The sequence below is a fragment of the Xenopus tropicalis genome, chromosome 8 (genome assembly GCF_000004195.4).
Source record: "Xenopus tropicalis strain Nigerian chromosome 8, UCB_Xtro_10.0, whole genome shotgun sequence".
In the NCBI taxonomy this organism is placed as follows: Eukaryota; Metazoa; Chordata; class Amphibia; order Anura; family Pipidae; genus Xenopus; species Xenopus tropicalis.
The window spans coordinates 88,503,428-88,625,323 of NC_030684.2; the positions used below are offsets into that span (position 1 = coordinate 88,503,428).

The 121,896-nt window shown below is 37.1% G+C and overlaps 1 protein-coding gene and 1 long non-coding RNA gene across 4 annotated transcripts; one reads left to right on the forward strand and one right to left on the reverse strand.

The window, feature by feature from the left end:
* Window positions 1-70,300: 70,300 nt before the first annotated feature.
* dicer1 (dicer 1, ribonuclease III) lies at window positions 70,301-117,395 on the reverse strand. 3 transcript variants are annotated; one of them, XM_031890234.1, is made up of 28 exons: window positions 117,197-117,395; window positions 106,932-107,017; window positions 105,643-105,832; window positions 104,675-104,837; window positions 103,481-103,611; window positions 101,973-102,107; window positions 99,373-99,533; window positions 98,836-99,004; window positions 97,668-98,143; window positions 96,566-96,698; window positions 96,202-96,444; window positions 95,970-96,124; window positions 95,424-95,556; window positions 95,032-95,107; window positions 94,263-94,402; window positions 91,819-91,998; window positions 87,971-88,184; window positions 86,634-86,787; window positions 86,255-86,437; window positions 85,525-85,630; window positions 85,261-85,436; window positions 84,025-84,754; window positions 82,473-82,625; window positions 80,932-81,805; window positions 80,166-80,434; window positions 78,927-79,089; window positions 78,665-78,740; window positions 70,301-76,661 (listed from the first exon to the last, which is right to left on the reverse strand). In XM_031890234.1, the coding sequence occupies exons 3-28, from the start codon at window positions 105,754-105,756 to the stop codon at window positions 76,496-76,498; spliced, it is 5,673 nt and encodes a 1,890-aa protein (XP_031746094.1). In that variant the 5' UTR covers window positions 105,757-105,832; window positions 106,932-107,017; window positions 117,197-117,395; the 3' UTR covers window positions 70,301-76,495.
* A 135-nt stretch (window positions 117,396-117,530) lies between these two features.
* LOC101734286 lies at window positions 117,531-119,837 on the forward strand. The gene is made up of 2 exons (XR_208934.4): window positions 117,531-117,651; window positions 119,631-119,837. It is a non-coding gene; the product is annotated as an uncharacterized LOC101734286 (long non-coding RNA).
* The last annotated feature ends 2,059 nt before the right edge of the window (window positions 119,838-121,896 follow it).

A 121,896-nucleotide genomic window follows, 5' to 3' on the forward strand; every position in this document is an offset into this window, starting at 1 on the left:
AAATCCTCACATGTGCTAAAAACAAGAGCTTGCTAAGAATTTGGCTGGCCGGTACACCTCCTAATGATATATCCCTTCTCTGTGGTAGGTAAAAATAACTTCAGATCGTGGCTAATGGACAGTTTTTTCCTCGTCTGTGTTTTGGCCAGAACTTGGTTTATATCAGCCTGCCCACATCACACATTTTTATTGGCCCTGATCCTCTTTCAGTATAGACGTGACACTCATTTCCTTATGCCAGGGTGAGGGGCCTTTTCTTAAGAGTGCAGAGGCATTGTGCCCATGCTTGGCACAGTATAGCATTATGCCATAGGATGAGTTCACTCCTGTATAAATCAGAGCGTTTACATGATTAACCATTGTACTGCCTGAACTATATATAAACTATATAGCCCCTTGATACAAAAGACAGCCTGCAGGGGCCCATATGTACCACATTATATTTTGTCCAATGTCAGCAGCTATGTAGAATATATCTTTATATATTCCCCCTTCACAAATAAAAAATAATTTGTGTGTCAAAGCATAAAATCTTTGAATATTATGATTTTTAACATTTTAGCTCATTTAGGAATGTCATTCACTGTAGGCATATTTTTGGCTTGAATAACAGAACATGTACCTAATATAGTATCATTCTATATTTAAATATATTTGATGATTGGACTGTTTTTAGATGAAAAAAATATTATTCTATTCCTTCTTCAAATTTGTGAACAAAAATTAACCACTGTGTTGTTAAGAAAAGCATACAAAATATTACAAGTCTGTTATCCTAGGATTAATCTACACAGAGCAGAACAGCCAAAGGTTTAGCATTATCTCCAATTGTTTGCTGCTTAGATACCTATATCTCCAATAGATTTCAGTGTTGGTGTTACCCAAAGGGTTTTGGGGTCACCAGGTGGAGTTTAGTAATATCCATTCAGGGTTGCATTAAAGGAAAACTATACCCCCAGAATGAATACTTACCCAACAGATAGTTTATATCATGTTAAGTGACCTATTAAAGAATCTCTCCAAACTAAGATATACCAGAAAAGAAGTATGGGAGTAAAAGACAGAGCTCTGACCATTAATTAGCTTATGTGACCTAGCATATATGTGTGCCTTGATTAGTTTGCATGCACCGTGAAAATTGTAGTTTTCTATTTATGATTACCCAATTGCACATGCAACAAAAAAATATTATTATTATTAAAATGATTTATTTAGATTAAGCAGGTTTTTACATATGAAAAGTTTTATGCCATATACATTTACAGAGACCTACAGGGGTATAGTTTTTCTTTAAGAAAAGGACATTTCAGCAGAAGACTAAATATAAAAGTGTGCTCTGCTGTAGTCATGAAAATTGGACAGTTGTAAAACTTTCTCCTTACTCATAAGAGCAAGAGGTGTTTTAGCGTAAGTGCCATTGAAGCCAGTGGATGCAAAATGTCTCTGAACACATGCTGAATCATGACCTCCATGCAGGATGGTAGAATCCTCCTGAGATGTGTAGCAGCTATTCAGATCTGCAGACTCCTACAGCCATATGAGCTGGGGGATTGCAAACCCTGGCTTAATATGCAGTAGGTGTGAGTGCTACTTGTGCCCTAAAATCTCATCCAATAACATTTATTTGCCCTCAAGCATATAGTAAGTGGAAAGTGCCATGGCAGGCACATTCATCACCTGTATTTCTGCCAACTCAAATATTCTATTCAGTGCCATATAAAATACCTGGCTTCCAGACAGGATTAAGAAGGGAATATGAGACTATGCAGCATGCTGTGAGCTGTGATCAATACATTTCTCAATTATTTAATTCTTAATTGTACACTAACTCATATTCTCAGCTGTGATCTGCAGAAATGACCTGACCACAGCTCAAAGCTATAGACCTGATCCCTCCTAAATATCTCTGGAGACTTCTCCCATGCAGCACTGCTTTCACTGTACTTTACACAATGGAACAATCCAATTAAATGAACAGAAAATACTGGCAAGTTCAATATGAATACATAACAAGTTTCAAGGGAATGTCTAATAAGGTTCACATGGGGTTGTGTAATAAAAGACACTATGTTTTCCTCAGTGCAGTAACCCATAGCGGGTATCATTCCTGGCCACCTGTTTAAAAGCAAATATCTCATTGGTTCCTATGGGTTACTGCACCTGGTCAAACTTGGGGCCTTTTTTACACAACACAGTGTATAATATAAAAGATTTGTAAAGGATACATATTTTACACAAAGTACAAACAAAAAAACAGGTGCTTTCTACTTGATCCCTGTGCCCAGTATAATGTAGATATACTTTATTCTATTTTTGAAGGTATAAACAGAAGACAAACCAGATTGTCAAAGGATTGGTTAAAAAACAACAATGAGAAACATGTTTGCTAGAAATCTTGTTGAAATTAAGTTTAACAATTTTTAGTTTAAAAACTCAAATTACTGGTAATTTTTCAATGTACTACTAAATCTTAGGAACAGCTGCTGTTCTGGGGCTGCTGCCTCAAGGCAATAGAGCTGCAATTTTGGATGACAATGACTGGAAACAAATCAGGAGAATTAGTGGCAATGGAACTTTTTCATACCTAGCCCCTCTATACCAAGGTATCTGTTACTCCTGTACATAGATTGTAAGAAAACATTTTGAGAACATGCAGATGTGCCACTCAGAGATGGTAAACAGTGCGATCCATGGTGGTATGGTGATGTGTTCCCTGGTGGTATGGTATGGCATATATCTTAAAAGGAGCAAAGGCTGGAGTTGAATCAACATGTTCACTTTGGTAACAGCCTAGCCCGAAGCTTATAGAATAATTCTGAAAGATGCAATAATAGTAAAGTACTGCTGCTTGAGATCAATATATGGAATAATGTGCTCATGGAGCAATGCATTGTCAGTGCCAGGAAGCAGCACTATAAAACATTAAACATTTCCTAAATTGTGCAAAAACGTTAGTATAAATAGCTAGAATAAGAACATTATAAGTAAATTTACTCTTAATTTGTTTGGAAGGTTAATGTCCTCTTCAAAGATATGTGTTACTCACCTCACGCGAGACATGCGTGTAAAAGTGTCATTTATCACCATCCAGAACATTCATCACAGGCACAAACTACAGTTATGATTTAGCTTGAAAAATGATATATGAGGAATTTTTACATAAAACAAATATGTAATGTAACAAATGGAAGATTAGAAGGAAAATGGGCCCTTAATTCACATTTGGAAACCTAAACTCTATCACAGTTTTAGAAATAAAAGCTCTTACATTGCAGTTAGGTATCATTTTAAACTGTGATGTTGGATGTGTGCCCTCTGCTTCAGATTTTTTGTTTAAACACTAAGCAAATATAGACTTTTTTACTAAAACAAAACTGCATTTTTTATTTTTTTTTTAAACTCTGTAGATCTGTAGAACTCTGCGCTGTTCATCCATTCCAAGATGCACTAGGGTCTGCGTAGTTCCTTTCCTACTAATGTAGTATTTGTAGTAACACTAAGCTACTAAATGACTTTAACATCTACTAGAATTAGACAAAGAACTATGGCATTAGCACATTTACAACACCTTGGAGATAAGTAACCGAAACACTATAGTCATAACGCTTGTATAGACAGGGCATCCCAGGGACGACTTTGCAGCCAATGGTGTATACACTACAAACTTTTATAAAGTATTTTGGCAGACATGATCTTAATTTCCACCATCTAAGTTCACTAATGCCCTAAAGGGGAACATTTTCTAGGACTTAAATATCTTTAAAACAGAGCCGCACCACTTGACAATTATTTTGGCCATGCACACTTTAAATACAAAATTGTTACTATACTTATGACTTATTTTCACAAAAAGGTCACAGACAAGCATTTCATTTTTGGTGAGAACACATTGTTCATTATTAAATATTTATTGTGTTTAACCTAGGCAGAAGTGACTCAAGCATTTTTTTTATTTCAAAAGCTAATGGCAAAGATTCCACAGTATTAGTAATAGTAAGAAAGGGAATAGTATAACATGAAAGGTGCCATCCTTTTTAAGTTATTTTCAAAAAAAATCCACAGGAAAGTGTGTGGAGCCAATTTATTATGTTATTTTCCATAAGTGCATTTTGGGTTTTTTTTTTGTGAAATTAGTCTCCATTTCTACTGTTTGTCCTTACTGTTTATTTCTTTTGCATTACTATCAATCAAAATGTCAAGTCTTTACAGATTCAAGGAATCCAGATCAGAATTCAAACCATTTCTTTTACATGCACGTTCAACATACATCAACAAGACACTAAAGCAAACCCATTAGAGCCATCTATTAGAGACACATTCTTTGTTAAAGAGAAGAAATGCACTGTAAATCAAGATAATATGGACTAGTACATTTATACCACAAAGACATTTGACTATTTAGATTGTTAGATATCAGTATGTCATTAAATAAAAATAGTATTTTCCCACATTGACAATGGGCCAGGTTCCATTTGTTGAGAAAAATGTATGAAAATGCTATTAAGGTATATGGAGAAGTCTACAAAATAATTGAGGGCAAGAGGTTTCCTCAATGGAAACTTAATGGACTCTGGTTCATTAATATAAAGGGGAACTAAAGAGACATACTAACTATACACATCACTATAAAATGTTATGGGCTATGAAGGGTGATTAGAAAGGTGTGTTTTATGCAGATCAGCTGATTATCCTGTGTGTGTCTGTGGCCCCTTTCAAGGAGTTGTTTACATTTAAATTAACCTTTAAATTATTTGTAAATGTTGAATTTAGCTTTTTGTTCAGCAGCTATGCAGTTTTAAATTTCAGCAAATCTGGTTGATAGGGGGCAAATAACCCTAGCAACCAGGCAGTGGTTTGAATAGGAGAGGGCCTGAATAGAAAGTAAGAGAAAATAACAATAACAATACAGTTGTAGCCTCGTAGAGCAATAGATTATGGGCTGCTGCTGTCAGTCACACTGCATTTGAAAGCTGTACACCAGTGATCCCCAACCAGTGGCTCGGGGCAACATGTTACTCACCAACCCCTTGGATGTTGCTCTCAGTGCCCCCAAACCAGGGAGTTATTTTTGAATTCCTGACTTGGGGGCAAGTTTTGGTTGAATAAAAACAAGATTTACTACCAAATAAAGCCCCTGTAAGCTGATAGTGTGCATAGAGGCTGCCTAATAGCCAATCTTAGCCATTTTTTGGCACCTCCATGAACTTTTATGATGCTTGTGTTTCTCTCTAAGTCTTTTTACATTTGACTGTGGCTCACCAGTATGAAATGTTGGGGACCCCTGCTGTAAAGAGTCAGAAGGAGTAAGCAAATAATTCAAAAACTATAAAAAAAATAAAACATTAAATTGGAAAGTTAAAATTCAACTTGAAGGTAAACTACCCCTTTAAGCATCAGTTTGGGCAATCTCCTTTGGTCAGGTCACCATATGAATCATAGATGTATGCACCCTCTGCTCTTCCTCTAAGAGGCCCAAACATCTGATCCAAAAGTCAGTATATCTAATAGGTGTATCAGCTACTTGTGTGGTATTTTGTGTCCCTGTGTGGTCAAACATTCCACAGGACACTCATTTGGATATTCTGTCTTGTGTGGCCACATTGACCTGCAAAAAAAGTCAGAAAGATTGCATTGGACCCAAGGTAATGATAAATTATATCAAAATAAAACACAGGAAATATTACAAAATAAAGGAATGGTTTTTTGCAAAGTGTGAAACCAAACCCACAATTGTAAACCCCACCAGTCCCTAGGCATTCTATGTATTGTAAGCATGCACAGCTGGTGTTAGTAAATTGTGCTTTTACGTTTCATTTCTACATGGCTAAAAGGACTTTATGCTTACTTCCACACCAGGTTTCTCAGAGTATTTTTATTATTTTCTTCCAGGCTTATCACACTTGTTTATTTATGAAGCAAACTAAGAGAGCTAAGAAAGGCACCAAGTGAAATGTCAAGGGAGTTGTAGTTGTGCATCATTGAATGGGTCAAAGACTTCCCAACCCTGGCTTGTATCCATACATTTATCAGACTTGTAGTTCAGCAACGTCTGTAAGGCCCAAGGTTGTCCAACCCTGGCTTGCAACAATATTTTGTCCGAACTTGTAGTTTAGCAACATCTGTAGGGCCAAAGGCTGCCCAAACCTGGCTTGCATCTGTACTTTGGCCAGACTTTCAGTCACTAAAAACTCCTTTCCAATGAAATAATGGTAGGGAGTAGCATATAACTACAAGTGAGTCACCTTATAATCAAATTAATGCTGCTCCTTTTTTAAGTTGCTTAGGAGATCTGGTTTCTACGTAGAAGCATCAGCAGTGCACAGTAAATCCAACCACAACTCAGTCACATTTTTTATTAAGTTTAAGTTCAGTGAAAGTGCAGAATAAACTGGGGTCCTGTGTCTCTGAGTTCCATCTGATTTGCGGTTACTATAAAAAGGCCCACATGCCGCTCTTTCAGATGTGTTTTGGGTTGAAAATAGGATTAATGTGCTAAAGTGTGATTAGAATGGTTAAACACGATTAATTGGAACAGACTTGTATTGCCAGGGGAGCTGCGCTGTTACTGGCCCGTCTCCAGTTTACCAAGTGAACAAAGCAGGGCTAACTGTCCAACTCTTTCCATGTCTCTGCCTGTGTGCCTTATTCTTTGCATTTTCTCATAGCCAGCTTGTCTCAGAGCAGATTAAATGCAGCTGAGAATGTTGGTCTTGGTCTGCAGCAAAGGTTCCTGAGGGAATATACAGGAACCGAAGGCCCAGACATGGCTTCTCTGGTGCTGGTTGAAAACTGCCATGCACCAAAGGCAAGAGTCCAGGTGAATCAACTGGGAAGCTGAAGTAATTTGGGTTTTCATGAAATGATCTATTAAAATGCTGAACTCTAATCAAGGTGCTACCCTACTGACAGCTGGGATTTAGTAAAATGTGTGGGGTTGGAGAGGGTTGTGCCAGAGAATGCCCTACTGAGTTATATGCCCAAAGCCTTGGATATAAAGAGGATGAGTACACTGACATTTGCAGGCACCCATGAAATTGTTCCAATCAATCCAGCAAATCCCACTTTTCTTTGCATTTATGGTTCTATTAAGTATGATTTTGTGGTTTCAGAAGCATAACTGTGATTGGCAAACACTATATCAAATGGTGCTTTAAGGATACTAAAAGAGTTGTATAACTTTATGCATATGAGATAAATCAGAGCGTTCTGAGAATAGTGAACTAAAATATTTTAGACCAATTGAACTATTATGTGTCAAACATTTGTGCAACTATGGAAAGGTTATGTAATTTAAAAAGTCACAAACAATGGGGCGGAAGCTCTGCAGTTAAGGTTTTAAAGCACTGTTGTATTTCAATATGTATGTATGTATGTATGTATGTATCAAGTAAACATTTAGGAAAGTATCCATCATGAAGTAGTCCACATTTTTATTTACCCATGCCCATTTTATATATGAGTTGGACCTGCCATGCTGCCTGCTTGAGTACAATTACTGGAAATGCTCTATTGATAGCATCAGCAACAATACAATACTTTACTTACCAAGTATCAGGGTTGGAGAATGATCACTTAGCTTTTTATTCAGAAGCTCTCAGTTTGACATTTCAGCAGTTATCTAGTTGCTAGGGGTCAATTTACCCTAGCAATCATACAGTGGATTGAATAAATGATAAGTTTAAAATAAAAAAATAAAATTGTAGCTTCACTGCTACTGAAGTTGCCCATGTTGTACCCATGTGATACAAATCCATCCTGATGACATCCTGATGACAAACATATCATTTTCTAACAGATTTGTTGTATGGTATATCATACCACACAAACTTCCCAGACAATCTCAGATCCAAATCAGGATACTCACTGTTTGCAAGAATAGTTAAACACAGTAGCCAACTTTACCCTTGTTGCCCTTTCAAATTTGCCACCCCAGGAGCGGGAGTCAGATGGAGCTCACAAGGACACCCTTCTGGGTTATTAACACCACATGCCACTACACATGGTCATGGTAACTGATCAAACAGAACCCCAGAGATATATTTAGTTTTCCCTCTATGCAACTGGTATCTCAGCAGAAGGACCAAGAAGACACCATAAAAGCAAATACTTCTCCCCTCTCCAACATGAGATCATTGTGTTGGGCTTATGTAAAAAAAAGGTTGATAAACACTATCTGAATGGTGTGGGATGGTATACCCATTCTTTCTCCAGTCCTTCCAGTTGGTTTGAAATTGAAGTAGAAAATGAAGAGGACAGGACCTTGAACAGATAAGTGACACAAAACAACATTATGATGCACAATAATTGATGGAAAACTTGCAAAGTGTTTCACCCAATCATTGGTAAAAATTATCTGGGAGATGTCAACTAAGATTTATAAATGTTTATTTAGGCACCATCCAATCCATGCAGTGAGGGAAGGAGTAAATATGCATATGGCTGCTTTGCAACTTATCAGCAAGTTGTATCATGGCTGGCCTCCACTTTTTTCTTGCTAGGTTGGTGTAATTGCTAGTATTAATAAACATCAGACCTTCCTTGGCTCAATTTCAGAAATCAGCCTTAGGTCCTTGTGTTGAGTGCACTGCTACCAGTTCATTTTATTAAAAAAAAGCACTGAGAAAAATCTGCAAATATTCATAAAGTTATTTTGAAACATTCATTCAAGTACCACAACGTGGAATTGCTTGTTGCAAGGAAATATTTCATTTTATTTCAAGTCCGTTTGCTGTATAGTTTGGGGGGTTTGATTGGTTAAGACAATGCTATGCTTTTTTTTATAACAATGCGATCAACATATGGTTTTTGTAGCATGCTTGGATGGATTCTGGAGAACATTTCCATGCAGTAAAATTGATTTTCCAGAACATTTTATTAGAAGTATAACTTTATAAAATTAATTCTTCATTTTCCTAATGGTTCTTCTTCTGCAAATATTACTAAATAACAAAATGGTTCAGGTAAAATAGAGAGAGCTTCCTGAATATTTCTTTTTCTTATAAGCAAGATGCTCTACTACATAATTTTGCTACAGTCTGTAAATATCCTGGGCAACTCTATGCTAAAGGTATGGGATCCCAAAAAGTTGAGGCTAGAATTTCAAAACAAACTGTTTTTGGTGAGCACAGTGCCCATTGGCCTTTCAGGGCCTATTACTGGGGAGCATGAAGTGCTTGCACCAAACACCCGTTCCACAGTATAACACATACAAGGAAATTTGAGGTTGATCCTAAATGAGCAGGGCACAATTACATTTTGATGAAAGTAGTTGATGAAAGAATAGCTATTTGGAATACAATAAAAATTGTATTGTGTCAAATATCATTCACATTATCAAAACACTGTGGCACCATAGTGACTGGAAAAACCCTAAAGGGTTAGTATTTCTCTCCAAGAATGTTCTATGAGACACAGAGGGAGCAAGTGCTGGTGCGGGAGTTAATGAGTCACCATCTAGTTAATGGTGGGGACTAGCTGGCAATTTGCTGGCAGTCAAATACCAGCAGTTGTCAACCCTTAATTCCAATTAATTCCTCTTCGCCAGTGCCAATGGGGTGTTCTTGAGGAAAATATACCATACTCAGTTGAACTGCATTGCATAATCCATGATAACCCAGTGGAACTGCATTGCATAATATACATTTTTCTCTGCTATGGTTTTGTAGATTTCTTGGCAATAGTACTACAGAACAACTGAAAAAGGGTTCCACCTGGTCACCCCTCTATACCTTCAAAGACCTGCACTTCCTTTCCATCAAGACTCTTGGTGCTTGTTTGCACCCCATTCTTTATTCCATGTATTCAGGTACACCTTTACATGGTCAGTTCAATTGCTATTGCCAATCAGCCTTAGTGAAGCCCCATACAATTTTCATCTTCAGTCCAAACGTATTCCACATGCTGCTATGAATCCTACAGTTTTACCGGTTTATGAGAATTATTTTCTTGCTTACAGGCATGAACCAGGCAGTCCAACTTGGATGGGAACATATCAAATTTACATTTCCTGTGACTGGTCTTTCACATTAACTGGATCTGTAGCTACATTCATATCTTTTGGCAGTGTCACATTAAATATCTGGACTTTAAGCTGGGAAAATAGATTGCTTCTACCATTTTTTCATTTAAAAAAATCAGTAGTCATCCAAAACACTTTTTTATCGATTTTTTTATACCTCAGGAACACAAGAAAACCATTTTCTGCATGAATAGTGCAACATCAAGGTTGATTACAAAGATATATGAACAGATAAAGCCAATGTCCTGGCTGTTCCACAATTATACAACAGTTTGAGTATTCCAGTAAGGGAAAATTTTAAGCTTGGTGTGATGCTTTATGACTTGGATTTGACAAACAACATCTATAGCAGGGCATGAGTCACCAGGCTGGGGTTTTCTATTATTTAAACAGCTACAGCCCTGCGAGGTGTTAATAGAACCGAATAGTATGGTAATAGCCATAAAAAAAGATCTAAACAAAACAAATTAAAATAGCGTTCTGTTAAAATTATTGCTGTAATAATAATAGTTTTGAAAATGTAATGCCTTAGATTACCAAAAATTGCACTGCGTTATAACCTCAGCACATGAATTCATTTAGTAATGGACAATTTCTAAGGTTTCATTGACCTCACATGTGGCTCCTCACTACCCGCAAGAGCCACATATTATATTTCATGACTGCATAATACAATGCCTTATAATGCAGGAAAGTGCAATGTGCAATGTATGTGCATCACAATGGATTGCCCAAGCAGTTACTAACTGAAGCATCATTGTGCTATGAGTTTTAAACTGAATGTGGATTAATTTAGTTTATGTACATACTGTGTGGGCTTCCTAGTCGGTCCCCAGGAATGGGGGCAACTGCTGATCATGGAAGATCAAGTGTGTCCACCTCAACCACCTGCTGGGCATCACAGATTAAAACCATTGTGCAAAATGGTACATATAAAAATATTGGGGGGTCCTACATGCAAAAAAAAATGCACAATCTTATTGTTCTTATTATTCACAGCTAAGTGCTTTTAGAAGCTTACATTTAACAATGAACGTTTGATAGGAAATGTGCCTCATTGAGTTTAGAGAATATATAATTCAGCAACACTAACAAAGAATATATAAAAAATGTGAAATAAAAGACTGTACAGAAAGTAGCTTCAAAGCCAGCTTCACACTAGTGCTGATGAGAAATTCCAGACTTGTCAGCGTTTAACGACTTTGGCAAAACAAATATGAAAGAAAAGCTACAGCCAAACAATTCCAGCCATGGATATTTTAAGATTAACAAGTTATTAACTATGGATAAACCTCAGTCGGGAGTGTGCATGACCTTCTTTTAAAGAATGTCTCATGATTAATTATCTCTCATTTTTGTGGTACTATGTTAATATCAAAATTGCTGATGATGATGATTCTAAATCAGAGATCCCATGCCTTTAACATGGCTAATGTATCCTACATTCTTTTTTTTTTTTTTTAATCTATGATGGCTTTTTTAATGTGTATCTGTCTGTTATTATTTCAGTATTATTTCTAAAAAAAACTTCCTAAATTCCTAATTTCTAAATCACTTACAGTATAGGTATAGTTAGCAAACACTGTAAGCACACCGGAGCCTTAAGCCTACTGTGAAATGCCAGCCATACATAAAACACACATGCCCAGCAGAAATATTATGTTTTCTGCCAGGAACACTTCTTCCCAGAGCTTCATAGAGCCAGGTATGAGCAGTTTTCCAAATTACAGAGTTATTCAATGACACTCACATGCCCAGTTACTCTTAGGGGCTGATTTACTAATGTGTACAAATTGCTAAATTGCACCAATGCAGTTAACCATAGCAACTTTTTTTTTCTTGACTTGTAGTTAACTGATCAAAATTAATTGCTGATTGGTTGCCACTGGTAACTGCACTAGTGAAAGTAGCCATTTAGGCTAATTCCACATGTAGCATATTGCTCATATTTTCAGGCAACCTGAAAACACTTGCGCTCCTACCTGTGCCTGCACCCGAATGAATAGAATACGTTCGGGTGCAGGCACATGTAGCCGATATCTGCATAAAAACACAAGATTTTGCATTTTCTCACATTTTTATGCGGATATCGGCTAAATGTGCCTGCACTCGGGCTTATTCAATTCATTCTGGTGCAGGCACAGGTAGAGGGAGTTTTAAGCTTGCCGAGAATATGCGCCATACGCTTTGTGTGGCATTAGCCTTATGTGAATCAACCACAAAGACTCAAACATGCTCTGTCTCATAAATAAAGCGTAAGGTTTATGGCACACTGGGCAAAGTCCAACTGCCCAATACGGGGCAGGGTAGAGAATAGAGATTGGCAGTATACACTTCTTTGTCCACTTTCAGTGTTAAACTCCCAGAATTCCTTTTCATGTATAAGCTTTAAATCTAAAATAGCTTTTATAAAGACATGGAATAGGAGACATATTGTATGTTGATGCTACTTAAACCATTTCTGCTTAAATCAGATTGAGCCATTTTGTGTCCAAATTCCTAATTTGTTTTTCTTTGCATTTGTATGAAAGAGATATGTGAATAACTATTATCATTCTGCAGGCTTCCTCAGGGGGGCATTTACTAATCATCTGATTTTTTTTCCGATTTGGATTTTTAGCACTAAAATTTGCATAAAAAAGGCACAACTTTTCTGAGATTTACTATGCGTCAAAACAGCTGAAAATCTGAATCTTACAATTCACCAGCTAAAACTTGCTGAGATCAAGTAGAAGTCAATGGCAGATGTCCCTCCCTTCCCTGGAGGATGCTTCTTTTGCTTCGTAACTGTAGAAGTTTCGGAATTTAGACTTTTTTTGTGCGACAATTTGAAAAAGTCGCACTTTTCATGTGACAAGTAAAAAGATTCGGAATTTCACTACTTTTTTACAACTTTTACCACACAGACTTTTCCAGTTTAGACTTTTTAGTGAACATAAAACATTAATGGAAATGAGTTTATTCAAATTTTAATTTAAAAAAAAAAAAAAGAGAGAGAGAGAAATATTATAGGTTTATTAAATCTGCCTCTATCTTTCTAGCCAAATCAGACCTTATCTACTGGCAGACACTTTGCTGTCAGATTATTATGATTATTATTATTAATATGTATTTCTAAAGCAGCAACATATACCACAGTGATGTCTAATAGAAGGACGTGTACATTGAACATGCATATTACATACAAATATTAAATGATACAGCATGGGCTTAATAAAGCTTACAGTCTAGTAAATTTGATCATCTCTTTACGAGCAAAGCAAATGCAGACATGGCCTAAAGGGCAAATTGTATGTACAGAGTCTGTACAGAGTGATACAATGCCTAGCATCTGTATCTCTTACTAAGCCTAATTTAGTATACAAAATTGTGATTTGTTTCTCTTTAACAATAAATATATATAAAATATAAACTTGGCGTCTATTGTTTTTACTGCACAATAAGTCATATTCTAGGGTCCGAAACAAAGTTCAGAGTTTTACATGCAACCTCATAAAAAATCTTGCAAACTTGATCCAGGTGATATCTTCTTCCTGAATGTTTCATTTGTTTGATTTATTAAGAATCAAGGTGAAAAGTTCTAAATGTTTCTAAATATGATATCTAGTGCTGGCAAGACTGAATAATGAAGTGAATCTTCAAACAAAACCGAGCATTTATCCTCAAGAAGCCATTCCAAGGTTCCAATCCCCGGCTGACTATGTATCTCTGTCTGCTCCCTTCTTCTGATTCACATTGTTTTTTCTGGCCCCGCCACAGATCCTCCCTGCTCTCTACATTTCCTATTTCCAAACCTATGTCACAAATTCTATCTAGCTGAGGAAAGTATCCTATACCATTTCTGATTCTGTCATCCATATCAACAGCCAAACATGATTTTGAAATGACAAATTCTACATTTAACCAATTCATTTTTACTAACCAATCACTGCTTGTTTCTTAATTGTACTCCCACTCATGTTGATCAATTTCCGCATGTGGTATTATAGGAAGGCCCTGCTAAAATGCAGGTGGAGAAAGATCTGAATTTGTTGCTCATATCAGGCCCCTTCAAGCTGTAAGACACAGAAGTAGTTGTGACCTTGGCAGACACTCCCCTGCCAGAAGGTAGCATGATGCTCTCACATGGCATGGAGTTAAAAAGAGTTAATTGTATAAAATGGGCCTTGATGAGTGATAAAGTTAAAACACACAGCTTCTTGCTTTATTAAGAAAACATTTTTCTTCATTTTCTGTGCTTCTGGATAGAGCGCTAGTGAGCATTCTGTAACATTAACAGGCACTTAAGTTCAGTATATCTTTCCACATCTTGACTTAACTTCAGTTAATTGATTCTGCCACATATGCTGGGGAAATTATTTTTTTCTTCTGATGAAGTTATGGGTCAGTAATGTGTTATTAGAAGGCAGTATATTACTTAAAAATGAAAAGCTGATAAATAAACATTTTTGTTGAATGGTAGTTAGACAGAGTTGTAAACAACCAGGAGACATCCTGAAACTATGAAAGGTGCTTTGCATACTATTCATAACAAGACACCAGCAATGCAAGCTATGGACTGCAAGCTGTTCAACCGATGTCAAAGAGAATTTACTACTAATTACTACTAATGGACAGCAATGATTATTATAGCATGTTCCTGGGGGAAAAGTGAGAGTTACTGTCTCCACCGGCTCATTGGGATCCAACTATTCTGGAATATGTTCTCACATCCTTAAAGCACCCCCAATAAAGTGTCGCTAGATGCATGCTCCAAGGGCAATAGTACCTGTACTGATGTTTATGAATATGTAATTGATATATAGGCAGTTACAAGCAAGGAACAATCTTGATATGTTAGTAAAGGAGCTCAAAATATAATTTCTACCCCCTTTGTTTGTTTTGCCGAGGGAATTCAACACCATGACCTGACAAACGACTGCATTAAAAGAGACAAATAAATTAATTTTTTATCTCTTGCAGTTCAGCTTGCACTTGCATTTACTAAGAACAAAATGAAAGGTGAAATAACAGACGGCAAACTCTGCACAGCTAACTAAACATGTGTTTTCAATTATTCTCCATCAAAGTGCTATGCACAATGTGGAAGAAGTCCTTAACCTCAGGGAATTAACTTGATTCATAAACTATAGTAATACATTTATGGATAGACATTCCACAGTGTTACTGGATCTTCCTTACTCTAGTTTTGCAAGATGGAGCTATCCTCAATAAGTGAGGCATCTGATGTTGTTCAGGGAACAGCAGTGTAAGATCATTTTTATGATTTTAGAAGCTTATATATATAATAAATTGCAATTGAATGATTTTCATCAGTAACTTTCTTGTAAGAAGGCTTTGGTGCTGAACAACTGAATTTTTATGAAGCATAGCAATTCAATTTTAGTCAACTGACAATTCCTGATATTTTTCCCTCACTGCATTGTGTGTATTAGAGGGGAGATAAACACAAGCTAATGCACAGTGCTACGGTTGCTATTATATAGCTCATGCATCTCTGAGATGCATTCTAATATCTTCATATTTTGCAATAGGTGGTACATTATTTCTTGTGAATACACAAGTTCTAATGACATAAGGTATATAATTTATAACATTCAGAACTCATGGGTAAACAGTAGTTAAAAATCTGGTATCACTAAGAAACATGTTTTAAAAAGTCGTGCCATCCCCAGTGGTCTGCAACTGATTGGTGCAATTTCCATCATGTGGGAGGAGAATGATCTAAAGCAGGGCTGTCCTACTGGAGGCCCACAGGACAGATGTGGCCCACAACATGCTGTATGATATATAATTGGCCCACTACATGTAATCAGTTGGAAAGCACTGATCCAAAACATGCTTGTAAGCTAGGCAAAACCTACTGGGGAGGAAACAGGAAGTATTGTATTTGATGGACTGTTTGGCACAGTCTCTGGACCACAACTCTATTGAGCTCTTGTGGGAAAAGCTTCACTTTATGGTTAGATTAAAATGTCCTACAAGCCAGTTAAACCTTTATAAAGAGCCACAGAAAGTAGGGGATGAACTTTCCCTGTAAAACTGTCAGTTAGAATGCTGGAGGTCTGCAAGGCTGGACACTCTCAACATCTTTCTGGATGATTCCAAACTCTTGAACACTAGTGTATTTTGCAGGCTATTTGTGGCTTCTGTGTAGTATATACACTGTATCTATAACAACCCCCATATCTGCCTAAAAAAAGAGTCAAAATTAAAACCTAACCTGAAAGCTATATTTATGTGACTCTGCATCAGAAATTACTGAAATAACTGAATTGCTGTAATATAGAGAGAGTAAGGCAGAGTTTCTGCTCAGGGCCAAGTGGTTATAGTATTGAATGGGCATGTAAATCTTTTATCATATCATTCCCAAAAGATTAAGTTTACAGTAGTATTTAATTCAATATGATCATAAATGTCTGTTTAAAAAGCCTTTAACTGTTTTTTTCAAATGACTTTGATTATATAGCACTGTACAATATATAAAGCAAAGTATAGAAACAATGTCAGGAAACCACAACTATTTAATAAGTAAAGGGCCCTTTAAATAAAATCAGTTAATACTGTGTTGCTAATGTCAGTTTAAATAACTAATAACAATCAGTGCAGCATGAATGGATTTCAGCAGCTAGTTTGTCATACAGCATTTGGATATTAGAGGGGAAACGCAACAAACATTATAGGGCTGTGCACTTGTTATTGTAAATGAGCGCTAGTTCCTTGCAAGTCCTTTTTTAACGAGAAAGTATATTTTTTGGAAGTTTTCAATACCCTTAAGGCATGCTGCTGCACATTACAGATATACTCTTTATACAGAAAAAGCCCTGACTCCAAGCAATCTGTATTAAAGTACTCTTTAAATATTGGGGTGCTGATCTAGCAGCAGTGTTAAATCCCTTAGTTCTTGATATTCTGGAGATCTTGGAAACAAGTTTAACATAGCAGATCTGGCTGATATGGTTTAATAATCCAGTCCTGATATTCTAAAAATCATATTCCATGTTTCACCAAATGCTCATTTGACATAAGGTTGTTAAAACAGCAGGACTGGATCATCATATTGGTGATGAGATGGAGTTAGCTGACAAATATGACCTCTGTACATTACAGTAACAATAAGATAGAGTGTCTCTGTTTCCAACAGCATTATTCCAGACTAGACACCATACAAATGCGAGTTAAGGGCAGCCAAGCTATTGTGATTCCAACAGAAGGATGTTAAGTACTGGTCCAGACAGAGCCAAAGGAACACCACTAGCCAATTTCCGTCACAAGTCTGAATGGGCCACATAGAAAAACCCCCTGCTAGGTTAAATCTTTGCACAGATCACCCTGCACAAATCCAGAGATTATTTAAGATAATCAAGTGCAGCTTTCTAATATTTATCTGTTTACCTCCCATTACTGCTTAATAGGGTCAGTAAACACAAGCTCCCTTTGTCAGCAAGAGCCCAATTGTCTCAATGAGTCAAAATCATTATCCAAATGAGAAGGAAATTGTGTGCAGCAGCATCTTTATTTATCCCAGCAGGGAGCTAATGGGGCGACATAAATACCAAATTATGTGATGGAGGATTGTGCTAATCAAATGCAGGATTAGATTAAAAATGTTTTTTTTTTGGTGATCTTATTGGCTATTCTGGATGCAATTTTTAGATCCTAATTATCACTGTTAACTCCTTTGCTGCCAATGGCTGTGCGATGCATTTGGCAGAAACAAGGAACACGCAAAGGAGAAACAGCTGTGAATAATTAGAGTATTTAAGTGTTGCTTAAGAGGAATAATTTCTGTAGGCACCATAATAAATCTTAGGCTGTCCAAGACCATATATTTAACCTGATTTTTTAAAATCTCCCTCCCTCTGGATTACTGCATTAGTCATAAAAGAAACAATATCCTTTTTGTTTTTTGAATTGAGCCTGTTTAATAACAAAGAGAGAGAGAGAGTGAAAGGAAAGCAAAATTATGGCGACAAAATAAAAGACTCTAAACTCTCTAATTTTCCTTGTTATGATATTTAGATACAAACACAACTGCCAACAGGATGGGAACGGATATCTAAGTGCCTTAACACTGACAGTAGGCATTTAACATCTGGTTTCCCTAAAATATATGGTGTAAAATCATAGTGCCGATTAGGGATGTTTAGTTTGTTTGGAAAGGGCAGTCAAAGGTTAAGCTGGGCTCCTTAGTCTCTGCTTTTGACTTTTACTTTTGCAGCATCTGCAGGGTCTAGCTATAAAGCTATATTTTCAGTCTTCGGCTAATGATGAATGACATATTTGCTCATTCAAAGTTTTAGCACTTATAGCAAGGATCTTAAAGTGTACCGGTTAGGGCGCTACAGGAGGCCTGATTCTCTGTTCTTTGGCAGCGCAATGACTTATAGAATAGTTATGCTTCTAATATCAATATACTGTGGAGACATAACTATGATGTATACCAGAAGTATGCGTATATATATATATATATATATATATAGAAACAAGTTGCTGGAAAGCTGCACACCATAAAATACAGATGATACCTGGGTGCCCGTGCAGATAAACGTGGATACACAAGGTTAGAATGACAGCACTCGCAGGCAGTCCATACTGAATAAAGCCTCAAATCTTCTTATGTAAACCTTTTGTGATTCTTCATGAAAAACTGCCTGCGAGTGCTGTCATTCTAACCTTGTGTATATATATATATATATATATATATATATATATATATATATATATAGTGAGAGAGAGATAGAGAGAGAAACTCTTGCAAAAGTATTCAGAACCTTAAACCAGAACCTTTACTGAATAAGAAATTCTGCACTAAAAATTTTCTCTGTGATGGTTGTACTTGAGGTTGCTGCGGTTATTTTAGGTTAGTCAGATAGTACCATAGACTCTAAACGGAATACGATTAGGGTTTCTTCTGAGCCCCTGTTGGACATTGGACAATTTCTCTTTGCTACCTATGAGAATGGAAAGGTTTGACAACTGGGGCAGCAGACCCTTTAATTGTTGGGGGGAGGGGCTAAGGGGATCAGCTGGGCTCTGACTATAAAATAATTGTTATTGAAATCCCCTTAACTATTTATATTTATACAGAATATTTAAGTTGTTACATTTGAAATAAGGCATGTTTAAAAAATTAATCCTACAGGGCAGCAAGATGAATACCTGCAGCTCTCAGTCAGTCATTTTATCATCAACCTGTGACAGAGATAAAACCTGGCTTCTATCTATTTGTCCCTCCAATAGCCAAAAGAAAGCTTAAACTTTTTATATTTTAAGTTAACGTTCACTTGTCCAAGGCTACATTAATCTTAAGATCTATAGTTATTTTAGTGTAGGTATGTTTTTATATATGTGGGTGTGTTAACAGGTCTGTACAGATCTAAGACCTTAAATGTTGTTGTATACCACACCTGACCCAAGTTGTTAACAGTGGGAGAGGCTATTGTTATTATTTAATTTATAATAATGCCTGGGGGTCATTTTTGGGAGGGATGGGGGATGAGTTAGTCATATGGGCTCCACTTTTGCACTGGAAAGTTAATGTTTTTTATTTTGTAGAGGGCACAGGCTGCTCTGAGGGGAAAGCTATGGCTGCCTTGTAGCAGTGGGGTCCTAGATGATTTTAGCCTATGTTGATTAATCTACATCAGGTTTACAGACGTTTGTGTAAACAGAAGAATATTATCCAGCAAGAATTGTACCAATTGTTCTATTTTGCAGAATACTTTCTATCCTAGGAACACAGTTCCACAGAAGTGCACGCCACACAGACAATATTTTAGTTGCCCTAAATAGAGGGAAGAGTATGGTAGTTCCCACTGTTCCTTACTGAATGTTAATCCATAAATATATCCCACCTTTGAAATATTTAAAAAAAAAAATGTAAATAAATTTAGCATAATAAAACAAGCAGTTTTGGATTATGTTGAAAATTAGACCTGTTGATTTATAGTAAATACAGTTTAGGTGTTGTTTTATGCATAAACAAAATAATGCATTCATTTTTCTGGTATTAGAAAGCTGTTAAGTCTTGGTAAAGTTGTACAGAACACAGCTATTTATCATTGTAATTATGTACTCTGGTATTGGTTTTCAAAGTCCTGTAAGTACTAGTGCTGCAGATATATGCCATTTTATGGTAATAGAATGTCGCAGTGACTTTTTATGGCTTTATTATATACCATTAAGGGGTACATTATTAATTACATATTAGTCCAATATTCACTGTCATCCAGAGACTTATTTTGGTAAGCAGAGGTCATAGCCTAAATCAAATTAGAGATATCGCATTAAGCAAAGACCATTGGGCAGGATAGAAATCTAAATGGGGGCAGGACAGATGAACTTACAATTGGTCCCTCTGAATCAGTCCTTGATAACAGAATGTGCAGCACTTTCTGAAGCATGCAGCTATTCCTGTAGAACAACTAGGTAAATACCCACTTTTTGCAATTGTGAAATATTAGAGCAACTTTTGCCTCAGACATATTGCACACCCATTGCATTTTAGCATAATCTTTTCTCTGGCAGCTGTCTTGAAAAAAAAATAGTTTATGTTCCATTTGGTTAGGTTTGACAGGGAACACAAAGGCAAAGCCCAGGCTTGAATGCCTAATTGACACCACAACACTGAAGGAAAATGACAGTGTCAGGAAAACTCATAGACTCCACTATAATTTGTATTTCAGAACATCAAAGGTAAGAACATACATTAAGAAAAGCAAAATCTGAGTAAGGTCAGCTTATCTAAACCTGTTAGAGTTTGAGTTATATGTGCAATCCTATCAGATCTAATCATACCACAACCATGTCATTTTTTGCAGGTGTATACTGTGTGTATATATATATATATATATATATATGTATGTGCTGGAAATAAGAGATGAGTGAATACGTGTTAATATTAAGCAAATATGCATGTGTTCTTTCTATCTTCTAAAGATTTTGTTATCAAGTACAACTGAAAGATATATTCGTGCTGATTTTATAGTTTATACACGGTAAACAGCCAGAGACTGTTCTTGAGGGATTTTTTCACTATCCATGAAACTTACTCAACTTCTGCTTTCTCATTAGGGATGGTGGACACTTTACCAAAGGCAGCAGGCTGAAAGAAATGTTGAATTTCTACTTTTTTGTTAAGAATTGTAATCTTATTGGACAAAGAAAAGTTAGGCTCATTTGCTTGAAGGGGATTACTCATGAAAGAGGAGTATGAGACTGCAAATGAGCCACGGGGGGGGGGGGGGGGGGGGGGGAGGGAGAGAGAGATTTAGGTAGATCATTCTAAGACAGGGGTGCCCAACCTTTCTTACAAGCATCATAAAAGTTCATGGAGGTGCCAAATAAGGGTTAAGATTGGCTATTGGGCAGCCTCTATGCACACTATCAGCTTACAGGGGGCTTTATTTAGTAGTAAATCTTGTTTTTATTCAACCAAAACTTGCCACCAAGTCAGGAATTTTAAAAATAACTACCTGGTTTGGGGGCACTGAGAGCAACATCCAAGGGGTTGGTGAGCAACATGTTGCCCCCGAGCCACTGGTTGGGGATCACTTGTCTAAGGTAAGTAGAGATGGTCTTACACATTTAGAGATGTCTGACCCTTCTGCAATATGGTGCAAGGAAACATTCTATCAGTCAGAAACCTTCCCAAATCATTGAAAATTTTACTGCAACTTTTCATAATACTCTTTTCACTTGTAAATGAGCCCTCATTTCTAATCTTTGCACTTACAAATATGAATGTTAAATGTCATCTTTATAGGCTAACAGGAGATGTATATTGCATGATGGGGCATCTTTATATCCCACTAATATTTCAAGACTCATTGCAACTATGACCTGGAGACTCTTCAGATGGCACAAAAGCCTGAAGGCCTAGATGTTTTGCTGCCTCAAGCCCCCTGCCCAACCACATCAAGCCATGTCCCTTGCCCTCACTGCACTTTTTGCACAATGCAACATTCGGTCTATGCATAACATTTTATAGATAGAGGATTCACTGACATTTTTTAAATGGTCCATTTTAAGGGCAAGGGCACATATTGGCCTGTATTTATTACCACTGGAGACAAATACCACCAGTGATGTTGCTCATAGCAACATATCAGATATTTGCTTATGTGTTTAAATTTGCTATGGGCAACATCCCCAGTGATGTTTGTCTCCAATGTTAATAAATATGCCTCAACTGTGTATCAAACCCTTTTCTCCACCCCTGGTTTTTAATTAGGGAGAGAGAAGCAGATCATATGTAATCAGCAGCTTTATATAGCTGCACTAACAGCTTCAGCCTAAGTTCAGCTACACAGAGATCAGCCCAAAAAATGGGAAAGCAAGCATATTTGGGCTGAAAGGGCACGGTTATGGCCTGACTGCAGCTTCAGGATTGGACTGAAAATACCTGCTTTCACTTTGTCTGGACAGATCTCTGTTCCATGTAGCTGCACTCAGGCCATAACTGTGCCCTTCAGTTCAGCTACAGGAAGCTGTTGATAACACTGAATTTGCTTCTCTCTGCCTGATTAAAAACCAGAAGCGGAGAGAATCGCTTTATACACAATATATGGCCTTGCCCTACAGTACTATATTATGCTACAATGCTTACCATACTTTGACTCGTTCACAAGCACATACAGTATATAACATAGCTTACACCACACTGCAAAATTATATATTTATCTGTCACTAACAAAAACACTGGCTTATGCCAAGCTTTACACTGGCAGCCAGTAGGTGCATTGCCAAACTCATAAATTCATCTTTTACAGTGGCAGCCAGTATGTAACTATGGCCCAGTGTTATACCAAGATTTACACTACCAGCTAGTACAAAATAATGCCACAATTACATACCCTTTTTAACACTGGAAGCATATATGTAATAAAGCCAGTTATGCACCAAATTTACACATATGGCTTAACTTTGGTAGCCACAGTTAGCTTTTCCCTTGCGGCTAGCCCAGTATTATCTTATAATACCACAGGCAGTTATCACTAACCCATGCATAAGTTTACCCCTGTAGCCACAGCAATAATACAGAATAATGTAAAGTAGCCCAGATTTAGGTTTAACCTTGCAGTCAGCACAATAATAGGACTGACTTTAAGAAAAGGATCAACATATGTTAATTGTTATATGGCATAATGGCTTAACCTTCTTTTATCATGCCTGATGCCACCGACAGCACAGAGTGGAGGAAATTTCACAATATATAGTATTCAGTATCCCTATTTGCACTAGGATAAAGTTTGTGAATATGAGTATGTATCGTTGGTGTAAAACAGTTTGCAGTTATGTTTAAAACATATTCAACATAACCTTTCCTAGTTGATTTATAAATAGTTGGTGCCTTCAAATAATTTTCGATCAAAGCAGCAACTTTATACCATTGAATGCTTTGTAGAACCTATATATAATATAGTAATATCTAAGGTAGCCATTTTATAAGCAATATGGTCATTTAAATGAATAAAAATAAGATCCAGACATTCTGGATTGAAGGCAACTGGCTTTGACTGAGTTACAGTTTAACAAAATCAACAAAATAAAACTTTAAATTGATAGCATGAGGAATTTGTGGAGGTTGTGTTAACTAGCGGGATAACAGAGCTTTATCTGGTGTTTATAATACCAATTAGCATCGACTTTCTTGATGGTTCACACATCACGCTGCACTGACATTTTTGCATAAATGACCCATTTGCCAAATAGGCTCAGTCTGCACACAGAATGAAAAAGGAACACATTTATGAGGCCCCAGTGTGTGTAATCTTTTATTGTTGTGTTTAAAAAGCAGATAAATCATAAAATCTCTGTTTTGGAATGCTTTCACTAGTTCTCATGTTTTCATGAAAGCTGCTCTATGATGTTCACAGCTGCTTCAAATCACCCATGTATTTTTATATCAAATCTTTTGATATTTTTGATGTAGAAATTACACATTGGTTACTCTAATCCTGTCTGATTTTTGTGGTGTATCACAGAATTGGATCTATGTTTCAAAGACATTATTCTCTGTTTTTAAGTTGCCTTTTTTTTCCCTCCGTGTTGAAATATAAACAATTCAGACCTTGACATTCTACAATTAATTTAGGGTCAGAAGCAGCTCTTCCAACAACCTCATTTTGGAAATTAGAAACAGTTTTTGCATTAAACGAGCATATTTACATGCAAAACCCTACACGTAAATGTAATTAGATGTGGCAAAATGATAGCACAGACAATGGGTTAGAGGGCTTCCAAGTTCAGCTATGAAAAGGCGTTTACAATAGCAATGAACACACACTCACTAACCTTTTATTTATCTAAAGGAACAGGAGGAGGTTATTGAAAGTTCTACATTAGAAAAGTTCTACAGATGGAAACATCATATGACCAATATTTTTGTTGGTAGGAACACCTATTATAAATGGCGAATCAAGTGATTACCGGCAACAGCTTCAAACAACAAATCCCAGAGGCTTATTTATCAAAATTCGCATTTGTGTAATTTTCGTATTTTTTTCTACTTTATTAACCTCGAATTTTAAAAAAAGAGAATATTACCTTATTTATCAAAAAATCCAAATAACGAAATGTGATCAAATAAATCATGTCATTTTAAATGGGTTGCAAAACTACGACAGCACCTATTGATTTCGACATGATATTCATGATCTTGATCTTAAAATTCAACTTTTTTTTATGCTTAATAATAAATTAAATAATCAAACATTTGTGGTTTTTAACCATTATTCAAATGTATGTTTTTTAATGCAAAAAAACAAAAATACAAACGTAGATAAATCAGCCCCCTGCTGTTTGTGATTTTTTTCCCCACCACAATATTTCTAGTGAATTCAGTATTATCTGTGTGTTTTACTAGAGAGTAAGCAGATTTTCTTTTTGTCTTGCTTTAAATACATGAATGTAATCCATTTTGTACTAGGCGAGGCCCCTAAAAACCTCTAGCCTATGAGAGCCTCAGAACATTTAAAAGCTCTGAACTGGCAACTGTAATAGGAACAGTAACAAAATGTATGTGAAACCTGCCTCTAAACAAAACAAAGTTCACGTATCCAACTTGTTTTCAATTGTGTTTGGAATAGGAACGCAGACATTTTAATCCTGAGAGCTAGGTTTCCAGCACTGTACCATACTGTCAATGTGTGCTTGAAAGGAGCTGTAATTTGAAGTGTTTGTATTCACACATAAACTGAGTGCCGCAGACTGCAGAGTTGGTACCGTGCTGTTCTATATGCATCAGCCATGCAATTCACATGCTTGACAGGTCCAATGCTAAGATGTTCTGAATTAGATTTGAATTACAACCACTAAATGCCCTTGTCAAAACTCATTATTTATGACACTGCCCATGTATATTTAGATGACTGTTCCTATGGAAGGTATATAGTTTAAATGAAGACATCCACCACAGTTTTATACAAAATTGTCAAAATATAATCGAGTTAAAAAAGAGAAAAAAACCACGACAGAATAAATGGCACTGAGATTTGCTTTTTCCCTTTGAAATTTTTCCAGAGGACAATTTAGTGATCTGTAAAAATATAGAAAGAGAGAAAAACAGAGATACCAAGTTACGACAAAGAAGGATGAGAGAACCAAAAGGAAATCCTAATTTAGCATTGAAATACTTAGTAGTTATTAGTGTGTATGTATATATAAATATATCTTTTTTGTTTTTCATTTTTTTTCTAACAGCATAGATAACTTATGAGGCTAAACAAATTATTTGCTCTTTTCTAATATTTGTAAATATCCTATATATTTTTATTTCCCTCACTAAATGTCCTTAAAAAAATCATAAAGTATAGAAGAAACCAAATTGTTTTATATCATAAGTTGCAGATCCTCTACAAAAAGAATTTTGCAAGAAGCATTTTGATTAAATACATGGAACAAATAGAGAAACCAAAGTTATGTAAGGCTGACATACAACATTGTGTAAATTGCTGCTAATTAAAGGATTTGAGTGAGAATTTGCCGTCACTGCCAGGACATCATCCTGTTGTAGTTGTTGAAGCTCTGCAGAACTGCTCATTGACACTGTGCCCCAAAAAGTCAATTATGATATAAGGCAGCAGCTAATCATTTGGTATCTGGCAATTATCCTGGGCATGCCACCAGGAGCCACTGCAATGTTTATCTGCAAGGTATTATTGGGTTATAGGGTTATGTTATCAACACTGGATATAGTATTGTCTTTCCTAATAGTTAACAATACACAAAGCACAACTTTTAACATCAACCTCATCCCATGGAAGCAGTCTATCTGCCTATAACCAAAACAATGCAACCTAAATGAATGCTAGCAATCTAATAGTTACAGTCAGGCCCGGATTTGTGGAGAGGCCACAAAGGCCCGGGCCTAGGGCGGCAGAAGTTTAGGGGCGGCATGCCGCCCTGCCGCAAGAACATTTTTTAATTTTGCTCCCATACGGAGCAGCCGGGACCTCTCCCCACTGCTCCGTATGGGAGTTAAAAAGAGCGTTCGCGCATGCGCTGGCGCTTTGCGCATGCGCAATGGGGAGCTGGCGCTTTGCGCATGCGCACTGGGGTGCGCGTTCGCGCATGCGCATGGGGGACTCCCACAGGGGCGGCCTCAGGGCGCACCGAAGAGAAATCCGGCCCTGGTTACAGTGCTTCTGAGGGCATTTTTTTTTTTGCAAATCTTCCCACATTGGCCTATGGGAATAAAAAGCAGATTATTAGCACAAATAAATACACAGTGAAAGCAGGGGGGAGGGCATCAGGTTCAAGAATATTTTGGAAGCAAACATATTTAATATGTAAATGTACATTAGACTATAAAAAAAAATATTTCCTTTGTCTCTGTAACAGTACCTTGTATTTGATCCCAACTAAGATATAATTAATCCTTATTGGAGGCAAAACAGTTCTATTGGGTTTAATTAATGTTTTATTGCTTTTTTAGTAGACTTAAGGTATGGAAATGCAAATTACGGAAAGACCCCTTATTGGTCCAGAGCATTCTGGACCTACAGTATACCTGTACCTATTGTAGCATTAATTAATAAATAATACACTTTAGAGCAATGGCACATTGGGCAATTCAGACCATTTTGCCACCAGAGCGATTTGCAAAGTCGGTAATGAGAAAATACCCAGAAGCCAGAACCACTATCACTGGCTACCCTATTTTAACCTATAACCTATAAGTCCATCTATGAGTGCAGGTGACTACCATAGAAATAAATGGGGGCGATTTATCCTTTTTGTTTGCCTTTAACCAGGAGAGGGCCTAAAATGAAAGAGAAGCAAAAAATGAGCATAATAATTTGAATGCTCACAGTTTTCCATTTTTTCCATTTCTAAGGGTCCATGATCCTGACAACCAGACACCATCTCAATCATTAGCAAGAATCGTACAGAATAGGAACTCAAACACTTCAAAAACCTTACAAAATATATAATGAAACAAACTTAATAGTGCTTAGAAAAGGTCCATCTGTAACATACTAAAAGTACATTTAAAGATCACATTTCCTTTTTACTGAGGTAGATAATATATGCATTGATGGATTTTGTTAAACTAGGCAGATTTCACATATGTATCTGCTGATGTTTCTATATCGGATATCCTGTAGAGTCAAACATTAAGTATTTGTTTTGTTCCTACAACAAGTCAGTAGCTTGGACTGAGAACCCTAGTTAAAATAGAAACTGGATTTATGGACTTGGCTAAAATGATGTCTGCCTTGCCTGTAACCTAAAACAATGAGAAATGCTCTATGACTGATAAGTGCAAGTTTCTGATGGGAGAACACATTTATTTGCTGAGTAAAACTTCACGGTAAGTTGATGTTATAGGTCTTATGCAGGAATTGTGCTATTAGCCTTAGCATTCCTCATAGGACTATAACATTACTTATGCTTATTCCTTCCATTCAGTGCTCATGCCGAGCTGCAGACTAAATCTTTATTGGAGAACAAATGATCTAAAGGTTTTGGCTGATTTTGGTGTCTGGGGATTTGTGAATGGATAGATATCTGACACTGTATTTCAGCATGCAATGTACTTAATATCAGTCACAGATATGAATGTCACTTGCTCCAACTGCAAGCTGTGCTTAGGGAGAGGCCTAATAAGGAACAAATATAAACTGTCCCATTGTTTTTGTTTTTATAGCGTATGTTTTGGCAGGAAATATATGAAACATGTTTAAAATACCTTTAAAAGTTGTCCCTGGCCAACATTTTATTTTTGTATACAAAGTCAGAGAGAACTATCACTAAATCATAATCATCCTAACACTCAATATTTTATTAGTAAGCACAAAACATCTAAAACTAATTATACCACTTCATAAAACATGTTCACAAGCAAAATTATGCAGGTGGATTTGCCTTCATATTTGCTTTCATCCAAGAAAAGAGGCAAATACACTTAAAGGAGTTGTTCCCCATTAAATTAACTTTTAGTATAATGTAGAAAATGTTATTCTGAGACTATTTGCAGCTGATCTTCATTATCTTATTATTATCATTATTTATCTTTTTGTTCAGCAGCTTTCCAGTTTGGAATTTCAGCAGCTGTCTGGTTGCTAGGGTCCAGTTTAACCTAGCAAACAGTCATTGATATGAAAGAGAGACAAGAAAATTAATAGAGAAGGACTTAAAAAGAAAGATAATAAGTGACAATAACATTTTAGCCTCACAGAGCATTAGTTTTTTTAGCTGCTGGGGTCAGTGTCCCCCATTTGAAAGCTGGGAAGATCAATTAAAAATTACTAAGAATAGGCCATTCTATAACATACTTAAAGTTAACCTGAAGGTGAACCACCCCTTTAGCTGGGGGGTAAGAATCGCATAACAATAAAATATCCAAAATACTGTGATACTGGAGGCTTTGACAATGGGACACATTTTAAGGAAACGTCTGTTTTCCTTGTGGTGATTACCCCCATACTAATGTATTAGTGGCTCAGTAGTCTTCAGCCTGCAGCACCCCAGCTACAGCTGCAATGCAACTTTATTGGAGTCTCACAACTCTAACTACCAGGGGATTGTACAATACATAAGCGCTCATTTATGACATGGAAATCAGGGTACCAGGCAGAGAAAATGGACAAATTTGCCATATCGGAGCACAGAGATCTGTCATAGGTTTCTAAAGGGACATTTAGTAGGGAGCGGGGAGGGTATACCCCCCGCGATCCCATGGGGTTACTGCTAGCCTAGTGCTAGCTTGTATGGAGGAAAATTTGTTGAAAAGCTTATACAAAGATGCAATTATGACCTTCACCACTTTCCCTGTATTGGGTTTATAGGGAAGCGTGCAACATCCAGAAACTGATCAATGTGAAAGAATAACTGCCTTTTCCCTCTCAAAAGCAAATTTAGTCTTAACAACAAATTCAACCATTTTTCTATTTTTTGTGTTTCTGTATCCTTTTCATGACCTAAGGGGTGCCCTGACCTGATCTTTGACCTTTCAAGAGGGTCTTGAACTGAAAAAGTCAGAAAACCAATGCATTAAACACCTCTTCCACAAGGTTTATTGGCTTTAAGCAGATTTTGCTAGGGGGCTATTAACATATAAAAGGAGCTCTCTGGAAAAATATATATTGTTTTGTATGTATTTATTCATATGCACGGCAAGTGTACACAGTGTTATAAGGAATAAACACAAACTGGGGCACAGTTATTATAAATTAGACAGTGAGAATAAAAACATAAGTGCTATTAGATTCAATACACGTTTGGAATGACATCTCTCTCTTACAGTCTATAAAAGAAGTCTGTCACGTTTCCTCTATTTTGTATTTATTTATAATATTTTTTGCAATGAAATCAGCTATTCTCAAATTGTTTAAAACAGCACATTCTGTTTTCTATGTCTATAATAGGAAATTATTTTTATTCCCTACTTCAATGACTGCAACTGACAGCAACATGTGAAATAGCCTCTGTATTCCTTTAAAGTAAATCATTAGAGCCCTTAGTTAAATGAGCAAGCTGGGAGCTATAGTTCATATCAGGTAGTTGCATAGAGATATCATTGAAATAACTTCTTTATGTTTATGACTTAATTATTAACAATACAGGACATGGGGAGGCAGATTTATTACAATTTGTATTTGTGTCATTGTAGAGGTTTTTTTAAACTTCAACTAAACTCACATATTTTAAAAAGCACAATTTTTTTTTTTCTTAAAAAAATTAAGCCGCAAAAAATGCCTAAAAAAAGCAAATACCTCGATCATAAACTTTACATCACATTAATTGCTCATTTAGCAAAAACATTTTAAAAAATCAAATACCTCAAAGTGAAAGGACCAAAACAAAAAATGCCTAGGCTCCTATTGACTTCAATATTCTACTTTGACCTTGCAAGCTTTCAGATGGCACATTTGTACATTCACATGACAAGCGCAGTCGTCAACTCTTGTGGCCCTCCATAAATAACCCTTCACCTTTACGCTTTCCCCCCCTTTTGTCCTAACATAGAAACTCACATGACAACCTTTTTTTCTTTGTGGATAGAAAAGGCCGCAGCCTGTTTATTTACAACAATATCAAATTTGTTCACAATAACATATTGTCATTAAATAACATATTTTAACATAACATAAATCTCCTTGTAACATACTAACAATAAGCCGCTGAAGGCTGCTTTGTGGGAGCTGTACCTGCCCCCACCCAAATCATTTCCCTGAGGTTATAGACCCCCTTTTCTAGCCACCCCGGCCCCATTTCCACCGGCCTATGGCTCTAAGCCCTAGCCTCAGGCCTAACCTTCCGCCACACTCTCCTATTACTACATATACCCCAGCTGCGACTATGCTCTCTTCCTCCCCCACTTACCTTTCTCCTCTTTTTTCTCATTCAATAGGGAGGGAGGGTGGGAACCTGTTAACGCAAAATGGTGGCTTTTCTTTTGCTCCTCCCTGCTTGTACCCTTCTGTTTCACTTTGACCAATCCCAGCCCCAAACTACATTTCCCATAATCCCTAACAACCAACTACTTCCGGGCCCTTTCCTAGCTTTGTCATGGCCCCGTACCCCAACTCCTGCCTCGTTCTATCCCGGGGCCCCTTTTTACATGGTTTTGATGTAAAAAAAAATTGGATTATTAAAGCAAAAAAATCATGGAAAAAATACGCCCTAAGGCTCCAGCATCTGCCAGTCTGATTTATGACAGTTCTGCTGCCTCCAGCTAGAAGTAACAGTTAGTAAAGTCCATGGGTGCATAAGAAAATATCTGACGTGTACAAATAAGTGGTACAATTAGAGAGTGGCATTTGGTCAGTGGTACATTTTGTAATCAATGATGCAGCACTGATTTAAATGTAATCTATTCCCCAAGGCATCTCCTAGCCCCCAAAACTCTATGTAGCAAAGTACTCTAAACATAGCTGTTTGTATCACATGTCAGTAGGGACTCTGGACAATGTCCTGAGAGGGCAGGGATCGCCAGGGCATAACTCTCTACACCACAATCTGATTGTTTTCCTTCAGGCATGTTACCGAGCATATTTTTCTTAGTACTAATGCACAATATCTCGCTTGTTTTTCTGATGGGAAATATTTTACAAATCTTTTACCATGAAGGATGTGTAGGTCAACTGGAAACATGACTCAAGTGAACATGCACAGCTCCAAGGTTAAACATACAAAATGAACACACTGCATTTGAAAATAGAAGCCTGCGCTTCAGTCTACAAGATTTACAACATATGAGAGAATATGCCTTATTTCCCCCCACGGTTATTACAGCAAACCTTACCACGAATGCAACAATTTAAACCATACCACGGTTATAACTGTTCAGGAAATGGTTCTGAAGTTTGTGATCTCTCTACAGCTTTTTAGGATGTGCAGCTACCACTTTGCTAAACCCGCTGAATGTCCTAGATAGAAAATAATATTATTTAATTAATAAAATAACATTACTATTATGTATCTAATTATGCACAAAAAGATGGTAAAGTCTAAATCATACTAAGGGGCACATTTACTAATCCACGAACGTCTGAAAGCGGGCGAATGCGTTTTTTTGTAATGATTGGTATTTTTGCGATTTTTTTCATCGCCGTCACAATTTTTTCGTATTTTGCGCGACCTTTTTCGTCGCTGTTACGACTTTATTGTATATTTTCCGCAACTTTTTCGTCACCGTCGCAAAAAAATTGGATTGGTTTTTCCGCCGCCTACAATTGCTCAATACGAAAAAATCACGACGGCGACAAAAAAAATCACGCAAAATATGATAAAGTCGTGATGGCGACGATAAAGTCGTGCAAAATTCGAAAAAATCGCAACATTGACGAAAAAATTGCAACATTTTCGTTTCCAATCCGATTTTTTTCCCATTCGGGATTCGGATTCAAGGATTAGTAAATGTGCCCCTAAGAGTCAGTTAAGGGGGTCCTTAAGGACCTTTGACAAATGGCGTAATATGTAGGCGATTTCTCTTCTGCTCTTTTTTAAATTTCTTTTGTGCCTTCCATTGTATTTAATGAAATTCATAAGAAAGCTGCAGAGCTGGCAAGCGTCTAAAAGTATAGACTAGTGTGATTACCATAGGAAATACTGAAACACCACAGGGGTCAGTTTAGATATTTAAGCACCCAAAGAAATGAGTGGATCCCCAAACAATTATCCACTGTGCATTAAGCCATATTAAATTTAGTATCAATATTTCAACTAAAAATGAAAGAAACATTTTTCAGAATCACTGATCATGGCTAAAATAGAACTGATATATACCCTCATGGGCAAAAATCCTGCTGCTGAAGTCCTAGCGGATAAAGGAAAAACATGTCTGTTGAAGTTAATCAGTCAGGAGCCACACGTAGGACGACTGTCTTAGCAGCACACACTTCATTCAATTCAAATGCAAATCAAATCTCTTTTGTCAGCTGCTGCTGTTTAAGCTGAGATATTTTTGACATCATAATTACATGGCTGAAGCAATGCTTTACATTAGTGTACGAAACACTCATTAAATTAAAATTCCTCCATGAAATCATGAAAATAAACAGTCCGTCTGCGTTGGCATCAACATATTCACAGGCCGCTCCTGTGTTTTCTCAGTTTGACTGCAGCACAAGGTCCTATTTAACCATGAAGTGTTAAAGGTTCACAGTCTTTTGAAGGGAGCCTTTCTGCTTATTTTTAAAATTATTGCCTTAATTGTTTTTACAACTTGTAAGATTTTAAAGCTATTAAGCCTCAAAGTTGTGGGAAAAATTAAAACAGTAATTATTACAACTTTCACAGGGGTAGGATAGAGGTGGCAAGGCCCGGATGTGAAGTTCAATTAACCCCTTCAGGAAACAAACAGTTCCATTCATGTATACGTGTGGGTGGTGCTGCATGCCGTAATGTATTCACCCATTTATTAAATGCTAGAGGTAGATGTGTATCCATCTGTCTGGAAGCTATGAGATCTGCACTCATCATGCAGAAGAAATTATTTCTCGATGTTCTTAAAAATGAACAGGTTGTACGGGAAAAAAATAGTAATTTTCTTAAAATTAGAAAATGTTCTTTAGAATGGTCTTTTAGACTCCCCTGATTTCCTGCTATTAAAAGGAATATATGTATTTATTTCTACATATTTGGGAAAACCAATGTATCAGATAAGCTGGAATCATCTTCCACACTCATAGAGAAGCCATTCTGGGCCTCTGTGCTTTACTGACTGCGTTTACTTTACATAGAGTAAGCTCTAGCTGCCCATTCCCTTCCTTGGAGGATTCATCTTTTGCTTCAAAACTTTAAAATTGTTACACTTTTTTGTGCAAACATTTGAAAAAGTAGAGGTTTCAAAACAAAAATTTTGCGACTTTTTCAGTTCAGACTTTTTAGTACTGTGTTTGAGTTTATTAGAATTAAAAAAAAAAAAAGAGAGAGAAATGTTAGAGTTTTAGTAAATCTGCCCCTTAGGGTTCTCTCTGCCAGGGTAAAAATAAATATCATTAATAGATTTTAATTAAGCAATACCCCCCCAACTGGTCAAAGCAGAATGGAAATGCTATAGTCCTTGTTATTTTCACCCCATTGGTCAAATTTGAGCCTATTTCGGCTATAAAGATGCAATAGGTTATAGAGGAGCAGCACGAGGGTAACCAGCACTATCTGGGCATTTATAACCCAGAAAAATTATATGAATTTTAAGTAAAGCCTTCTTATTGTGACTCCTTTTCATGGCATGATTGTAATGAACAATACACCTAGGGGCAGATTTATCAAAATGTGAGTTAAGAGCTTAATACATAAAAACTCACCCCGTTCTATTCATTCCCATGGGATTTTTCTTCATGACAGATAAGCATTCAGCAAAGTCACAGTAATCTATAGTGCCATGCGACTGCTGCAGATCATTTAATAGATAAGCAACATTGCCCAAATAAAAATCTTGGCACATTCAGTTCCACTAATCCCCACCAACTGTGGACAATACATGTATACCCTCCCTGTGTTACCCCTACTCTCAGATGGAGAGTACCTTTTTTCTATCAGGAAAAGAAGCATACTACAAACTGCTGATAATGGCATGTGGATTCTCATTGGATTTCTTCTATTCATTCTGCAGAAAAAGTGCAACCAACTGGCCAAGGACTGTCACCTTCCTGTTTGTGCAATACTGGAATACAAAGCAGATTTTATTTCATAAATGATGATATATCTTTGCCTCTTTTACTACCTTAAAGGAACAGTAATACCAAAAAATAAAAGAGCTTTAAAGTAATAAAAATATAATGTACTGTTGCCCTGCACTGGTAAAACTGGTGTGTTTGCTACAGTAACACTACTATAATATATATAATAAGCTGCTGTGTAGCCATGGGGGCAGCCATTCAAGCTGGAAAAAAGGAGAAAAGGCACAGGTTACATAGCAGATAACGGATAAGTTCTGTAGAATACAATAGTGTTTATCTGTTATCTGCTATGTGCCTGTGCCTTTTCTCCTTTGAATGGCTACCCCCATGGCTACACAGCAGCTTATTTATATAAATTATAGTAGACTTTCTGAAGTAAACACACAACTTTTACCAGTGCAGGGCAGCAGCACATTATATTTTAGTTACTTTTATACACTTTCATTTTTTGGTGTTACTTTTCCTTGAAGAATTGTTCTTTTAATTACCCTGCTTCAGTCATTTTCACTTTAACACTTCTGTTCATTGTGTATATACAATCCTAAAGACAGCAAAAATAAAAAAAAAGCCAGAAAATGAGAGTGAATTTAGCAGCCCATAGGGCAGTTATCCCACTTACCAGCTGATTTATACATGCCATACTATTGGAACGTCACTGATGACCACACACACCTCTGTGGGAGGCACTTCAGAAGTTCGGATAAAGTGAATATAGGTCACACAGTGGGCTGTTGAAACTGCTTCTCAAAAGGAGGGGCTCAAAAATTAAAAGTTTGCCAATGATTATTTAAATTCCTGCAAAATAAAAAGCATTTTCCATAACAGAGCTACGTTGAGCCTTTCCTTTTTGTTGCAATAAAGTCCTCCAAGTAATAAACTGTACTGTCCCTTTAAAGCTATATATAGTCAGTTGATGCTATCAGTGTAAGTTTATTATGATTTGGAAGAAACTGAACTCACAAGAAAATATACATAAATTATTCTTGTATAAGAGTTATTCACAGAAGTTTTCTTTGCATAATGCTTTGCACGTTTATTTGCTGATCAACACCGTAATAAATTTTGGGCATTTGGCATGAAACGGGCAGTCGGCTATATTAGCATCAAGTCTGTCAACACTACGTAGTAAATTATCAGTGAAAATCTGTTCTGGTTCTGATATCTTGCCCAGCTGCATTTGATCTTTCAAAATGCTCCTCATCATTCATGTTGTTATACATTTGCACAGGCAAGAACATTTAAAGCAGAACCGTATTTGTATTAACCCAAAATAGCAAGTGTTCCCATGCAGCGCATCGCCGGGGCACTCTGCAACGGCAACAAACTCCTAACCCCTAAGTGATTTAGCCCTACATATAAAACCCCATTGCGAAAGTTTTATGACACTGATGAAGCAGTTACAGCTTCCATCAATCCTGCAGTCGGTCAGCTAAGAAACCATAGCTGACATCAGGTTCAGGTGTGTGTTGATATAAATGACCATTATGTTGAGAGATGGCTTTGTCTAATTCACTTAAAATGTGAACAGCTAATGGTGAATAGGAATTTAATGGTAACAGTGAATGCACATACACTTTAGGGCCTGTTTATAAAGGTGTAACACATATAAAAGTGAATATTTTCAGTTTTACACCCAGAGAAAAGGCTGAGAAATCCCTGTGGTTGCGGCTCATACCGGAGATTATTTTAAAAGCACAGATTGGCATACACTGATCCATGGTATGTGCCATTACTTTTTGTCTGGAGATTTTTCTCTAGGAAATTGTTACACCAGCATCAGTTTATTGACACAAGCTTTTCTTTAGAGCACTTTATCAATTTAAAACATTTAAAGCATATTTTCTTTCCTTATTCATTAAAAATTAAAAGGCAGCATTAGGCAGCCATTCACTGTACTGTATGCCGAACTGGGGCATTAGCTGTATTAGCTGTGCTTGCCAATTCATGCCTAGTGCATAACCATACTAACTCATAATTAAACCCCGTAATTAAAGGCCTTTATGGACTTGAAAACCCCAGAGTTAATGAGGCCTAATGTAACTTGCTGCTGGGCAAAAACAGCCCATATATGCCCAAATGTGGTCGGCCAGTTTGGCCGATTTCAACCATACTGCCCAACCAGCTAGGTATGTATGCTAAGTCGGTGTCAGTTTTGGTAAACCATCCTGTGATCCTGTTGGATCTCAGATAATCTGATGAGCAGAAAATCATCTGCAAATGCACCATGTCAGATGAAGTGTAGAGAATCTGCCGTCCCCCTCTACTTCCTGCAGTTCAGACTGTCAGTCTGAAGTAATGGGATAGAGACTGACTTGGTAACAGAGAATTGGCAATAGCATTTCCAAATCTGGAGGAGAGATCCTCCAGACTCTAATTCCCAAAACTACTGAAACTTCTGAACTTTATAATGGATATTGTAATGTTACCGTATATACTCGAGTATAAGCCGAATATAAGCCGAGGTACCTAATTTTACCTAAAAAAAACTGGGAAAACTTATTGACTCGAGTATAAGCCTAGGGTGGGAACTGCAGCAGCTACTGCTAAGTTTCAATAATCAAAATAAATACCAATAAAATTACATTAAATGAGGCATCAGTGGGGTATATGTTTTTCAATATTTATTTATTGAAAAACCGTAAACTAGCTCTGTAAGTAAAGAAGAGGGTCAACAAAAACAATATGGTATCAACAATGATACCTTAAGAGTACTACCCCCTTAGCTCAATCAGCAACCCAGCTAAAACACAAAGAGTTAAAGTCTTTCAAAACTATATATAGTTTATATAGAATATAAAGTGCAATGTCTAGTGCAGAATGGGACAGGCGAGGATGGTAGATGAAGATGAATTTGAGAGCGGGCCAGGGTACTGGAGAGTCTTGTTGTGGGTGGCCTAATTTTCACACAAAGGACAGAGGGTGCTAGTCTGGAGGGACTCATGGCACCCGACTCGAGTATAAACCGAGGGTGACTTTTTCAGCCCATTTTGGGTGCTGAAAAACTAGGCTTATACTCAAGTATATACAGTATTTATAATTGTTCTTTCTTTCAAAATACAAAATGGATTTTTTTCCTTTATTTGTGTTGAGTTTCTCTAAAGTTGTAACAACCATTCAGATAATGAGTTATATGCAAAGAGGAACTCAGTATGGCCACTGGAATTTGACTTGGGCAAATAACTTAATACCAATTGCCTTCAGCACCAAAGCAGCCTTGTAACCTACATGACATGGTCACCATTTATGTTATACATATGTGTTTATTTTTACTGTGAGGTTACTGTAATGAGCATTTTTAAAAGGATTCCTGACATAATTCTGCAGCTCAGTAAAGCTGCTATCTTTGCAACTGGGTGGGCAACATCACAAGAAGGCAATAACAGCTGAAAACACTAAGGCTAATGGCACATGGGCCTTTTTCTCTTCTGGCATAGACACAATAGTGGAAGTTAATCCACTGCCTTCTGCACTCTATCTGTACTGACAGGCATTGGGCCAGTCTGTGACACACACAGACCGGATTTTATTGTGGAAATGTTGGTATGTTGAATTCACTCTGATTCACTTCAATCTGATCCCATGGCTGTCAGTGCACGTAGATAGAGAGGATTGGCAGTTATGCCCTAGCAAAGAAAACAGGTGTCTCCCATTAGCCTATGGATTTATAGGACTCATACAGGTAGGGTTGGGTTTATACTAAGGTTTGCACACCCCAGCTATTCATCCTGGCAGAAGTTCTCCATGGATAATAACTAAGGGGTGCACTTGTGTGCCCATTACTGCACTTGCACTTCTGCCCAGGAAAAAAGTAAATGACACTCATGTTTTATATTCCAAAAGTATAACTGATTAGCATAATATCCCTTTATCATGTATATGTCCTTCTTTTCTGGGTCCTAGTAGCTACATGGCTACTAGACAATAAAGCCATATATATTAAGAGAGACAGTGAGAAACAAAATACAGATACAAGTATGGGATCTATTGCCAGAAAGGGTTGGGACCTGGGGCTTCCTTCGTCACCATATTTTAAGTCTACTAAAAAAAGAAACATTAAATAAACCCAATAAGATTTTTTTTGCCCCCAATATGGATTCAGGTAGCCTAGTTACAATAAAGTACAAACTACTGTTTTATTATTACAGAGAAAAGCAAATAAAATAGAATTGCATTATTTGCTTCAAATTGGCTCTTTGGGAAATGGCCTTCCTGTAGTTTGGGGCTTACTGGATATCAGGTTCCTGGATAAGGGATCCCATATCTGTATTAAATTGTGACCAGCTTGGAATCCACAAGCAAAACAAGGTAAGCAGAGACTTTATTTTTCTGAAGGTGAATAGGCGATGTGGCATCTTCCAGCTGAAGATGATGTAACTGGATTGGGCAAGATTTCTGCACATGTGTATATTTGTATCTTTTTAACATTTCTACCCCAAATGGGATCCACAATTATGGTTTACCATTCCTCCAGTAAAGAGAGGCCAAGAGATGAAACACAATGTTAAAAGCAAAAGAATTCCTCAGTTCAGCTGGAAGGAAGACGGCTTGCTCTTATATCATTAAAACCAACATGTTATTTTCTAAATTTCAACAGTAACAAATATAGACATATAGGATAGCTGCTAAAGTGCTCTTTGTGTATCAGCATCCGTCCACATTAGAGAATGTCTCTGTTTTATTAACCAGGATTATGCATCACACTTCCAGGAAGGCCATTAATGTTCACTGTTATCCCAGGATAATATTTTAATGTTCTTATGGCACTCTATTTGTTTTCTCTACAAAGTCCGTGCACATGTTATTATCATCAGTATTGCTGTTATTATGGTCACATCTTTCCCAACCACCCTATAAAAGTTGACCATTTTGTGGTGCAACAGTTTGCTTCTACATTTACAAAATGCAGTTGTTGGCCCAATTAACTCATTATCCAGATCTTCCTCAAACCCACAATGCTGAAAATAAAAACAATCCAGATTTATGAAGAACATCTCACAGCTCATATCCTCAGAATGTTATTCTTCCAAATTTGGTTTTATGGCAGGGACATTATGTGTTGCTAAATGACATTCTGAAATTGATGTAAATTAGTGTTACGCCCCCTCTTGTGGTACTGAAGTAGTACAGCCAGATAGACAGAAACTGTATTTATATATTTTATATAAATAAGAAAAATTCAGTAAATGTGTGAGGACAACTGTTGTGTTATTACACCACTTGTGATGTCATTGGCCAACAACTTTGCCTTTGTGCCTATATGTACATCCACATTCAGAATTATAAGAGGGACTGTGGGAAATGTTGATTTCGATAACAAAAAAAGAAATTCAAGTAATAGTAATAATTCTATAATAGTTAATACTCTATGTTACATATGTTCAAATGTTGTTCAAATGAAATTTGGCTTGCATTGCGCTAATTTTAGTTCTGCACAGCATAGTGTTCAGATTTTATCTGTTTAAAGGCAACCAGTCTAAAATACAAAACTTTTTCTCAAAAGATATAATATATAAAATATATGCATATCATTTTAAGGGATTAATTTTAGATGAGATTAAAATTTGGCTGTACCAATGTACTGTACCCTTTGATAAATTACAAGTCTTTGATATGGATTTGTAGTTTTGGCATAGATAAAACTTAGGAGAAGAACAAGCCATTTGCGGGCCAAACCCATACTGCAAAATATAAAGGTAAACAAAGGTCTGGGCCTGATGTTATTGATCCCAGAGTACTAAACATGCAAAATGTGCCAAACCTCTTAAATGCGAACTGCTTATTTTTTTACAATTAATTAGTAAATTGCTAATGTAGTGCCTCTATTCAAAAAGGGATCTCGTTCTCAGCCTGAAAACTATAGGTCTGTTAGTCTGACATCAGTTGTAGGAAAGCATTTTAAAGTGTAAATAAGGGATAGGATACTTGACTACAGTGAAAATAACAATACTAACAAGTTGCGCCCGCATGGTTTTATAACATAACAGATCTTGCCAGACTAATTTAATTGCCTTTTATGAGGAGGTGAGCAGGAACTGCAACTTTGGGATGGCAGTGGATGTCATCTATATAGATTATGCTAAAGGATTGAATATTGTAAATATTGTTAAATTAAGGAATATTGTTCTTGAGCATAATATTTGTATTTGAATGGTGAACTTGCTGAAAAATAGATGGCAAATAGTGGTGGTAAACCAAACATTTTTGAATTGAATTGGTATAGTTAGTGGAGTACTGCAGGGGTCAGTCCTTGGTCCTTTGCTTTTTAACTTGTTTATTAATGCTTCAAACAAAAGCAAGTTGAGTGGCACTCATGAATATGTTTGTTTATTGAGTTAACAGGAACAGCTACAAATCTCACGTGTTTCGCGCCTTAGTCATAGATGTTTATTAATGACCGACCTGGAGGTGGGCAATTGCGCAAAACTATAAACCCAGGATGCTGCCGCTTTGCAGAGCGAATTGACAAAATTAGAAAACTGGGCAGCAAAATAGAAAATGAGGTTCAATGTTGATATGTGCAAAGTTATGCACTTTGGCGGATAGAGTATACAGTAAATGCCAGTTACTCACTAAATGGTAGTGTGTTGGGGGGATCCTTAATAGAGAAGAATCTGGGGATTTTTGTAGATAACAAGTTGTCTAATTCCAGGCAGTGTCATTCTGTGGCTACTAAAGCAAATAAAGTGCTGTCTTGTATAAAAACATTATTTTGCCTCTTGGTCTCTGGTAAGGCCTCACCTTGAGTATGCAGTGCAGTTTTGGGCTCAAGTCCTTAAGAAGGATATTAATGAGCTGGAGAGAGTGCAGAGACGTGCAACTAAACTGGTTAAGGGGATGGAAGAGTTAAACTATGAGGTTAGACTGTCGAGGTTGGGGTTGTTTTCTCTGGAGAAAAGGCGCTTGCGAGGGGACATGTTTACTCTGTACAAGTACATTAGAGTTAATTATAGACAGATTAATGTACCAGAGACCAACTCTGTTATAGGAACAGAATTTTGAAGCAGTGTAGCTTAATTACAGTGAGGGCAGTGAGGTTGGGGAATGCCCTTTCAAGTGATATTGTGATGGCACATTCTGTTAATGCCTTTAAGAGGGGCCTGGATCATTTCTTGAACATGCAAAATATCCAAGGCTATTGTGATACTAAAATCTACAATAAGTAAAGATATTGGTATAAATAGTTATTTATGTAAGTGTATAAATAGGTTGGTAGGACTGTGTGTATAAATGTGCACTGGTGTTCATTTGGAGGGGTTGAACTTGATGGTCTTTTTTTCAACCCAAATTAACTATGTAACTATGCATTTCTATTTTTCATGTTAGATAAGGGACATACTAGGTGAAGCTCCAAGCTGTTTGAAATGACAAAAGTATTTTAGTTGATATTCTCAATTTCATTGTTTGTTTTAATTGGTATGGAAGGATGCTGTATGAAGCTCAGGTAAATATGCCCTGGTTTTTGTGTTACTTGTTGGACTTGAAAAAACAGGTTGCACAGTTAGAGGAATCACATACCAGTTTGAGTGTTGAGTTAAAATGCAACCAGATGTAATATATGTAAATGTATAGACCAAAGATTAATGAAAGAAGTGTGGCCCACATAATTACAGATCAATGACTGAATATTTGACCACATCTCCAGTCAGTTATTCAGATATGTGAAGTGGACAGATTTGTGGCCAGAAATCTGCCATAGTGTGAGCAACATGATTTGTTCTGGATTAGGTATGAATGTTGGTTTCAGTATAATTGGAGGTCTCTTTCTCTTCTTTCAGTGGCAATCGCTATATAAATTAACATGTATTCTCTAGTCTTCATACAGGAATTAATAAAGTGTGGCATTGGAAAAATGGGTAACCACCCAAAATGAAAGAATGTTGGAGCTTGTTGTGATTACTTTGTCAAGATTCGATCTTACATTGGCAAGAAAAATGCTGCACAAGCCATGCTGCACAAGCACAGTTCAGAAAGCCTAAGGAAAAGAGAACAAAAGGTTATAACATACATTAGGGGGCAGATGTACTAAGACACGAACGCTCGGAGCGTATTTTCCCCAAATTTTTCGCCACTTGCACGACTTTTTCGCCACCCGTGCAACTTTTTGGTGCGCTAGCGCAACTTTTTCGTACGCTTGCGTGAAAAAATTGGCAAGGTTTTCCCGCTGTTTACAATAGTTCGGTATGAAAATTTCGTGACTTTCGGATCGCCAATATGATATTATCGTGACTAATACGATTTTTTCTTAAGCATTTTCGTGATATTTGCGATCTTCAGAAATTTTCGTATCCAATCCGAATTTATCCCATATGGGATTCAAACTCGTGATTTCATGAATCTGCCCCTGGGTGTTTGTTTGCACACTTGTGTGGGACTATACACAAACCTGTAATAACACGATTATTAACAAGTTTGGATATGACATTTTTTAAGAAAAGCCAACCAGGAGGCATCTGAGGGTCGTAAACAATACTTTAGGGCTCATTTATAAACCCAAGTGCATACTACAATTTCAAGGTCAAGTTGCCATAAGTTTAACCCACAATGCAGCCCTTTTCCTTTATTTCCAGTGTAATATCAACTTTGAGGTGTTGACACACCTAGCACAACTTCAGCCAATCATCATCATTTATTTATATACTCCAGCAAATTACACAGTGCTTCACAATAAATTTAAACAAACAAGGATCTTAAAAACTTTAACAAACAAGAGTAACAATAGGATTAGAGGGCCCTGCTCACAAGAGCTTACAATCTATAGGCCAATACAAATGAACACTTACAATTGTGTTTGTGCTTCAATGCAAATTGGCAACAATTGCAATCAAAATTTCCACTTGGTATAATTCCCAACATTTTGCATCAAGATTACACCGGCACCTTATTATTTAGGTGCAACTATGCTTCCACTCCTTTTGGGCAAGCTCTTCTAAAATGTAAGTAAGTTATTCTCTATTGTAGCCTTTCATAGCAACTGTTTGTATCATGCTTTATGCCTCTTTGTTAAAGGATATGTAAAGTGTATTTCGCTGATGGGGGGGGGGGGTGCCAAAATATTAAACATCCCCAATGAAATAGATAGCTAAGTTTTTGTCCCAAAGCCAGTACTCTTGTTAGAATAAAACTGATACTCACTACGCGTGCACATAAATTTGACTTACCTTCCCTATTAATGCATGCACAGTACAGCCAATGAGATCTACTCTACTGCGCATTTGCCAAACGCCAAAGAAACAAAGATCCAAGGTATAGAGATGCCAACACAGCGCTAGGTAAATTTTCCATGGGCTGTTGCAGTTTTCTTCTACCAGAAGCACTAGCCCTAACATTTTGGCACTCCCCCAGTAAAAAAAGATTTTACATATCCTTTAAAGGGGATGTTACCCTAAAAAAAATGTTTGCCCACTCAAAAAATGAAACACTAAACAACTTCCCAATATACAACAATTACAAATCTTCAAAGATTTTAACAATATTTGTAAATGCAATTGCTTCTAAAAGCTGTACTTGCTAATTAACAGAGCTGTGAAGAAGCATACATGGCATTGTGCTAAATGATGTCTTAGCTAGAGGACATCTAGCTATATTAATAGAACCAGCAGCGGGACAATAATTTTGCAAATATTTGTAGACCTGCCACATCCTAGGTTTTTGAAAATTCTCCCTATTACAATTTTGCTGTAGAAAACAATATGTATTTAAAAGTACAGGTATCGGACCCCTTATCCGGAAACCCATTATCCAGAAAGTTCTGAATTACGGAAAGGCCATCTCCCATAGACTCCATTTTAACGAAATAATTGACATTTTTAAAAATGGTTTCCTTTTTCTCTGTAATAATAAAACAGTAGCTCGTAATTGATTCCAACTAAGATATAACTAATCCTTATTGGAACCAAAACAATCTATTGAATTTAACTACTGTTTAAATAATTTTTGTAGCAGACTTAAGGTAGTAGATCCAAATTACGGAAAGACCTTTTATCCGGAATACCCCAGGTCCCGAGCATTCTGGATAACGGGTCCCATACCTGTATATCTCGATAAGCTTCCCTTACTTTCCATCCACACAGAATTTCATCCTCCAGTAACTTTAAGTATGCGCTAAGATGTTGATTTTTAGATATTTATAAATTAATTTTAAAAGATCAACGTAGAGCAAACCTGCCCACATTGTTGCAACCAATGGGCATATCAGTAATTTAATTTAAATGAAAATCTTTCTGCTGCTCAACTTGAGGGTTCTCAAAATTTCTTGATTTGCTTTATCACTCTCTATAGGAACCTTGAGCAAATTTACATTTTTGAAAAGTTTTCTCTTGAGAGTTCAAATCCTACTGAACTTGCATGCAAAATCTCACAAACATGACATTCTTTATATTCTATTTATTGAAACAGCAATTTTTTTTTTTAATGAAAGAAAAAAATCAAGACATAGGCCAGAGCTCGGGACCTGGCATGTTCTGGATAAGTGGTTTTCCATAATTTAGATCTCCACGCCTTAAAAAATGTTAAAAATTGTTAGTAATCTAATCCAATAGGATTGTTGTGCCTTCTATAAGGAATATAGCTTAGTTGTGAGGGTCTTGTTTTATTATTACATAGAAAAAGGAAATCATTTTTTAAAATGTGAATTATTTGATTAAAATAGAGTCTATGAAAGATGGCCTTAACGTCGTAATTCAGAACTTTCTGGATAATGGGTTTCAAGATAATGGGTCCCATACCTGCACTAACACCTGCTATGAAGAAGGGATCATTTTAGGATCTCTTTTTTCACAGTTTAATTTACTTAGCATATCAGAGTGCCATCCTACCCTATAAAATCAGGGTTGGACTGGGCCGGCAGGGTACCGTGGAAAAAACCCAGTGGTCCCCACTGACCCAGACCTGATCCCTGCCATTGCTCCCCCTCTGACCTCCCTCCTCAGATCACTCTGAAGTTTAGGAAAATGTATGCGCATTCGGGGGCAGGGGGTTGGGCGGACGCAGGGGCAGAAGTGCCAGTGGACCCTGCACACCCCAGTCCGACCCTGTATAGAGTGCATGTGCAGCACCCTCTGACATTTATGGGTGCAAATGAAAAAAAAGCATTGAGTCATGTTTAGAATAATTTCAGTTTAGTTCAAGAGTTTGTTTAGTTCACTAGTGATTAGCCTTAGTACCATTAAAGCATCACTATACCTTCATTTAATCTTAACCCACTTCTATGAAATGACTATGGGTTTTTCTTGTATATTGTAGCATTGCTCTAACAATTATTAAAAGGAAAGAGAGAGCTCAGGGTATTGCTAGAATACTCACACAAAACAATGTGATCAATTCCTAACTGGCACAAATTTCACTTCTCGTGCCCCAAATGCTCCATCATTTGACCTGCAATACCCTGTGCTGCCCTTTATTTAAATGTAAATGGGTTTCTATATCTGTATTTTTGTCCTCAAGAGCGACCTCATAACATCTTTTTATTATTATTTTGATTAATACATTTAAATTTACATAATTTACCAGCATTACAAGAAGCCCTTATGGGTTATTTAGCTCTGCAGATTTGGCCGGCTGAATTTTTTTCCCTCTGCCTTGCAGCTGTCTAAGGCAAAGCATTTTTACAGAGTATGCATTAGGAATGCCTAGAAATGTAAAAGTAAATTAGTTGTTGTAACAGCACTAATCCCCTGTAATAACCCTCTCTAAAATGTGAACTCGAGGGCTGCAGCAGAAGGAATGATCTTGGCAGAATATCAATGTGCTGAAAAACTGATATTGCGCCTGCGTCCGTTATTTTTTTTTCCCTTTTAATGGATTCTTTGGTCTTTTTGTTACCCCTGCTGTTCTGTGTACAAATTAGAAACAACAACAAAAAAATATCGCAAGGAAAACCTTAGGGGGATCTGGAGTCACCTTTCCATCTGTAGAAATTAAGTGCCCGTTAGAAAAGGAAAAAATGAACAAAGAGTTGATTGTGTGGATGACCCAAACATTTTAGGTGAAAGGGAGGGTGGGGTTTTGCAAAGACGCTCCTGGAGTAAATGCCTGGGAAGTTGAATCCAATGCTCAGTGAATAGCAGTATGTACTTTAAAAAATGTGCAGTGTTCTGCTAAATTGCTAATTGTTTCAGCTCAGAAACATGATTAATGGGAGTTTTTTTTTTCTTTTATAAAGAAAGCAGTCTCCATGAATATATTTTTTTGGGGACTTCAGTGGCCAAATATTTTCTCTGTGACATTTTAGCACAATTCTGTTTTAACTTTCTACACCTCCCAACTTATTCTGGGTTTAATGTGTCAGCAAGTTATTCTTAAGTGTCAAGAAAGCCAAACGCTTTGATCGCGGAGCAGTATATGGAGTGAATAAATTTGACTTCTACATATTGCAGAGTATGATATCAGATTATTATTTAGCCCATGTATTGAGAGTAGATTATATGTATGATGATGTGTTTGTTTTGGTAGAATGCCTACTGTATATAGAACACACAGGGCTGTTCACCTAATCTGACCAACTGATTCAACCTTATAAATCATTTAGTTATGTATAAACAATGCAATCATTTTTACACTTTAAATTTTTAGTAATAACAGCACTAAGTATTTGTATAAGTCAGTGAAGTCTGTTTTCATGGACAGTAATGGCATGTTTATAAGTCTGTATAAGGAAACATGTCTATACAAGTATGGGATCTGTTATCCAGAAAGCTCCGTATTACAGGAAGCCCATCTCCCATAGACTCCATTTCAACCAAATTATCAAATTTTTAAAAAATGATTTGCTTTTTATATGTAATAATAAAACAGTACCTTGTACTTGATCCCAACTAAAGTGCGTTTTAACGTGCGCTATTTATAGCGTGCGTTAAAAATTTTATCGCGTCTAAATTTTCACGACTTAACGCACAATTCACTATAAGCACACTTGCGCTAATTTACGCGCGATACTGCATGCGTTATTTAACTCGCGAAGACTATTTTCGTGCGTTATTTGACGATACATGCACTAAATAACGCCCGCGTATAGTCGCCGCATATAAACAGTAGCATATAAATAGTGCATATAAATTGTCGCCGCATATAAATAGTGTATAAAAATAGAAGCCACATATAAATAGTAGCCACATATAAATAGTCGCTGCATATAAATAGTAGCATATAAATAGTTGCCGCATTTAAATAGTGTATATAAATAGTAGCCACATATAAATAGTAGCATATAAATGGTAGATGCTTATAAATAGTAGCCGCTAGAGATGAGCAAATGTGTTCTGGTTATCTTTGGTGAAAAATTCGCAAATCTTTCGAAAGATCCACGAAACGGCAAAAATGTTGTACAGCCAAAAAAATTGTTGCCCGCGACTATTATTTTTTGACGCCTGTGTAAATTTTGGGACGCGCGGTGAATTTTTGCGTGGCAAATTTTTTCATGCGTTTTGCCATTGGCAGATTGTTTTGTGAAACGCATGAAAAAATTTGCCGCGGAAAAATTTGCCGCACGTCCAAAAATTTGCTGCGAATCCATGCCTGGCGAAACATTTCATCACTTGTAGCTGCATATAAATAGTTGTGCGAATAAACGCACGCCATGTTAGCCATACACACCAATACTTGCGGAAAATTACTATATTAAAAATGACCATTTCGCTGCAAACTGGCGGCTGCATCACTCTAGGGGAAACACATACTTGAATAAATAACACTGCAAAGTCCATATTTTATTGCCAAAAGCTCATTAACTGTACTTTTCTATAATTATCGCCTGCCTGAAGTAGGTGTTAATTTTCGCATAGACTAATGCGATATTTAGCGCGTCTTACTGTTTGTGAATCATGCGTTAATATTCTTTTCTGCACGCTAATTAACGCATGCGTTAAAATTACCGCATGTGGTCGCGCAGAAATTAACGCATGCGATATGCGACTTAACGCACGCGATAATACTGTAGTGAATCGCGCGCTAATTATCGTGTCTATTTTAACGCAAAAAAAGTGCGATAAAAATTATCGCACTTTAGTGAATCAGCCCTAATTTTCTGTTACTTCAAAAACAACCTTATTGCCACTGCAAGGGGATATTTTTTTGTCTTTAATGGGGAACTGTCAATAGAATGAAAAAATATAAGCTTCAGCTCATGGAAATAAAAAATATTCTAAATATTACTCTTCATTATCATCCTCTCAGCAATCTGTCTCTCTACATGTAGCTTTGTTATGGAGTCAGTTACAAAGACAGTTAGCTCTGATATGTAAGTAAAGGCAACAAACAAAAACTATGTAATTGACCTATCAATCTAAATCTGGTCCCTGCGTGTAGAGAGACAGATTGCTGAGATGGAGCTGCTATAGACTAATTTCATTATCTCAGTAAAGGTACGATGTTTATAATTGATTATATTTAGATACAGTTAGTCCCTTTATTATTGTGGACTGAAGCTTACATTTTTCATTTTTCCAATAATTATTCTTTGACAATATTAGTTGATCTTGTAGATTTTTCTATTCATAAAAAGTCACAGCTAAGGAGTCTTTCTATAAGACAAAAGTATTGGTTAGGATATGGACATGCAGACATTTTATATTTCAGAACATTTAGGAATAACAAATTCCTTCATTGTTCGATATGTGTTTGCAGCTGCGCTGGTCTGATAGCACATTCATAATACTTAAAACTAGCTTTGATGTTCTCCCACAACCCCAGTGTATAGTCATTTGTCTTTTATTTTCATTTTTTCAACCATGCCTACAATCCCATTTAAAGCAGGCAGAGTTGTCGACTTTCTAATCTAGGAATTTCTTAATTTCTAAGCAAGGCTTTGGTACAAGGTGCAGTTGAGGAATAACTGCAATATCGTAAAGGTTAAAGGGATATATTTTATCTTTATTTTACCTTTATTTACTTATCCTTTTTGCTTATAAAGCAATTATTCTTGGCTCTTTATTAATGCTGAACTGCTACATTTTTCAAGCTAGTGACAAAATACAGTCCATAGTGAAATGGCAATTGCCTAATAAATCATTCATACTATAGGTAATGCTATTATGCTACACATGTTATCTTGCATACATTGTCTGGGGGCTGCATACACCAACTTTATTAGCAAAAAATACTGGACATAAAATACAGGCAGGCTGAATGGCTCCTGTAAAACTGACTTTATTATGGTGTGTGCAGGGCCGGATTTGTAAGCCGGGCGCCCCGAGGCCGCCCCCCCTGTCCGTCGCCCCACGCGCGCATGCATGAACGGCACACATACACGCCCGGCCTTCCCCTTCCCGGGCATTCGCAGGTCTTTACAATTGCATATAGAGCAGTGGGGGAGAGGTCCCCATTGCTCCGTATGCGAGAAAAACATTAATATTTTGGTGAGGCAGGCCGGCATGCCGCCCCCAATTTGTGCTGCCCTAGGCCCGGGCCTTTGTGGCCTTTCCACAAATGCGGGCCTGGGTGTGTGAATGTGATAGGACCTTGGACTGTAAAGGTGGCCATACACATTCAGATTTTAGTCTTCTTGAAATTTAGAATAAAGTCCTAAAAATAACAAATTGGAGGGTGTTCTGAACATGAAATAGTTGGCAAACACGAATCATATGAAAGTGACTTCCTGGAAATGGATTGTAGGTCCCCAAGGATATTGTCAAATACACAATAAATACGATTTTATCGCTATCCAACCAAAATTTTCTAACCTGGCCGATCGACTAAACAGTCACCGTAGTATGGAAATTATCAGGGCCCACATATAGTCCAAAAATCATACACAACTAAGTTATGTTAACCATTCAGTTAATTGAAATATTTTTAAATTAAAGATAATTTGTACTTTAATACAGCAGCATATATTCTGCAATTTAAAAACACAACTTAAATAATTTATTTTAAAGGCATTACTATAGTTTTGCTTTTTGTGCTCTCCTTCATATTCTCCCACAAAAACTAATTCATATGAAGGGGAAAAAAATGCTAAAAAAATGTGATTCTTTCAAAATCACGTTTTTAGTGATCAGGATAAACTATGGCATAAACAAGAGTTAAAACAAATTAGAGCTTGCTAGAAAACAAACAAGCCTGTCTGGATCGGCGCAGGTCAAGGAGACAATAGTGTCACTTCATGAAAACTGACACACAATGAAACAAAATGAGTGTTTGTTTTATGTCATAAGTGTCCACTTCCATCAGCTAAAGCTTGAAGAGAAAGAAAAGTCAGTTTTGCCTCAGACAAGCTCAGATTTCCTCAGAAAAATATGTCATATAAATATATACTTTTATTTCCTCTTTCAATGCACTTTCCTTTTGTCCAATACAATAAATTTTGCAAAGCATTACATTCACTGGATTTGGGTTACTATTTTTTTTTCCCCAAGTACGATAAGATTCTAATCTGACTTCAATATGTTCAATCAATAAAAAAACTTCACTGAAATTACATATAAACAATTCACGATAATACGTTTTGAGTTCCCAAGGAATTAATGTAAATAGCATATTAAGAATTGCATCTGTGCATAATATTTTCCCCAGCTGTCAGGATTTATTTAAAAGGCAATATCCTTTCCCTGTGTTTTATTTAGTGACTGTTTATATCATGTGCAAGATAGTTAATCCTGAACGCATGACTCAGTGGTGTGTTATTACATTAAAAAGTAGCATGTATCCTATGTACTCAAAACTGGGATTTTGCGAGATATATACATAAAAATAAAATAGAGTATGCTCTGCTCATACACAAAGAAAGAAAAGTGCTTTCTCACTTGTTTATCAAAATCTATGGTCCCTTACTTCATGGGGGGAAAAAAATTCTAAAGGGATCCGCTCCCTAAATGCAGATTCATTTTTTATATTGCAGAACAATTGGTTTCATCAGTCTTCTGGGAAAGACAATGTTCGTAATTCTAGACTGTTTTTATGTATGTATGTGTTTGTTTATTAATTTATTAAGGCCTGTGAAAGTAATTTTATAAGAAGCACAGTACCTGAAAAAATTCAATTTTACATTTATAAAAAAGAAAAAAAACCAGGCTGAATTTTTTTAGCTGCAATAGTCTCAAATTCTGTCTCTTTTTCGTTTTCTTCTGTATATTGTGAATTTCAGTCTACAATGAAAATGTCATAAAGTTTAAATATACATGTAGAATGGCTACATTTCCATATCTTGGCAGAAGTACGATAAGCTCTTGGATACTGCAGGGGTTCTTTTGTAGATTAAACAATTTACAATAACCTGATCACATCCTGTTTTCTGTTTTTTTTTAATTTTTAAAGAGAAACATAGAGAGTGCAGGGAATATTTTTCCAATTTGAAACTAAGGATTTTTTTTAGAAACACTACGTGATTGTATAAGCAAAAACATGTACACATTATACTGTGTATATATATATATACGATACGTAGATTCAGCACTCCTAAGCGTAGTCCATAGACCCGGGTGCTACCAATTAAGCATTAAAAATAAAAATCTAGTGAATATTGGTGCACAGCGGGAATCATTTAAAACATAACTTTTATTATAATAAATACATTACACGACAGGCCAACGTTTCAGTCTGTATCTGAGACCTTTATCAAGACCTTGATAAAGGCCTCAGATATAGACCGAAACGTTGGCCTGTCGTGTAATGTATTTATTATAATAAAAGTTATGTTTTAAATGATTCCCGGTGTGCACCAATATTTATTAGATTTTTATATATATATATATATATATATATATATATACACATATAATGTATATGTGTCCTACGTAGGTAACTGTAGATGCAATTCAAGTTCACAGCAATTGAAAAATAAAAAAATGAGAATTCAAAAAGTATAAAATGAAAAGGAGTCCATAAATATATATATATACACACACACACATTATATATATATATATATATATATATATATATATATATATATATATATATATATATAAAAAAAGGGAAAGTTGTGCTCAACCACTAAATTTTAAACCATTAGGCGGGGGTGCAATGAGGTTGTGACCACGAAATACATAGAAACAACAACAAGAGATCCTCTGCACTCACCCATTATCAATATATAGAACATTAAGACATTCGGTGCATTTAAGCTACTAAGAAATGCCCTTCCCTTTAAGCAAAACAGGGATTGTTTGTCCATATATTGCAATATACTTCAAGCTGGCCAACTGCGTCAAAGTCATCCCTTTTGACCAGTTCCTACACTGACTTATGCGATTCATTAAGAATTCTACTGCTTCAATATACATTTAGCCAAGGGACTAAGTTTTACCTGCAACTTACTTGCTTTCAAGGTTAAAACCCCCATGTGGTTGCCCTTTTATTGGCTCCACTGGGATCACCTGACTGCAGCTGGGAGGGGTGGGAGCTACAACAAGGAGCTGGCCACTGCTCCTGTATAAGCTATAGCAAAAAAAGGGAAAAAAAAAGGGTGAGTGCAGAGGATCTCTTGTTGTTGTTTCTATGTATTTCGTGGTCACAACCTCATTGCACCCCCGCCTAATGGTTTAAAATTTAGTGGTTGAGCACAACTTTCCCTTTTTTTGCTATAGCTTATACAGGAGCAGTGGCCAGCTCCTTGTTGTAGCTCCCACCCCTCCCAGCTGCAGTCAGGTGATCCCAGTGGAGCCAATAAAAGGGCAACCACATGGGGGTTTTAACCTTGAAAGCAAGTAAGTTGCAGGTAAAACTTAGTCCCTTGGCTAAATGTATATTGAAGCAGTAGAATTCTTAATGAATCGCATAAGTCAGTTTAGGAACTGGTCAAAAGGGATGACTTTGACGCAGTTGGCCAGCTTGAAGTATATTGCAATATATGGACAAACAATCCCTGTTTTGCTTAAAGGGAAGGGCATTTCTTAGTAGCTTAAATGCACCGAATGTCTTAATGTTCTATATATTGATAATGGGTGAGTGCAGAGGATCTCTTGTTGTTGTTATATATATATATATATATATATATATATATATATATATATATACAAAAATACAGCTCTATCCCATGAATCAAAACTAATTGGGTGCACGTAGGTGAGTGGCTTGTATTATATACTATACACATTACCCCAGCACTCCATTATATAGCTTCAAGAGAAAATTAAAAAACAATTTTGCACACACTGAAGGAAAAATGTCTGCATTTTAGTAAAAAGAGACACGTTTAGTTACACGGTTTGTACAAAGTATGCATAAGCTGAGGCGCCCCGTCAAGGCAGTGTCCTTGTGTCAGTCCTAACCTAGCGAAAAAAGAGAATATATTTTCTTTGGGGGGAGAAAGACCATACCTGCTTTTCTCTTTATGTGGCATGACCTATTCCAAAGAAACCATTCAGTGATTAAGCGAATAAATACCTTCTTAGCTGCAAGGCTATCCTTAAGGGGCGGGGTTGGGAGAGCAAGAATTCAATTAGGGAAAAGCCACTTCCCCTTACCATACAAATATATACAAAAATACAGCTCTATCCCATGAATCAAAACTAATTGGGTGCACGTAGGTGAGTGGCTTGTATTATATATTATATATCCAACCCAAACATGAGTGTGTCTTGTAGGGAGATCTGTAATAGAAGAAAAGAATGAACAAGAGGATGCGCTCTCACCCATTTATTCATTCTATAGGAGGAAATTGGAATCCATAGATGAATTTGAATCCAAATACCAAAAGATAATTGACTACTAATGTACACAGAATAGAATTAAGACATTATGTAGCCACCAAATTAATTTTGTTGACATGGAACACAAGGGCAAAGAACGTAGGTTTTACATAATTGACAAATACAAGGAACTAAAAGGAGAGGATTGATACTGATACTTTATACTTGCTAATGATACTTTTATGACCTAGATCAGTGATCCCCAACCATAGGCTCACGCGCTATGTTGCTCACCAACCCCTTTGAAGTTGCTCCCAGTGGCCTCAAAGCAGGTGCCCATTTTTTAATTACTAAAGTGGAGGCAAGTTTTGGGGGCATAAAGACCATGTGTACTGCCAAACAGAGACTCCTGCCAAGTCCACATTGAGCTACCAAATAACTAATCAATCACTAGCTGTTGCTTATGGGTAAAAAAATGGTTGGAGACCCCTGGCCTAGGTGATTACCTATTGTTTCTGTAGTGCCCTTGTGCTGTTTGTTATTAAGCTTTCATTTGTTCTAGTTTTCTGGTAAGCAAGGAGGGTAAGAGAAGATATTTGTGAAACCCATGGTTACAAATATTTATCTTCTTCATGCACTTTTGCTTTTGTACAGGTAGGTTATCCCTTATATCCCTTATTATTCCTTATCACCCATCATGCAATTCCAGCCAAAGTCAAAGGTATGAATGTGGTAAATAAACTGCCATCCTGCTTGTAATTAACATACATATCATAATGTGTCATAATCCCCTATGCTAGTGTATGTCAGTACTGAGAGAAATATACAGTATATATTTTTTGTAAACATTATTCATGAAAGCTATACAATTAATGACTTTTGGATTTTATAACTGTTTTTCAAAAGAAGGTCACTAAAAGCACCTTGATATCAGTTTACATATTTATGGATAATTTATGTGGAATTAACACATCTAATATCTCATGTATAAATATTATATGCCTTAGGGAAACAGCAAGAAATAACATTGCATGCATGAATGCAAAGAAATAACCACGTTTACCCATCAGGAGGATTTATTGTATGTCATCTGGGCTGCTTAGTATAGTTTCTAGGCAAAAAAAAAAATAGTGAGACTATTGTTTCATTCTAAGGTTGTTCTAAAAATATTTAATAATTTTAGTGTAGATTTGTGATTAATCTGTGCAATGGATTGATATATTTTGAGTATTTATTACCCATTCTGTGCATAACCATTCTGATTCTGAGTGATTTCTAACTCATGGATCCAGCTCATCTCTAAATCCCAACAGGAACCTACATTTCTAAGATTCCAACCCTGAAATCCCTTGTATACATGTACTGTACCTCTCTCAGACAAATAATTGTTTTTACCTACCAGGAAACTCTACTGCTTCTTAGGGGGCTTGATAACCTGTCCATTATATAATGGAGAGAAGTTGTGTTGTTTGTCTCTAGCATCAGAGGGGATAACTGTGTAATAAATTTCTATAACAGACCAACTAAACTCTACTACAATAGCTCCAGGTTTCCATTTGGACCCCCAATCATTCTACTTTGTAAGGGTTACTAATGTCACTATATCAATTTAAAGTCTATTACTTTCACATGTGGCATGATCCATGTGGCATTTTGGGTCCTCATGCTCATGCTCATAGCTGTGAGGCATGTACTGTTGTATAACCAGATAGACCTGAGCCAACTCAGGCTCTGAGCCAACTCAGTACGAGGAGGCAGATTTTTCAAAATTCCAATTTGTGTAATTTTTTGTGGATTTCTCGACCACAAAAAACTTGCAAATTAACAAAGTATGAATGTTGACTTATTTTAACAGAATATCTGAATATAAAAGGCACAAATGAATAAAAATAGTAACAAATAAGAATACAAAAACCTCAAAATCCTTATTTTCATAAGAATTTTCGTGCACTTACAAAGCAAAAAAATCACCAAAACCTCTAAAACCACAAATGAAATAACATTTGACTTCTACATGGCCTCTTTAGCTTTTACATGGTGTAGTTGTTTATTTGTCTTTTTCATGGTTTTACCCTTTTCACCATTATGGATGCTTTACCATCCTCTCTCAGCAAAAGTATTCTTTAGTATATTTTATGAAGTGCTCAAGTGAAAAGATGTTGGATCATTTTCTAGGTATTATTTTCATTACTTTCATTCTGAAATGAATCTACTAGAGTCTCACTAGAACATCATGTCTCATGTTATGAACAGACACTTAGGGGCTGATTTACTAACCCACGAATCCAACCCGAATTGGAAAAGTTCCGACTTGAAAACGAACATTTTGCGACTTTTTCGTATTTTTTGCGATTTTTTCGGCGTCTTTACGAATTTTTCGTTACCAATACGATTTTTGCGTAAAAACGCGAGTTTTTCGTAGCCATTACGAAAGTTGCGTAAAATCGCCCGATTTTTCCGTAGCGTTAAAACTTACGCGAAAAGTTGCGCCTTTTTCGTAGCGTTAAAACTTAAAAGGTGCAAAGTTTCGCGTAAGTTTTAACACTACGAAAAAAGCGCAACTTTTTGCGCAAGTTTTAACGCTACGAAAAATCGCAAGATTTTACGCAACTTTCGTAATGGCTATGAAAAACTCGTGTTTTTACGCAAAATTTGTATATATATGTATATATATAAAAAAAATCTTTATGAAGATATTGCAAAGTACTGCATGAAATTTTTAAGATAAAATTCAATTTCTTATTGCTGCTGCTAATAGGCCATGTTTGAAGCAAATGATGGTGTCCTCCCCCAAATCCTTTGCTTCTGTATTGCTTTGTTAGAAAATGTGGAAAGTCATCCCTTTTTTATTGTAGTTTGGCATTTTCCCCAGTCACAGGTTACTTAAAGGAAAATTTCCTTAAAGGACAATGAATGGTTAATATAAATTAAAAGTAAGGAATTATTTTTAAGTACTTACTGCATATCTAAATTCCCTGATCCCTGCTTGCTTCTCTGAGATATGGTGCTGGCAGCCTACAGCAGTGTGAAGCCTACAGTGACCTCACTGAAATCTCTCTGTCCTTCCTGAGCATGTGTGTAACTTGATCCTGTCTCCTGTTCTGAGCTACACATGCCCACCAGCCAATCAGAAGCAGATCTGGCAGAGGGGAGGGGGGGAGGGAATGAAACACATGTGCAGTATGAAGCAAGGAGGGAAAGGAAGGGAGAATACCTTTTTAGAGATGGCTGCCTGTTCTAGAAAATGTGAAGTAAGTGTGACTGAGTAAATATTTGATTAGGTGAGCCAAAAGTGTGGGGTTTTTACTAAACAATAGGAGGACTATTGGGCAGTATGCTTTTTACATTTTGACTTGCATTCTCCTTTAAGACTCGAAAAATTACACTTTTAAGACAAACACTATTAAATGGTTATATATAGATGTGTACCGTCCACCATGTTTGTTTACTTTTTTTTTGGCCACTTACAGTAACGCTGGGGTCAATTTAAAAATACTGTAGAATACAGGGATTTATTCTTATTGTAGTGCACCATTTAATCTCACACACGTACAGTATGCACATCTTTTATAGATGCTGTGTGTCACAAGAGGAGGCAGAGTTCCCACATATAGAATCCACAAGGCTATAGTATAGTAGGCAACTGAATGCAACTGCAGGTTAGGTAGTAGCTAAGAGGAAACTGCAGGGCACTGGGGAAATATAACCAAATTGTGGGTTACATAACCAAATTTAAATGCATAGTTGATTCTTGATGGAAAATAGAGCTAGTATAAACATACTGCTGTTGATAAATATGAACTAATGTTGATCCAGGGTCTAGCCTGTCATACTCTGGAGTCAGGAAGGGTTTTTTCCCAATCCTAATGAAAATGCATTTATTTTCTGGATCAACAAAAAGCTTAACAGTAACTCTACTAAGTGAAGAGCTGAACCTGATAAAAGTTAATAAATACAAATTAGCCAATACATTCTCTTCACAATATTTAGTAAACAGCAGGAGAATCTAAAAGAATCAAAAATTTATTTTTTCCAGTACTCATTTCTGAAGAACAGAAACCACACTTTCCATGTATGGCTATTTATTTGTTTTAGGCTATAGAGGAAGGCTCAAATGGGCATTTTGTAGGGCAATTTCTCAAGCATTCTGCAAACCCAATGTTTCAACTAATTCAACAAAGCTCTGGAGTAAACTCATCTTTGAAAATATGGCAAATTTCATTAATGTAAAGTTATTTTGTATAGTGATGGGTGAAATAATTCAGCAGGAATGGATTTGGGGCGAATTTTCATGTTTCACCATTGGCGGATTTTTTGCAAAATGGGAGACAAAATTCACTGTGGAAATATTTGGCGCATTACGATAACAATTTTTTTTGGACACATGACATTTCTGCCATTTAGCAAATTTTTCTCCATTTTACAAATCTTTTGAAAGATTCACAAATTTTTCAGCGAAGCAAAATGGGACAGATTTGCTCATGACTAATTTTGTATCCAAATAACACAGTAAGATATTTAATAACATATTGCTCCTAGAGAATGTATGTTTGATGATATACAGTATGTAACATGTACTACTTGACTGCATTATCTAAATAAAATCTGGAATAGAAAAAAAAAATCATATTGCTAACACTTTATTTGTGAAATCTTTGGTATCTTCTGTGTTTGTGTTGATACCACTTAAGCATACACGGAAACTAAATTAAAAAGTCAATATCAGATTATGCATCTAACAATTTAAATTGTTGCCAAGGCTGGGCTGAGAGTGAAAATTCCAGAGAAAATTTTTTTAAGTACTTGTACAAGGTTTCCATATACCGTATATACTCAAGTATAAGCCGATTCGAATATAAGCCAAGGTACCTAATTTTACCTAAGAAAACTGGAAAAACGTATTGATTCGAGTATAAGCCTTGAGTGGGAAATGCAGCAGCTACTGCTAAGTTTCAATAATCAAAATAAATACCAATAAAATTACATTAATTGAGGCATCAGTGGGGTATATGTTTTAAATATTTATATCAAAGAAAAACAGTAAACTAGCTCTGTAAGTGGAGAAGAGGGTCAACAAAAACAATATGGTATGATCCCTTAAGAGTACTACCCCCTTAGCTCAATCAGCAACCAAGATAAAGCACAAAGAGTTCAAAACTATATATAGTTTATATAGAATATAAAGTGCAATGTCTAGTGCAGAATGGGACAGGTGAGGAAGGTAGATGAAGCAACTGGAGGTGAAAAAGTTGCAGCCAGAGTCTATAGCAGGATGCCTGGGGGTAGATCATAGAGAGAAAGTGACAATTTAGGCATAAAGATTCAAAAAAATGTGGGACAGCAAACCAACTCGAGTATAAGCCGAGGGTGACTATTTCAGCACATTTTGGGTGCTGAAAACTAGGCTTATACTCGAGTATATACAGTACTTTAATAGTAAAGTAACTTGAAATGAAACAAGAGTTTTTGACTAAGTGGAATGATAAAAAATAACAAAAAATAACCTCTATATGTGGGACTATAGATTCAGCCACCAAGAGTTATCTAAATTTTATCTCATTTTTTGAAAAAAAAAAAAAAATAGCCTCTAAGAATTATTAAAAGAACAAGATATGCTTTTCTCACAGGAAGTCTCTGTGAGGTTTGTTATGCTGTGGGCACACAGAGCATTGGCTCCACTGCTGTCAGGCTCCATTTTTTTTGCAGGCTGAGAGAAGTGGATTCACTCCCTTATGCACCTCATGAAACTGCATTGACAAGTACAGCTTTTGCATCTGTTTGGCTACACAAAGCTGAGCGGGGATGGCCCAAAAATGCCTTCTTTTCCAGGTTTTGGACTGATCCCCACTCAACTTTGCTTCGTGTAGCCAAGCAGGTGCATAGGGGAGAGGATCTACTTCTCTCAGCCTGCAAAAAAAACACGCTCAGATGCAGGCACATGTAGCCGAAATACGCATAAAAATGCAAGACTTTGCATTCTCTCGTATTTTTATGCAGATATTGGCTACATGTGCCTGCACCCCAGCGTATCTCATTCATTCGGGTGCAGGCACATGTAGGAGGCGTAGGCCAGTATTTTCAGCAAGCGCTTTTTCGCTTGCTGTCCCTGGTGTGTAGATATCATGATTCTGGAACACCATAAACCCTATGCTTTAGGTCCATTTGTACAAACCCCCAAAGTCCTAATGCACTTCTGAGCAGAAACGTTCTTGTTTGTACCGCTATATAGCAAATGCAAACTTTTTATGCACATTGGAATGTGGTATGACTAGAAGGAGACATAATACATTGCATCCAAATATCAAAAAATACACTTAAAAACATGAACTGAATCAGAGTTTCAAATTGAAATAAAAAGAATCATTTGGTCAATCATATATTCCTGTAAGTTTTAACTAACTATTCTTTCTATTACTAGATTATATTACTAACAGTTCTATTTTCCAACAATCTGTTGGACTGCAGAAACACATAATTAGAAATTATTAGAATAAACTCAGAAGGGAACCATTGGCAGCCAAAAGTGAAATTAGCGGTATTATCTGCATGTTATTCAAGATCATACTACAACATCATATTGGAATTATGCCTCCCCTTGAAAAATCCAGTCAGTTGCGCAATGGTATGGGCAGGCTAGAAAATAACACTAGCGCAGATTGCCATTATTCACTATTTAATTGTTAAAATGTTCAGGTAAAACCAGTGTCACAAGGTAAATGTTGGGATGCTCCTTTCAGCATAAGCATACTCACATGTTGCATTGGTAGCGCCCGAACAGCTGGTATTATACCATCTTTTTAAGTGGTCATGGCCCTTGCTACTGTCACACAAGGGCTAAGGCGGTAATATTTTGCCATTAAAAATATAGCTTTTTCATGCAAAATTTAAAACAAACCGATATAGAAAAGTGACCTTTTCAAGTGCACCACAGGTTTTTAGTTTCCATTGCAGGTTAGATGTACAATGATTCGAGATACCAAGCAATTTGTTTCAGTATCTGTCACTGGCACCCTTCAAGCTGCAGTACAGAAGTATAAGGAGGGTTAGCTTTATTATTTTTATTGTTATTTAAAAAGGGTGTCCTGGTGCTAAACACTGCCTTAAATATTACAATAAAGGAACTAGTTTGTGTTTATACAGTATAGCTATGTGCTTCTATATGGCATGCAGTTCAAGTCCTGGGGAAACCACCAAGTCTAAGTTGCAAGTACATGCCAAAGAAATGTTTTATAGTGGTAACATGAGCCAAAGCAATACATTCGTAAAAATGTTAAAGTGTTGTTTGTTGATTGCACTAGAGGAATAAACATGCTAAATGATATTAGGAGTCTTAAGTTCTGTTATATAATTCCCCACAAAAAAACAAATTGGAATCACAGTAACGTAATTTAGAACTGTCTGATAAACATGATGCAGAACTCTGTGTAGAAAGTGTTTATTGTGCCAACAAACCAAGCAACGTTTCAGGCACCAGTCCTTTCTTAAGAGGCTTGAGAATGGGTTGGTGCCCAAAACTTTCTACACAGAATCAGTGTGCAGCAGCGTGTTTATCAGTGGGTTATAGCTGCCCCTCAGCGGTGGGATCGGCAGCTTGCACCTGACACTACAACAAGCGCACAGTATAGTGAAGCGTTATACATATTTTGTAATTTATAACTGTATAACAGTTGTCTCATACCCTAAGGAGCAAGGTATTTAGTAAAAATTTCTAATTTCAGTTCCAACATGCATTTCATGCCAAGCCTTCATTTTTCAGAAGGGGGTTCCCACTGTTCCTACCTTCAACAAAGTGACAATTTTGTCTGTATATGCATAGGTTTCAATATTGCCACTTATCTAACAAACACATAATTTTTTAACCCTGAGTCTTATCAGGTATAGAATTAGCAAACAAACATAACATTTTTATGCACAAAAATAATATTCTCAATTCATTTTAATGTTTGAATTTGGGGGAAGAGAATAGAGTGTTATATACTTCCAATACCAACCTAAACACCTCCACTGGGTTTCTCTATGAAAAGAACTGAAGTATGGGGGGGGGATTCATAGGCTGGAGTGGGTTATTATAATAACTTTTGATGCTTTGGTGTTGTTCTGTATGCCATTTTTATGAGCTCGGGGTACATTTTGTAAAACACAAAGTTGTCATTAATTAACTTCATTTTGTCTTTGATAACCTTCAATTCATAACAATGGAGCTAAACTGACAAAGCACTGTTGCTCCATTTTTGTGACAAAAATATTTATTAATAAATATTAATTTATTAGTTGGTGAAATAAAAATACAACTAGTTTTAAATATGATTCTGGACATGGTGTTGATTCTCTGGCATAAGCAAACATTTGACTCCTCCTTACTGATTTCCTCCTGGCGTGTTCCTAGCTTGTAGCTGGGGGTCTCAATTATGACATGGCAGAGTAAAAGTGAGGTAGCATGTAAGCAAATGGGTGAGCAGGCAGACACTGATATCATTGCCTTGGGAACTAAATACAACTGGCCAAGCTTTGGCATCAGCTAATTTCAAAGTAGCAAAAACAAACACCTTCATTTGATGTTCACTTAAAATCCTTTTTCATTTAAATCCATTTCTATCATGTTAGTTGAACAAAATAAACTTTACTTTCACTATATCAATTATTTAAATCTTGTTTTCTTTAGTCCTGGAATCTAATCACAACAAGCACAGGCGCCATTTTGTGTACATTGTTACTAAGGAATGTATTGTATCATCCCATAATGTTGTATATGTATCAGAACAGGGGACTGGATGCCCATTCCCATGCACTGGCTTTTACCAGTACATACTCCTCTGTCATTCTCTAAAATTTGAGGTATCTGATGCTCTTACAATGTATAGTAAATAGTATTTAGTAAATTGCCTGGTATGTGCTAACCAGATACAAGTAGAAATATTCCCACACCTTGTGTCTCAACCCTTTCTCCTTGTAGATTGTAAGCTCTTTTGGGCAGGGCTCTCTTCACCTCTTGTTTCAGTTATTGATTGCTTTATATGTTACTCTGTATGTCCAATGTATGAAACCCACTTATTGTACAGTGCTGCGGAATATGTTGGCATTTTATAAGTAAATGTTAATAATAATAATAATAAATTGTCGTGGAGATAACCCTCCTCTGAAATCTCAATCTTCAAAAACACACGCAGTCATAAAAGACTCTCTCCAATCTGACATCCCCCCCACACCCAGGCTCTTCTGATCATGAACTGACAAGTTACCAGTAGAGCAAGAACCAGTGTAAATATGTTTCCAGCTAAGTATAGCAAGAGTATTGTTCTTGGTGGAGAAGGGCCATACCTGGATCTGAGCCAATCAGCAGGAAGCTGACTCATAGTCTAACTAACTGAGCATGTACACTTGGTCTGGGTCTTGGTGCAGGAGTGAGGCATTATGGGAACTTTCTTTACACAGCTCAGCGTTTTTTCTTCCTGTTTGGCTTCTGATCATCTGAACAGGTGAAATATGAGGAGACTTAAGGGCACTATTGAGACAACTTAAGGTATGTCTGCAGCTTGAGATTAACTCTTTATTAGCCTTTCCTTCTCCTTTAAATGGGTGGTTTACTTTTAAGATAAATTTTAATATGTTGAACTATTTCTAGCACCTTTGCTATGTCTTCATTATTTAATCTTTATAGATTTTTAATTATTTGCCTTCTTTGTCTACATCTTTCCAGCTTTTATATGAGGGGGTCACTGACCCTGCAAACCAAAAAAAAGTATTCTCTTTGAGTCTACAATTTCATTTTTATTGTTTTTATTCCTTATTTTTATGTCGTCCCTTTTTTTATTCATATTCCAGTCTCTCATTCACACCACTACCTAGTTGCTAAGGTAAGCAAGACCCTAGCAACAAGATAGCTGCTGATATTCCAAATTTGAGAGCTGCTAAACTAAAAACTAAATAACTGGAAAACTACAAAACATTAAAAACCAATTGCAAATTGTCTCAAAAAAACAATGTCTACATCATGCTAAAAGTTCATTTCAAGGTGAACAATGCCTTTAGCCTAAGAGTGCTTCTTATTGCTCCAGCTATCTGTGTATCCCCCACTAAGTGCAATGGGCTAGCTGCAAACAAAGTGCTTCTCAGCCCCATAGGCTTGGAGTGTGCCGGTTAGTTCCAATTTCAGGTGATGTCAGATATGAGCCAGTCTCATTTTGCAATAAATGTTCAGTTCTCGGACACTGACAGCCAAAATTCAGGAATATAGGCGTTGAAATATTGAAACCCAGAAGAGGCTTGTGTAGGATTTACAGCAAACACAAAATCCCCAAACTCTGGCATAATAAAAATAAAGGAACGGTTAGATTCCGATTGACTGCTCTCTGTTTGCTCTGAGTACTGCAGCAGACTTGCTTTTACAGGCCACTCTTGTGTCTGTTGAACTGTTGCTCTGTCTTTAGCGAAATCTCCAGCAATACAAATCATTTTATTAAAACCACCTGCAGACCATTGTTAGCAGACGTTGATGCTGTCAAATAACTTACCCTCTTAAGCCAAAACAAGTCATTAAGTAGGGGGTGAATTAGAGATTTAGACATGGACGATAGGAGGCTCCTATGATCAATTGGTATCTTCCTCTGATAAAACGGAGCTCCTTGGCCGACCCCGTGCATCATTTGGAGAGCTTGCACTTACTGGATCTAATTAAGAGTGAGGAATACCAGGCCTGAGGCAGCGCTGAAAGGCCATCCCTATGCCTACCCATTAATAACTCTCAAGTGCACTGAGCATTGTAATTGTCAGGCTGCAATTTACAGTAATCCTCCGATGCAAAAAAAAAAAACCTTAAATAGCTGCAGTTGATTTGAAATTCATACAACTAGTTGAAAGAGAGAAAAACAAGATGCATTGGGTTAAAAGGCCAAATTGTGCAAGCGTGTACGCTGAGTGACAGACATTTTAGTACTAACAGGGGACTATATTTTAAAAGGTCACTGTAGACTCTTGGCTCGGGCCCTCTGACAAACAATGTAGTTTCCATATATTTACTTGCCATCTCTTTGTTTTTACAGCACGCAGAATAAATGAGTTAAATGACGTTGTGGGGGCCTGCACTTCGTCAGTGCAGGTTATAAGTCATTATTAAACTCCATCAAATCAGACCAAACCAGGTCTAGGCAAGGAGACTAAAAGTTATTTGCATTCCTTCTGTCATAAAAAATCATATCCCCTTACCCAAGACTTTCGTTTCTTTATTAAACGCAGCCACAAGAGTATTTCAGGTCTGGCAATCTAAGCTCAGGAAAAACCTTTTCTGTATAACTCAGTGTAACAGCTTAAAACCAAGCCCACTGCAAACTCCCAGCTGAACGGATCTGGGCTTTAAATCAAGACACACATATTACTTTTAAATAAGATTAGCCTTTATATTTTGCTGCTTATGTTAAAACTTCTCATGTCATTCTCTCCTTTTATGTAAACTCAAACATAATTCTGTTTCAGAAGAAATTTCAAACAAATTAAAAACCTCAAGGAGATCGTGCGGGGAACAAAAGTTTTTCCCCCTAGATACGCGATAATATTTGGAAAGCGTAAAAACCTCTTTCTTAATATGAATTTTAACTTTTTTTCTGTCCCGGAGAACAATTAGAAATGCGGCTCGGAGTGTGCATTTTGCAGAAAGTTGGGATATATTTACAATGAAAGCCCTGCAGCCATATAGTTTGCTTTTTTTTCTTATTACAGTTGGCGCATACAAAATCTAAATCTAGAATTACTATACAACTACCTGACACCTGGCTGAACGACATCTGGCGAAATCATTGCACCCTTCAATCAATCAAGTGCTCAGGATAATTAGAAAATACAGATAAAAACAGGGGAAAAAAAATATTTATATTTGGTTAAAAAGACAATACGAAAATGCAGTTGCAGTGTCCAGTAGAATATGAAAGTAAACACACAGCATACTGGATAGCATTTTCCATGGTCGATCTCTAAAATTTCCTGGCGCTTAGAAAGCCCATAATGCAGGCTAATTTGCTGGTGTCTGAATATTCCATCATTTCAAGCTGAAAGTGCAGGAATCCAGTGGCAAGGTTTTTTTTTTCAACTCATGAAGTGTTGGAGGGATTGCATGGGGGATTAGGAGGACATTCAACATCTTAAATTACTGCGGCTAAAGCTTTTTCCAATCTCAAGCTTGTCCTGCCTAAAGAGGAGGAGGTCTGAGATTGGGTCAGTATATGATACTTACACAAAGCGGAATTCTGTTACAGGCCAGCTTACGGTTGGCTACGCAGCCATGGGGCTAACACTCACTGTATTCCTAAGTAAATTTGATTTCCCCTGTTTATGAAAAGTCTAAAGGTGGCCATACACATTAAGATCCGCTTGTTTGGCGAGGTCAACAAGCGAGTTGTCCAGATATCTCCACCTATGGGGGGCAAACGATCAAATTAAAACAGCGGGTATGGGTGCCCGTCGGTTTCGGGGACAGCGTAAACGAGCCAATGCAGTCCCCGATCTGAAGGGAAAAAAAAAAAACAAACCTGCCTGATTAAGCCCGTTGTTATTGCCCATACACGGGCTGATAAGCTGCCAAATCGGTCTTAAGGACTGATATCGGCAGCTAGAATCGGCCCGTGTATGGCCCCCTTTATTCTGGATAAACATCTAAAGGTGGCCACACACGTGGTGATTTGCGATCGGTCGCACGAAAGATCGTTAAATCCGCCACTAACCTTCAGGGCTGAAACGGCAGATAAGGAGGTAGAAACAATAGGGTTTCTACCTCTTTCTGCCGATTCAGCCCTGACGGCAGATTTTGCTCAGGCGCCTTCTATGGCGCCCGATCAAAATCTTTTAACCCGTCCGATCGGCGAGTCGACCGATATCAGCAGCCTCCTGTGATATCGGTCGACTCGCCATACACGCACCGAATATCATATGAAACGAGGTTCTCTACGATATTATCGGTGCGTATATGGCCAGCTTTATTTTCACCTAGAGTGCTACTTTTTCTGCTATCTACTAATTGTTTCGGATTTTTTGCCTGCATAAATTTTTTTTTTTTATTATTATGGCAAAATGGTAAAAAACAGTCACACCTGAGAAATATTTTTATTAGGGAGAAGATGTTTGCTTACATTGGCAAATGTATTGCACTTCAAGACCTCAGAGCTTACTATTGAAAAGGCCATACTCACTGGTTGTAAAAGGGGAGCTAAAAGGGGGGTCGTAAAAGGGAAACTTTCTCAGAGTGTTTCTCTGAGAGCTTTTGCAATTTACACTAATATGCTATTTTTAGTGCTTTCTGAAATACTGCAGCTCGGACTTGTAATACAGGTATCGGACCCCTTATCCGGAAACCCGTTATCCGGAAAGCTCCGAATTACGGAATGCCCATCTCCCATAGACTCTATTTTAATCAAATAATTCAGAATTTTAAAACAGATTTCCTTTTTCTATGTAGAAATAAAATAGAACCTTGTAATTGATTCTAAGATATAAATAATCCTTATTGGATGCAAAACAATCCTATTGGGTTTAATTAATGTTTTATTGATTTTTTTAGTAGACTTAAGGTATTGAGATCCAAATTACGGAAAGACCCCTTATCCAGAATACCCTTGGTCCCGAGCATTCTGGATAATGGGTCCTATACCTGTACTAGGCTTTTGGCTCAACAAGTCAGCAACTGGAGGGTTAACTGAATCCTGGAAGTGCATAGACAAGGGAGGGGGGGCAGATTCAGGGTTGCTCGAGTTTACATGCCCAAGCAATCATAAAGAGAACCCCATGCGAGTTAAAGTCACAACGGGGTTCGAGCGGAAAATGCTTGGCAATTTCCTAAAAGTTTTTCTTCATTACAAAAGCCCCTTCAGAGAAATTTAACAAAATTGCTGAGCTTTTTTTTTTTTTTTTTTTTTTTTTTTTTTTGCACAAAACCCTGCATGGGTTAGCAAACTCACATAGGGTTTCCTTTAGGATTGCTTGAGCTGAAAGCTTTCCCTTAGGGGTGCTGGCCCATTTGGCGCTCAGAGCTGTTGAGCTAAAGCCTGCTTAGCAGTATAAAACTGTCAAAATCCATTCATATCTATAGTATCTATGCTCAGAATATGTTTGAATTGTTTTCTTATTTAGTTAGATCCCCTTTAACATGAAAGGGCAAAATAAAGCAATGTAAAAAAAAAAAAAAAAAAAAATTGTGCTACCATTGTAATTTGTTTACTTTTAAAAAGCAACTTTTTAGAAAAATAGACTTTAAAAGTTGCCGTCAGCTCCAGCAACAATGCTCAGAAAAGTGAAGGGATGGCAGTTCAGGGGTCTTCAATCGATCAGAACCAATGTGACCTGTTTCACACCACTCTGTATTGATAACGTGTACCTGTGACCTGCTGGTACCCAGCACTTGCAGTAAATAAAGTACTTTGCAAAAAAAAAAGCATGATTTTGTGATGTACTATATTGAAAGTATACTGGCCCTGTCACTGCAATAGCTGATCACTAAAGGTCAACAGAGACTTATAAATAAGCATGTTAAATATGTTACCAGTCTATATTAAAGCTATCTCAACATAAGCAAGTAAGAGGGCCAAACAGAGGCCACAAAATAAAGCCTTGCAATCTCCTTTCTTATAGTAGGGTAACCAATGTTAGGGTTTTATATAATCTTTGTTTCTTTTCAAAGAAATCAAACTTAAATGAAAATATAGGTCCTGAATGCTCAGGACCCGGGGTTTCCCAGATAAGGGACCTTTCTGTAATTTGGATCTCCATACCTTAAGTCTGCTAAATGTCATTTTAACATTAAATAAACCCAATAGGATTGTTTTGCGTCCAATAAGAAATAATTATACAAGGTACAAGTAAAAGGGTACTGCTTTTTTATTAAAGAGAGAAAAGAATAAATGTTTAAAACGTGAATGAATTAAAATGGAGTCTGTGGGAGAGTTACGACTATCTCGTAGCTTGGAGCTTTCTGGATAATGGATCCCATATACCTGGAATTAAAACCTTACAAACAGTTGCAAAATTTCCACTCCTTATACAGTATGTTATAGTTGAAAGGTAAGTTTACCCTTATTTATTTTTATACTTTTCCTTCAAAGTGATGAAAACTCATCCCACTAAGTTAGGGGATTCTGTTGGAATCCCTAAAAAGGATCTATTATGCAAGGTATACTTATTTACTGAAAACTGTGAATGAATTACATTCAACAGATCACTCAAATAAATAAAATGCTTTTATTTAGCAGTTTAGGGCACAAAGTAGCAATGTTTTAAGCCAGTGGTCCCCAACCAGTGGCTCGGGGGCAACATGTTGCTCACCAACACCTTGGATGTTGCTCCCAGTGGCCTCAAAGCAGGTCTTCATTTTTGAATTTCTGACTTGGAGGCACGTTTTGGAGGCATAAAGACCATGGGTACTGCCAAACAGAATCTCCTGTAGTCTGCCAGTTCACATTGGGCTACTAAATAACCAATCACAGACTTGTTTCATGCCTGCGTTGCTCTCCAACTTATTTTATATTTAAATGTTGCTCCCAAAAAAGGTTGGGGACCCCTGTTTTAAGCCTACATGGCACTTTGATAGCTTGAAAGGTTTGAAACATTGCTACTCTGTGCCCTGAAATACTAAATAAAGGCATTTTAATATTCTGGAGTGCTGTCATGTGGACACATCCATCAAATGCTCCCGCATGTAGTTTGGCCCTGGCGAACCACACCATTAAATGTACTGGGAGAATGTAATTGGTAAATGTTTTGGGAACCTTACTTTCAAAGTGGTTACAAGTTACCCATAGTAGCAAAGTATGCAAGAGATGCTGAAGGCTCACGCTCACTTAGTGTACGATGTGAAAAAAATAGAAAACCCCCCACCACTAGCATCTGATGCTTATTTTCCCTCTTGTATTACCTTTAATCTTAGTCATATAGTAGTGATGTGCAGGTCAGGAAAAACTCAACCTGCAAAACCATAACATGCACCTGACCCTACAATGGTCGGCCAAAGATTCACCCCAACCCGCAAATGTGTATTGCAAGTTATACTGTACTATAGTGCATCACACGCAGAAAATCATTTTTAGGTTTACAAAATAAATAGCCAAGCATTGAACAACCAAGACATAACTTTATTGGTGATATACTTAGCTACAATTATTACAAAAATTCTATTAAAGGTATTTGTGATCCATAAGGTGCAGACTGCAGGTTCCTGCAGCAGGATTACAGTATGAAAGTCCCTTGAGACGGCTGCAGCATGTGACACTGACAAGTTAATGTCCTCCAATAACAATGTCATTTCAGTTTTATGCGATTCCCTCTCCCCACATTACATTAAGCTATTTACAATAGGACTGCCTACAGATTCTCACATCTTGCTCCCAAACTCCATCCAATCTGGTTACTGCAGCAGCAACGCGTGAGTGCACATGAACAATGTGGCCAGTCTGCGGTCACCCATCCATATTTATAGTGTGTCTAATGTCAAGGACCTTAACTTGCAAAAAAATAAAAGTTTTCATCAATTTTTTGCAAGTCCAATTGATTTTTTCCACTGTAATATGAAATACGGATGCATAGCCTGGGGGTGTCCTGAAATTGTAAATGGGAGAAGCGGATTTTATAAAACAGGTGCTTTATGAAACAGCGAAGTGCAATAAACGGGCGAAATTATCTTAATTATTTAAGTGTTGCTTTCCAAAAATATGACATCCGAAGCAAAATTCTATAAATACAAAAATATCCATTATGCAAACCACAGCTCCTTCACCCTCCACTCCATAAAAACACATTTAAAAATAATAAAAGTTGGTTAGGGAATGCATCTGCAAATGGCTTGCCTAAACTGAAAGCCAAGGAGCCTCTAGGACTAAATGGATTTGGCCTGATGTGTTTGGGGTTCCAGCTCACCCTTTAACTCACAAAGCTTAGTAACAGGCAATCAGTGATATAAGAGTGTGCTGCATTCTCCAGCCTCCATTCTCTTAATAGTTTGGCAATTTCTTGGCTCAGTTAAAGCAGTCATTTTAGTAATGTGTGTTTGGGAGGGGGAAGGGGTTTTTTAAAGGGAAACATCATCACACAGAATCTCATTTAGATTACAGTTTTAGTGAGTGTTGTGCAGTTTCCAGCATGAAAATTGTGCCATTTCACAATAAATTACACATCGTGAGGTACTTTGGTTCTGCCGGCTTTGGCAACCCTCAGTCTTATTCTTATATCATCTATGAAAAAGGTCTTTAAATGCAAGATGACTGCAGTTTTGTGACAAGAAGGAAGTAGATGTCACAAGAAGATTCTTCCTATGCAAGCAGAAACAGACTGTAAACACGTAAGTCATTCTTTGCCCGTTACATAAGGCTTGCAAACACAAACATTTCACTTGGATGATAGTGTCCCTTTGTAATCTAACAAACAATATTCAGATGATTTGTTAAATGATAAATGCCACATTAATGAAAACATTAATGAAAGGGTATACTGCTGTTTGGTGTTTAACAAATGACAATCCAGGCATCACAATTCTCCTATTTTCAAATACAAATGGCAGCATAAGCCGCAAGACAGGATACCCTCTCCGTTACGCATATATTTATGCTGAAATGAGGTAAAGCATGGTACCAAGTGCAATGGTGATTTGTGCTACATAAGAAATAGAGCAAAATAACATCTAGAATAATTAGCTACACAATATGTATGCAGCATAGTTACAGCTGTTCCGTATGTTACTGTAAAACCAAGGTATTTAAGAATAAATTTTACAATATACATTTCCTGCCAAATGTCACAACTTTAGGGGGCAGCTTCTTAACAAGAGTGCAAAGGGTTTAACCTTGCATTGCACCACCTCGCAGCAACAAATCTTAAAAGGGGAAGTTCACCTAACATTTAGTACATTATAGAAGGACCAATTTGAAGATGTTGATCCTATAATTTGCCTCTTAGTCTGAAAAAAATTAAAATGGGTGTCAGGCCATCTACTATTCCAATTTCAAAGCTGCCCGGTTGCTAGTGTAATTAAGCCCTAACTAGGCTTAAGACAGCATAGGTATATAATCTGTTATCCAGAAATCTCTGAATGACAGGAAGGTTATCTCCAATAGACTCAATTTGCAACAAATAATTCTAATTTGTAAAAAATATTTCCTTTTTCTCTGCATAGTGTACATTATCCAAACGGATAATAATCCCTTTTGGAGGCAAAACAATCCTATTGGGTTTATATAATTTGGAAATGATTTTTAGGAGACTTAAAGTGATACTGACAGCCAATTATTTTTTTTTTTTACACCTGCTGTTGTGTTTTAATCTGTATCAGCTTTAAATTACTTATAAACTAAATCTGCAAAGTGTTTTCACTTTGCAGATTTTAGTCCTTTTCACAGATTGAGAAGCTACAGTCGGGCTGCCAGAGAGTCAGGTTCAGGATCTTCAGTAGGATTTATGTAGAGAAACAGAACTTTTAGGAAAAAACAGTCAACATGACCTATAGGTAGGTTTGGAAGTAGGTTCATATTTTTAAAAGAAATTTTTTGGTGTCAGTATCACTTTAAGGTATGGAGACCCATATTATGGAAAGTTCCCTTATCATGAAAACCCCAGGTACCGAGCATTCTGAATAACAGGTCCCACACCTGTAATTAAAACCGAAGCCTGAGAGCTGCAGAAAAAATACAAATACCACTGTAAAGTCCATACCAAAAGTTAATATGGAGGCGGCATTGCCCTTTGAAACAAAGCTTTCTAGTAATGGAACCTGGCCTACACTGAAAAAAAAAAAAAAAAAAGATATCAGATTAAAAGGAGATAAAGAGCATTTAGAACAAATCCCTAAATGGATTGGCTCGATTTGAAAAAAAAATTGTCCCCATTGTTGGCTGAAAATGTATATTTGATAAAGGTGCTGGCAATGTAAGTCAATACGTCTAACATTTTATATTAGAGGAATGTACTACTCAAAAGCCTGGGTGAAAAGGAGGATCCATATTTCCAGTTCTTTCATATCCAAATTGGCAAATATAAATCATGCAACAAAAGGGGACACTTTTTCTAATAGACCATTTAAAGTGATACAGACACATTGCTAGCAATGACTTGGTATTGTATCAGCATCACTTCCAAAGAAAAACAACATTATTTCTTTCTAGATCACCCCAAAGGCCCAGTTCCTTGCTTTCCCATATGCTTAATTCATCAACCCACAGAGATAGCGGTGTCAGTCTGGAGCACAAAGGTATGCAATACTATAATGAGGATTGTGCCACCACCAGTCCAGCTTGACTGATAAAACTAGCTCTTTGTAGGCTTTGAAGTGAACATTTCAGAGTCCCTTTAGGTAAAACTGATCTGGGGGTTGACAATTAGAAAAAAACAAATAGCCTAACCTTAATTAACCTTAGTACTGATACAATTCCTGCCCCTAACAGAAACAAGTCACTATCACTTTAAGTAATTATTGTATTTTTTTTTAATTTACAGTCAGTTCTTTGAACAGTCTGCAGTGTAAATCTGAGCTGTGCAATCATCAAACCCATTATATTATGCTCAGACAACCAATATATAAGGATAAGCTGCTCTGTGCAAGTTCCATCCAGCAGATTTCCAAGGATGAAACAAATGTACAAACATTATCTTACAGGACAGAAGAGTGTTCTTCCTAACAAAATCCAAGCTATCTTCTGATCAACAGATAATTATTTCTAGATTGTATAGCAGTGTCAATGCACCCCACCCCCAGTATTCATGTATAGGGGCAGCTTTACCTGAACACCAGCCACCAAAAAACATTACAAATGGTTTAAGAGGTTCTATGACAGAATTAGTAATACAGTGACCATAAACATAATTACACATTGCTAAACACTACAAAGGCTATGTGTGCAGAAAAGGAAAACAAATTAACCCTAATAAAAAAAATGTGTTGGGTACAATTAACTGCTTGCTGCTTCTGCAACTGAGGGGGTAATGCTAAGGAAACCAAGTTTTGTAATGGCACAATGACAAACATGCCAATAGACACCAATGCTAACATGTAAATGTTAGCAACCAAAACAGCACTGGGTAGTAGTTTTCTTAGTAACAGAATCCATACCTTGATAGAACTTAATGGGACAAACTCATCAAAATTAAAATGCAATAGCTGTTAGACTTCTAGTGTAACAAAATGAAAAAATAATTACTAATTCTGAAGAATGATGAACCCCATTTTCTACTTAAATAAGTACGCAACTTTTATAATGGTCGATTGACTAATTGCTGGCAAAGCCTAACAGTCCCATATATGTTTAGAAAAGGGCATAATATTAACATCAATTAACCTTTATACTGGGTGGCTATTAAGTTGTTTACGCCATTGTAGCACAGAGACGACTTAACGAAATTTTAAAAATAGAAAATGCATCTCTTACGTAATCCTTACCTACATGGCACTATTAGATACTAACACTTGCTCTAGAGTATCAGGGAAAGAAATATGCACTTATTGGTAAGTTGTGGAAACAAAGAGTGCCTTTCTTTTCTTCAACCCCAAACAGTTAAAATACAAACAAACAGCTTAAGTTCTATCAAGCTACTCAAATGGTTAGAATTCTATCCCTCCATCAAAATGCCAGATCGTCTTTTAGCATTGGAACCTCCTCAAACATAGCAGAATGGAAGCAGGTCATATCCCATAATCTTTAGAAAACAGGTAAATCAAGAGGTAATATAGTTACAGTGCAAATAAAAATACACATTTCAAGCATAATATATAAAACATAGCACCAAACAGACACAAATATGAGAAAGCATGCAGAAGAAGGAAAGGGGTATAAATGAGGTATTCAAGTGAAGACTGTCTATAAAATCTAAAGCCAAAACATGGACTTAGACACTAAAAAAAAGTACACCCCATCCCAAATACAAAGAATGCATTTCTTATTCTACTTAAATCACAAACATATTTTAGAGGCAGATCTTCTTCCACCTAATCTCTCTTTTGTCTGACATCGCAGCACAGCTTTAGGTGGTTGGAGACGCTGTGCCCTTTTTCACATGTTTTTAGAAAGTCGAAATATTCACAAGTGTAAAAGGTGCTCAGTTTGCTAGGTAACCAACTATTAGAAAATCTGCAGCATATTTTAAAGTGTGATATGTCTAAAGATTTCATTGATATATTGACAGCTTGCATTGAAAAAGACAAAACTACACAACCTCAATAACCCACAAAATTCACATCAGTATCGGCTTGTCCTTTGGGAATCCTTTCCATACAGTTTTAGAATAGAAGTTAAAATAAATCCAGAGTTGATTTTTCCACTATTGCCTTCTATTAAAATGATTTCAGTCATTATACAGCAGTATTTTCTTCAGTGCTGGCAAGGGGAACAACAAAGCTCAATGATGTTTACCCTCAAACACTTAAAGGGGTTCAGTTCCAAATGTAGAACCTTCTGCTGAGTCTGTCAGTATCTGAAAGCTCACAGAATTAAGGGACAGCCTAATGAAATAACCAAATCTCATAATTAGATATTTGTGGCATAAAAAACAAAATTCTCTAACCCATTTTGTCACCTAAAACCTTATTTATGCAATAAATTTACAGTCACTCATTCAACTTCACACAATGCTGTCTCAATTAAGTGCAATGCTGCTTATTAATACCATCATTTCTGAATGGTGTACAGGGAGGAAAAATGGCAGAGGTACTGCCTCTAGCCAGATTATCCAGTACAGCTTATAAAAAGAGATTTCCAAAACAATGAATGAAAAATACATATCTGTATCTGCTGAGAATACATCTGTTTATATATTTGTGTGTGCGAAAATGGTATGTATGTAGACGCATACATGTGTGTGTGTGTGTGTGTGTGTGCATAATATAATGCATATATATATTTTACACATACATATATACATACCCACACACGTACTTTCATTCATGTATTTTGAGGCACAAGTTCAACCCTTATGCGCTTAAACCCCCCAAAAGAGCAGACCTTAGTAAGGAATGGGAAAGACGTAAAGCACTCTTGTGATTAAACAAAGCAAAAGTGAGAAAAGAAGACAAGATTGTGTTTGCGCAGAACACAAAATGCTTTTCCCCCCCACAGTGCCCTGCAGGAGGAAGGGGGCTACGACTTGTCTTCCAAATGCACATCCTTTCAGTTGTCTATTAGGTGCCTGATCATCATTAACGGTGTTTCATGTATTTTTGTTCCTCTTAACAAAATTCCATTTTAAAAGTGTCATAAGTATGATCTGAACTGTTGCCTTTCTGGAGGATTTGGGATGAATTCCCTTCCGGCAGTGAAGAGCAGGAATACTCAGCTGTTAGGGACCTGAGATTGATTTGCTTTGAGGCTTCTTAGTGCTCTCCTGGCTGCTGCAGATTTGGCAATTCTGTAACTTCTTCCGACTCCTTTAAATTTTCCTTTTCCAACAACTTCCACAGTCACTCTGACTTTTCCATCGTATGTTCTTTCGGCTGGACTAAAACATTCAAGCAAAAAAAACACTTGTGATCATTCCTTAACAAATTATATCATTACTGTGCTCATTATATTATGCTCTGTAGGCTTGTCTGTGTTAGGCTAAGGATACCAAAACGAGGGTAAAAAAAACCAAACAAAACAAAAACCATTGTACTTTGTCAATCTTATACTATGAAAACGCCAAACCAACAATTAGAAAAAATAGCAACTTCCATAACACAACCAAAAAATAGGAATATCATATATAGAAAGGTAAATGTGGAGGGTTACCTAACTTTTATTTATTTTTCTAATTCAGATGCATTTTAATAAGGTATTAAAATGTGTTTAACAATTAAAAGAACAATAAGCATAAGATTCCTATAGACCAATACAGGCCAATCCTAAGAGTACTTATGCATGACGATGCTTTAGCAAGAAATGCCTGTAATAGCAAGAGCCAGCAAAATATTGTCCTCGTTTCTAATTAGGTATTGCTTAATAAGAGCAGTGTTATACTTCCCCTTTACAAGGCATTTGTAAGGCCTAGAGTATGCAGTGCCGTTTTGGTCACTAGCACAAACATTAATGAAATACTGAACTTGGTGGGCATATGCCTTTTTCAGTCTATTTATATAGAATTAAAATGAGGAAACAGCATAACAGGTTACACATATACCTCTTTAAAATAAGGTAAATATTTTCATAAGGATGTTTCAGCCAGGGTTGGACTGGATTTGCGGTACACAAGGAAAAACCCAGTGGGTCCCGCCAACCCAGAACCGATCCCCACCTGTCGCCAATGCTCTACTGCAGCCCATCCTCCACTGATCACGCCAACATGTAGGGGAAAGGGAGGGGAAGAATTGATGCATGGCTCATTGGTCCAACTACAGGCCCTAATTACCACCTGCATTAAGGCAAGTAACTTATAATAAACTGGAAGAGAAGCAAGAAACATCATATAATGTGGCAGATGGTAATTTTCTAGATTGTTGGGAAACCATGCTACAAGCCAGTGAGATCCCATTTATTATACATGTGGCTATCTGGGAAGTCACATACACATGCATTTTATTTCTCACATGTGTCAATTTACATAAATGATCTTGTATACTTTTATATTGCATCAGGCTTAGCATATTTCCATAATTAAAAGGTGCTTTTTCCTTTATAGTAGTGCACAGGTATGGGACTCATTATCCAGAAAGCTCTGAATTATGGAAAGGTCGTCTTCCATAGTCTCTATTTTAAATCAAATAATTCAAATTTTATTAAATTATTTCCTTTTTTGTAATTAAAAAAAAAAGTACCTAACTATTGGGTTTGTTTAATATTGAAATGATTTTTAGTAAATTTAAAATATGGAGATCCAAATCAGGAAAAGTTCTGGAATACCTCAGGTCCCAAGCATTTTGGATAATGGTCACATACCTGTATATGTTTCTAAAGCCACCTTTCTGCTGCAGCTAGAAAAGAGTGCAGTAATTATGCACTCAGTATTGCAGATCATCATAAGAAGCTAAATATTTTCTACGGTGAACACTAACTTTATATGAATTGGCTATGCAATACAGCAGTGTTCCCCAACCAGTGGCTCGTGAGCAACATGTTGCTCCCCAACCCCTTGGATGTTGCTCCCAGTGGCCTCAAAGCAGGTGCTTATTTTTGAATTCTTGATTTGGAGGCAAATTTTGGTTATATAAAAACCAAGTATAATGCCAAACAGAGCCTTCTGTAGGCTGCCAGTCCACATAGGGGCTATTAAGGAGCCAATTATAGCTCTTATTTGCACCCCCAGGAACTTTTTTCATGCTCGTGTTGCTCCCCAACACTTTTTCCATTTAAATGTGGCTCACGGGTATAAAAGGTTGGGGATCCCTGCAATACAGCTTTGCTAAAGTAAAGCCCCTAAAAGGGAGAACAATTATATTACATTTTCTACCTGTGTGCTCTAACAAAAATCAGTGCAAAAACACTCATACTAGAACTAATTTGCAATGCCTTAAATATTCTGCTCACCTGAATTTAGCAGTTTCAGGCTCCATTTCCAGTAATTCTCTCACTGGGGAACGAGGAACATTAGCAGAGAATTTTTCTGTGGAAGCAAATTAGTTAAATTATTCTGAATGTAAGTAAAGCATAGAAATAAAATATTTCTGTGCATGTAATAAAAAAAAAAAGGGTACTCTTCCACTGCACAAGCAATGAGCCCTTAAAGTATACAGATACAATACAGTAATTATATACACATGGTCTGGAAGCAATATAAGTATCACTTTACCTATTAATGGCTGCATCATAGGATAATACACATGCCATACAGTTTCCAAAGACATGCCGCTGTCCATGTAAATAGCTCCTGCAAGTGACTCAAATATGTCTCCCATAGCTTTTGGGACTTCAATGTCCTCTTCTTTCTCTTCGTCTTCTTCAGACCTACGTAACTATTAAAAAAACATCATGACTGTAATGTTCACAAATAAAGAATAATAATGTCTTGGTTACATTACCTAAAATACAACAAAGTGTAGCATAATATGAATGCTCAGGCAGGGAAAAGACTGTTCAATTCTGATTTCCAAAACCCCTTAACTCCCTTATAGAAGAGCATGTTTTTTAAAAAAAATATTTCAAAACACATTTTCTTGCCACTTCAGCACAAAAAAAAAGGTATTTGATTCTGTTTTGTCCGGTGGTGGACAGACTCAGAACCTGAGTTTATATAAAAATTCCCGTCCATAAAGCAAAACGGGGTTTCTGTGGTTTGTGAGAAAGAAAAAAAATATAATCACAGGAGAATCTAGAAATGAATCAGTAGGGTATGCATAAAATAACAATTTTTCCATCAGTAAATTCAAGCTTTATCAAAACAAGTATATATAAAATTAGGACTTGTTTATAGGTAAATATAAACTGTATTCGGACAACAGTATTTTAACCTGGGTACAACACTAAACCGTACCTCTGCTGGGTTGTCTTAATAGTACAAGGCCAGCATAGGGTCTCGATATCAAAGTGACAAATATGTGTTGTTTATTTTTGTCCAGTCTGAGTGGCATGCCTGCAGATTCTATGTGTCGACATGGCAAAATAATGGTAATGGTAAAAATCTACTGATTTACATCAATTGTTGGTGCCCATGGATAGCATGCAAAGGGTAAAATGCTCTTCTTAAAGCAAGGTTTAAAGGAGGTTTAAGTACTTTGCATGAATTAGATGAATGCTGCACCATTGTTTGGTCGCCATTGGCCCGTTTCTTGTCGCTTTCAGCTTGGCTGTGCAAATAAAATCCTTAAAAAACTTTGCAGCTTTGTGTTAGAAGAGTTTAAGAGTTAAGAACATGAGGAATGGAAAAATAGAAAATGAGCCCTGCAAGTACAGCATTGATAGGGATCATTAGCTGAACAGCAACTGCATGGGCAATGCCTATTCAACAATCCAACTTAAATATCTCAGCATTGCTCCATATACTTATAAGTATAAGGAATGTTTTGTAAGAATTCAGCAGTACTTTACCAACCTCAGAATCCATGCCTTGCATTTCATTTTTTTCAAGTTGAAATTGCACAAAATCATCAATTACATGGAACAGTTCAGGAGAGATAGCCTTGAAGTATTTATGGTAGTCATATTTCACAGCTAGTGATGCAAATATGGTGTTATTCACAAGAGCAGAGCGCAGGTCAGTGAGGACTCCTGGCGAGTGCTGGCGTGGATCTTCATAAAGGTGCTTAGTAATGAGGTAGTCCAAAATTGCATCTCCAAGAAATTCTAAACGCTGGTAGCAGTCTTACATACAAGGAAGGAAGTATGAGGGAAAAAAAAAAAGTTGTTAAGTGTTTCCAAGGATAAATAAAATTAGCAATCCTGGGCACATCTATTTTGCAATCATCACCAGTTACATGCTACATGTATAATCATCAATATTGGATTAATATTTATTTGCTGTTAATTGAACAATAATTCAATGTGAAATATTTTAGCTATGTCCAGGGTATTTAAAAATGTTAAGCGACGATGATGCACATCATAAGCAATTGTTTCTCTTTTAAAATTAAACATTTTCAATGTTTACAAATGTATTTGTAATTACATTCCACATTTTAAACTCCTTTTAAGCCTCCTGTGGCTCACTTATTAGGATATACATCATATGTTGGTTAAGTATTCATTCGGGGGGGTTTAGTTTTCCTTTAAATTCTTACACCAGTAAAGCTGACCAAAGCACAGATATAGAACAGAGTATGACAATGGATGTGTGCTTAGATTCCATTGTTATTACTTACCAGTTATAGTATTGTAGTGGTAAGAGGCATGTGTAAAAGCCTGTAGAAGGTAAGCCTTGTTTTTAAATGGATAGTTTATTTTCTTCTCAAAGTTTTCAAAACCAGATATTAGATGGTCAAGGGTTTTCTCAGCATCTGGGTGCTCAAACATACACCTTGGGGGAATCTTTAAATAACCGTAGTCTATGCCTTTGCAGGAGGACAGATCAGTGTTGGTTCTGGCAGTAAGAGTGCAGTTGTCTCTGGTACTGTTCTGGTAAGATGATGATGCACTAATGACATTTGTGTTTGTAACAAGCTTTCTTACTTCTGGGAGCACTTTTAAGCCCAAAGAACAAAGAAAAAGTTGTGCAGCTCTCTCACCACAACTGGTCAGATAGCAGCCTAATAAAGCCTCTACACAGTCAGCTATACTTTTGTCTGCAATACACTGCTCTGTGTGTAGGTCATAAGATATAGACTGCTTTCCAGCATCAGCTCCACAGTTCTCTTCTGATGGATTCCAAAAGCCTACTACAAAGTCATCCTCCTCTACAGCCTTGCTGGGATCCAAATAACACATGGCATCCCAAGAACTGTAATCAAAATCATCAAAATCGCAGGGAAATTGAGAACTTTCCAGTGGAGGTTTCTTTGGCGCCCTCCATTCATAGTTCTGATCAGGGGGTGCAAATGAAGAAAGAGGAATTTTCTTCACAAATGCCCCAGATCCCATTAACATGCTGTCAATGAATTTTATATGCTCTTGATCATATTCCAAAAAGTCATCATCAAAATCAGTTTCCTCTTTGGGATTCCTCCACATAAGATCTTCATCTTCTTCATCATCAAAGTCTTCATCAATTTTGCCATTAACCATCACATCCTCACCAGACTGTAGTCAAAACAGCAGAGAATACTCAATAAAACAAAAAAATATACTCTGCAGTTACAAATACTTGGATTTAATACTAATAATGCTAAAACCTTGTTCTATTTTGACAAAAATTTCACTTTTAGATGTGGCAGAACAATGCTCAGTCTTCTTGTGTAACATTTAGTTTACACTATCCCTGATAACAGCTTAAGTTACTTAAAAGAGATGTTATAAACTGTTGTAGACTGTCTTAAACAAGTATAACACAATTTGTCCCAGAACAGCCTTCCCATAGTGCTTCTAAAACTGCTTTATGAGGTCCACAAAAATGTCCTCCTTATATTTAATAATGCCCCATAGTGCTCTCAAAACACAACAAAAAGCATGGTAAAAGGCAGCAGGTACCAAAATGTTAAAGAACAAAGAGCATTGCCTATTCTAGTCTCAGTTTTTCTTATTCTATAGTATTCTTAATATATTGTTGTTTGTTTATATCTTGTTTCCTTGCCTCTTTTGTCTGTGCTATTTTAAATTTCTTTTTGCCATACTTCTCTCTCCCCCCCTTCTTCCTTTAACTAAACCTTAAAAGACATAATAACTTACCCAAAAAAAATGTCATTGTCACCAGGAATACATTCAAAACAATATGAAGAGGACTTTGGACTTAGCCATTCACACAACTCACCGTTTCATTACTTTCCCACTTATCAGAGTTTTTGTCCTGGTTAACAATATAACCAGGGGGAAGCCAGTTGACAGGTGGATCGAAAATGGACACCACCATCCGGCTGGGTGAGCCTTTCTTTTTTCCAAGCCGATAAAGGTTACAGTTACTGACCTACCACAAACAAAGACATTATTAGAATTAGAAAAGTTTCTGCAATAACCATTTAATCCTTTTCTCTGTCAATGGACAGGACTTTACTGTAGACCATTGTTGCTTTACCAAAAAAATATCCAGCTTGTTCTCAAAAGCCACAACAAAGCAGAAGTTGTAACAGAAGCCACATATTTAAATGAAATAAAATACAAACAGTAAGGCTTTTTTTGAAAGAAACAATCTTGTGAGGCTCAAATGTCTTAAGTGTATCAAGTGGTAAGGTTGGACACTATTTTTCATAAGACGTGGTTGGGAAATTTCACTCATACAGATAAGTCTGTACGTACTAGAATAGTGGTGGGACAGTTCAGAGTTTAACAATATAATTATTATTGTGATCCTGCTTAGCGACCATGCTAATAATGGATAACTAGAATTTTATTTTCAGAATTCACTGGACCAGTGAAAGACTAAAGATGAAAAAATTAGCCTAGACAGAAATTTAAGTGATTTATGTTACGGTGATAAACGTCTGTCTTTCTCGTTGCTAAGGATAAAGAGCTTGGCAACCAGATTTTAAATTCCACGCTCGAGAGATTAAGAACAGAACTGCAAATAACAATAAATAAAGGGGTAGGAGATACAGACATTGCAGATTTGCAAAGAATACTTCTGTTTTCAAAATGATAGAAGATGTTTAGGTGAACTTTTCCTTTAACTTCTTCCAAATATCATTACTTTAAATGGCTCCTTTCTTGTCTTAGGATACCCTATTAACTTTTTGCATGCAGTTAAAGGAACAGTAACATCAAAGTAAAAAATGTATCAAAGTAATTTAAATATAATGTACTGTTGCCATGTGTTTGTAGAAGTTGTGCGTTTGCGTTAGAAACTCTACTAACAAAATTGAAATACCATGCTGTGTGGCCATGAGGCAGCCATTCAGAGCCATTCAGGCTGGAAAAAAGGCACAGGTTACATAGCACATAACAGATAAAATTACATTGTACTCTACAGAACTTATATGTTATCTGCTATGTAACCTGTGCCTTTTCTCCATTTTCCCAGCCTAAATGGCTGCCCCCATGTCTACACAGCAGGGTATTTATATAAACTTTCCACCTATAAATAAACTTAACCTATAAATAGTGTTACCAGTGCAAAACAACAGTACATTATATTTTAGATACTTTTTTTTGATGTTACTGTCCCTTTAACAACCTTTCATGAGACAGGAAGAACATGTTCTTTTAATTATAAATTTAAATGAATTTTACTACTATTGCCTCATTAGTGAGAGCTAATAAGAACAAAGCGTAAAAGAGGCAGGGTATTTTACATAGGGCATGTGCAAAACTCTATAAAATACAGAACAGGACGATTCAGACGCACTCCATAAATAGTAATCCCATCCTACCTTCTTGCTGCGCATATAGGATAGACGGCCCTCGTGAGCATCTGGGTATGTGCAGAACAGATATGTGGTGATAGCATGTTTTAAGAAAGAGTCCCCAAGCATTTCAAGACGCTCCAGATTGAAACCATCACTTGCATTGGACAGAGTCAAGGCCTGAAGGATAAGACCAGGGTTTGGGCCAAGAGTTTTTGAAGAGTGCCTATTGGAAAGCCCACTATCATAATGCATGTCTGAAGTACAGGTGCTAGGGCACTCATCTGAGGTAGGTTTGCTGACATTTCCATCAGAGTTGCTCAGAGTACATTCTTTAAGTATGGGCTGGTTCTCCTTAGGTAAATTCTGAACGTGAAACGAGGTAGATTTTTCAGGTATTTCCTGTTTGCAGGTTATCCGTTCGTCCTTTTGGAAACATGCAGCGCTTTCTGCTTCCCAATCACCATTGGTAAGACCATTGCAAGAAATACCGTTAATTGCTTTGTAATCATCTGAGAAGCAAACTGTTTGGAGGTGACTCAGAGATTTTTGACATGGTGGTGTGCAGTTCACAGACATTTGGTCATTGATTTGCATGTAGATTACAGAATTAGCAGCTGAGCTTGCAGCACTGTCAGGGGCCGTGGTTTTATTGAGTCTGCAGTCACTTTCACTCTCGACTGATGAGGAACTTTGATTAGAGATGAATGTTTTACTGTCTATAGATCGTTTCCATCCAAAATCCAAGTTTGGGTATCTGAAAAATTACACACAGGAAGATTTACCTGAGGCATAAAATACATTTAAAAAAGCATTCATGAAGCATAGTTGCACTTTACTAGCCAATACAGGTATTGGATCCCTTATCAGGAAACCCATTATCCAGAAAGCTACGAATTACGGAAAGCCCGTCTCCCATAGACTCCATTTTAATCAAATAATTCAGAATTTTAAACTGATTTCTTTTTTATCTGTAGTAATAAATCAGTACCTTGTAATTGATCCCAACTAAGATATAAATAATCCTTATTGGATGCAAAACAATCCTATTGGGTTTAATTAATGTTTTATTGATTTTGTAGTAGACTTAAGGTATGGAGATCCAAATTATGGAAAGACCCCTTATCCGGAATACCCTTGGTCCTGAGCATTCTGGATAACAGGTCTTATACCTGTATCTAATTTTCTTTCAAATGCAAAATTAACTAGTTTTACCAGGAATTTTGGTGTTAGTGTTTTGCCACCGACATACTGGAACCTTACCGGAAATCATCAGGAAGCGATTTGACTCCTACCCCAGCATCAATAGCTGTTTGCGCTCTCAGCTCTTCTGCTGTAAGGAGGCAATGTAATCGATAAAGTATGCTTGGCAAACAAACAGCTTTTCTCCATAAGGATGCTGGGACTGGATGTATAGCACAAAGCTCTGGAACCAGGATCTTTGGTGAGGAAAAACACAGATAAATGTGTAAATAGTATCATTAAGGCTACGATATCCCATCATAGTCTCAAAGTTAAACACATTACCTGTTTGTTTTGTAAACTCTCCCATTTGGCTTTTCTCTTTTCAGCACTGCTTAATGGCAGAGCTTTACCTTTCTGATTCAGATGGCGAGGAGTCAGCAAATTAAGTCTTAAAGAAACAAAAAATATATATGAATTACTGAAAAAAACCAAAATTACTGTAGGCAGAAGACAGAATAACAAACCAAGGTGAATGTACAGAATTCCATTTCTAAACAGCACAAGTATGTCAACAGCTAAACTTATTATGGCTAGCCTACTCTAAGCTAACAATAACTTTTTTGAGCTGTGGATACACAATAGCACAATCTAATTATAAGCTAAAATACAGTTAAGAGTTACTTTGGGTTCAGATAAAAAAATACATCCATAATTCCAAAATACATCCCCCAACATAACTGAGTCTGCATGGCGGGCAGGGGGTCTGACCTATACACAGACATGGTATGAACAAATGCAAAAAAAATATATAATTCATTTGTGCACACAACAAAACTTTTCAGGGACATTTCTCTCTATCAGTACCCTCATATTTTGACATCCCAGTAGGCCCAAATGCAACAAAACATGACAGGTCTTTAAAGAAAAGGAGCTTCAATCCTCCATCAATTTATCCCAACATCAAAGACCTGGCCATATGACCAACGACATTGCAGTTCCATAGTAACAGAGAACTATTATATTACCATATAAATAACAAGTATTTGCACACCAGCATGTTTTCTTTTCATACCTTGATGATGTGTGGTCCACATCCAAAAGTGGCTGATTGAGGTTTGTGAGATCGAGGTTATACTTTGTTTTGTAATATTCAGCAAAGGTTTCATATTCAGGGGAAGGGAACTTGCTGAGCGGTGTAAGATCAGTGTATACATCAGCTACATAAAATCTGTGCGGCTGATCAAAATTTCGATATCTAAAAATGAAATAAAAAAAGGAATTACAAGAAATACATCGGATTCATGGTTGGCTATTCTAAAAATAATAAATAAAAGGTTGCTTTGCTATTATTACAAACTATGATCCACATTTTATCAGACTTATCAGCTTCAAAATGTTGCAATATTTTTAGAAAAAGATAACACTGCAGAAAGGGAAAAAACATTACTTGCCTTGGAATGATAACAGCATCCTGGTAGTCTTCTAATTTGAAAATAAAAGGACTTTCAGCTGAATACTGTGTATTAGGTATACCAGTACGTGCTTCTGATTTCTCAATATCTTCTACAAATTTGAAGTCAATGTCCAAAGTGCCAGAATCATTTACTACAAAAATGAAAGTTCAATCTTTAATAACTCATGATTCACAGAATAAGCTACAAAGCTCAGAAACATTGTATAGTACAAAAAAATAAAAATGTTTTTCAAGCATTAAATTAACAAATCCTTACTGTATAGTAAAATGACTAACAACCCAACTTACAGTGCTACAGACAGGTACACCAATATCACACTTGTGTACACTGGTATTACAGGTGACCCTACAATAAATGGTAAATTAAATTTCTCACCCAGGACTTGTGAATTAATTTTTTTTTTTTTTTTTAATTTTTCAAATTAAAAGGTTTGTAATATGTGTTGTACAGCTCTGTGAAAAATGTTGGCATTGTAGTAGTTTTATCATACAGTCTAAAATATTATTACATAATCTAAAAACACTTCAAATCTAAATGCTTGTTTAAACCTTAAATTTGAATGCACATGGTGTGCAATGTGTATTTTTTTCTCAGTATTTCATAGCTCTTTGGGTGGGAACAAAATGCACAAAATTACCCCTCCTGTCATATGAATGAATATCATCTGTAAGTGCCCAGTGCAGAAACATGCAATTGATAATCGATTATAAAAAAAAAAAAAAAAAAAGGCACATTTCAAAGGTTATCTAAATTAACTGTCCCAACATACCAAAATGTAATCAAAAACATGGAAAACAATTCTCTTCTGGACTTTGTTTACATGTTAAAAAAAAACAAAAAAACCCAAACTTAAACGAGCCACCCCTCCAAGCAGCATCTATGCTTTAAGGTGGCCATACACGCACCGAAATTATCGTACGAAACCTCGTTTCGTACGATAATCGGTGCGTGTATGGCATGTCAGCGAGCCGACCGATATCGCAGGAAGCTGCTGAAATCGGTCGGCTCGCCGATCGGCCAAGTTAGAAAATTTTGATCGGGCGCCATAGAAGGCGCCTGACCAAAATTCTCCCTTCAGAGCTGAATCGGCAGAAGGAGGTAGAAATCCTATTGTTTCTACCTCCTTACCTGCCGATTCAGCCCTGAATGGTGTGTGGCGGATCTGACGATGTTTCGTGCGACCGACGGTCGTACGAAACATCGTGAGATCGCCACGTGTATGGCCAGCTTTACAGAAGTCTCCTCTGTCCTGACCTGCCATAAATTTGCAGGTTTGTGCAGCGGCAGAAGATTGTGCCTTTAAATTTACTTACCAACGTTAAGAGGTAGAACACAGTAGGCACAATCGGCTACTGTGGGTTTAAATTCTAGTGCAGGTTTCTCAAGACGAAGAATGTGTGAAAAAATGTACTGGTGGAGTCTAGTAATGAGCTCAAGTTGTTCTAAGTTTAATGTAAAACCAGACTTCTTTAGTTCAATTGATATGGTCACCTCTCCCGAACGAGTATAGACAGGAAAGTGAGGAATCTGAAAGAAATTGAAAAGATATAAAAAAAACAGAACCATAATGTCTATGCAATATGTTGCAATCAATAATGTGTGCCCTACATAAACAGCTGCCCCAACAGGACGCAGCCAAACACAAACATCTGTTCACTTTTTAAAAGTGAAAAGTTTTAAAGTCTACTTTATGTTTGGTTTATTTCTTCCTTGCTCTTTCTCTGCATACAATTTGTAAACATGGCTGAGGTATTCCTATTTCACTACAGGTGAAATAGTTGTAAAGTATAATAAAGCTTATGGAAAAAATACTATGTGGACAGTAAACATAAAAAGTGTGCATGCTTAGTAAAGAACAAAGAGCCAATTTACAGTTATAAGTAAACTAGTTAAAAAGCATAAAAGTGGTCCATCAACCCATTTTAAATATGGCTTGTTCTTTAAGGCATCAATTAAGAACAGCAGTGAACTAAATAGGAACAACTAAAAACTTGCCAAGTAATGCTTATTTTCATATATGATATATATATATATATATATATATATATATATATATATATATATATTAAACAAAAATATGAATCGCATCGCTCAGGACTTATAACAAAATTGTAGTTTATTAAGTGTAGAAACAGAGAACTGACGTTTCGGCCACAATTGCAGCCTTTCTCAAATGTCTGACTGGATTCAGACGTCTTGGTCTGTTAACTGCTCCTCCCAGTGAATGACCGCTCTGAAAATTGCCCTGATTTCCAATATATTAATCAGAAGTGTCTTTTCCGATTCCGACCAGAGTCCCTGGGCAATTTGAGTCTTGAAAGTTGCTCCCCAACCTGAAAAGCTGGCATCCATCGTTATCACCTGCCACGTTGGTTTCTTTAGTGACCGCCCCTGAGATAGGTGTGCTGGTACTGTCCACCACTCCAGGGATCTCCTTGTCAAGGGCTTTCCCTTGAAGGGTATCGAATATGAACCCCAGAAACGGCATCCCCTAAGACGGAACAAGAAACAATTTTTGTCTGTTGACTGTCCGTCCAAAATCTTGCAGAGTTTGCATGGTTTGTTCTAGATCCCTCTCCGCTTGATTTTTCGATTGAGCTTTGATCAAGAGATCGTTCAAGTATGGAGTAATACACACTCCTTGGACTCGGAGGTGGGCTGCCATTGTGGACATGATCTTTGTGAATATTCGAGGTGCTGACGAGAGCCCGAAGGGTAAAGCAGTGAAATTGAAAGTGCTGCCTTGGAAGGCAAACCGAAGGTACGCTTGATGAGGTGGAAATATGGGGACATGAGGGTACGCGTCCTTTATGTCCAGGGATGTCAAGAATTCCCCTGGTTCCATCGCTCGGATTGCCAAACGTACCGACTCCATCTTGAATCTTTGATAAACAATCCATTTGTTTAGACGTTTGAGATCGAGAACCGGACGGAATGTTCCTTTCTTTTTTGGAACTATGAACAGGTTTGAATAAAAGCCTGTGAATTGTTGAGATGGGTGTACTGGGATTACCATGCTGGATTGAACCAGTTCCTCTACCACCAAAAGAAACACAGCTTGTTATATGAGTTCCTTTGGCAGCCTGGACATAAAGAATCTTGTTGGGGGAAGGCGCCGAAACTCGAGTTGGTAACCTGATGAAATGGTTTCATCTTGCGTCTTGTCCAAGTTTCTGCAAAATGCTGTAGCTTTCCCCCCACTGGTCAATCTGACTGTGGTCTGGTCGGCCAATCATGCAGACGACTGTTTATCACTGGGAGTCTTGTTTGAAGATTTTCATGTGGGCTTGCCCTTTGGACTGTATCTTCCCTTGTGAGGGAATTGTCTGGCTGTGATGAACTTTTGGAGTTGCAAAATCCTTGGCCCCGAAAAAATCTCCTCTTTCCCGTCTAGGGGTTGTTCTTGGATTTTGTCTGGGGTAACAGGGTACTCTTTCCCCCAGTAGCTTGTGAGATCCCTCACTTGTAGGGAAGGGGAATAGGGGGTTGTGGCGAGTGTGTGTGTGCGCTCCTGGTGCTGAGTGCCAACGCTGGGGGCAGTGTTGAGTCCCTCCTACTACTGACAGTTCTTAATTGCCATAGTGGGGAATGACAGGGAGAGATCAGAGGGAACCTCACAATCATCCCTTTGGGTACTGATGACCCGTTCTCCCTAGTGGTCAGTCCAGATACCGATTGTAGTAGGAATCCCACGTTGGGGGCTAACACAGTGAGTTCAGCAACCACTGTCTCAGGTCTTACCCCTGGTGCTGGGGCTAGTCCCCAAACCGCCGTTTTCCTTGTGTTGGGCCTACCTGAAGGCCTTTGGCAAACCTCCTGACTTTTGCGAGGACACAATTAAAACTGAGTTCCTGGTGGGAGAAGGGCATTATATAGGGGAGGAGGAAAATTTTAGTTCTTTTAAAGTGTCCTGCCTCCTGATGGGAGGGGATTTAACCCCATGGTTCCTGTGTCCAACAGGAAGTATGAGAAAAAAAAGAATTGTAACCCTATCAGAAGTTCCAACAAGTCAGAATTCTGCTTGAAATATGCTTTGTTTATAAGCAACAATAAAGGTGGCCATACACGAGGCGATTTCGCTCGTTGTGCGATGAACGATTATATCGACAAACGATCGTATGGCGATCGAGTTCCCATACGATATGCCATCCACGAGCAACGATAATTCAGGAAAGATTTCGTCGCATCATTATCGTAAAATATGTACGATCGTACATCTACGTACGATCGAATGTCGTGGTCGTGACGGAAGCGGTATTTACAGGAAACAGGAAGTGACGTGACATTCTTCGTCGCTGGGCATTTGTTTCCGAAAGTTCGTTCGTGTGAGACGAACAACAAACGATGTGTGCAATGGCTTCGTTTATGGATCACAAGCAGAGAGCTGGAGCCCCTGCAATATTCACACCTAAAGTCCCTGTGATCCCCCTACATTGCAGCATCCACATAAAGCAGCCTGTAGCCACACCATTGTCTGCTGTAGGCTCTATCTGTGTCACACCATACTCTACCAGTGTTGGCAGCATGTTTTGGAATACAATGCTGTTTTATTTTTATTTATGTTTTATTTCACTATAAAAAAAAAATCAAAGTTTTCGTATACGAGCGATTAGGTTCTGCAAAGAACGAACGTTCTTGGACGTTCGTGTTGTGACGTTTATCTTCGTTTCGTTGACTTCCGCTGCTGGCAATCGTGACATGCGCAGAGAACAATCGTTGAAAGACAAATGTCTGACACTCACACCAACTGGCAGATTTTATCGTTAAACGACCAAAATTTTTAAACCTGGCCGATCGATTTTGGGGACGATAATGTCGGCTCGTTTAGTGGGACGACGATCGTTCGTACACCACCAACTATACGATAACTTAACGATAGCATCGGATCGTTCGGGAATCGGTCGTTTGTAAGTAAAAAATCGGTCCGTGTATGGCCACCTTAAGAGGTGGGTTCAATAAAGCACATTTAGCTGAGCAGAGACAGATTATTAAAAAAAAAACAAACTATAGAACAAAATCTAAAAATTAAATTACTATAATTTTTAAAAATGCACACAGAAGCATACAGAGCAAATATTTATTCAGGGGAAAAACAAACATAGGTTTTAAATACAGTTGTGCAAGGGTTTTGCAATCAAAACTTGATTGTACATTGCAATACCTGAGGTATGGGTTTGGCAGTTAGTATTCCAAAGCATCTTGTTGTGTCTTCAGGGGGATACAGCTTCCGTCGCCTAAAATTAAGTTCATCTGGTAGAGGAGTGGTTAATACCATTCCTATTACATATAAGTAACAAGGCTGACCAGGCTTGGGGTAGCTGTTCCGTAAACATTCAGGAATCTGAAAATAACATTTAGAGAAAATTCAGAGAATAACATTTTAACAAAAATGACTTAAAAATATTATATTGAGCAGATGTAAAGATTAGCTGAACAATGGCAAGCAAAGAATTGTTCCGTGTAAAGCAGAGCAAGTAGTAAGCACCAATAATCCAAAGAATCTCTCAGTTTGGCACAAACTGTAAGGAGTTTAAAAACCTTTAAAAGTTGAGACTTATGCCCCCAGAAATAACCCACATATACACCACTGTTACAGCATGCAAAGTTAGCGCTATAAAACCTACTGGATGAACTGTAGTCTACAGGAAATTTGAAAGGAGAACACTTGATGTGCAAGTTGACCCAAAAGCCTCGGAGATGCAGACAATCTCCTCTAGTCACAGGTTGCAAACCTAACTTTTGTCTGAGTGTTTCCCCTCTGGTGATGTCACATTGTATATTCTGCCCTCTCTGGCAATGTCTCAGTCTATTCCCCACTTATCTATAGCAGCAATGGAAGGGGCAGGTTGGGAGAAGGCTTTAAAAACTATGAGAACTGCTCAATCGAGGAAGTAAACTCCTAATCCGTGCATAAACCAGATGTCAGGAGAACTTTGTCTATTTCCCAGAATTATTTCTGATTTGCTTTCAAATAAATACGGGGTCATCTCAATCTAAATGAAACCATCCCACAACCATGCACTCCTTGCGTAAAGAACTTTGTAATTTAGACACTATGGGCCCGATTCACTAAAGTCCGAAATAAGGAGTGCTATTTATAGCATGCGTTAAAAATCTTATCACTTCTTATTTTTCGCTCGATTCACTAAAAGGACACTTGTCATAATTAAGAAGCGATGTTCTTGGCGTTATTTATCTTGAGACGACATATTTTCAAGCAATATATTACGCAGCGCACAACATATTACGCAGCACGTTGCTTGAAAATATGTCGTCGCAAGATAAATAACGCCAAGAACATCGCTTCTTAATTATGACAAGTGTCCTTTTAGTGAATCGAGCGAAAAATAAGAAGTGATAAGATTTTTAACGCATGCTATAAATAGCACTCCTTATTTCGGACTTTAGTGAATCGGGCCCTATGTTTTTGTAATTTTATTTCTTCTATTAAATGGTGGTGTATATGCATGCTACTTCCCATGTATATGTTTTTCAATTATGCCTGAATAAACATTCTAAACAGTCAGCTTATTTGTAAGGACTGAACATTTGGTGAGGTCTACAAACATGCATATCTTTCCATGATACTCCCACTTTGAGCTGGGAAATAGACTGATCTGATCATTTTGCCCTTGGGCCAATGATTTGATCATAATGGTCACCAATGCAAGTCCTCAGGACAGGATCACATTAATGTGCCAATGCATACAAGGGGCAGAAGGACAAAGTTGTCAGCTTTATCAACCAATGTATGACCACCTTTACAGTTGAGGCACACCTAAAACTATGTAAAGAAATAGTGATGCTATAAAGTGAATAAAATTTATACATACTTTTTTTTACATGTTTGATTCCCAGTACCTACAAAAACTATTTGGCATCAAATGTGCCATTTTCTGGAGGTTTTCATACAGTAGATCTGCTATGTAAACATGAGCCCTAAAGACCACTTTCAGCTTGATTATCTACATCGCCTAGTTTATTTCTCTTAACTGTAGTCCACATACATACATAGTACAAAGCATATGTATGCTACTATTACAACAGATACTGCAGATGTGAATGCCAGATTGTTTTATGTCACATAATGCCTCCAGCACTGAAGACAAAGAATAATGTAACTAATCACAAAGTATGTCAGACTTGAGGGAAAAACTTTATAGTTTTTGCTGTGTAATTTTTTTTATATTCATTTGTACCATATATTTATAAGAGCCCCCATGCAGCAGACTGAATTTAATTCCCTTAATTCTTAAGCAGGTAAAATGTTTGTTTGTCTCTTATGGTTTATTATTAAAGGGGTAGTTCATCTTAAATTAACTTTTAATATGATGTAGACATTGATATTGATATTGGTTTTCCAGTTATTTAGTTTCTTTTAGTTTAGCTGGAAAGAAGCAGATGAGAAAGGTAAATAATTGGAAAACTATAAAAAAATAAATAAAAATCAACTGCGAAGTTGCCAGGAACAGGGCATTCTATAACATACTAAAAAAATTTTAAAGGTGAAGCACCCCTTTAAGTTCCAGATCAAAATGCCATTGCACAGTAAAATAAAATTACCCAAACCATCAAAGTTGGCGATAAACAATCAACCACACTCACAGCTTTTGGATAACACTGCCTTCTTTTTGTGGATCCTGGTCTGCCTGGAACACTGGTTTCTTCCTCATCATGCAAATCAAGCTCCTCCTCATATTTTACAGTTTCCTTGCCAACTGGCATTAAATGATCATCCAGTTCACCTTAAAATAAAAGAACAAGAACACAATGACATTATTAAGCAGGCAATTCCACCAAAGAAACTAAATGTGCAGGTTTATTTAAGTGTCACTCAGCAATGTCAAATTAACCCTTTAACTGCCAGCTTCTACTGCCAGTTTAACATTTTGCACTGTATCACTTTAGGGGTCTTTCCCCAGGGGTGGGGGGGATTTTAGTTTAACCAGGAAAACAATATATAGTTTTTTTTCAGGACAACCTAAGCTTTTAAAAATATTTTAAAAGCTTAGTCGCTGGACCGACATGCCAGCCCCCTTGGCTCGTTGGCGAGGGGGCACAGCTGACTCTCTGCTTTTGCCACCGGTGCAGAGAGAATCGCATTAGTACCAATAACGTTGTACAGTTTTCTCTGAAAAGGCAATATTTTCCATTGGGGGATGCCTAACATTTTGGCCATTCTTGTCCTTTAAGTGTGGCACTGCTAATTGGGCATACTACATTAGAATCCTTCACTGAGTAGGCTGTAGTGGAAGCAGCACTTGTCACAAGGAAAGGGATAAAAATGGTTCAGGAAGCGGACACAGAAATTTTCATGCCACAAACACTTATTGGAACTGACCTTTTAATTTCTCTCTCATAGGAAATTACTTACCAATTTCATGTAGTTTTTTACAGCATATAAGAGCTACAGCTCTATCAGCTAGCCTTCCACAATTCATCGGAGGGCCCTAGAAACATTAAAATGTTTTCAGAGAACTGCTTCAAAAACTTGTGGTTTGATATGAGAAATGATCCTATTCAAAGATATGACATGCCATATTCTAAATAAAAGAAACAAGGCACAATGTTTAGCAGTCCCCTTGATAAACTCTAAATATCCAAGAGGTGCATTACTAATTTAAATAAAAAAGTTCCAGCGAAATGCATTAACCTTAAAACTGGTACAGAATATAAAAAAAAAAATCACCGTTTCAAAAAGCTGATTAATAGTAGTTCATCAACTAAGCCTTGTGGTTGGTAATATCATTCTTACCAAGTACTTACAACAATGGGGGCTCTAAGTGGAGAATTAATTGGCAGGTAGAGTGTTGAGCGATAAAGTCCATCAGGGAACTCTCGTGTTTTGCACTTAGGAGCAAGATGAGTAAATGGGTCACTAGGTAGCCTAGCACAGTACCTTTAAGAGAAAATACAAATACTGTATAGCTGAAATCAATTGAAACAGCCTTACACAGTGCATTTCTAAAATTCTTTTCCCAATACATTAATAAATTCAAATATAAAAAGGTTGACTGTCTAAAAAAAAAAAAATTATATATCTCTTTCTCTCTCTCTCTCTATCTATCTACACACGCACATACATATATATTTATTTAGACTTACTAACCGGGTAAACAAACAGACTGATATTGTTTTTAATCATAAATACCTTAATAAATAACCTGAAATAAAAAAAAAAAATTTTTTTAATAAATGCATATTGGGAAGTTCATTAGAATCAGAATTTCTCCTACTGTAAAAGGGTTTTTAGGTGGATGCCACCTTATTAAAAAAGGGGAAAAAACAATTTTTTTTTGGATTTTGCAAGACCTGTTAATGTGTCCAATAGCGGTGTTGATAGTAACTCGTGGGCTGCCATCATCCTGTCTCAACACATATGGTGGAAATATTTCATCATCGTCCACAATGGGCTCAGATTCTGTATTTCCACAATCAATGGACTTTGAGCATTTGTTCCGCAGAATCTGAAAGACAACAAGCACTGAGTTGAGGTGAATTGGAAAAAAAAAAAAAAATACTGAATAATAAAAAGGCCACACACCTTTTCAATTGCTTTGTATGTTTTAAGGTCCTCTTCAAATGCCTTAATTTTATCACTATCGGCTAGCATGATGTAATTTGAGATTGGTGCTCTTGCTCTGCCTTTGGACTGTACATAGGATCTGTACTCTGAAGGTAAATCAAATCGAACTACCAAGTTGCATTTTGGTATGTCCACTCCTTCCTCAACAATGCTAGTAGCTATCAATAAGTTGGTTTCGTGTGCACGAAATTTACGAAGCACCTAGAAACAACAACAAAAAATAAAACACAAAATGTTATCTTTTAATCTAGCAAAAGGCTAATTCAAAAACAAAATATAGTACATAATTTTCTTTTGGGAAGAAATGCAAATAAATAAATACCTCTTCTTGCTTTCTAAACTCAACTTCCATCTGCTTATTGCGTGGCTGGTTCTTTCCTATGCCGTGCCCAGTAATAAAGTTACTACTGATATAGGCCAGCTCTGGATCTTGCTTCCCGGCTTCTTTAATCAACCTAAAATGTTAGAGTTAATAAAAATCAGATTCACTCCCTAATTTAGCTATGGTGCTGCATAAATGGTTCTACCGCATCATCAGTTAGTAATAAATTCTTACATATTTTAAACTTTTCTGGGTAAGCTACTGAATCACATTAATAAAAGTAAAATCTTAGTCAGTGAAAGCAGGGTAAATATTTAATTATATGTAATTATACAAATTAACAAAACAGCCTATTACAGAAGCCCACTGACATGAGTATCAGATCACACTGCAATAGATTTTACAATAACCAGCAGTGTTATTGAAATGCACGCAGCATCCATTTACACAAGTCTGCCTGTAGGTATACCAATGAAATTCAAAAGAAAATGCTCTTACAATGTATGTTTTCAGAAACAGATTACTGAATAGCAGACACACACAAAAGTGTGTCACACACAAGGATTGTCATCATAAATGGGCTGCTTTTACATAAGAAGGAAAGTGTGACAAAAAAAAACTTTTAAAATCGGATCAAACACCCATTAACTAGCCACTTTTTTTAATTTTAATACTATGAAGTCAAGAGTTAAACCCCTAGCACTAAGTCTGCCCATGAGCAGTAACCCATAGCAACCAATAAGAGTTTTGCTTTAAACAGGTGACCAGTAAATACTACCTTCTGATTGGTTGGGTTACTGCTCCTGGGCAAAATGAGTGCCTTTTATTACACAACTCCAAAAGACTTTAATAACTTCTTATTAAAAAATCTAATTTAATCTAAAAGATTATTAGCATTAGGGCTGTTCCATTTAATTAAAATGTGGCCCCAGGATTTACCTACCAGGCACCAAGTGGAGAGGAGCGCCTTAGTGTTTTAACAAATAGGATGTATACCATGGTAAGTGAAATGGGTGAAGGGACATTAATAGGGTATAGCTCAAAACTGTAATCTGGGGGTAAATGCTGTCTAGCTATAAAACAATCTATAACAAATTGTTACCTGTTTAATACTACTGCTGTGTATCTTCGTTCCACGAAGATGATGCCACACAGGATGTTTGTGAATGGGGATGGAAAGCTTGTTTCAGTTTTCTCTTTCTCCTCAATTTCTTCATCTTCATCGTCATCATCCTCTGAATCACTCCAAGACACATAATTATCCTGGTTTCTATTGTTATACCATTCAACACTTTCAAATTGCTGGCGTTCGTAGGGTTTGTATTTGCGTAAAATTTCCAGCAGTTTTATAACTTTAGGTGTGACAAACTTCATATCAAGAGAGGCTGGCGAGAAGTGTTCCTCACAAAGAGCATGGATCTTCCTTAAGATAGTGTCTGTAAACAAAAGGAATTTTCTGTGCAGTTCCTCCTGCTCATGTTTGATATACTTCTGCAGCTCTCTCACCATCATCCCCGCAACTTTATCAGCACACCATGGTCCCAAGACCAAAAGAACAGTTTGACAGTCTGATAGAATCTAGTACAGATAACAACCAAATATATATTTTACCTTACTGTTGTACAAATGTTTTACAAACACAATTTTATTTTTTCATGTTCATTACCGAGCTGCAGTTGATCAAAGGTTAGTACTATATGTTCTTGAATACAAGGATGAAATGTAGTTTATTTGTGAATTACATCCAATATCAACAATTTCATATTAGATGATAAATCTGCAGCATGACTATAGATTGATTAAAATGCACTGAAGCTACTGCAAGGAGAATTTTAGAATTCTCGAGAGAGAATTCGAAAGCAGGTGATGAGACACTACTTATTATTGCCCTCTTATATTGTCTTCCCAACTTCCTATGAAGGTGTAACTAACGTTGCTAAAGGCTTAAGGCTTGCATAATGCTTGCTGGTTTACCGACCACTAAGCCACCCCTCAGGGTTGCTGGGCACTCATTGTATTCTACAGAGTGTTTTCGGACTGAAAAGCACCAGTACTGGCACTTTCAGCCATATCCAATTCAAGTCAACTGGAGCTACAGGAAGACAGTAGGGGACCACATCAATGCACCGTTTATAGATATGTGGACATCCCAGTTACCAGCAAGTGCAAATCAAGTCAGAATAAAGACTACCTAAATACTTATAGCAATCAATAAAGTCCATTGGAATAAAAAAGTACGACAAAAGGTTACATTTTATCATTGAGAATACCTGTTTTGAAATTAATGTGGAATCTCTCTCTTTAGAATGTGTAGAAATATTACAGTCAATGAGAAAGTTAAGGGCTTCATCCAATTCATTTAGAAGTCTTTGATAAAGTCCACTTTTGTCAATATATGGCCCACAGTCCAATACAATTTCACATGGTTGGGAAGCATACCTTCATAAATATAAAAGTATATTATAAAACATGAAGTCAAAAAGACAGAAAATACTATCACACATGGAAACATAATTTTATTTTAAAATGTATGTTTCAAACCCTAGTGAAAGCTTATGTCACAAGTCCTTTTGTGCATGGTTATGAGGTGCAGCATCTGGCACTACAGTTTTGGGCTACTGTAAAAAATCACACTGATGAGTCATATAAAATGATCCAAATAAAATGTTTCCTCTCAAAAGCATTAAGAAACTAAGATCTAAAAAGGTTACAATATAATTAATGTACATTTATACCGTTTTATATACTGCTTGTTTTGATCTGCTCTTAGCATTATTTTTGTTTTTTAAGATGAAGGGTATCTTTACCTGTCTAAAACAACCAAATCAGTTGCAGTTTCTGCATTACTCCTTAATATTTCCTCCAGTTTCTGGATCTTTTCCTCTAGGTCACGAGGGTCACATTTTCCATTTAAAATTGAAGCAGTTAGACCCAGGATTCGAGGGCATGGCTGGCAACTCTCACATATCTGAGGGTGACATGTGAGAAAACACAGTGTCAACAATAAATATATCATGAAAAGCATCTGTGCACACAGAAAAGATTTCATTATAATAGGATCATGTTATTTACCATCCATTGTACAACAACTGCAGTGATAAAAATGTGCATGTTTTTTTTTTCCGTTTCACATAAAGAAAACTAGGGAATAGAGATCTAACGAAACATAAAAACACTTACTTTTTCCCCAATATTAAAAAAAAAAAAAAAAAATTAAAGCAAAACATCCAATATAAGGTGTCTAGAACTGCCCCATCCCTGATTTTTCACAAATGCTAATCAGAAGTCTACAGCACCTTTATAAACTTCAGCTGCAGTATGCACCACTTAGATCTCAGCTGCATTTTAATATGATATTGATCTAATATGTTCAAAAGTAAAGTTTATAACTGTCTCATCTGTAAAGCTGGTGTTAGAACCAAGTTTCACTGAAAATACTAAACAGTAGTTTAATCCATCTTTATTTTAATTAATCGGTAATCACAATTAACATTCTCAGTGGGCAGGATGGCAAGGTAATCTTCTATCATATTTATCAACCCTTTATTTCAAAATGAGTGATTATTTCTAGTTCCAATATAAACAGAATGATCTGTCATCACAAATACTGCAAACCAGGACCCTTTATGTTTCTGCAAAGATCTGGCATACAAATAATTCCAGACTCTATAGTGTTTTATGCAGCATTTTTTAAGTACATTTTTATGGTGTATTTTTAAAATTAAACTCAGTTTACTTTGCAGATAATTCATTCTACTATTTAAAATTTTATTCTTGAACCAACAAATGTATTTTTTTAAGTGTACTACTGGTGTGTAGGCAGCCAGTGCATTGTGCCTAAGTCAGAGCATTCAGAAGGAACCAGCGCTACACAATAGAACTGCTTTTAGGTAACTTATTGTTTCTCTTCATAAGTCTACTGTAATACAACCAAAGTTGCATAATAGCAAAACAGGGTTTCTCCTTCTTGGGTGCTATTCTCATGCCTACCACTAGGCACATACAAACGATTTCTGAATATATTTGATCTCTACAATGCTAAAACCTTCTCCAGCCTTTACGAAACCTGCTTTTTTATTTTAAGGATAACGGGGTCCGGATGTCAGAAATGATTGCCTCTCGCTGCATTTAATGTATTTGTGGTGCCACTAACCAATGTCTCTCACTTTATTTAATGAGTTCTGGGTGCCACTACTCCTGCCCCTTACTGTACAATGCATTTAGGATCTGGAGTTATTGCTCATAGAAATCAATGGACCATTATTCACAAGTGCATACCATGTGTATATATCTATATACCCTTAACTATTTAAGCTAATTGAGGCTAATGGCACATGAAGCAGGTTTTCCCAGTGTATTTTAGCTGGCAAAGAAATGCCTGAAGTCACCCTAAATCATTGTGAGGCAGTATAGGCAGTTTTGCCTGTTAACCCACTCCCTAAAATTTTGAACAGTACCAGTAATGCTTTTAGTCCATGGTGGCAGTTGAATCCTTTAGCGGAGGTGCCCCTGATCTACTATTTTGTTAGCTGCTCATTGTTTTGCTAATCGCCTATGGGGGGGGGGGGGAAGGGGTGATATCACTCCAGCTTGCAATGCAGCAGTTAAAGGAACAGTAACACCAAAAAATTAAAGAGCTTTAAAGTAATAAATATATAATGTACTGTTGCCCTGCACTTGTAAAACTGGTGTGTTTGCTACAGTAACACTACTATAATTTATATAATAAACTGCTGTGTAGCCACGGGGGCAGCCATTCAAGCTAGAAAAAATGAGAAAAGGCACAGGTTACATAGCAGATAACAGATAAGCTCTGTAGAATACAGTAGTGTTTTATCTTTTATCTGCTATGTGCCTGTGCCGTTTCTCCTTTGAATGGCTGCCTCCATAGCTACATAGCAGCTTATTTATATAAATTATAGTAGACTTTCTGAAGTAAACACACAACTTTTACCAGTGCAGGGCAGCACATTATATTTTAGTTACTTTTATACACTTTCATTTTTTGGTGTTACTGTTCCTTTAAGAGAGATTGAAGTTTACCAAGACCACAGGTCACATGGCTGTGGCAACATGGGAAAATATGGAAATGGCTAGCCCCATGTCAAGTTTCAATATTAAAAACAGAAAAAAAATTGGTTTGCTCTTTTAAACAACAGACTTCATTGCAGAAATATGCACTATTAACTAATGCATTTAACAGCATTCTTTTGAACTGCTCAACATAATTTTTTTTAATGCACAGATCTCAAATTCTTATTAAATTACTTTTTGACAAAAGACACACAACAAAATAAGTTACTATACCTTGAGTTCCCTGGCAATCCCAATTCATAAACAAGACAATGAAGTTACACACATTTTTAACCAGCATAAAAAATCCAACAGCAAAGTTAAATTTTCCTACCTTCATGATTTCTCGATATGGGTGATCCTGAATTGCAAGATGACATTCATCAAACACTAACAGATTAATGTTTGACAATGACACGTTCCCACTTTTCAGAACGTTCAGGAAGATGTGGCAGGTCATGACCAAGACCTGAAAACATGCATAGGAAAAACATAAGATCAGAATGCGAGCCTGAGACCTCTGTACATGTCTGGTTTGAGTTTGGGAAATCAAATATCATATGCTTCCAATGTTTCTTATGTAAACCAACTGACAACTTATATCAAGTGCTTTTGCTGACACTCACCAAATTGCTTTTGTGCTAAATGTTTTTAGACTAAAATTTGCTGCCAGAATGAATTCTGACAACTGCCTCAGAAAGCAAGTACAGAAACTGATTTAAATTGATTCAGCTGCTATTAGACATCAATATTTAAGTCTTTGTTCAAATGGCTGAAAAGCCAAAACTGGTTTAGAAAAAGGTTTTTTTATTGGCTTTTAAATAAATAGGTGTCAATTTTGTTTTTGCATGTTACTACAGCTAACTAGTTAAGTGAACTGCACAGAGGAAAACCCCTGCTTGGACTTATTGAACAACAAATGCTATACCATATCTTGAAGAGATACTTATTGAAAATGATGGTGCAGCTGGAATATATAAGTAGGTATGTCAGATACACCCCAAACTATTTTATGGGCGGGGGGGTTAGGTTGGGATTTCTTCTCTAAACAGTTAGAACAGTCAATGGTAAGAATAATTCTACAAGAGGAGTCATGCAGGTATAAACCAACCATGAGGTTTCATAAAATATAATTCTGGCTCAGAATTATACAGGTATCCCTTATCCAGAAACCCATTATCCAAAAAGCTCCAAATTATGGAAAGGCTATGGACTTCATAAACATTAAAAAAAAAAAAAAACTTTAAAAATTAATCTCTTTTGGCCTCTTTCTGCATTTCTGTTTTTTGTTACATGTAATATTGGATTTGATAGCCAGGACCTGACCTGGGGCTTTCCCAGATAAAGAATCTTTCCATAACTTGGAGCACCATCAGTGATGAGCACATTTTTTCACTAAGTATGGATTTGCAGTGAAATGACGCATTTCGACATCAGAAAATTTATTTGCAAAACTGCGACAAAAACTGAGAAAAAAAAAAAAGTCTCCAAGAGAAAAGTGGCCAAGACAAAAAAAGTCCCCACAAAAAAAAAAAAAAAAAAAAAAACCCCACCCATTGACTTTAATGCATTTGGAGTAAGAAAAATGGACCAGAAAGCCTCTTAGATAGATTTGAACCCAAAGATCATTTAAATAAGTGAGCATTAAAGGGGCGGCAACTTGCACCCCAGGGTATAGTAAACGACCCCTATAGGCTTTCCTTGTCTTTTAAGAGGAAGTTTTGTTTTAAAATCTCTGTAAATGCACTGATCATTTAACAGTAAATAAACTCTTATACGTTATATCTCTTATACAGACAACAATTGTGCATTCCATTTCCTTAAACAGAACAATAAAATTACCTGATGAGTTTCAAATTCTAGGTACCATCTTTCTTTTGCCCAGCATTGTGTTTTTTCTTGATCTGAATATTCTCCCACCTTGAGGTCTGTATGGGTCCTGACAGCAGACACTTGTTGAGAAACCTGTTTCTCTGAAATTTAAAATATAAAAGTTAAATATTTTATACACATGAAAGACTGATCACCACAATGCGTTATAGCAGACAAATTTTATAGGTAGTACAGGAAAAGCCACGAGACCCAAGACGCCAGATAATATCCATTAATTAACTTTCCTGCAATTTCTCTACTGATTATGATTAGCTTAACTTTGGTATTGCTATTTAAGGTTAAAGCCAAACATGATAGGTTGCCTTATTTTGTCACCACTACTTTACTCAACATAACTTTCAGAGGTCAGTAATTTCCAATACTGTATAATAGGTACAGCTAAACTATGATCTAATGTGATTCCCATTAACTATACTCAGATGCAATCAGTGACAACGCTCCATTGTAACATATTCAAGACAAAATTCAGACAACAGCTTGTCTTAAAGGGGTACCCCCTTAATAACTACTTTTTTTGAATAGAGGTGGAAATTGTACTAACCGTCAAAGTTTTAAAAGATACCTACAAACGTATTTGCTACTGAAAAAAAGATGTGCTTGTTTACATTTTCTGTACAGTGTTGCAAGATGGCTGATACAATGTGATTAAAAGAACTAAAAAAAAAAAAAAAAAAAAAATATACAGTGAATAAAGTACCACCTATTTTAAATTATAAGTAACTGAGAAGTTCCATGAACGCTTAAATGCATGAAGCCGAAGGCCAAGTGATTTTAATCAGGTCATGGCACTCCTAAGGGTGAGGGCAGACAAAGCGTATATCCGTTTCTCTCAGCCCTGCACTTTTCAGCCTAGCTGAGAGAAGTGGATCCACTTCCGTACACAGCTCTGTGAGCGTGCACTAAAACTTATGGCAAGAGCCCAAGTGTGCACACACAGATTGGAGCGGCGGTTGGCCTGAAAACACAAAAGCAAAGTTTTACACAGAGACCGCCGATCCGCTCTGCGTGCAATGGGTTTTAGTGCACGCACACAAAACTTCTGTAATTTCTGCAAAATAACTGAAAAATTACTTTTTAAATAATTTATATATATGTCTACAATTTGTCTTCTTGGTAACCTTGTAATATTTGAAATGTCTTTACCGGAATTGACCAAAAACACAGTCCTCTTAGTATTTTTGCTGAAGTCCCCACGGATCTGGTATGACAGCTCTTTACTGAGTAGTACTGCAATAAATGTCTTCCCTGAGCCAGAATTCAAACATACTATAGTATTATGATCCAATGCTGCTTCGAGTAGTTCCACCTGGAATAGGACAATATGATAAATTAGGTTTTTTTTACTGTAAGTTCTCTGTAAAAACATGAGGTGGTACAAACATTATCTAGCAGTACCCTGTAATAATAAGATGCAAGTAGTTCAATAACAGCTTTGTTGTAAAGCTAGTCATATACAAATGAACCTGCAGACAAAAAAATGCACATATCTGATTATCCAGTATGAGGAACAACAGATTGTAAGAGACCACACTGAACATGTAGATACAACCATTATTCTGGATCACCTTTGCTTACTTTTCACTCAACTGACTAAAATTTTCAGATCTACCATGAACCAATCTGTCATACATGCTCAGAGGTTAGTCAAAATCTTAGCATGCACAGTCAACTTTGTTTTGGAATCTTGGTGAAGTTGGTCATATACAGCAAGATTGTAAATACAGCAAAATATACAACAAGATTTGCAGAGATTTTTCAGGGATTGACAAAGGAATGGCTCTATTGAATGCCAACTTTCTCTAACCATGCCATGAGCCAAAGCAAACCGATTTAATATGTTCCTTGACCCTAGGCAATGTACAGATTACAAGATGGCCTATTGTGGATTGTCAGTACAGGCCAATCAATTTTTTTTTTTATTGCTCACAGAGAACAAAAACTATACACACACAAATGTAAATATGTGGAAATGTATCCTTTCACTAACTATAGAAGATCAAATAAAACAAGACTAAATAAAACCACTGCAATGATTCTGTTCTTTACAGAATAAAGGTTTTTCTGACAAACAGTAACCATCACCACCTGGGGGGGATGTCCAGTAATCATACCTGATATTTCCGTGGGGTATAAATGTTGTCATGAATAGCCTCCTGTTGCCAGGGTAGCCCAAAGAAGGGACCCATTGGAGAGGAGGCCGGAGTCATGAGCTGAAGGCCTGCCATGCTGAGGGTCTGCAAAATGCAGGGCTCTCATAAATCCAGTGACTTAAATCATTGTAATTTGCCTACTTGTTGTTTTCTGTAAGAGAAACAAAAGAACAAACATTAACTAAAAAAAACCATACTGCTGATTTGGATGGACAAATGATCTACACAAATGACATTTCATGGTGAGCAAGACACTTAACTCACAGTAAAGGCTATTTGATTTACCATAAACCTTTACCTGTGATAGATCAAAAACATCATCATATTCAATTTGGAACAAGGGGGATAAATTATGTAATACTAATTGATGTCCAGAGTATTGGATAATCTATATATTGTTAAAGGCGTTTTCACCATTAGATTACCGTAACTTTTAGTATGATATGTAGAGACTGCTATTCTGAGACAGTTTACAATTGGTCTTTATAATTTGTGGTTTTCAAATTATTTATAGCTTTGTTTTTAACAGTTCTCCAGTTTTGGAGAATTTGGAATTTCGGAAGCTATCTAGTTGCTAGGGTCTAATTTAAGCTAGCAACCAGGCCGTGGTTTAAGAGACAGAAATATGAATACAGGAGGGTCTAAATAGAAAGATTAGTAATAAAAAATAACAATTACAATAAACTGCAGCCTTACAGAGCTGGAAAGAGTCAGGATGGCAAATAATAAAAAAAAAACAAAAAACTATGAATAAAAAATGAAGACCAATTGAAAGGCCTTTCTATTACATACTAAAAGGTAACCTGAAGGTAAACCCCCCTTTTAACTATCACTTAGAATTTGCATATCTATCATTTAGCTACTTTGTCAAAAGCTACTTTGCTATTTTTCACTATGTTTAATTATTGTATTGACTTGAGAGATATAAAAAAAAAAATATATATAAGATATATTTTATCTATTTATCTATTATTATCTTATTAACACCCTGTTTGTATTAATGTATTCTACTGTACAGTGCTGCGTACATAAGTAGCGCTTTATAAATAAAGATATACATACATACATACATATATTATACTAGGAATTTTTTTTAGTTGTGACTAGGCAGATACTGAGAGAAGAACTTCATGCAGGAAATACACATTAAACCGCTATAAGGTTTAATACCCTTGAGCATCTTGCACATAACTGCAGTGTGTTGTTAATCTTACTGGAAGAAATCATATGAAAACAAAAATGTCAGTTACCGTCTCAGTGTGAAGATTCTCCAATAACACATGAAATGCATTCTGACACCATGATATTTGTTTGCAACTAATGGGCAAGCATCAGTCTGAAAAGTAACAGAAAATAGTGCCATGATAAAAGGCAAATGTTCTTTCCCCACTAGTAGTGTTTGTTTCTTAGAGAAACCAAAATTTGTTTCAGAATCATTTCTATGACCACTAATTCCCCATGTTTTAATCACTATGCGCATTTATAAATTATAGAGGCCCAGTCTAAACAGTATAAGGGCCAATTTCTTAGTCATGACCCATATGGTAAGACTGCTATAACTGATAGACCCGTTAACAAAAAATATATTGCTTGCTGCATATGGGATAGCAAAAAAGATTATGAAAAATGTATATCCCACGAAAAAGACATCTACTTCCATTGAACAAATCAAGAAGGAATTCTAATTTCTATACAGTACTTTATAAAAGCATATAAAAGGCAAAATAAAAATAAAGCATTACACGACCATACAGAGTTCAAAATTTAAATTTTCTGTTTGTCTTTTTCATTTGTATCTCAGCAAGCTGACTTTTTCTGTATCCCATTCCTAGTAACTACAGGTATGGGACTCATTATCCAGAATGCTTGGGACCTCGTTTTTTTCCGGATAAGGGATCTTTCCATAATTTGGATCTCTACACCTTAAGACTACTAAAAGATTATTTAAACATTAAATAAATCCAGTAGGAGTGTTTTGCCTTTAATAAGGATTTCACTTTTAAAAAATAGAATTATTTGCTTATAATGGAGTCCATGGGGGATAACCTTCCCGTTATTGGGAACTTTCTGGATAATGGGTTTCCGGATAACGAATCCCATACCTGTTCTGATATTAGTACAAAGGATAATAATTGTTTTCTGCATCCTACATTACACATAATATTCACAGTTAGGTAAGTTACACAAATCCCAAAACTTGAAAATTCTTTACATTTCTAATTTATGCCCCTGATCTGGCATCAGTAAGCATGAACAGATCTAATTTACAGTAAGTCTGATCAGCCACACCGATAAGCTGAAAGCAACTGCATTAATAATAACACTGAAGACTCGCGTGGCATCAAATTGGCTATCCAAATATGATGTGGATTCCAAAAAATAGCTTTCAAGTCTAAATAAATATACTTTGAGCAAAGCATAACATCACAGGAGTGAAGGGCTGGAACGATCCATTACAGAGCATACTATATTTTAGCAGTGTGAAAAGACTTCTCACAAACGGAGTATGGAAGTATGCTTGAACATTTACTACTCGTCTCAAAGGACCAAAGTCAAATCCACATTTTTAGGGAAACATTTTAATTAGTTTAAGTGACTAGCTTCAAGACAGGAAGATGTTATGCATATGCTTTACATCTTAAAACAGCTTGTAAAAGGTTGATTTCAATGTGGTCTGTGAACTGCCATTTTCACATTTAAAAAGGAAATATAAAATTACACCATGCTTACAGCAGAGTTAACAATCTGAAGAAAAAACAGTGAAGTTAAACATTTACTGGTTCTTAAAAAATAAAACAAGGTTAATATGTGTAATAAAACAGACATTCCAATGTTTTGTCAGACAGAACGTTATTTTATTGCTTGTCACAGAGGTGCATGTAGACTTGAAAGTCTGAGGGGACCAAATTATTATATATTACAAAGAAATCACCAGGGCATACAATAAGTCTAAAAGAATACTTACTACTTTTTTTGGTTAAAATATTTGTTTACCTTTTTAAGCTGTAAATGCATATTAAGGCTCTATAATAATTACTATGTAAAGATACTAGAACTTAAAGCAGAACTAAAACAAAAGAATAACACTGTTGGAAATGCTGTACTTTATACAAGTAACTTACTGCACCAGCACAGAGCAGCCCTATAACAGTAGGGCAAGGTCACATAAAGCAGATATCTGCTTCTCTCAGCCTTGCGTTTTTCAGCCAGGCCGAGAGAAGCGGATCAGCTTCCCTACGCTCCTATGTGTGCCTGCATTACAGACTATGGCAACTGCCCGAGCGTGGGCACACAGAGCAGAGCGGAAGTCAGCCTGAAAAACGCAAAAACAGAAGTTTAAAACTACGAGTAAATCTATATCAATTGCTAATTGGTTTTGTATTTTGAGCCTGATATACATGGATTATTCTTCAGTAAATCTTTTTTGCTGTGATGCTTTTGGCTGGTACTGAAGTCCAAAACAAAAAGTTGTGGATTTTCTAGTCTACTTCTTGTTGATGCTGAATTATCCTTTTAATAATTTATTAATGCATATTACAATAGTTTCATACGAGTAAGACAGGCTGCAGAAAAATAATCATTACTAACAACACACAGCAAAAAATTATATTCTAAAGGAGAATTATTCAATGAGAAAACATTGGAGAAGGAAAGAAAACTAGTAGGAAACAAAGCTTTGGAAGAAGAGGAGTTGGAACAAAATTTAGTGTAGGAGATGTACGAATATCTCCAAACCCCCTATACACAAAACTTTGTGCAACATAAGCAGGACTTATGCAGAAAATATGCCTTTAATTACCTTTAATGTTTATCCTTTAGCATTTAAAGCGTACACCTATATACAATTTGCTATTTTTTTTTATTTAAAAAAAAAAAAAAAAAAAAAAGCATCTTTCTTATCATTACATAGCATTATTTTGCTTTCACATTTACTATCTTACCACTGATTAGTTTACTAGTGGTACTGAGCTCTATTTAAGTAAACCCCTCCCCTTCATGCTTTATTTTCAATTTCCCTGTTTATCTTAAGAAAACAAAAAACAGATTTTGCATGACATATTTTTACCATGAGTTCTGTTTACTGTTGAACAAAGGGGATAACCCTCATCCACGTGTGCCAGTAGAGGTAGTTGGTTTACATTCAAAGGGGTGGTTGGCCTTTAGGTTAACTGTTAGCATGTTATAGAAAGGCCTTTTCCTAGCAACTTTTTCATTGTTTATGATTTTTGAATGATGGTTTTTGCCTTCTTTCTCGGACTCTTAAGCTTTCAAATGGGGGTCACTGTCCCCAGGAGCCAAAAAACGATTGCTCTGGAATTTTATTGTTACCTTTTATTACTTAGAATTCGTGGGTACCTCTTTAGTGCAGACAGATGCCCAAGAGTAACAGTTCAGTGTAAAAATGGAACAGAGTAAAAGAGATAGACTGCGCCAAATAAAAAATTCTAATATAATTAGGTAGGCAAAACTATAAAGGCTGGAGTAAGCAGATGTCTAACATAATAGCCAGAACACTACTTCCTGCTTTCCGCTCTCTAACCTCTTAGTCAGTCAGTGAATTTGGGGGGGGGGGGCACATAGGACATTACTGTTCAGTTAGTTTGTGAGCACGCAGGTCAGATTTAAAAGCAAACTAACTAAACAATTATGTCCCATATGGGCCCCCCTCAAGTCACTGATTGGTATTGACTGCTAACAGCTTAGAGAGCTCTAAAGGATGAAGTAGTCTTCTGGCTATTATGTTAGACATCTAATCACTCCAGCCTTTATAAATAACATTTTTTGCTAACTATATTGAAAATATTTTTTATTTTGCCCAGTCTATTTTACTCTGTCATTTTTACACTGAATTAATACTTTAAAGGGGTACCCATCAACCAGTTTTGTACGCCAAGACAAACCTGCACTTCAGATGAAGACCTTTAAAAGAAATCTTAAAATGAAGTGCCCTGTTTTGGGTTAGGGAACATATGTAGAAAGTAGAATGTGAACATTAAAAGACAGAATTCAAGAACTTTTCAACCAAATAACCAATAATTGTAATGGTGCCTATGTTAAATCTCCTAACAGGGGCACCAGCCCGGGGTAAAAGGTAAGCGATTAAAGTCACTTGGAAGTGCCTAACGTTTTGGCACCCCCAAGTGACTTAGCCTTTCCTTCTCCTTTAAGGAGAGAAAAATAGTTACATGTGTGGCCAGTAGGGTCAGTTTTATCAGGAGCAAATTAACCTGCCTAAATGTTCTGGAGTGCAGAAAAAAAACCAGAGTAACCAGAACAACATACTAACCCCTTGCAGATAGTGCCCTGTCTAGAATCAATTCTTTGGTTTTTGTGTGTGACAGAGGTTTCTTAATGGATATTGTGAATGCAAAGGTATGGACATGCTCCAAAGATACAAGTAAATAATGCAAAATGTGACACCCCATACTTTCCCACAAGTACTAAGCCCAGGTAATAACATGTTACCCTGACTGCACACATGCTCCCTTCCCCACTTCCACTGTTAAAAGAGAAGGAAAGGCAAAGTCATTTGGGGGTGCCAAAACGTTAGGCACCCCCAAGTGATTTTAATCGCTTACCTTTTACCCCGGGCTGGTGCCCCTGTTGGGAGAAAACCGCACCAGCCCGGGGTAGCTGCAGCGCTTCCTCCTTCCTGCTTTGCCTGCGCAGTAGAGTGAAAAGCCGAACTTAAACAGAGAAGTCGGCTTTTCACTCTACTGCGCATGCGCCTGTCGTTTAGTCGTTGCAAAACGAAGCAGGAAGGAGGAAGCGCTCTGCTACAGGTACCATGGGCTGGTGCTGTTTTCTCCTAAAAGGGGCACCAGCCCGGGGTACAAGGTCAGCGATTAAAGTCACTTGGGGGTGCCTAACATTTTGGCACCCCCAAGTGACTTAGCCTTTTCTTGTCCATTAAGAGAGTTAGAAGGTGCATATGCTATGCTCACGCTGGGAAGCACAAAGATATAAGCCACAGACAGACCCTAAGGCTGACGACACACGGGCGTATTCTCGGCAAGCCGAAAAACCACTTGCCGAGAATTGGCCCCACTACTGTAGTTTTTTGCCTACCTTGTGCCTGTACCCAAATAAATGGAATACACTCGACGCAGGCACATGTAGCCAATGTCCGCCAAAAAACGCAAGACTTCACATCTTCGGCGGATATCGGCTACATGTGCCTGCACCAGAGCGTTTTCTATTCATTCGGGTGCAGGCATAGGTAGGAGCATATGCCAATATTTTTGGCAAGCGTTTTTCCGCTTGCCAGAAATATACGCCATATACTCAGTGTGGCATTAGCCTAAAACAAAGATGCAAGATATTGTATTAAAATCAAGAATTCAGAGTTTAGACAAATTATCCTTCCCTCTGAGCAATGGCAGAACTCTGAACATTTTGTTGTTGGGGTAATTGATAGCTTCACAGACAGGCAACAAAATGATCAGAATTGCACCATGTCCTGTAATCCTAAAACAGCATAAATTCTATGTCTAATAACAAAATAATTTGAATACCACTTTCTGCTATATGGTGTAAGTTTGTGCTGAGTGGGTAAACGAGGTTCAGGCCACCAAATCATCATTATTATTGGTGTCTCCCAGGCCAAGCTTCCTGCAAACCCCACTGCTGACAATTTTCTGATGAGGGGGGTGTGTTGAATGTGTATCTATAAAGTATGTGAAAATCTCTGACAGTGTTGGGCGTAGATTGGGAGTGGGTGGGCTAGGGCAAGGTCAGGAAGTTCCATACCGGCAAATTAATGCAAGTTAACTAGCCTTGCCATATTATGTGTGTATAATATATGTGAGCATACACAAACTTTTCTCCTGATTGATATGGATTCTGACTAATCTTGGAAACATGGAAGCTGGCCACTGATGTGCAGCTGGACTCAATTTTCAAAAAAACTGAAAAAATGATCACCCTTGAAAAACTATATCCAATCTGGCAGTGGCTGCATGCCATGTTTAGGTTGATAAAGCTACCAGAGCGATGTTCCTACCAACAATGATGCAGATGCCCACTGGGAATGGTTAGTACAGTAGTAAGAAGGCGTACTATAAGACTTTAGCCAGGTTAACTATACTGCATATGAGCATGTCAATTTGGGCACAGATGATTTTTTGCTTCCTGGAACCAACATTACGGCGCTCTTCAAGAGAGTAACTTGGGCCTTTACTATAAATACTACCTGCGCATTTGCTACTCTCTGCACTGCTGGTCCTGACTATATTCACCACTGAAAAAATGTTGCAGTAGTCTGCGCCTCTTACGCAAAGATGCCACTGCCCACAATGCATTTTATGCTCTGTGATTAAAAGACTTGTAAACAAGCAGAATGATAGCTATGAGCAAGGCACTGTGGAAAAAGCATTCGTGGCTGGAAGAGAGCTAACTCCAGCTTTGTTGTTTCAATTGCACATGTGATCCGTGTGAACAGTGAAAAGAACAGCACCGCATGCACAGATTCTACTTTCAAAAACAATTCAACTCACAAAGTAAAACATATAAACATACAAATAAAAAAACTAAATAGTACAAACATTGTTTATTAAATATCTTAACCTTAAAAAGATTTTAAAATTGCTCTGGGTGCTTTACTAGGCACTTGTTTGTTTCAAAGATATTAAGCTGTTTATAACTATTAATATAATGCAATTTTAGTTGCAACATTTTAAAGTAAATTACTGGTCTACAACAAAGAACCAAAATCACAGGTTGAAAAGCTGCATTTGGATCAGTGTGAATAGTAGTGAGTAGTGTGCCACACAGCCTTTGTGGGTGGGTTCAGGCTGAACTGTTCCATAGCTCCACAACATAACTATGCCCTAATTGCATCTCTGGCATGAGAATGAGCACACAGCAATGATTTTAAGACTTTTTGGTTCAGGTCGCTATTTGTGCAGGCCCCCTTAATTTAAAACCAATGTTCCCTGTGAGTTCATGCATGCACACAAATTTTGAGGCCAGCTCACACAATTATTGTAAAAACACAACATTTTGCATTTATTATGACCTCAGCAGTTTTTTAAAAATGTGCAAACAAGTTTTAAAATAATTTTTTGTACACATAGCTGAGAAGAATTTAGAGGGAACATTGCTTATAACATAGCTACATGTTATAAAAATTTAGTCATGACAGATATTCTTTTACAGTTCCAGGGATAGAAAAGACATTCAATTAGCATTTAGCTATAAATTTCATCATTACTGGCCTTAAGGCTGGGAACAGAACTCATCAAAAGGCAAAAGTATAAAAAAAAATACTTAAGGCGAACTAAAGTCAAACACAACTTAAGCTTTCTGAAAGGTAAACATAATTTCAAGCAACTTTGCAATCATCAATTAAGAAATATGCAGCCTTTTCATGAATTTTAATGTGAAAATATCAATTGGAACAGTTACCTAACCTGGTCACCTGTTCTACTACTGATCTGGCTGACTATTTTGAGATTCAAATAAAATGTAACAATAGTCAATGTACTCAGCCTACATCCTCCAAATCCCACAATTCCCTGCACACAAGATGTCAATAAGGAAAGGAACATCACAGTGAAATGCATAGTGGGTCATGCAGCTCCTGCATGCTGTCTATAAGCTGTGGAAAAGTTGTTACAATTAGTAACATCAATGTTTCAGTACATTCTAAATGCAGAAAGACAAGAACTGTTTTGCAGCTGGATTTGAATAAATGGTATTTGTTCATATTTTGTGAAGGCACAGATTACAGTGATAGGTATATTAGGGGCTTGTGTGTTGCATGGGGCTCAGAAGCCAGAGTTCCCCTTTAAGAATAGGTATTAGGATACAATGGTTCTCAAAAGTTTATAAACCCTTTATAAAAATTCATATAAACTTTCAATCACCACTGTATATACAAACAAGTGTTTAAAGACATGTCTATCTACACAATTGAATAATCTGAAGAGGGCAGCAACTGAAGTTGCTAAGTAGTAAACACAAACCCCAAAGATAAGATGGGGACTGTGGCAAAGAAATGACTGTATAAAAAACACACACTCTGAATTCTAAATCTTTTTATTTCTAACATCTAAGTTAGACAGTGAGTTTAGGGGGGCCACATGGGACATAACTGTACAGTTAGTTTGTGAGCAAGCAGGTCAGATTCAAATGCAAACTAACTGTTTGTGGAACTGTTATGTCTCATATGACCCCTTCTCATGTCACTGATTGGTTACTGACTGCTAACAGCTTAGAGAGCTGTAAAGGAAGAAGTAGTGTTCCGGCCATTATGTTAGACATCTGCCCGCTCCAGCCCTTATAGATTACAATGTTGTCTAACTACACTGAAAAGACTTTATTTTGCGCAGTCTGTTTAGTTTACCTAGTTTCATTTTTACACTGAACTGCTCCTTTAACATTCCATTTCAAGATCTGAAACCTTTCTTCCTCAGGTACAGAATTTAGACTCTATCCCAGTGGTTCTCAACCTTCCTAATGCCGCAACCCTTTAATACAGTTCCTCATGTTGTGGTGACCCCAACCATAAAACTATTCCTAAGACCAGCAGCCTCATTTAAACCACTACTACTGCGGTTTTGGAAAGTGACTCCAGATAACAGTTTGAATACACGCACATTCATGAAATTAAAGTGCTAGAGTAACTGCTGTCAGTGCTACACTTACTTGAACTTTAAAGGAGAAAGAAAGGTAAAAACTAAGTAAGCTTTATCAGAAAGGTCTATGTAAATACAGCCATAAGCACTCACAGAAACGCTGCACTGATTTCTCTGAAAAAAAGATTTGTTGTGTCTGTAATTCCTGTTCCAGAGACACGCAGCTCTCTGTTCTCTGCTCTCTCCTGCACCCCCCTCCCTCAGGAATGCTAAGAACTCACTCTCCCCCCCAGGAATGTGGATCTGAGCCAATCAGCAGGAAGCTGACTCATAGTCTTACTAACTGAGCATGTGCACTTGGTCTGGGTGTCTGTGCAGGAATGAGGCATTATGGGAACTTTCTTTACACAGCTCTGCATTTTTTCTTCCTGTTTGGCTTCTGATCATCTGAACAGGTGAAATATAGGGAGACTTAAGGGCACTATTGAGACAACTGAAGGTATACCTGAAGCTTGAAATTAACTCTTTACTAGCCTTTCCTTCTCCTTTGTTTGGTGTCAAACAAGGGCAAATTTTAGATTTAGGTTAAACAGCATTTGAAGGACTGCAGGCTAGACATAACAAATGGAACCAGAAATTATATATATCAGGTTGGCAAAACAGTCAGGTGTAGGAACTTCAAGTAACAATTACTTACAAAAGCAGCCTTATCAGTGAAAAACAATCAACATGACCTATAGGTAACTTTTTACATACATAAATATTTTGAAAAATAGTTTTTCTAGTGTTAGTATCACTTTAAGACAATACCTGTACATGTACAGAGATGTTACCCAAGCCCATATGAGGGAGATACTGATCTAGTTCTGGATTTTTAAGCCTAATTTTTTCTTCATACTAAATCAGTGATCCCCAACCAGTGGCTCAGAAGCAACATGTTGCTCCCCAACCCCTTGGATGTTGCTGCCAGTGGCCTCAAACCAGGTGCTTATTTTTGAATTCCTGGCTTGGAGGCAAGTTTTGGTTGCATAAAAACCCAGTAAAATGCCAAACAGTCCACAGTAGGGGCTACCAAATAGGCAATTATAGCTCTTATTTGCACCATCAGGAACAATTTTCATACTTCTGTTGCTCCCCAACACTTTTTCCATTTGAATGTGGCTCACATGTATAAAAAGGTTGGGGATCCCTGTACTAAATGATAAAATGAAATAAGGTCTTTTAAAGCTCTGGGTGGATGTTTATCTCCCTCATGACATGGGGTTGGTTGACAGCTATGCGGGTACACTAAACTTCAACAGGGCTAAAAAAAGAATTCATATTTGGATCACTTGTTAATGTTTCCAAAAACATATCTAAATATTCCTAGCAAGCGATAGTTCAAACAAGACAACTATGTGCTGATCTTGCATGGGGTATGTGACAGCCAGCTAAATATTACCATAGCACAACACAAGTTCATGTACAGGACCTCTGAGGCTCTGTATTACACACAATCGTTCCTTGCAACTAATAAGGATTAAAAAAAAACCAACATGCATACTTGTTTCAGGACATTAAATATGGTTAAACATAGAGCAAAAGAAATAGCTAGTGCGGCCATTGCAAACAATCTACTGATTAAACACAACCCATTTGCTCGTCACATCTATGAAGCCTACTGCAAACAGCACAACTTAACCCGTCACTATCTGCACTAGGGCTGCATATGGCCTGCCCCACTGCACACAGAAGAGGATGATGACGAGAAACAATATCTGCAAGGTTACTCTAAATACTAAACATGCCCGCATCGCAGATCATTTATAACATAGCACATATAAAAGGAAATACTTATTACACAGTCTCAGTGTGTGCACAGATAACAATGCTGCCATACACATATGGAGGCAGGAAACCCACGGGAAGGTTTCTGGCTGATGCCCAATGTTTCTTACCCTGGGGTCCAACTCATTAATGCCGCGCAGTTGGTGCGGTGCACACACTGTCTATAACGCAAAGCTGCCAAGTTGCTCTCCCATGCTTTAGCCAGGGATGTGCGCTCAATGACTCTCCAGATGCTGAGGGAGAAGCACGGCCCAGCACAGGCCCAACCCGTCAGGGTAGCCGCTAGTTCCTATTTGCGAACGGCCGCACGCGACGTCACAAAACGTGAATACGTAGCACGTCTCCAATACGTATGATTCGGCTGTAACTGCTAGTTCCTAGTTGCGAAAGGCCGCAAGTGACGTCACAAAACGTGAAGACGTAGTGACGTCTACAATACGTATCATTCGGCGCCCTCTTCAAATGGCTGTATAAACCAGATTATAGGAGAGTGTGTTCCTCAGTGTTTACTCGGGGATACCGTGGAGGGAACGGCTCAGTGAAGGCAGTGTTACAGTGCTCTTGAGTGAGTATTGGGGTGCGCTGGGTAGCATTTTTTTCAGGATTGAGTGCAGGAGTTTATTCAGTTCTTGCCCGAATACTGGGACACTTGCTGTTCAGTGGAGGATGTGGATCTTTTACGCACTTGCTGGTCTCTGTAAGGTGTGTGCTCTTAATATTAGGGGGTTATTGGAGCCTGCATATATGTGGAGTGCTTGTATTTGTTGGGGTAAATGTGCTGATGAGTTTTTGGGTATTTTTTTTTTTTTTTTTTTTTGAAGGGTGGTTGTTTTTGTTGAGTTGGGCTGACATGCTGCAAAATTTTGAGCTATGGGGAAGAGTTTTGGAGTGTGCTATTGTTTTAGGCGTGTTAGATAATTTTTGGGGATGGGTTTTTTTTCGTGGCGGGGAGGTTTTTGTGTGCTTAGAATTCCTGCTGTGGCTTTTTTTTTTTTTTAACCAGAAATTTGAGAGGAGATTGGGTTAGTCCTATGGGGGGGTCATCAGTATTTAAATGTCTCATTGTGGGGGGTACAGTGTGTGGTGAGATTAGATGAGCTGGGCTAGGCTTATGTCTGGGGGGGTACAGTGTGTGGTGAGATTAGATGAGCTGGGCTAGGCTTATGTCTGTGGGGGGTACAGTGTGTGGTGAGATTAGATGAGCTGGGCTAGGCTTATGTCTGGGGGGGGTACAGTGTGTGGTGGGATTAGATGAGCTGGGCTAGGCTTATGTCTGGGGGGGGTACAGTGTGTGGTGAGATTAGATGAGCTGGGCTAGGCTTATGTCTGGGGGGGGTACAGTGTGTGGTGAGATTAGATGAGCTGGGCTAGGCTTATGTCTGTGGGGGGTATTTGGCTCCAGAGCAGTGTGTAGGGAAACTAGACTTATCTATCAAATTTGAATGGGTTATTGATGGGGGGTGGAGGTGTGTAAGTAAGGCATTATTTTTGTATCTTAGGTATGTGTATGCCTTGCCGTGTTTGTGTTGCTAGTTGTATATGTTGTATACCTGACTGTTGGAAAGTGAGGCAGCATGTGTCACCCCTAGGTATGTTTGTGTCTTTGGGGGTCAGGTTAGGGCAATGAGGGGGGTAGACCTTCTATTTGTTAGGAATGGGAGGATATGTGCAAACCTTATCCACGCTCTAAAAGTGTCAAAGTGAATTTACTACTATTAGAAGACCAGTGAGAAAAAAAAAAAAAAAAAAAGATTTTTTGTTTGTGTCTCCGAGCTGCCTTCCTCTATCTAATCCGTGAAGTGCTTCCAATATTAACCCCTGAGAGTTGGCGCTCACAAATCACTACTTATGGTAAAATCAATCAATGTGGGGGGGATAGGTTGGGTCAGTCTGTGTGTGCCTCCAAGGTTTTTGGTCAAAGCACCAAAACCCGCTGCATGGCCCAAATGCCTTAGGAATGCCACACACCATCATCCCCTAGATCAGTTTGATTGCTCCATCTGCAGCATTACTATATATATCTACATGGATAGTTGGAATCTCTGCTTAGGTCTCCTACACACAGGCGTTTTATTATGCAGTTCTTTTCAGTTGATCTTTCATGGGTTCCACCACAATAAACCACAGACTGTTTTCATCAATGAGGTTGCACTCACTCTGCCTCAGAGGAGCACCAATGCAGGTGGAACACAACTTGACGTGTTACACCTGGGTTTTACACTTCCCTGCAGTAGTGAGTGCAACCACATTGCATTTCTTCCTACATTCATCTGCAGTGGAATGCCACAAGGGAACACACAAAGTGTTGTCTGCGTGTAAGAGCCCTTAATAGGAAGCAGCTTGTGGAGGGCAGGCTTATTTTTAAAGTGCTATTAACAGAATACTTGTAAATTACCTGTGCACATGCCCAAAAACATGTGCTATACAAATTCCATTTGTGTCTTATATGATTTAACAGCTAATCATGTTTGCACTCTACATTCATTGATTACATGGCATTTGTGCATGGCTAACATATCCTCTATTTTTATTCCGATCTCACAGCCAGCATGAGGAATCCTGCAAATAAACCTTCCCTTCTGCCTCAAACTGAAACAAGGCTGCTGGATACCTGGCAATGAACAGTATAACAGGGACTTATCTCACAAAACACTTTAATGATTTTATACAAAGGCAGCTATTGCATAAACCTGCCCTCTATCTGGTATTGAAATTGATTTCACACAATAAATTATAAAATGCTTCAATGTCTTTTTATCTTTGCTTTTGTTTTCTAAATTTCAGTAAGCTATTCAAAGGTATTTGCTGATTGGTTGGCACCTATGTTCATAAATGAACCCTTCAGTGCTTTCTTCTGCCCAAGTAACTTCATTCTTCTCTTAGTTACCCAGCTTCTGACATATCTTAGCTAAAAAAAAAAAAAAGAGGCAAGGGAAAGCAAAAGATCCCAATTAGCATCTGAACAATAAAACAATAAAAACCCATGGATCGTTAAATATGGCACAATTTGGTGGAAAATCCACTAGCCAGCAACCCTTGCTAGAACGTCGCCATCCCAGGGCATAGGCTACACTTCCATTACATTGGATAGTTAACTCATTACACCCCTACAGCTATTTGTTGGGGTGCTGAATATGTAAAGTCCACACTGATGTTCAGCCTTTCAGTGTTAAGGCATCCATAATTTACATATTCTGGATATAAGAATTCAGAAACAGGGAGCACATTATCATCAGCTTTCTGTAAGCTTATTCAGCAAGAAACCTCTCATCCCCAAACAGAGTGTGAAACTCTGCTGCACAAGAGAGGGAGACATATCAGAACCAGCACTGAAAAGAAAGTACTGCAGGCATAGCACTGCACCCTTTACATTACTACCAGTGGTAAAGACACGGATGAATATACTACATCTCCCTTCTTTTGAAAGAAAGGTAGAACAAAGGTACAAATGCAAACATTAATCTTAAAGTTTTTATAGCATCTATCAGACCCCTTTACGTGGGGGCAAAGCAGAATCTACGGTACTGGTTTCGGAAGGTCCTCTATTTGTTCTCGCTGTGGACATGTAGCTTCTTGGACCTGGTCTCCTTGTGTGTCTTGTGTTGTATGGTCTCAGTGTTTCCATATATCACTGCACCAGTGTCTGCATAAGTACTTTGTCTGGCCTGAGGTGTCTTTTGTTTGCCTTGGGGTGTGACTACATCATAAGATATGGGTCTATCTCTTACACTTTGTTCAATTGCTGCCTACCAGCCCAGTGTGGTTTTCACTCTGTCTCCTCTCTGAACAGGAGTAAGAATCCTGGCTCTTCAGTCATAGTATCTTTTTTGGTTGGCTTGGTGTCTTTGTAAACAAGAGTAAACATTTTGTGGAACTTTTGGTTTTAATATAGATGCTGATGTTGGCAAATTTGATCACAACACCCAACCCATTAATAACTGTGCTGGGCTCTATTTTATGCCCGTCACTGGTGTGTTCCTCAAACTCAGCAGTTCTGAGTGTGGGTCAAGCCCAGTTTAACAAAAGTCTTTCACTTTGACCTATTCAGCCCTGTCATTTGACTGGGAATAGCCTGAGTAAATCCTGCTTCATTACTGGCAAATTGTACATGGTCAGAAACAAGTTCCTGTGCTATACTGTAAAAATGTCCTTGAGTCTTGCAATAACTGAATGATTTTTCTGACCGTGTCAGTAACATATTGAGGAGGGGGCTGGGGGCTGTTTACTTTTACAAAAATTAAAAATGTGCAGGGAACCTTAACTTCCCCTTTAAAGATGTGAACATTATATTCAATTAAAATGCAAATATACATTCATAAAGAAAAAACTAGCAATTTTTTTTCTGTTTAACCCTTTAATTATTAGGTCAAAGAATCTACAATGTGTTTATTAAACAGACCGAAGTGCCACAGAAGTTTGACAGCACTGTTTTATAGTATACCGTGCTTGAATTGGGTTTAAAAAAAGTGGAGGGATTGGATATGTTCCACCTGTAGTGCAAAATCCACACCCATAACTATTAGCCACACCCACTGTTTAATAAGCCTCGCCCACCAGTTATTTTGCTATTTCCATGTTTATTAAAAAATGGCTTCTTTAAGAGCTAAATATTGCAAGAATTGTATAGAATACACTATTCTGTTTTATGCCTAAAGTATGCCCACTTTTGCCCACACCCCAAACACACCCATTTTACCTAAACACAACCCAGATCTAAATCCTTAAAAGGACAGTAACACCAAAAAATGAAAGTGTATAAAAGTAATTAATATATAATGTAATGCTGCCCTGTACTGGTACAACTGGTGTG

Bases quoted from the DNA above. Each gene is read 5' to 3' on its own strand.
- dicer1 (XM_031890234.1), bottom strand. From the start codon at position 105,756: ATGGCAGGCCTTCAGCTCATGACTCCGGCCTCCTCTCCAATGGGTCCC. The intron at 104,838-105,642 runs GTATGATTACTG...GTCCTATTCCAG, and splicing joins ATACCCCACGGAAATATCAG to GTGGAACTACTCGAAGCAGC. The intron at 99,005-99,372 runs GTAAAGATACCC...ATATTTATGAAG, and splicing joins GATTTGGTTGTTTTAGACAG to GTATGCTTCCCAACCATGTG.